General features: G+C 36.5%; 4 protein-coding genes and 1 long non-coding RNA gene across 5 annotated transcripts; 3 read left to right on the top strand and 2 right to left on the bottom strand.

Moving 5' to 3' along the window:
* Positions 1-13404: 13404 nt before the first annotated feature.
* On the top strand, positions 13405-16851 carry LOC100371261 (uncharacterized). The gene is made up of 4 exons (XM_006816734.3): positions 13405-13512; positions 13979-14102; positions 14967-15152; positions 15878-16851. Exons 1-4 carry the CDS (start codon positions 13480-13482, stop codon positions 16120-16122), a joined length of 588 nt encoding a protein of 195 aa, XP_006816797.1. The 5' UTR covers positions 13405-13479; the 3' UTR covers positions 16123-16851.
* A 41536-nt stretch (positions 16852-58387) lies between these two features.
* Positions 58388-80478, bottom strand: LOC102804249 (von Willebrand factor-like). Its single transcript, XM_085494309.1, has 10 exons — positions 80462-80478; positions 65725-65806; positions 65298-65340; positions 64981-65001; positions 64393-64545; positions 63064-63111; positions 62132-62260; positions 61765-62042; positions 58927-59219; positions 58388-58781 (listed from the first exon to the last, which is right to left on the bottom strand). Exons 2-10 carry the CDS (start codon positions 65800-65802, stop codon positions 58775-58777), a joined length of 1050 nt encoding a protein of 349 aa, XP_085350435.1. The 5' UTR covers positions 65803-65806; positions 80462-80478; the 3' UTR covers positions 58388-58774.
* A 6981-nt stretch (positions 80479-87459) lies between these two features.
* LOC102800579 (uncharacterized) lies at positions 87460-114186 on the top strand. The gene is made up of 17 exons (XM_085494304.1): positions 87460-87568; positions 104904-105070; positions 105423-105521; positions 105902-106000; positions 106380-106478; positions 106852-106950; positions 107273-107371; positions 107747-107845; positions 108221-108319; positions 108693-108791; positions 109347-109445; positions 109672-109732; positions 109885-109944; positions 110041-110090; positions 110435-110468; positions 111236-111291; positions 111612-114186. Exons 2-17 carry the CDS (start codon positions 104909-104911, stop codon positions 112503-112505), a joined length of 2208 nt encoding a protein of 735 aa, XP_085350430.1. The 5' UTR covers positions 87460-87568; positions 104904-104908; the 3' UTR covers positions 112506-114186.
* Positions 98017-99476, bottom strand: LOC146730005 (uncharacterized). The gene is made up of 2 exons (XR_014927989.1): positions 99100-99476; positions 98017-98355 (listed from the first exon to the last, which is right to left on the bottom strand). It is a non-coding gene; the product is annotated as an uncharacterized LOC146730005 (long non-coding RNA).
* A 28161-nt stretch (positions 114187-142347) lies between the features above and the next one.
* Positions 142348-143400, top strand: LOC102806609 (galactose-3-O-sulfotransferase 2-like). Its single transcript, XM_006812001.1, has one exon. The coding sequence runs from the start codon at positions 142348-142350 to the stop codon at positions 143398-143400; it is 1053 nt and encodes a 350-aa protein (XP_006812064.1).
* The last annotated feature ends 779 nt before the right edge of the window (positions 143401-144179 follow it).

Here is a 144179-nt window from a genome sequence, read left to right as displayed (position 1 = left end):
TTATGTCGTTTGCTCCGATCCAGTACCCATCTCCTCTGCACTCTCTCAGTGTGCCGATTTGATTGTCAATATATCGTCGCATCCTGTTATGCACAACCTCGTCTTTAATAACCGCTAGCCTGTCGTAATTATCGTTGCAGAATTGTCTTGCATCGTCCCAATCTTTTCTGTCTTTGTAAAACAAGTGATAGCAGACAGTGGTGGTCGGATCGCATACATCTATCAATCAATCAAAAAACAAATCTTAAAAATAATGATTACAAATCAAGACGCTCTAAACTAAAAATTTTACGATGTACAAAGAAGAATTAATTAGTTTATGATGTCTATGTTTACGACACATCATCTCAAACTCAGCGCTGGCTTCATATCTGCATATATCACATCATAACGGGATACACATACACCGCAACTCAGTACATCTGAACAAATTAACAATTTAATATAATGACATTTAAATTAATACATCAAGACTAAATATATAAATAATATTATTTGTCTGAATTTATCCGCTCGTAAAAATAATAAAATCAAATAAAATGGTTATCACGAGAATACCGCAAAGTATGAACCCAGACAGTACGGGTACTCGACGGGTATATATATAGAAATGTGCGCAAATACCGAAAAACGCTTCCTTGGTGTTCCCTTGTCAAGTGTACAATTGTGACGATCTTTTTAGCTTTCTTTTTAATACGCCATAGAATTGGTTTTCGATATCAGCAAATATACGCTCTTGATTATGGCATTTATATATGTCTACATATTTGCATTTGCACAAGGTGGTGCATATTTTTTTCAGCACTTGAGACACACATACACACACACATACACACACACACACATGCGAATCACCATTGACCCTTAAAGTACGGCGGGAAAGAGCAATTTTAACTCTCTAAAATAAATAAGATATATGGGTACTCACGATCCACGCTTCCCATCTGCAATAAAATTGGAGTAACATGATACAGTAACTACATCATTCATTTAACGTAAAATTTCTTCTACAATGAGTGAACATTCATTACATTTGCTCTACTATGTTAATTTTCATCCCAAACAAGGAAATGTTTGAAATAATGATAATACGTGTATGGCCATTTGGACTGTGTAACAACATATTGTGTAACAACAGTATTTCCACTGGCATAACGTAACATTGTCCACATCTAACTATTGTGGCGATATATGTAACGTGTAATCGAATGTTAGGAATAAGGTAGTTTGCTGCCATTGAAAATGTTAAGGTTTTTACGGAGCAAGAATGATGTGTTTTCAGGAACACACATGCAAAATAATCCCCAAAACGACAATGTTGTAATTTGTTCAATAATATTTCCTGTAAAAAGATTATTCCTTGGCTAACTTACATTAATAATCAAAATTCTCAAATTTGTCGCGGTAGAACTATATCGTTTTTCCGAACCGAACACAATTTTGAAATATGATCGAGTGGTTCTAATTGTAAACTACTAATTAATTTCCGGGGTCATTTTGTGAAAAAAATGTTGGCGATCATATATTTGTTTTCACAATTGTGACTATTACTGTATCTCTTGCTGGACTTCAATGATTTCGAAGTATGTTATTTTTAATGTTAGCGAACTACCTTCAAAAATCATTTGTAACTAGTAAATTTGGAAGACCTGCATTTGAAATTTGTGTGTGATGTGGTAGGGAATAGCATTTCTCAACTGATGTACTTGTAAATACCTTAGGGGCAAGTAACTAATATCTCTATTATAAACTATTATTATACATCTGTCACCGTAACGCCATAAGTTACACCGTGCCGTAATTTTGTGGTATTTTACGGGGTATTTTCATACTACCATATTAGGAAATGTGAATTCCAAATATGGAATGATTACGTGCGTAAGCGTCCTCTAATAATAAAGACAAACATGGTTGCCACCAGAGTTTGACCGGACTCCACACAAAGAAGTTCGCTGACTCTGTTGTAAACATTTTGAATTTCGGCATTTCCATGGTGTATCCTTGAAAGGAAAAGATGTATAATAATAAGGTTATTACGAGAATACCTCAAAGTATGCACTCAGACAATACGCCTCGCATCGACCTCTGCTGCGCGTCGGTCGATATTGCCGCTGTACTGTCTTTGTGCATACTTTGAGGTATTCGTTATTATACTATATATTGGACTTACCTGGACCATATCGTATGCTGCATGGTTCACATACAAGAACAAGGATAACATCAGTCCTTTACAAATGTAAGACATTTTAAAGTTGTTTTCTGTTCAGAGTTTTGTTTAGCTATTGATTGATATGAAAGAAATAAACGTGTTTAGTATCTTGCATTAATGCCGTTCCTACAGGGGAACCTCTGCAGATTGCTTTTGAATTTCAGCTATTCGCTGACGAACTACAACAATAAGCCCCAATAATATAAAACAAAAATACTTACTTGACGTTGTCTGCAAGTGTAGATAACGCTGTTAATCCTACGTATTTAAATAAAATGCATGAATAGGCACAGGAAGTAATTTACTTTGTGTGAATATTGACATTTCTATTGCCTGTCAAATCATGCTTACAATACAAGGAATTGTTATTACAATGACTGTATAAGATTGTAAATTTTGAACAATCATAACATTCTACCAACGATATATTGATAAACAATTATCATTGAAATCACATAATGTGTACTTGATTACACTGCGAAATATTAATATTTTCGAGCTTACAAAATTGATATGATGGTGATGACAATGAATAATAGGAATGAAAAATAAAATTGAAAGCTGTCGAATTTATGAAAGAAATATGACATTGATTGATTTGTTTTGTTTTGATATATGTTGATCAATAGATGTCAATTGCACGTCAGAGAAAGGTGGATCACGGTGCAGTGAATCATCCTGACAGTTAAGGTCATATATCTGAATATAAAATCTTATATAAATATACATATACATAAAACAACGAACATTAATATTCATTTAGACGTATTGAGATATATGATACAATTTCAATACTGATTATGGACAAATATATTTACCCTTCAAACTTGACAAATATGCGTCAATCAAATAGTATGTAATACTGAATCTGTGGAAATATTTTGCATTAGTCTTGTATGTTAAACAGTAAATGTGGTATGATGAATAATTGTGGTGAAATGGTGTGGCAAATAATTACCATATTAAGCACTTTGATCAATGACAAAAATATCAGCTGTTCAAGACAACAGGTAATAAGTAATATTAACAAGTAATATTCAATAATAAATAAATGATGGATGTACATGAAATATTAATGTACATCAATTTGCATATATTCATATATTGAGTTTAACTGTTATCATCCAACTGGTGTCAGTCTCATTAAAAAAAATATTTTTTTATGGTATTATATTACCACCAGAATTATCTTAAATTGTGAAGACTCTCAAATTAAATTATCATAAATTGTGAAGAATCTTAAATTAAATTATCGTAAATTGTGAAGAAAAAGTGGAAGGGCGGGGTCATCGGAAGTAGAATCATAAGGATTAATAATTAAGGCCTATATATGTTCTTTGCAAAGATGCTATAGTAATAAACGCCGAACTCATTGTCTTACCCCTGTTACTGTAATGAGACAAATATTTTTGATGAAGGATGACAAGCATCCATACAAACAGACAGTAAGTGTAATGTTGGAGCTTGATAATTGAAACATGGCAACTAACGGTTCTCGAAAATTAGTTTGAATAAATGTACAACGTCTTTGAATTGAAGGTGTGTCTGATCATATTTGTCTTATGTTTACGGTGTTTTGTTTAGATAAACATAATGTTAAGCGACATTGAATGACACTAGTGAATGTGATTTTTTATTAAGTGTGAGTAAGATATGAGGTTTGAATTTAGCTCCGGTGTAAGCTTTTGAGTTATTACAAATTTTGAATTTGATTGATTATTTGTGATCAAGTAGACTTCAACCCTTTCGTTTGATATGTATAATCTGTGAAATTGGCCCAATCATTATTATTGCCACCACTGAGAAATATATTAGTGGTTTTTTTTCTAAACTGGAAAGGAGCATGTCTAGTCTGTAGCACGGAATCACTCACACCCAACAGGAAGTTGCAGAATTATTATTTGGAGATCATTTTTGAAATAATTTTGCCTTTCACAAAAAACGTGCTCATGTTATGCGTCTATCAAACGATCGTTTAACATCAAAGGGAACTGTCAATCACGTGATTGGGATTACAAACGATAGAGCGCTGGCGTAAACATTATGTTGTGTGTTGATGAATATATGTCACCTCTGGCAGTTGAGGATCAGATAAAGGTGAAGGACGGTGCACTGAATATGCTGCATCAATATGGTGGATGGTGATGGAGAAATAAGAATTAAAACGTAATAGGGCAAATATTCATCATATTATACACTTAAACAAACCATTCCAATTATATTTTTGAGCCCACAAAAATTTATATTATGGCGATAACAACGAATAATATGAAAGAAATATGACAATGATAGATTTTTGTTTGTTTGTTTGTTTGGATATATATTCATCAATTCATCAATATATGTTAGTTGAAGGTCATAGGAAGGTGAATCATGATGTGGTGAAACATCATAACAGTTAAAGTAATACTTATGAATAAAAAATGTATTTACATATAACGTATAGCCTCGTTAATATTTCTTTACACGTATTGAGTTACGAAAAGTATTAACTAATGTTGTAGGGATATACTTGCAAACATCTAACGCATTCTAGGGACATTTAAATCACCATTATGTAATGTAATTAATTAGCAGATAGGAACAGACAATTGCAAATAGTTCGGAGCGAACGCTCTCATGTTTGTTAGCATATTAAACAATCATCATCAACACCAGAGGGAATTGGAAATAACTCTATCTCTTACTTGAATGAATAGCTCAAAACCTTGATTACAATGCGTCGTATAATTGAAAGAATTTAAGTAAAAACTGAAGAAAAAAAAATGTTTTGTATTGTGTTGTTATGCCACTGACAATCATAGCAGGTTTAATGATGGTGTGAATAAAAATCACAGATCTAAAAATGTCATGTGTGCGTGGAAACGTGATGCAGCAAATATTTAACATACTGCGTACTTTGATCAATACCAGGCAATAGCAGCTGTTAAATAATTAACAGTTAAAAGTTATATTTATGAATAAAAAAAAAAGATGGGAATAGAAAATGTATACATTAATATTTTTTGCCCATAATTCCATATTTCACTGATTTGGCATGACATTGTTGATCAGTGTGGGATATAAAGTAAAGTAATTTGATGGGTTATTTGTGAATAAGTGGGCTACAATCATTAGTTTAACAGGTTTATGTCAATTGAAAGAGAGAGGCCAGTGTATTATGTATAAAAGGTTCAGCCATATTCAACAAAAATGCATTGTTTTAGAATGACAATCAGCCCATGTAATTGATTGGGATATATTTGCACAATTTTCAGTGGCAGATATTATCTTATGCTTCAGACGATCGTTCAACAGCAAAGGGAATTGGCAATAACTGTAGAGCAGTTAATAATTCATTTACAAGCCCGCATTAATCACGTGATAACAATGCATCGCATGAAAGAACAATTATAATTGAAAGCCGACAAACTAAAATATGACATTGATTGATTTGTGTTTATGTATGTTGAACAAGAGGTGTCACTTCCGACAGTTGATGGTCACATAGAGTTGACTGGCACAGTGAGTTGGTGATTCCTAAGAGTGCGCCATGAGAAGAGTAACACGAGAATGTGGCAAATATTTATCATATCAAGCACTTTGATAAGCAAAAGCAGCTGTTTAATATTTAGTTAAACAACATTATTTTAGTCATATTTAAGGTTGTGTGTGTTGTAGATATAGACTAATGTAAAACTGTAATATAAATATATTTGTATTTTAGTGTCAATGTAATTTAAAAAGATGTGTTTATGGGACACGTATACCATGTTCTACTTATCAATGATTTTTGTTTTCCACAATAGAATTTTACGCTAAATACCATTCATTTCATATATCACATGATGTTTTTTTGAGAAGGTTAAAAAATGGATAGCTGGATAAAAAATAAAAGAACAGTATTGTCATAACCTTATGTGACTGTACGGACACTTTCATTAGTAAAAACAATAGATTTGCGTGAGTATGCAAATTAGTTATGAATCATCAAAACTTTGCAATTCTTCAATCTATATTATATAAACTGTTTGGGAATATATATGATTCGATAGAGGCGTTTGAACCACAGCTGTCGACAAAAGTCAAGCCTTACTTTGTATGATACAATACAATTGCATTACTGAACCTGAAATAGGTAGTAATAGAGATAACGAACCTGACATGCGCATTGCAAAGCTGCTCAAATATGTCCTGCATCGTCTCAAACTCTTACATGCATGGCGTCAACACCATGGTAACAGATTAAATTTTACTTGGGGACGTTGTGGTACACTGGTGCGATTATAGAGAATTTATTCCAAAAGCGTTTCGAAAATTATAAAGTAGATTTTCTGAAAACCGTCCCTAGATGACATATACCATCTGCTACTTATGAGGATGTTATTTTATGCAATATGTCATTGAAGACACGTAATCAGACTCGGTCACGTGGTTCGTGATGTGGAAGAAAAATATATGAAGTCATGGGGCTTTCCCTGACATAGATTTCATTTTCTATGTAATTTTAAGGATGCAGTTTTAGGAAAAAATCATACAACGACTAAAGATTGTGTGTTATATCGCTGGCAAACATATCCTAGCTGCACCTCCTCGTCAGTATAATGTTAAATCCAGTGACTAAAGAGTGTTCAATGTATGCCGGAAGTCATTCACACTTGATTTTTCAGAATTGCTGTGATAAAGTAGAACCAAGCACCACCAGTTTTTGATCAAGTCAAGAAAGGGTCGTTGTCGTCGTATGATGTAAACATCACGTGTCAAAAACATCATTCGTTATGGTTCTGTGACAACGCTGCAATTCCACGTGCGCTGACCAGTCAGTGGTAAGCGTCTGTTGTTTTCTCGTCCGCCCTCGGGCCTCTTCTAAAAGTCCGCTCCGCACTTTGCATCCGCCCTTTGTGTTTTTCACACCTCTTACATACCTCGTAAGCCTGATGGGAAGTGATGATTTTGCACACAGTGCCATTTTGACTTGATTATATTTGCGAAACGAGTTCATTTGAAACACCATATATTTAGAACGTTGTTCAATGTCATTGTGTGTTTTCTTTTTTTTCTCCAAATATTGTTGGTTACTGTATGATTGCGTTTTGTAAGATTGCACTGACGAAGTAGTCTTTGTGGTGTATTTTGGTTTATGACGCGTCATCTGTTAGTTTGACAATGTATACCATTTTGAACGTTTCACTCCATAAACGCAGGAAATCGCGACAACAACAGGCACACATTCGTTTTAGTGATGTATTTCGTTAATATTTCCCGCGTTTCACTGATAATTATGTTTATCTGAGTGAGTGGACTCGGACGCCATGCAGTGACGATCATCATTGATTCTAGTTTCAGTTGACGACTCGTGCTGGACGTTCCCTCTGGTTGTTTCGTTTTATACTCAACATAAAGTATTTATTTCATGAATAGTTATTAATTTATCACATGAGAAATGCGACTAGTTTGGTGATGACATTTTGCAGGGTTTTTAATGACCTACTTATCAGGTACGTCTAATATCCAATGAATGGTGGAGCTGTAGATCAGAAGTGCTGAAGTTTTTGTGGTTCATTAAAACAAATAACGAAAACTTAACGGGTAGACCATTAGAGACGAATAAACGGCATTGAAAATATTATGTCAAATTAAAGTAAGCATGTGTGCGTGACTCAAATCGACTCCTATGATACCTAATCGCCCAACCTCACGTCACGAAACTCAGGGTGGGGTGATGGAAGAAAAACTGTGTACAATTTTTGTTTTCACTTCATTCATTTTTTATGAACTTCCTGTAAGTTTGTTTTTCTTTGCATGGTGTGAAATATTATTCCTAAGATTTAGTTGTGCAGATTTTTTATTTGGTTGATATAATTGTCTAAATTCGAGAAATCTGGAATTAATTTCTATTTTTCGTAAACTCTAGTACTAAACATGGACAATTTCGTTCTTTATCGTGTTATTGAATCCAGTAAAACATTTCCGTGACATGGCCCTCACAATATTTGTGATGCTCTGATATGGCATAATGACTGTCAATGCCTAACGACATTTAAAATACAGAGACATTATAAGGTTATGTTATATATCAGAAAATAATGCTGCATTGACCAAATCATGTTGTGCTCTATATCAAAACTTACCTGACTGTTACTAGCTCACATGTAATTTTCAGAAGGGGTTAATTTCCTTTATTTACAGAAGAAGTCTGTGCGAATTCTGCAGGTTTAGTTATTCAAGACAGTTGTGTGATGGTGCCGTCACAACAATTAAAACTCAATAGTTATTTTTCTAACACTATGTGAATATATTGTTCTTGCAAATGGGAAACACTTACCCCACAATGTCACAAGAAAAGGTTGTTATTAGCAGAATGATCCCAAAGCCTAGAACACAAACAACTTAATTTGGATTTTGATGTACGACAGCTGTAAAAATAAAAAGCTAAAATCAAACCATGTGGAACTGGATACAATAACATATAGTGTTTAATAATGAAATACCCACGCAGCATCTTCACTTCTTTAGCAGTATATATAATAAAACAATCCCCAGTAAAGTGATTTTAAACATCTATTGGAACACTGATAATTATGTGACAGAAAGTAACTGCAAGCAAGATACAGCAAGATACTGTAAATGTCACTGGAGATAGAGAGAGCCAGCGTGGTACCGTACATATGGCTGGAGGTGTTGAGTGCCGACAAATTACTGTAATTGTCGCTGGAGGTGGCGAGTGCCAACAATATACTGTAAACGTTTCTGGAGTTGGAGAGTACCAGCAAGGTACCATAAATGTCGGTGGAGTTGGCGATAGCCAGCAGGGTACTGTAATTGTTGCTGGAGGTCACAAGTGACAGCAAGATCCCTTAAATGATATGGGAGGTTGTGAGTGCCAGCAATGTAGTGTAAATGTCGCTGGAGGTGGCGAGTACCAGCAAGATACTGTGAATGTTGCTGGAGTTGGAGAATACCAGTAAGATCCCTTAAATGACACGGGATGTGGCAAGTGCAAGCAAGGTACTATAAATGAAAGTGGAAGTGGCGAGTGCCAGCAGTCACCATAAATGTCAGTGGAGGTGGCGAGAGCCAGCAGGGTACTGTAAATGTTGCTGGAGGTCACAAGTGCCAGAAAGATCCCTTAAATGATATGGGAGGTTGTGAGTGCCGGCACAACACTGTAAATATCAGTCGAGGTGGTGAGTGCGAGCAAGGTACCGCAAATGTTGCTGGAGGTCGCAAATGCCAACCAGATTCCTTGAATGACATGGGAGGCGGTGAGTGCTAGCAAGGTACCATAAATGTTGCTCGAAGCTACAAGTCCCAGCTAGGTAATTTAAATGGTATGGAGGTGGCGAGTTCCAGCAGTGTACTGTAATTTCTGTAGAGATGGCGAGTTGTACAAGGTACTGTAAATGTCGGTACAGGTGACGAGTACCAGCAAGCTACTATAAAAGTCACCTTCAACAAAATATTGGAAGCAGTATAAAAATAAATGATATCATTTTCATCTAAAAGATATTCATTTTTTGGGTTTTATTTGTTGCTAATGGCAACAAAATTATGAATATCCAACTATACTATCTCATGAATCCAGGAAACATATCTACACCAGGTTAACAGGTTATACCACATTTTGCTGAAAATAGTTTCAGTGCGTATGAATACAGGAATTTGAGGCGATGATTCTTAGGTTGATGTTATCTCTGAATAATGAGCGAGATGGAAAACAATTATGTGAATATCCAGACAGGGTGAGATATCGAGAAAAACAAAATTAAATTATTTACCCAGCCATATAGCGCATTTAAACAAGATAAACACAAAACAAAAACAAAAAATTGGAATAGGAAATCCAAGCCATCGACACTACTGCCCACAATGCACCGCTCTTGAACATATACATATACAGAAAAGCTGGAACTTATTGCACGCCTCTTTAAACACGATAACACTGGTATTGCTACTTCTGTCCGACATTAGTTTCTGTAATGACGTCGTTGCAATATGCGCTCGTTGATTGGATGGTCAGATTCACCTGTCACTGAAATTTATAAATATTCATAAAAAATGCAGGCAATGCTTTGTTTCGCCGGGAGTACACTATCAGGTTGTTCAGAGCTTACAATATCGTATACACACCTGAAAACATCAACATCAATGCTCAAAATAACATTTCCGATGGCCTATCAAAGCTCAGTGAAACCGACCGTGATGACCTTGATGAACCGATCACGTTCGACGACATGAGCTCTACCGTCAAACTGCTTTCACATGGGCGTATGCCTTGCATTGAATTTTACCAAACGTTTTGGCATATTATTGGAAGAGATCTGTGTGAATTTTGACTGCTGCCTTGAACGAAAATGCACTCTCTCTATCTTGTACAAAAGCAGTTGCCACTATCTTTCCTGAAAAAGGTGATGTAACCAATCTAAAAAAACTGGCGAGTCTGTTATGCAGTGATTATAACATTTTAACTGAAAGGCCAAACTTGTAGCATTACCAACAGGCATATCCATAACAACATTAATCTCCTACGTGCCAGCATTGGATATGCCATCTTAGCTAATACTTCTATGGCCATTGCTGCCCTGGACCAAGAAATGGCATTTGATAGAATAAATCATAGCTATCCCTTTAACACACTTTATCCATTTTGTTTTGGTGACCGTTTCATTTCCTACACTCGCCTGATTTACGCCCTTGCCTTACCCTCACTGCACCTGTCACAGTGGCGAGGGGTATTCGACAAGGCTCTACAATTTCCACTGCCCTTTACACTATAGGCATTAAACCACTACTCCAGAAAATCAGGAATTATAACAAAATTGAAGGGTTAGTCATACCATACTGCAATAAACAGAATTGTAAAATTACTGCTTATGCTGATGACGTAATTTTTTTTTATAACCCGTAAACAGGATTTCAGTTCACTTGGTCACAGGATACAAGTTTATGAGCGAGCATCAAACTCTAAAATAAATCTTCCAAATTCCGAAGGGTTATGGGCTAGTAGCTGGCACAACATTACTGACTCTCCTCTTAATATCAAATGGAACAGCGTAGGTTTGAAAGTGTTTGGAGTTGATTTTGAGAAAGTCAAACTTATACTGACCAGAACTTGGCCGAACTTGTGTCAAAGGTGAACAAGAAAGTGAATTTCTGAAATCATTTTGTTTATAGAATATCCTACAGAGAGAGCACTATTGTCAGCGATAACCTGATTTCTTCACAGCTAAGGTGTCGTAGTTCTGAAGGTGCAGAGAGTGTTGCTTGAATTATTTTGGCAAGGCCGATATTGGAGGTTCTGCTGAAAACTCTTGGGCAAAATGTCACAAACCTCCCAACGTACACTATGCAATTTTCAAACAAAGTATTTAAGGCAATACTTAAAACGGATTATGAATTAACAATGCATGGAAAGTGGAGAATGCTGTGTGACGTACACAATAATGCGCTCAGCATTCTTCTATAAGTATGTCAAGTGTTAGAAGTTTCAGTCCCCGGGCACGAAAGCTTTACGATGAATAGCAACTTGCTGGATTTTGATAAAATATCGGCTTACTTGTCTTGGCAAATATTGCAATTTTTCGTACTAACGTACAGAAAGCCACAACCAAGTTCACAACACGCACAGAAGCAAAGGATTTCTTCTTCTAGGTGTGTTATCTGCAAATATACCCGCATTTCAGTTTTATGTAACTTGTTCTGCGTTTTAAATGTTTAAATTTTTTTTGGAATTTGGCAGGGGGGTAGGTGCGAACTGGTTTCACCGGGATGCCTACGGGGTTCAAAGGTGTTTTATACTGTTAAGTGATCGTCTTTTATTTGATTTTACCCGTAAACCAAAAAGCACAATACAATATCATTACTATGGCAAGTCAAAAGAAAAAGAAATTATGTGCACAAGTAAAAAAAAAAAAAAAACAACTGGGTTCAAACAATGAAATATTTTTATTTTTTTCTGCCAGTTATTTTTCTTTCATGTCCCATTTCATATTTCGCGTACTATGTTGATCGATGGTAATATATCATTCAACCACGAAACGTAATTAGTTTTGTCTTCACAATAATTATTACATGATTCTTTAAGTGTATGAATTGTCTGTCTAGTAGGAGCATTTCGTTTTCTATGTGTTGTGCTGTAGATAGTGGAAAGTTGTTCAAATTGTCTGTGAACTTTGACAGCATACACACGAGTTACGGATAGTCTCATGCCCATTATAAAATTACATTCATTACTTTCAGCTCTCGGATGATGCAGATTCGAGGATTACGTACTTGGTACCTAACAATTTCTGTTTTTTTTAAAATAGTTTCCCCTTTTCGAAAACAACACTGTATTCATATCCATGCGGTACGGGCATTGAATGATGTGATACATTATCGCAGATAATCTGCTGCAATGACATCATAAAATCCACTGGTATCGATAATACGGATAAGAGCTAGTCTCCCCTACCCTCAATCTATACATTACCAAAGTATGTATTGCACAGTAAAAAGAATAACATAACTATATTGCCCATCATTCTGGTTAATTGCACATCTCATCGGTAATTCATAATATTATGCCCGTTTCACTCTGTGGCATGACTCATTCAAAAAAGTATCATAATATTTACAACCAGGACAGATATTTGACTCAACAAAAAAATAAAATCTGCCACAGTATCCGTGGTTGTAATAGAATTGGGCGACTATAATAGTATAATAATGGTCACTACGTATAATCCCAGCCCCCAGTATAGATTTTCTATTGTATCGTGCACCATTTTTCCCACCTATTCAGTCATATTTTGAGACATTTTTAGAAGTTTAAACACTACCTGTTTTGTTAGATGCAAAAACAAGATTTGCTTTAATGTAAAGAAAGCCGGTTTTGTATCATTGATTACTGTTTGGTGATCCCAATGGCATTGAGTAAACTACAACACACATTGTCAATAAACGAAAACTGAGCCCCGAGGGGGTATTTAAGGTTGCTATGAAAGCATAAACATAAGTTTGTAATAAACACTGAACCATTTATTGAGTAAGAGCAGGTGTTCGGTTATCACTGAATAGAACTAGATAATATATGAACTAAATAACAAAATGGAAATGAAAAGGTAAGTAAAGTTGATCACAATGACATTTACAACGCATATGGTGAGCAAACGTAAAGCTGGGCCCTGGGCGGTAATTATGATAATTTGATGACAAGCATGAATTCGTAATGATCACCAAACACTCACATTGAATTAGTCCATTCGATATACAGGTGTTCGGCGTATGCGCTAAATAGAACGAGCTAAAACATGAACAGAGTTGTGCCGGCTGGTGAAGAGAAGGTAAGAAATTTTTAATTGTTGAGCTTGAACACTGCAATTAGATATAAACGTTTGTCCGGAAAATGACGCCAGCACTAAACTGATACGCTTAAATAAAAAATAAGTCAGATTACCCTCTCTCTTTGGCAGTGATGCCCACTTTTCAGAAACATTTCAACTCGCATTTTTATCCCATATAGGCATATCAAAGCGCGGTGGTCGTCGCGCAGCGAGTGTTCGAATTTCATGTGAATAAACAATGTATTTTACACGCGTTGTATACGTCGCTATGAGTCCCATTTCGAACAGGGCGCGGCACAACGACCACTGCCCTTTAAGTTAAATTGTAAAATATGATTACTTAGAACGATCCAAACAAGAACCAATTCATCGTGGCTATATCGGTCCACATTTGTATTGCACATTATTACTGTTCTTTTAACGTCGTACGAATAATGTTTGTTCAATATGCTGATGTCCTTTTCAGGGTGGAGTTTTCGAAACTGTTAAACAATACCGTAAGCTGGCTGGCACTCTTACTCTAACAGCGGCCTTGATAACGACAGCTGCGGCAACTGGGGTTGTGGCTGGTTCGTTACAAGCGACTACAGGTAGGTGAGATCAAAGAGTAGCAATAAGACTTTTGATAGCTCAGGTTCAATTATGCATGCTGCCGTTTGTTTATTCACTTTGAATACTCGGTATGGATTTACTGTTTTTTTTTTAAAAACCTGACAAATTGCCTTAGTTAGATGTTATAATATTACTTTAAAAATAGATATCGTTGCAGTTAGGTGTTTCATTCCATACATGGTAATTTATTCGTAATAGTTCAGGACATTATGTTTACCATGTCTCCATTAATTATTAGTTTACTTGTTCTCGGTAGGCAATATACAAACTATTTCTCGTGTAATTTAATTAACACTACTTAGTTGTCTGCACATTTGATTCATAGATAATTGTTTCTTTTATTAACTAACCGTCTGTGTTTAGTTCCAACTTTAATAAAAGGAGGATAAGACATTTTGATATTTGAATGTTTGAATATTATACATGTTGATTTATTCCGCATTCATTAACCCAAGATTGCGTTATTCTGCTGTTTGTCTTTGTTTAGCGACCCCTGCAAATATAAGTGGTCTGAGAAAAGGCGGCAAAAATCACAAATTCATATATTATTACAATATTTATTTTCCATTCAAACAGACCTCTATGCTGAATCATATTATATTTTATGTTAAATAATTTGTATCGTGGTAGATAATAGCAAATGACCTTCTCTTTAATGACTTCTTTATTTTGCACGTGAAACTGAAGTTTCAAATGAAGTTTAATAACTAATCAGTATTATTTTATTTCTAATGAAATAATTTACTGTTTTCATCACATTTTAAACATTTCACTCACTAAACATGTATGTTTGTGTCACAAAATACGACAGTTAGCTGATTGATTATACTGTTTTATTTAAGGTGATGTAAACATTACAACTGTTTTTCCGTCTGTGAATATCAGTGGCCAATCCTCCATTGATAAACTACTTACACGGTTGAAACTAACCACATCAACATACAGTGTTACAAGTGATGCCACCACACGTGCAGATCATTCCACTGCTGTTGCACACCAAATGCAACCGACGACCTTACCACAGAACCGTAAGTGTATTATTTAGAGACACTGTGTCGCATAATGTTCGATGAAGTAGTTACTAATGTAACACGATGTAGACTGAACATCTGATAGCAAATCGTTATTGCAAACATTACTTCACGGAAATTGAATTAAACTTGTCGAAAGTGCAAATTCTTGATTTGAGAATCAGTGAAGAATTGTTTACAAATTTTGTGAAAAATGATGAAAGATGTGTTATTCAAAAGCTTGAATCGAACCATAGCAGGAATAACTATTCAACGTAGGAAGTTAACAAATTCCGCTGAATGAAAATGCAAAAATTTAAATATTAAAATCAATGTATTGATGTTTTGGCATTCAATGACACAAAAACAAAGGAATGCATGTGTAGATTTGCAGCGAGAACGGGTGTTTAGCCCTAAACGTGTTCTTGGTTTTGTAGTGGTGTATTGTACTTGCCCTGTGTTTATAATTATAATACGCAATGACGTGGAGATATACCAGTCTTTTGGCAGAAAGTACCATCACATCGACACTATTATATCATCTACTACTTACACAACACAAAATCTTATTATACCTTTTCTGGCATAAAAGTGTGACATTGAATCACGCGTGACCAGGTCGCTAAAGAGCAAGATACCACTGTCATCCTATTTTATAATAATTCACATTCAGTTATGTAGATTATACATAAGCTATTATGTGTGGGGAAATGTCTATATTAATCTTATCTTATTTTTGTCAGCTTGCTTCATAAGTGAAAACACTGCACGGCCGGAAATGATTGGAGTTGCAGAAGATATTTTGTTTGGCAATTTGAATGTAGTAGCCGATGTCGATGCGTGTTGTCAATCCTGTGTTAATTACCCTGGATGTGTTGGTTGGACCTTCCATAAAGCCGACAATCAGATTGGAGAGTGTTGGTTAAAAGATGACATCCCACCTGCAGTAGACGCCGGTTGTTGTGATTCTGGATACGTTATCATATAAATATGAAACACACACAAACATATTGAGTGACAATGCAACTGACGAATTGGCAAACCGACAAACACCCATGATATAAAAAGTGTGTGAATATTTCAAACAAATTGGAATTGATTTTTAGCACTATTCTTTTATATAATTGATGCACGCATTAAACAATTTGCTTAAACGATATTAACCCGTGTATCTAACATGTTTCATATGGCACAGTCAATTAGATATGTTTGATATTCTACCCAGATATCAAATAACTGTTGTTAATCTGTTAGGTTGATTCAAGACGTTAGCATCGAAGATGCAATTGCTGATTCTTTGCTTTTCATAATCGTTTGGAAAATTGTTATAACTTATTGGCAAAATGTATTCCAAGAATGGCGTTCAAATAAGAAAATATAGAACAAGATAACAGTTTTGATTAAACGGATACATGGGATGAAAAGGATTTACAGTTCGTGATTCATATGATATCAGATTTATATAACTCCTGTGATAAGCTCTTCGATTAATGTCCCGGAACTACTGAAATCTTCCAGGAAAACCCATAGTACATGGTCACTCTATTTTTTTAGTACAGAAATGCTAATGTTATACATTTAAATCAATTCTGCACACAAATTCCCAAGACATGGAAATATGTAACCATGCCACATTCTATATACATAACACATGTACAATAGCACATGTGATTGCATGTTTTTCTAATATAATAAAGATTATAATCAATAAAACAAAGTTATTAGAACAGCAAGAGTTATATATATATATATATGGCGGGTTTACATTCCTGATAGCTAATCTATATATATATATATATATATATAAAGTTCACTTTACTTTACTCATGTAGTCGTGTCTTAATTTCTCTGTCCACGTATGTAAATCTGCTCTACAGACTCATCGTTTAGTATCGAGCACTCTCACCTGGAATAATCGACTACCTTCCTAAGTACGCTCCTTGAGCACGATTATCCGACATGGAGGAAATAAATCTTGACTACTCCACGAAGAACATACCAATACCTACCCAGAAAGATTATCTACACCGCCTTATAGAGAAAACGGCACACTTCATACGAAGAATGCGATGGAAAGCTTACTTCTTCCTACACCCGAACAAGGCCTCAACCATCAAGCAGAACTACGGCGTCAATTCAACAAAAAACCCTCCACCCATAGACGAACTAAAAGAATTCGAGGATGGCATGATTAACATTACCAGATCCACCAAGTTTAAACCAGTGAGTAGTAATTTTCTCAATGATCTCAACAGCGACGTCAAACGCATAAAAAACAGCAGCACATTGACTGTACCGGCCGACAAAACAACAAACTTCTACAAGATGGACCCAACAACGTACAGCAAACTACTGGAGAAAAACATAACTAAGTCTTACAAAAAAACCACAGAAGATACGGCTAGAAAAATTAGACAAGAAGACAAGAATATTGCAGTGAAATTATACATCGATGACCGCGTCGACGTCACCGCAAATCTAGAGGCCTTCATTACCCTGAAAGACCACAAACCAAACTTTGCAAATAATCCTGCGTGCAGATTGATCAACCCTACCAAAACAGAAATTGGCAAAGTAAGTAAAAATTTTTTAGACAGGATCAATAAGAAAATTATTACAGAAACAAGAGCAAACCAATGGAAAAACACCGCATCTGTAATAGAATGGTTCAACAAAATCGAACACAAAGAAAAACATCGTTTTATTTGCTTTGATATAGTAGAATTCTACCCATCCATTAACCAAGATCTTCTTCTCAAAGCGTTACACTTCGCCTCTTCATACGACCATATTTCGGAAGAAGAAATAAATATTATTCTACATTCAAAAAAGTCTCTGTTATCACATAATGGCCACTACTGGCAGAAGAAGAGCACCAGCTCATTCGACGTAACTATGGGCAGTTTCGACGGCGCAGAGACGTGTGAATTAGTTGGATGCTTTTTATTGTCACAGCTACATGATATTTGCGGGAAAATGATCGGCCTGTACAGAGATGATGGCTTAGCCGCTGTAGACAACACACCCAAAGAAACTGAAAGAATAAAAAAGCCATCTGTCGTATTTTCAAACTACACGGTCTGAAAGTCACAATCGAAGCTAATAAAAATATTGTCAACTTCCTGGACGTCACATTCAACCTCACTGACAGCTCTTACAATCCATATATTAAACCCAACAGCCACCCACTATACGTACATAGAGAGAGCAACCACCCACCCTCCATCACAAAGAATATACCGGCAGGAATCAACAAACGATTGTCATATCTTTCATCAGACGAAAAACACTTTGATCTAGCCGCGCCACCTTACCAGACAGCTCTAAATCAAAGTGGATATGATTATCACCTCAAATTCGAACCCTCCGCGAAAAGAAGAAGAACAAACAGACCTCGTAACAACATCCTCTGGTTTAACCCTCCCTTCAGTAAAAATGTCACTAACAGCGTCGGGAGAAGATTCCTCACCCTGGTTGATAAGTGTTTCCAACAGGGAAACAAACTCAGGAAAATTTTCAGCCGTAACACCATCAAATTGTGCTACAGTTGTACGAATAACGTGAAGCAAATAATCTGCAACCAAAACAAACAACAACTTACAGCGGCCAACACCAATACACCCAGTACCGAGATCAACAGATTATGTAACTGCCGTAAGAAATCTGAATGCCCCTTAGACGGAAATTGTTTACAATCGGCCTTGGTTTACCAAGCTAATATCAGACGGCAAGACAACAACAAGTGTGAAACATATGTGGGACTAACAGGAAATGAATTTAAAACCCGGTACAGAAACCACACTGCATCGCTACGCAACCAATCATTGAGAAACGCAACAGAGCTCAGTAAATACGCTTGGTCATTAAAAGACAATAACATCGATTACAACATCAAATGGAGTGTGTTATCGCGTGCTGCACCATACAATACTTCAAGCAAACGTTGCAACTTATGTATTAGAGAGAAATATATTACAATTTTCCAACCACATTACTGTAGTTTAAATAAAAGAAATGAGCTGTTTTCTTCCTGTAGACACAGAGTCAAATCGTTGCTATGCAACAACTAGTTTTAATATCATAAACACACTCCATTGTTATGCAAATCTGTAGCGCTTATAACGTAGTCTGTTTCGGTGGTTTATTTAATAAAGTCTTAACCCCTGTAGAGTGAGGTACTCCATGTACTTTACGAAACAGTACTGTAGAGTGAACTTTACTCATGTCGTCGTCTCTTAATTTCTCTGACCACGTATGTAAATCTGCTCTACAAACTCATCGTTTAGTATCGAGCACTCTCACCTGGAATAATCGACTACCAGCCTATATATACATATGTTTTTTTATATTACCCTGCGAACATAAGTGTGCATGGAATCATGGGAAGGAACGGTGTGCATTGCTGTATGAAAACTGTCATAATGGTGATTGACAGGTCATACTTGTTTTCAACTCAGGAAGGACAGTTGGAATTTACCAGGTGTGCTGTGATTAATATAACAAGGGGTGTCTACAAGTTTGGAGGGAGAATTGGAATCTACCATGTGTGCTGTTATTTGAATAACAAAGGATGTTTATATTATCTACTGAGTTGCCTACGTTACACAGCTGCTAGCAACCTAACATTCTGATTGGCTTATGTGGAAACCCAAGTGGTGTCATTTAATTATGCCTATAAATTGAAAAGTCCGAGAACAGTTTGGGGTTCATCATTTCTACTGTGTATGCTGTGTGTAGGTATTGAGATATTGTGAATCAAGTGATACAGGCTTCAACCATCATTCTGTGAGACTTGTATGAACTGCTCTGCGATCTTCTGCTTCCAGCGGTGCCCTCCAGAATAACAGCATTCCTTTGCAAGCAAGATTTCTGTATTTTTTCGTTGTTGTGTTGCAGAATCCATTGACACTTCCCTAAACAATCTCATATTTTAGTGACTTTATTCATTGTATTTTCTGTGCTTTCTTTTAATTAATTTGAGAAGTATTAAAGCCAGGAGCTTTAACTCGATATTTTGGTGTATGTGTATTTCATTTCCTATACTATTGTCTTGTTTACCCCATCCTAGCAGTGAAATAACCCCCTGTCCAGTGTGAGTTCTGTGGCCCTCTCAATTGCGATAAGGATAAGCAGGCCTTAGACTGTGACAATACATATTTACATTAACATCTACTGAATTGTTTACCAATTGTATTGAAGTTTCTGAAGTTTTCAAGTGGAATGGTGGAACATTTTTTTTACTACGATTGTTGTGGATGGAGATTTTTGCAAGACATATTACGTAAAAAAAATCTCGCATCGGCGAGAGTAACACTTGTGGCAGTGGTGAGGTGGTCGCGCAACAAACGGCAGTTTTTAAATCTATTAGTGGATTGAGAATGTATCGTCAAACAGTGTTAAGTATTTTTGGAGGCGAGTTATATAAAAGATCATAAACAGATAATTATAAATGTACAATGGCAGATTTAAATCATCAGACACGTAGATCTCAAAACTTAGATGGATCGGTGGTTGCTCATTTACTTTTTCATTTTGAAATGAGTGTTAATGAAATCTTTTTATTTAGTTGAATTGGCAACATGGACGATTTTCAAACAGTGGTTAAGAATGCGTTCACAGAAGATTATTATTTTATTAGCAAAGTATGAGTCGGAAAACCACAATATGTTTGTGGAGTCAAACAAATTTCCAATCCTTACGACTCAACAAGGAATTTTAAAATAAAAGGCACGTTCTGCAGTGCGTGACAAGTGAGCATGGGGTTATGAAAAAGTTGTTCAGCATATACACTAATTGTGATAAAATAAATGATATGCATCTTTTTCAATGATTTCTAACACTGTAATAAATCTAAATAAAATGGTGAAGGATGAAAGAGTGACATATTGATATTCGTGCAAAGTAAATAACTAGCATGCATTGTTATTATCAGTATTGAAAAAGTATTATGTAAAGTTAAATCTTGGATGGTAATAATAAAAGTATCTCTGACTATATTCAAGCCACGTGGTGTGAATGCATGTAGGTCGAATAGTGACATTTTGTCAACCATTTTCCAGAGGCCAGGTATTACTATGTATAATTACAAAGTACATTGTGTTGAAGGTTAATTTGAAATAATTTAGTCGAAGGTAAGTTCATTGTTTGCCCTTGAAGTGAATAGAATATAAGTTATATGATAGAAGGCTTATTTATCAGTTATATGATAGAATGCTTATTTATCAGTTATATGGTAGAAGGCTTGTTTGTCAGTTATATGATAGAAGGCTTATTTATCAGTTATATGATAGAAGGCTTATTTATCAGTTATAAGATAGAAGGCTTATTTATCAGTTATATGATAGCAGGCTTAGTTATCAGTTATATGATAGAAGGCTTATTTGTCAGTTATATGATAGAAGGCTTATTTATCAATTATATGACAATAGGCTTGGTTATCAGTTATATGGTAGAATGCTTGTTTATCAGTTATATGGTAGAAGGCTTGTTTGTCAGTTATATGGTAGAAGGCTTGTTTGTCAGTTATATGATAGAAGGCTTATTTATCAGTTATATGACAATAGGCTTGGTTATCAGTTATATGGTAGAAGGCTTGTTTGTCAGTTATATGGTAGAAGGCTTGTTTATCAGTTATATGGTAGAAGGCTTGTTTTTCAGTTATATGGTAGAAGGCTTGTTTGTCAGTTATATGATAGAAGGCTTATTTATCAGTTATATGATAGCAGGCTTAGTTATCAGTTATGTGATAGAAGGCTTATTTGTCAGTTATATGATAGAAGGCTTATTTATCAATTATATGACAATAGGCTTGGTTATCAGTTATATGGTAGAATGCTTGTTTATCAGTTATATGGTAGAAGGCTTGTTTGTCAGTTATATGGTAGAAGGCTTGTTTGTCAGTTATATGATAGAAGGCTTATTTATCAGTTATATGACAATAGGCTTGGTTATCAGTTATATGGTAGAAGGCTTGTTTGTCAGTTATATGGTAGAAGGCTTGTTTATCAGTTATATGGTAGAAGGCTTGTTTGTCAGTTATATGGTAGAAGGCTTGTTTGTCAGTTATATGATAGAAGGCTTATTTATCAGTTATATGACAATAGGCTTGGTTATCTATGTCAGTTCGCGCGTTCAGTGTCGTATTAAGACTGTTCTTTAAAAAGCACATAACACTGCACTGCTTTTTAAAACATTATACTTCAAGCATTTTATATATGTATGATAATATTAATAAAACAATTTATGAATATTTTTAAAGAATTTTAAAAATACTTAGTCAAGTTTCAGGAATATACGATGAATGTCAGCTTTATTGAATACACTTCAAAGAGATTACAAAAATATCTCCGTATTGGGTGTGACGTACGTGTGGAATAACGACGTTTTATTCACTAACCCATTAAAGAAATTCACCCCATGTGCATGTCACATTCAGGTGTGTCTCACGATATTATGTGAATACAGCCATCAAAGTCTTCAAATTATGAATGTATTTAGTGAATTACTAGGTAACTTTTCGAATACATTTACAGTGTATGCATATCGCCATTGAATGCTGTTATATGTGTTCATGCAACATTTTTACTCATTCTTTAGTGTGGTCGGTAATAGTATTGTATTTCATTCTCACAGGCTATTTCAGTTGTACAATCCCACACGATAACCATTGTATAGAAAAATGTTCTTGTTGACCAGTCAGCCGAAAAACAAGCTAAGTTAAGCACGGTATGTACCGGAGGTATTTTGTGTATCGATAGTTCTTGTTTGTTGGTCCCGATGGCGTTGAGTGAACTACACATTTTTTATAAGCTGAGCTTAGGGTGGAGGGTAATTGTATATTATATTATATTATATTATATTATATTATATTATATTATATTATATTATATTATATTATATTATATTATATTATATTATATTATATTATATTATATTATATTATATTATATTATATTATATTATATTATATTATATTATATTATATTATATTATATTATATTATATTATATTATATTATATTATATTATATTATATTATATTATATTATATTATATTATATTATATTATATTATATTATATTATATTATATTATATTATATTATATTATATTATATTATATTATATTATATTATATTATATTATATTATATTATATTATATTATATTATATTATATTATATTATATTATATTATATTATATTATATTATATTATATTATATTATATTATATTATATTATATTATATTATATTATATTATATTATATTATATTATATTATATTATATTATATTATATTATATTATATTATATTATATTATATTATATTATATTATATTATATTATATTATATTATATTATATTATATTATATTATATTATATTATATTATATTATATTATATTATATTATATTATGCTTTTTGGTTCACGGGTAAAATAAAATAAAAGACGATCACGTAACAGTACAAAAACACCTTGGAACCCCGTAGGCAGGCCGGTGACACCGGTTCGCACTTAAGGGGGTACCAACCCCCCTGCCAAATTCCAAGGGAAAATCAAAACATTTAAAACACAGAACAAGTAACATAAAACATATATGCGCTGCTGTAAGTGTGTGCAATGATAGCCCACCAAGAGGACAAAACTCTTGGCTCCTGTGCGTGTACTAAGTTTGTAAATACAATGATGTTCGTTTGTATCGATGTTTAACAACAAGACAAAGCAACTTCCTGCTTTAAATAGATCGTACCTGCCATGTTTACAGTAGAATGCGAAGTGTGTTATCCTCGATTTTACATAGTGCATCCTCTACCGTCCACATAATCTCAAATTCAGGCAGTTGGTTCATGATCCGGAAACATTCATATTCTGTTTCAAGCCTCGACTTAATACTTTGAATACAAATGTCCAGAGGCTCACTCGATCCTTTGTTTTGCCTTTTATTACGACGGCTGACATGAATTGCAACCTTAGCCATGCACGCTAAGAAACAAAATAAACCTTGTGCCTTGCTCGACATAAAGTGTTTTGAGCGATGGGGTGGTAAAATAGTGAACCACCAAATCGGAATGCGAAAATCTGGTTGAAGCAGTCGCGACGCGATGTTATTAAAATAATGGAGTAAGGCGCTATTTGATGGACAATCATAAAAAATGTGTTGAAGTGTGTCAACTTCATCACAAAAGGGACATTTATCTGAATTGTTCAAACGAGCTTTGAACAGAAATCTCCCCGTTGGAAAGGCACCATGGACAATACGCCACTGCAGATCCCCATATTTGTTAATGACTGGTGTTTCATAGCAATCCTTGAAGTTGGGTTTAGCACTTTCAGGCAGACTAAGGATGTCCCGCCAAACAGTGTCAAGTTTTTGTAAGTGTTGTGTTATTGACTGGACACGTATTAGATATTTATAGATTGCGCCTTTTTCAAACTTATATAGTGGCAAATTTAGTTCATCAGAAAAGTGCAGTTCAAAGCTATGATGTGAAAGAGGTTGATTACACTTCCCATTCCCTTTGAAGTAGGTGTTGATAGTATCTTTCCATTTGGTAGGAATAGAATCGTGAATGACCTTGATACTGAGATGGAGAATACGCTCGGAATGGATTTTAATTTCATCCGACATATCAGCGGCCTCCAACCAAGTTTTATTCGTTTCTGATACCAAATCACATACTTTGGTTATTCCCGCGTCAACAAAATGTCTGAGCGCAAAAGGCTCATTTCGTATGGGATGTATGATGAGTGGGTTGTTAAACAGTGGCTCATTAAGAATATCAGTTACGTTATTATCATTGAACTTACGCACTTTCTCTACAGATTTCCAACACTGGAGGAGCTCATAATAAAATAATGGCAATCTTTGTAAAGGTGCTTTGATAGTGGTGCATAGAAGTTGACTTGCATATGACATATTGCTCGCTTGCATAAAAAAGTAGTCTGTGAACTTAAAACAGGGGTGGTCATGGTTATTATATAGATATCTTTGAATATAGGAAAGTCGCATAGTACTTATGCGTGTTGGAAGATGTGTAACATTTTGTCCACCTCTTTCCAAGGGGAGGTACAGTGTTGCAGCAGATACCCAATGTCGCCCTTGCCAAAAGAAGTCGAGCAGCATTTTCTGTACCTTCAGAACTACGTCCGATGACGGCACAAGGCTATTAAAGCGATACATTAACTGCGATGAAATCAGATTATTAATGATAAGAGCGCGCGTTCTGTAAGACATGCTGTAAACAAAATGATTCCAGAAGTTGATCTTATTATTTACTTTTGCAACAAGTTCAGCCCAGTTCTGATTCGTATAAGTTAGATTATTCCCAAGATAAACACCCAACAGTTTCAACCCCTCGCTGTTCCATGTTATATTGAGAGGGGAGTAGGTGATGTTGCGCCAGCTACCTACCCATAACCCTTCTGATTTTTCGAGATTGATTTTAGAGTTTGACGCAAGCTCGTAGACATGTAACCAGCGACTTAGTAAGTTGAAATCCTGCTTGCGAGTTATGAAAAATTCCACGTCGTCGGCGTAAGCGGTGAGTTTAGAACGTTGGTTTTTTCTGTGAGGTATAACCAACCCTTCAATGTGTTCATCATTCCTAATTTTATGAAGTAGTGGTTCAATGGCAATGACGTAGAGGGCAGTGGACATTGAACACCCCTGCCTAATGCCACGGGCCACTGTGATGGGTGTAGTAAGGGCGCAGTTAACGCGGACCAGGGACTGGGCATTGGTATACATGAGGCGAATGTAAGAAAGGAAACGGTCACCAAAACCAAAGGCACGAAGCGTATTAAAGAGGTATCCGTGATGTATCCTATCAAATGCCTTTTCCTGGTCAATGGCAACAATAGCCAGGGGCGAGTTAGTTAAGTTGGCATAGTCAATACTGTCACGAAGTAGATTTATATTGTCGTGAATATGCCTGTTTGGTATGCTGCAAGTTTGGTCTGGATGAATAATGCTGCCTAAAACACCGCGCAAACGCAATGCAAGCGATTTAGTGAACATTTTGTAATCGCTACATAACAGACTCACGGGTCGCCAGTGTTTTACGTTGGTAACGTCACCTTCTTTAGGGAGAAGAGTGACCACGGCCCTTGTGCAGGATAGGGGGAGCACATTTTCGTTTGTGGCAGCAGTAAATACATCGCACAGATCACTTCCAATGATATGCCAAAAAGTTTGGTAAAATTCGTTTGGTATTCCGTCGATACCGGGAGTACGCCCATGGGGAAGTAGTTTGACCGTGGCACTCAGTTCGTCAAACGTGATTGGTTTGTCAAGGTCATCACGATCTGTTTCATTTAGTTGAGGTAGCCCTTCAAGGAGGCTATTTTGAGCTTCAATGTCAATGTTATCAGGTGTATACAGGTTATTGTAAAAGGTGTGTATGATTTTCCGTATTTCAGTTTGATTTTCAGTAAGAGTATTATCCTGGTGCCTCAACTGAAAGATCGCCTTTTTGGTTCCCTTCTTTTTCTCTAACTGGAAAAAGAAGGAATTGCAAACATCACTTTCATTTAAAAACTGATGTCGCGCACGCGTAGCACTGCCTTTGTGTTCACGTTGAACAAGGCGTGCGAGAAGTTTTTTCTTTTTAGTGTAACTGTTTAAGAGCGGTGCATCGTGTGCAGTACAACGTTCGATGGTTTTAATTTCCATTTCCAATGCTTGTTTTTCGGTTTTGTATTTATTTTGTTTGAGTGTGCAATACTGTTGTGTGAGTAACTTTATTTTATTTTTGCCAATATCCCACCATGTCTGTATATTTATATAATTATTTCGAAGTGTTTGCCACTTCGCCCAAAAATCAGTTAAGATTGCCACATACACTTCATCGCGCAGAATTTCTGTATTCATACACCACACTGGACTTTTGTTTTTACTGTCACCAATGGCGATGTTGATGTGGACAAGGGAATGGTCAGAAAAAGCTAATGCGCCATTGCTTATGTCAATATTCTTAATTTTCCCACGCATACATTTGCTGACATAAAACCTATCAAGGCGCACAAGCGTACCACCACGCCCCCAAGTAAAGTTTAATGTGTTCCCGTGGTATTGGCGCCATGCATCAAACAGTTTGTGATGATTCAGGACAGATTTGAGGAGCTTTGCAGTGCGCATGTTCGGTTCAGTCCCTCTATTACGGTCAATGTCGGGTTCAGTAGTACAATTAAAATCGCCTCCCATGATTACTGGGTCATTATTTAGAGAACTGATGAATTGTTCAATTTTAGTGAAGCATTCCACACGCTCAGCGCCATTAATTGGTGCATAGACATTAATAATGTGAACAAGATTTTCATTAATTTGAACATGAGCGTGCAACACGTACCCAGGCATGATCTCAGATTGTGATAAAATATTCACAGTTGCTCCTGGCGAAAACAAAATAGCCACCCCCGCACGATTAACAGTGCCATGAGAAAAAATACCAAGGCCACGCCACACAAGTTTCCAAATATTTTCATCGGAGACAAGAGAGTGCGTTTCTTGTAGCATATAAATATTACAGGGATGGTCACGCTTGAGATAATTGAAAACACTGTACCGTTTGAGGGCGTCCCGGCAACCATTGACATTGTAAGTTGCGCATGTAATTGTGTTTGCCATCATAACAAGGGAAATTAAAAATCAGCGATAAAGTTACCCGTTTTGATTTGCTGTTTAATTTTTTTAATGAGTCTGTGCATGCGAGATTTATCAGATGTGTTCAACTGCGTGGTATTGCGGTAGTTTATCAGATGTCGAACCAATATTTTAAGAATGGGGCAAAATTCAAAACACTTGTCTATAAATCTACGTGAGTGAAGTGTAGACACTAAAAAGGTTTTGATATTAGCGTTTGATATTGTTGATTCGCTGTTATCAGTACATGTTGAAACATTTGAAATGATAGACCCCTCATTCTCACTACATTCGCTGGCAGTTTCCTCCATATCATCAGCGGTTTTATTTTGTGACATAGGTGTGCTGAAAAGGTCTTGTGATTGATCAGTTAAACCACTTAAATCAATGGGGAGTTCGGATAGCGGCGAATCGCGCGGGGATTCAACTGTGAACTCAAGTGAGGGAGATGATGGAAATGGGGCCGACTCCGTAAGCTCGGGCTGTGGCTTTGGAGTGCACACTGTTACATTGGCATATACGTGGGGAAAGGGTTTGTGGGGTGGAGGGGGTGGGGGAGGCGATGGTGGTGCAATGGAAGGGGAAGTAGGGGTTCGTACCCTCTCTTCATCAATCGGACAATTTTGTTCAACAATTTCGATTGCATTTTCATCGTTACGCTTTTTAGAACTGGGTTCACATTTATTTTCGTCATTTAACTGGTCATTATTTTGTTCTTCTCTATGAACTGGTGATCTAGAGCGCGTGCGCTTTTTGCTCATATATTTGGATGAATCTGTATTCATTTCAGTTTCAATTTCAATGTTATCTGTTGTACCATCGGTCTCATGATTGTTTATCTCAGTATCTGGTGCTTGGGTGTTAATTATATCAGTTATGTCATCGTCTTGTCGTGCAATGTGTCAGGGGAATTTAAATTAGTTGCTACATTCACCTGTTGAGAGTCTGTTTGAGTGCTATTTTGAGCACTATTGTTTTCATCATTCATCATTTGCATATTCGTTGTTTGAGAGTTTGGGCAAGTTTTACGTGTATGTCCCTTCATGTTACATGAAAAGCACGTCAATTCGTCAGACGAAACGTAAATATTATATGTCTGACCTTGAAAAGTAATAGGCAATAAACCATTGATATTGAGATCTCTTAAATATACATAAACTTGGCGGCGAAAAGACTTTACATGTTTCAGTGCTGGTCTTTTGCACCCGAGTGGGATCGCTCGCACCGCGCTCATGACACGCCCGTATTTAGCTAAGGCATCTGTAATAAAATTGTCAGGTAAAAAAGGGGGAACATTTGATAGCACAATTTTTGTAGAGGGGCGGACAAGAGGTTCAACAGAAACATGGAGGTCTCCAATGTCAAGGCCAGCGGCAGAAACCATGTCGACCCATGTAACCTTATTTAAAAAGACAACAACCGATCGGTTCATACGGGATGCAGCCACAATATTACCGGCCCCGACTAAATCTGCAACCGACTCCACATAAGTTTCAACAGGAATGCCATCAATGTTTTCACACCGTACCGCATGGTTTCTAGTAAGGTGACCTGTTGGTGTTGACGGTGGCCTTGTGTGAGCGGCAGCCATCTTGGTTGCCGACCACCTTGCCAAGGCAAAGGCAAAAACACTCCAAAACCCACAATAATAACGAAAACAACAACTATAAATTACTCACGTAAAGGGTAGACACACTATATATACAGCTGTGTAGAAACACGGGCGCACAACGAGCGCAAAAACGCAAAACAGGCAGAAAATCGGGGAGCGCTGAAAAGCACCGCGTTCACCCGATTATATTATATTATATTATATTATATTATATTATATTATATTATATTATATTATATTATATTATATTATATTATATTATATTATATTATATTATATTATATTATATTATATTATGCTTTTTGGTTCACGGGTAAAATAAAATAAAAGACGATCACGTAACAGTACAAAAACACCTTGGAACCCCGTAGGCAGGCCGGTGACACCGGTTCGCACTTAAGGGGGTACCAACCCCCCTGCCAAATTCCAAGGGAAAATCAAAACATTTAAAACACAGAACAAGTAACATAAAACATATATGCGCTGCTGTAAGTGTGTGCAATGATAGCCCACCAAGAGGACAAAACTCTTGGCTCCTGTGCGTGTGCTAAGTTTGTAAATACAATGATGTTCGTTTGTATCGATGTTTAACAACAAGACAAAGCAACTTCCTGCTTTAAATAGATCGTACCTGCCATGTTTACAGTAGAATGCGAAGTGTGTTATCCTCGATTTTACATAGTGCATCCTCTACCGTCCACATAATCTCAAATTCAGGCAGTTGGTTCATGATCCGGAAACATTCATATTCTGTTTCAAGCCTCGACTTAATACTTTGAATAAAAATGTCCAGAGGCTCACTCGATCCTTTGTTTTGCCTTTTATTACGACGGCTGACATGAATTGCAACCTTAGCCATGCACGCTAAGAAACAAAATAAACCTTGTGCCTTGCTCGACATAAAGTGTTTTGAGCGATGGGGTGGTAAAATAGTGAACCACCAAATCGGAATGCGAAAATCTGGTTGAAGCAGTCGCGACGCGATGTTATTAAAATAATGGAGTAAGGCGCTATTTGATGGACAATCATAAAAAATGTGTTGAAGTGTGTCAACTTCATCACAAAAGGGACATTTATCTGAATTGTTCAAATGAGCTTTGAACAGAAATCTCCCCGTTGGAAAGGCACCATGGACAATACGCCACTGCAGATCCCCATATTTGTTAATGACTGGTGTTTCATAGCAATCCTTGAAGTTGGGTTTAGCTCTTTCAGGCAGACTAAGGATGTCCCGCCAAACAGTGTCAAGTTTTTGTAAGTGTTGTGTTATTGACTGGACACGTATTATATATTTATAGATTGCGCCTTTTTCAAACTTATATAGTGGCAAATTTAGTTCATCAGAAAAGTGCAGTTCAAAGCTATGATGTGAAAGAGGTTGATTACACTTCCCATTCCCTTTGAAGTAGGTGTTGATAGTATCTTTCCATTTGGTAGGAATAGAATCGTGAATGACCTTGATACTGAGATGGAGAATACGCTCGGAATGGATTTTAATTTTATCCGACATATCAGCGGCCTCAAACCAAGTTTTATTCGTTTCTGATACCAAATCACATACTTTGGTTATTCCCGCGTCAACAAAATGTCTGAGCGCAAAAGGCTCATTTCGTATGGGATGTATGATGAGTGGGTTGTTAAACAGTGGCTCATTAAGAATATCAGTTACGTTATTATCATTGAACTTACGCACTTTCTCTACAGATTTCCAACACTGGAGGAGCTCATAATAAAATAATGGCAATCTTTGTAAAGGTGCTTTGATAGTGGTGCATAGAAGTTGACTTGCATATGACATATTGCTCGCTTGCATAAAAAAGTAGTCTGTGAACTTAAAACAGGGGTGGTCGTGGTTATTATATAGATATCTTTGAATATAGGAAAGTCGCATAGTACTTATGCGTATTGGAAGATGTGTAACATTTTGTCCACCTCTTTCCAAGGGGAGGTACAGTGTTGCAGCAGATACCCAATGTCGCCCTTGCCAAAAGAAGTCGAGCAGCATTTTCTGTACCTTCAGAACTACGTCCGATGGCGGCACAAGGCTATTAAAGCGATACATTAACTTCGATGAAATCAGATTATTAATGATAAGAGCGCGCGTTCTGTAAGACATGCTGTAAACAAAATGATTCCAGAAGTTGATCTTATTATTTACTTTTGCAACAAGTTCAGCCCAGTTCTGATTCGTATAAGTTAGATTATTCCCAAGATAAACACCCAACAGTTTCAACCCCTCGCTGTTCCATTTTATATTGAGAGGGGTGTAGGTGATGTTGCGCCAGCTACCTACCCATAACCCTTCTGATTTTTCGAGATTGATTTTAGAGTTTGACGCAAGCTCGTAGACATGTAACCAGCGACTTAGTAAGTTGAAATCCTGCTTGCGAGTTATGAAAAATTCCACGTCGTCGGCGTAAGCGGTGAGTTTAGAACGTTGGTTTTTGCTGTGAGGTATAACCAACCCTTCAATGTTTTCATCATTCCTAATTTTATGAAGTAGTGGTTCAATGGCAATGACGTAGAGGGCAGTGGACATTGAACACCCTTGCCTAATGCCACGGGCCACTGTGATGGGTGTAGTAAGGGCGCAGTTAACGCGGACCAGGGACTGGGCATTGGTATACATGAGGCGAATGTAAGAAAGGAAACGGTCACCAAAACCAAAGGCACGAAGCGTATTAAAGAGGTATCCGTGATGTATCCTATCAAATGCCTTTTCCTGGTCAATGGCAACAATAGCCAGGGGCGAGTTAGTTAAGTTGGCATAGTCAATACTGTCACGAAGTAGATTTATATTGTCGTGAATATGCCTGTTTGGTATGCTGCAAGTTTGGTCTGGATGAATAATGCTGCCTAAAACACCGCGCAAACGCAATGCAAGCGATTTAGTGAACATTTTGTAATCGCTACATAACAGACTCACGGGTCGCCAGTGTTTTACGTTGGTAACGTCACCTTCTTTAGGGAGAAGAGTGACCACGGCCCTTGTGCAGGATAGGGGGAGCACATTTTCGTTTGTGGCAGCAGTAAATACATCGCACAGATCACTTCCAATGATATGCCAAAAAGTTTGGTAAAATTCGTTTGGTATTCCGTCGATACCGGGAGTACGCCCATGGGGAAGTTGTTTGACCGTGGCACTCAGTTCGTCAAACGTGATTGGTTTGTCAAGGTCATCACGATCTGTTTCATTTAGTTGAGGTAGCCCTTCAAGGAGGCTATTTTGAGCTTCAATGTCAATGTTATCAGGTGTATACAGGTTATTGTAAAAGGTGTGTATGATTTTCCGTATTTCAGTTTGATTTTCAGTAATAGTATTATCCTGGTGCCTCAACTGAAAGATCGCCTTTTTGATTCCCTTCTTTTTCTCTAACTGGAAAAAGAAGGAATTGCAAACATCACTTTCATTTAAAAACTGATGTCGCGCACGCGTAGCCTTTGTGTTCACGTTGAACAAGGCGTGCGAGAAGTTTTTTCTTTTCAGTGTAACTGTTTAAGAGCGGTGCATCGTGTGCAGTACAACGTTCGATGGTTTTAATTTCCATTTCCAATGCTTGTTTTTCGGTTTTGTATTTATTTTGTTTGAGTGTGCAATACTGTTGTGTGAGTAACTTTATTTTATTTTTGCCAATATCCCACCATGTCTGTATATTTACATAATTATTTCGAAGTGTTTGCCACTTCGCCCAAAAATCAGTTAAGATTGCCACATACACTTCATCGCGCAGAATTTCTGTATTCATACACCACACTGGACTTTTGTTTTTACTGTCACCAATGGCGATGTTGATGTGGACAAGGGAATGGTCAGAAAAAGCTAATGCGCCATTGCTTATGTCAATATTCTTAATTTTCCCACGCATACATTTGCTGACATAAAACCTATCAAGGCGCACAAGCGTACCACCACGCCCCCAAGTAAAGTTTAATGTGTTCCCGTGGTATTGGCGCCATGCATCAAACAGTTTGTGATGATTCAGGACAGATTTGAGGAGCTTTGCAGTGCGCATGTTCGGTTCAGTCCCTCTATTACGGTCAATGTCGGGTTCAGTAGTACAATTAAAATCGCCTCCCATGATTACTGGGTCATTATTTAGAGAACTGATGAATTGTTCAATTTTAGTGAAGCATTCCACACGCTCAGCGCCATTAATAGGTGCATAGACATTAATTATGTGAACAAGATTTTCATTAATTTGAACATTAGCGTGCAACACGTACCCAGGCATGATCTCAGATTGTGATAAAATATTCACAGTTGCTCCTGGCGAAAACAAAATAGCCACACCCGCACGATTAACAGTGCCATGAGAAAAAATACCAAGGCCACGCCACACAAGTTTCCAAATATTTTCATCGGAGACAAGAGAGTGTGTTTCTTGTAGCATATAAATATTACAGAGATGGTCACGCTTGAGATAATTGAAAACACTGTACCGTTTGAGGGCGTCCCGGCAACCATTGACATTGTAAGTTGCGCATGTAATTGTGTTTGCCATCATAACAAGGGAAATTAAAAATCAGCGATAAAGTTACCCGTTTTGATTTGCTGTTTAATTTTTTTAATGAGTCTGTGCATGCGAGATTTATCAGATGTGTTCAACTGCGTGGTATTGCGGTAGTTTATCAGATGTCGAACCAATATTTTAAGATTGGGGCAAAATTCAAAACACTTGTCTATAAATCTACGTGAGTGAAGTGTAGACACTAAAAAGGTTTTGATATTAGCGTTTGATATTGTTGATTCGCTGTTATCAGTACATGTTGAAACATTTGAAATGATAGACCCCTCATTCTCACTACATTCGCTGGCAGTTTCCTCCATATCATCAGCGGTTTTATTTTGTGACATAGGTGTGCTGAAAAGGTCTTGTGATTGATCAGTTAAACCACTTAAATCAATGGGGAGTTCGGATAGCGGCGAATCGCGCGAGGATTCAACTGTGAACTCAAGTGAGGGAGATGATGGAAATGGGGCCGACTCCGTAAGCCCGGGCTGTGGCTTTGGAGTGCACACTGTTACATTGGCATATACGTGGGGAAAGGGTTTGTGGGGTGGAGGGGGTGGCGGAGGCGATGGTGGTGCAATGGAAGGGGAAGGAGGGGTTCGTACCCTCTCTTCATCAATCGGACAATTTTGTTCAACAATTTCGATTGCATTTTCATCGTTACGCTTTTTAGAACTTGGTTCACATTTATTTTCGTCATTTAACTGGTCATTGTTTTGTTCTTCTCTATGAACTGGTGATCTAGAGCGCGTGCGCTTTTTGCTCATATATTTGGATGAATCTGTATTCATTTCAGTTTCAATTTCAATGTTATCTGTTGTACCATCGGTCTCATGATTGTTTATCTCAGTATCTGATGCTTGGGTGTTAATTATATCAGTTATGTCATCGTCTTTGTCGTGCAATGTGTCAGGGGAATTTAAATTAGTTATTACATTCACCTGTTGAGAGTCTGTTTGAGTGCTATTTTGGGCACTATTGTTTTCATCATTCATCATTTGCATATTCGTTGTTTGAGAGTTTGGGCAAGTTTTACGTGTATGTCCCTTCATGTTACATGAAAAGCACGTCAATTCGTCAGACGAAACGTAAATATTATATGTCTGACCTTGAAAAGTAATAGGTAATAAACCGTTGATATTGAGATCTTTTAAATACAAATGTATACATAAACTTGGCGGCGAAAAGACTTTACATGTTTCAGTGCTGGTCTTTTGCACCCGAGTGGGATCGCTCGCACCGCGCTCATGACACGCCCGTATTTAGCTAAGGCATCTGTAATAAAATTGTTAGGTAAAAAAGGGGGAACATTTGATAGCACAATTTTTGTAGAGGGCCGGACAAGAGGTTCAACAGAAACATGGAGGTCTCCAATGTCAAGGCCAGCGGCAGAAACCATGTCGACCCATGTAACCTTATTTAAAAAGACAATAACCGATCGGTTCATACGGGATGCAGCCACAATATTACTGGCCCCGACTAAATCTGCAACCGACTCCACATAAGTTTCAACAGGAATACCATCAATGTTTTCACACCGTACCGCATGGTTTCTAGTAAGGTGACCTGTTGGTGTTGACGGTGGCCTTGTGTGAGCGGCAGCCATCTCGGTTGCCGACCACCTTGCTAAGGCAAAGGCAAAAACACTCCAAAAACCACAATAATAACAAAAACAACAACTATAAATTACTCACGTAAAAGGTAGACGCACTATATATACAACTATGTAGAAACACGGGCGCACAACGAACGCAAAAACGCAAAACAGGCAGAAAATCGGGGAGGGCTGAAAAGCACCGCGTTCACCCGATTGTATTATATTATACCAGTATTTCAATTGACTGCTCAACCTCTTTATTCAACTTTGCTACTTTTTGTTGTTACTGGTAATCTGAGCATTTTTCCACGTACAATATCATGTAGACACAGATTCAGAAAACCTCACGTGGTGCAACAATTTAAAAATCACATATATGTGTATTTTGGATTGTGTGCTTTCAATTAACTTGGAATTGAAAGAGAAGCACGAGAAAAATAATTTTACGGAATTATGCAAGTGACGACAACAAAACATGTTGTCCGTCTGCTTCTGTTGTATTATCTTGTTTCAATATGGTACTATGTTGGATTACAGCAAGTTTTTCATCTATCCATCAATCCAATGTTACGTCTTCAGTCAATCTTACTTTTATATGACAGAATATAAATGGCGGAGAGTTGCAGCAGTTATCGACAGCTAACGTGCAACTGAGAATTTTGCATCTAATCATAATATGGAGTAATGGTAACATTGTTTGTACAATGAATTGACTTATGTGAACTCGAAACAAGATCAATAGCCAAATGTACATTTTTAAAAAAATCGGCAAATCTGTTTTTCCAAAACAAAGATTTCTATGACAAAACACATCGTGATAAAATTAATGATACTTTTATAACGGATTGATACAACTCATATGCACCACTACATCAGCATGAATCTTGCGTATTTGATTAAAATAAATGACATAAGTGAAAAGAAGCCACCATGAGAATGGCGGAGCGTAACCCAGAACGCATACTCGTTATTTTTGTGTGATAAGTAATAATTTGATGTTGAAATTAGCGCTTTTGATTTCTATATTGTTGAATTAATCATATCTAAAACTAACAAATGTTAACTAAAATATTGGAATCGCCCTGGAGTGTTGCCGTTGTTGCTAGAGTAAACAATATATCACTTCGCCGTCTCAACTTTTAGCGTTGGTTTGTTGTCGAAAACGAGAAAAATATTGCAGATCGGAATAAATTTGTTGTCAATATCGATAATGTTTAAAAGGTGAACCACACAAGCAAGGTTGAAAATAATGATATTATCTCTGGATTTGGATTTGCTCTCCATGTTCCGTTGTTACTGTTTTGACACCAGTCTAAATATAACATCTGGGCCAAAATAACACGGGCTAAATTTTGATGTGCATTGTATTGAACAATTGTGTATAATTCATCGATTCATTCTCTATAAGTATTACTAATAGGTGATTTTCCGAACAATTGCGAGATCTCGCGAGATTCATGAAAGACGCGCGTCGAACGTCTGCCGCAAAAATCGAACGATTTGATTTTGAACTAGAATTTCTTTATTTCGCAGCTTACATTGACCGGCCGATCTTCGACAGAGAAATATTGCTTCCGGATACCCTTACTTAATCGAAATTGCCTATCATCAAATGTGGACAGCACATTATTGACATGGAAATGTCCCCGAAATACTTTCGCGTTTGTCGAATCCCACGCGATGTTTGACGCGACTACGACGCTATGACCTTTGTTTGTCCTGTTTTTATGTTCGATTTCACGCATAACGCGTGATTCTCGCAGTGTACGGAAAATGGTCTATTCAGGAGAGCAAGTCGATAATTCTAATCCGTGTGATGCGGTTTCCAAAATCTATTAAGAACACGCCTTTCATACAACATATTTATAATTCAAACATTTTGGTGAGATATTTTTTCCTATGTTTTTATATTCATGTATTTATAAGTTTGTGGGGATAATTTTAGAACAAATCGACATCATTTTATATTTTGTTGATCAAAGTTTTAGAACAAATTCAAAAATTAAATGGGATTAATTTTGTAAATGATACCAAAAGTTGACATAGGCGCTCAAAGGATACTTGAGACCGTTATAAATAATTCAGATCTACATATTCAGTCGTATACATGCGCTATGGCAAAACACATTTGCAAATGTACATAGCAAGGCAGAAATAATTAGTTTTCGTTTTGTAAAAGCAAAAATGAGAGCCTTGAAACAATCTGAAATGACATATGTGCATATATTATATCTGATAAATATGATTCAAAATTAATATGAACATATAACCAGCAGGATTTGTTCATAAAACCTCATTCTCAAAGTCATATTGGTCACGGCACTGTGCATCTTCTTTGTACGTGTCACAGTGTAAGGCCTACTTATCGCAATTGAGAGGACCACCCACAGAACTCACACTGAACAGGTGGTTCTTTCACTGCTAGCATGGGGTAGACAAGACAATAGTACTGGAAATGAAATACACATACACCAACATATCGAGTTAAAGCTCCTGGCTTTAATACCTCTCAAAATAATTACAAGAAATAAAGCACAGAAAAATACAATGAATGAAGTTACTAAAATAGTTCCAGGATGTATTAATGGACGACAGTCAATGGCTTCTGCAACACAACAATGAAGAAATACAGAAGTATTGCTTTCAGAGGAACGCTGGTAGCAGGAGATCGCAGAGCAGTTCATACAAGTCTCACAGAACGATCGTTGTAGCCTGTAATATCGTATCATAGCAGAACACACAGGAAAGCAAGTTGAAGTGACGGACACCAAGTTGAAATGATCGACCCAAACTGTCTTTCGTCTGTCCAATTTATAGGCATGATTCAGTGTCACCACCTGGGTTTCCACATAAGCCAATCAGAATGTGATCTTGCTAGCAGCTGTGTCATGTTGGCAACTCAGTAGATCATAAACATCCTTTGTTATTCAAATAACAGCACACCTGGTAGATTACAATTCTCTTTCCAAAGTTGTAAACACCCTTTGTTATGTAAATTACAAGCACACCTAGTAGAACCCACTGTCCTTCCAGAGTTGAAAACTAGTATGACCTGTCAATCACCTTTATGACAGTTATCACAATGCACACCATTTCTTCCAATGATTCCATGCACACTTCCATTTGCAGGGTTTAAGGTAATCTGACAAAAACATAAAATAAGGGATGCTGACAGTACATCACATACATATTTCACTCCTACCACGATACCAGTAGTCAGGGCCACAGATACGACGATGATTGTCAAGGTAATGGCACCAAACAAAACACGGTGTCGTTTAATATGTTCGAATACTCCTTCCTAATTAATACGCAGCACGTAAAGTAGATTGTATATCGGTTGCAGACCGTTATCGCCGTAATTTGAAAATACATAGTTTTTATAATTTACAATGAAAACGCCAAAGCAACATAGAACATACTTCTAATATTCCCGGGAACAGAACTACGTGACAGATCGTTCTATTTTGCTAAGACGCGTACCGTTATACCAAGTATATGTAATGTTTACATTGCAATATAATTGTGATTATTCTGTATTTATTAAAAACACAGTAAGCATAGCTATGGCAAAGATTCTTGCATGTAACTGCAAATTACTCAATAATTATATAAACCTCAAGATACCAAAAGGCAGTTTAAATTACATGAAGAGCAATTGCGCTCTTACCTTACCTCTTCATCTCCACTACTTTGCGCCACACTGTTCATCATAAAGGTGATTATACGCACATACTGTCGCATACGACTTATTTAGCACTTCCGTGTGACTGAGAATGTTCTAGAACCGTACTGTATCTGGGTGGAATTTTTAGAAGCTGGTTGAATAGGTAATAGGACACTGTAGAAGGCAATAGAAGGTAATGGAAGATTCTAGAAATTTGTAGTAAATTCCAGACTCATTATGTATGCTGATATAATGGTCTATTTATAGACAGTATGGGTATATATAGGGGAGTTGTTCAGCACTGAGATCGGATCGGAGATCTCGTTGAATTGTATTGGAGTTTAAGTATCTAGTTATTGGAGTAGTGGAGTTTTACCGCGTTATTGTACTTGATGTTTGCAGAGTATAATAATACCAGTACCAGTTGAAACCTCATCTGTTGGCTCCGTGTTCGTATGTTATCATCGCCGCCAGGGAAGTCTTTCTGTTACTATTGCCATTTTGGTATTTGAACCATCACACCTGTACTATACCAATTACGGTAATATTACGTTGCGTGTGAAACATACATACTGGCTATTATAAGCAATGTATTTTATAGATAGCGTAATCTGAATCTCCACCTAGAGCACCGATTAGGATTACTTACACAAAGTTTGTGGTAATCCACTCAAATCCAAGATCAATACACACCAGCCATGGACTTAATACATATTATTGTATAGAAGGATTGTGGGTGACACAGAAAGGCTATTGCTTATATTTCTCAGAATCATAGAGGAACATACATATATGTTTTACTAATTAATAACGCATCTCAGAGATAATTTCTCACAATAAAATTGTCACCGATAATTAATAATACAGTAGCATATATTTTTAGTGTAGAAATACATACATGTAACTAGTTCATATCATATCTTAACTTTCAGTTACGTAAATTATACATATGTACAAGATTGTAGTATTTATTCCCCAATCAACAACAATCGTAATTTTATGAATTTGTCATTGTTGGAACATAACACGTGAGTGAAAGTGTAAAAATCATGGTGAAAATCCGTTTCTATGGCAAATCGATAGCTTCGAAGGATTTATCAACATCACTACTCATTATGCATATTTTGTACATTTAAATGTTATGAAATGATGAATGCCCAGGTCTAAAACTAGCTTATGGTTTGACAACTACAGAATAATGTTTAAGCAAATATACTGGTTAAGTGAATTGGTCTATAATTGATCGTGTTATTCGCTCTCATTTATTGTAAACTGGGACAATAACTGCTTTGTACTAGAACCTGGGAGAGTTTGAATAACATTACCAGTATTCTAGGATATGAGTTCATACATAAATATATTTGAATATTTATACATAATTTCATTCTCAGAGATCGGAAGGAAGATCATAATCTTTGTACCGGAAATACAGTCTACAACAAAGTAACGCAAATTTCACTTTAAAAAATCGTGGTTATTGTTTTTTTGTGAAAAACAGACTGTGATAAAGAGACAAATACAGCTATTTATAAGTTTGTCCAACTCCCTGTCAAAGTTTTTCAAAATACTGATTACACAGGATGAATCTTGGGTTCATCACTATGATCCTGAGCTCAAAGGCCAGTCAATGCAATGGAAGGACTTGGACTCACCGCCCCAAAGAAGGCAATGATGCAGCCTTCTGCTGGCAAGGTCATGCTCACAGTTTTCTGGGACCAGCACGGAGTAGTGACGACAGATTTCCTGGCAAAGGGTACCACAATTACAGGAGCCTATTACGCTTCACTTTTGATGAAATTAAGATCTATCAAAATCAAGAAGCTCCGGTCCACAACTCGCATGTCGCCAGATCAGAAGCACGGGCGTGTGGCTATGAAATCCTCCCCCACCCCTTTACTCTCCTGATCTTGCATCTTTTGACTTTCATCTCTTCCCAGCCATGAAGTTGTTTTTGAATAGAAAGCGTTTACCAGATGATGCAGTCTTGATTACTGAAGTTACGACGTGGTTGGAGGACCAACCTGGGGTGTTCTACAAAAACGGTGTCCAGAGCTGCATCACACGATGGGAGAAATGCATAACACTGGGTGGTTCCTATGTAGAGAAAGACTAATATCTGTGTCAAGTTTCAATAATCTACAGCTATGGGAAATGGGTCAGGGGCATTGAATATTGCACGCCCCTTGTAACCTTCCCAGAAATGCGGATTCGGTGACCAGTAAAGTGACAGTAAGTGACCAAAAGTGACAACTACATTACGTGGTATTGGGATATTGAAAATGTTATTAATTTGAAAATAATAAACAGACAAATTATAACACTATAAAGATGTCATTGTATAATTTTTCGAATTAATGAAATAAACATTATTTTAAATTCAATTGAACATAATGTGTCTTCACCCCCCCAACATAATGACCACACACGAAGCAATACAAATACAAAACAGTATATGTGTGATTGATGAACTGTGATCAGGGTAACAACGTCCAATTATGTATGAAAGACTCTGTTTTATGTTTTAAAACTTTCCTTCGATGATAAAAATACTTGTAGGAAATGTAGTTTGTAAATAACTGTAGTGTCATGGGAATTCCTTTCTGTTTCAAGTTTTCGGTTTGGTATATTATTTATTACATTATCTCTCCTCCTTAATGTTTTTTAATGTGCGTATAATATCTGGAACTCATAAATTGAGTTTTACACTCAAACAAAATAGAAGATTTATTCTTCATCTAGGGTTTTGATTACACTTAATCATAAGGTGTACTGTAATCTATTTAATTTCAAGATCAATAAACCAAACTCACGGGCCCAATGATATTATGGCTTCTCGTATTTATGAGTCTCACCGACATTCTATTTCATTGGCCTATATGAGAGGTAAAACTTCATTCATGTCATCTCTAGACGCAGTGAGGTATATACAATTATTACATATGTACTGCAGTTTATTTTGATTCGTATTTGAAATCAAATCCGCCATTTCCACATCCCATATGCAAACAAGGTAGTTCCTTCGGGAGTGCCGTTTTTCGAAACATAGCAGCAATAAATTATATTTAGAAGTACGATATTGTCCCTTTGGGGTATATGAATAGACTTGCCAAGTGAAATGAAATTTTAACAACAGTAATGGTACTTTTAGGCAGTCATTTATTTTGACTAAAACTAATTTGCATATCACCCATGCAATAATGTTTTCGATATTTTCACGGTCGATATGCAAATGAACATGGTATTTCCATTGGCTACCGAATTATGTTTATTTTGTAAAAACGGCTTCGTCTACAACATTTTTGGCATATTAAGTGTACATCACATGGAATACTACGATTGGGAGAACTTAATGTATGTTGACCACAATAAAATCAGCGATTACTATGACCCGCAACAAACAACATCGAGATACCAGGAGGTTTCTGCTGACGACGTTGCGGTGTTACACAGTTCTTAATAAAGATTACCAACGTCAAATGAGCAACATTTTAACCAGTAACCAAGACTCAGTAAATCCACGACCAGCAAGCAACATCACAAAAGTTGTTGCGTGCAGCTCAGCGACGACCGATGTCGACGAAATTCATCTCGCCAGTGGAGTAACGCAGTTGCACGGCATGTTTGCCAATGCACAATTCAGTGGAGGAATTTTTAACTTCAACATAAGCTGTGGATCGTAGTCGTCCAGTTCAAGTTCTGTCGTGGTCCCAACTAAACGTCCACGAGTTATTTATTCGGACAGTGATTCAGATTAGACATCTGATTATTTTATTTTCTCGCTGACTGTGACACGCATTCTACACTGACACGCGTTGCTATGACGTAACAATTTTTTGGAACATATTAATGGGCAATGGTGTTCCCGACCTAAATTCATCCTGGTTTGTTGCACGTTCTTTCTTTAATATGAAATAATCAAATATGAAACATATGTAATAATAACAGAATCCCACACCCTCTCCGAGATGCGTTGTATTCGCTCGTGAAAGTACGGCCGCAGGATACACCGCATCACTCGTGAAAATAACTTCCATAGGCAACGAAAGCCAGTGTGAGGTTTTGTCATATTATGTTTTACTTCTGGCCAGTCATAATAACAATAATGCATTGCCGTGATACTTTCTTTTATCAAAGTATATTTCATTGTTACCGGAATAATACAGTAGCGTGGTTGTTTAGTACAATACTACCTACATGTACCTAGTTCATACTTCGTATTTGAATTTGTTTCTTGAACAAAATATATGTACTCGCTATATTATACTTGTCCAAGACATTATTTGAATTGCTTGCCCACATTCTGTAATTCTCTCTAGTTCAGTAATACAACAGTGAGCGAATAAATGTGCAATAAGTAATTTTCCGTTTTACCGTATGTTCAAACACACGAGGTGTTTGTTTAGTTTGTCATCCACGCGTGTATTAATATATTTCTCCCAATGAAACGTTACACAACATTTAGTGAGGACATAACATCAGTTGTATTGATTAGCCATACACGCATTCAATGAAGTATTGAGTACACAGACATAGATAGATGATTTATATATTTCCAAGTGTTGTTTTTTTTCTGAATATTCCTTCAGAGGATAGAAGTGAGATATGCACTAAATTAATTTGACCTATAATATACCTTATTTTTGTGTCAATACCTTACCTCTTTTCCGATCAATCAACTTTCATGTCCCCTCACGTAACTTAACGTGTATACTGACGAGAACGCATCTAATTGACATATTCACGTGATTTACTATGCCGCGCTTTATTAAAAATGAATTATTGTACAAGAGTACATTTTCAGAATTTTCAGGCATAGGCTTAAATCTCATACGAAAGGAAGCGGATCAAATCGCTAGCTACTAATGGTTAGGTAAAACATCTAAGTCAACTGCCAGGTAACTCAACACAACAAAAGCAGATACCTGCAATTTATTTACGTGTAGTACAGAGTAAAATTTTCACCCGGGGTTCAGTTTACGTTTTCTGATCGATTGGATTTGTAGTACTGTAACACCTGGTGACATTAGATCATTAAATAACAATCATAGAATTAGACACGGCTATTTCACAAACAGAAAGAATTTTAAAGCTTCTTATATATATATATGTGATAGCTAGTTATACTGAACAGATTAATCAGAAATTCTAAACCTCTGGATTGTGGATTATTTAGTGTGAAGTTTTCTCGGCCGAAGGGTGTAGACTAATTAGCACTCAGCTCACAACCAGGGGTCTACAATTGTAAGACCACAAGAACTATAATAAATATGGACTTATACCACGAAAGAGCAATACAAATGAAAAATGTAATACTACCTTTTTGCGAAAAATACCAATTTGCCTGTGAGCGATAAATATAGCATATGTGCTTCATCTATGTTACATGCGGCTCCTTGACATCGTGCACGCTCCCGTTTGGCTAATTCAGTGACTTTGCACAATGACATATGCCTAAATAATGTAATGAATATACCAAATCAAAAACGTACTAAACTGAAAAATTTAATTAGATACTGTAAAATGACTAATTTTCACTGTGTTTAAATTTCACTGATTTAGCATTTCAGGCACATTCAGTGGGTTTTAAATTCACGGTTTTAACATTTAGATAATGTTTTCTATGCTCAATTTTACATATTCACTGGGTTTTAATTCAGCGAAATAAGCAAAATTAAAACCCATTGAATAATTAATCCTTTTACAGTAGAGGGACTGTGTTTAAACATTCCCCTGTACTTGTCAAATGATAAGCTGGTTTTAGACATGGGTATTTAACATTCCATAACAAACATTTAAATATACAAAATATAAATAATGAGAAAGTGCTGTTGATAAATCCTTCAAAGCTTGCAATGTGCCATGGCAACGGATTTTCACCATAATTTTTACATTTTCACTCACGAATTATCTTCCACGAACGACAAATTCATAACAATGCAATTGTTTTTGATTGGTGAAGAAATAACACTGTATAACTTGTATATTTTTGTGATTTACGTAACTGAAAGTAAACATATAATATGAACTAGTTACATGTATGTATTTGTACACAAGAAATACATGCTACTGTATTATTAATTATCGATGACAATGTTATTGTGAGAAATTATCACTGCGGTGCATTATTAATATTTTGACTGGGAATTAGTGAAATATGTATGTATGTTCCCCTATGATTCTGAGAATTATAGGCAAACAGCTTTTTGGTGTCACTCACAATCCTTGTATACAATAATATTTATTGATTCCATGGTTGGTGTGTATTGATCTTGATTTTGAGAGGATTACCACAAACTTTGTAAATAATCGTAATCGGTGCCCCAGGGGAAGATTCAGTGTACACTATCTATAAAATACATTGCATATAGCAGCCAGTTTGTGTGTGCGTTTGAGCACCATTAAGATGAACAGTGTGGCACCAAGTAATGGGGATGAAGAGGTAAGAAATTATTCTTGTGTACTGTGCTATTAGTGATTTATGATTAAATGTTGTTTTATCAATTTGTTTTCAGTCATCCATAAGCAAACTATACTCGTTTGTTTAATTGTCGGCTGATTGCAAGACAACTAACTTAACCCTGTCATTCACGAGAACGAGTCACATATCTTTTTATCAAAGGAAACATTTCGCTGAGCATCGTTCTTCATATTATATAAACTGCGTTATTGTATCTTGAGGTTTATATAATTAGTGAGTTATTTGAGGCTACATTCAAAAATGTAAAGCGTATATTCGATTGCAGGATTTAGTGCATTGCCGTAGCTATACTTACATTGTTTTTAATGACTGACAGAATAATGACAATCCTATGATGTATATGCAATGTAAATAAGCATTGGAATGATTGAGTGACTTCATCATTTCATATATATATAAACGGTAATAACAGTAATACTGGCTCTCTGCAACAAATTATATTATCAGAAGTGATCATATTTTTGCTATAAATTTGGTTGGTCAGAATTACCTCAAAGTCTTTGCGACTGTTTCAACAGCTCACACAGAGCAAATAGAAATGCACGTTATAATGGTACACGTCTTAGCAACATAGAAAGATCTGTGACATAGTTCTGCTCCCGGGAATTTTAGAAATATGTTTTATGTTGTTTTGCCATTTTTATTATAAGTGATAATGAGTAAAGATTTCCAAATTTCGGCGATAACTCTCACCAAAGTTAATCCATCTACTTTATGTGATGTGTTTTTATCAGGGAGGAGTATTCGAATCTATTAAACGACGCCGTGTTTTGATTGGCGCCATTACTATACTAATCGTTGTCGCAGCTGTAGCCCTGTCTACTGGTATCGTGGTAGTAGTGGCAGCGTTGTCCGAAACACGTAGTGAAATAGGTAAGTGTTGTACAGAGAAAGAGATGCGGAGGAGCACATTGCCGAGAAACATCAATATGAATGAGGTTTCATGAACAAATGCTGCTGCTTAATATGTTCATATTTATTTTGAGTTATATTCATCAGATATATCTGTTAACTCAAGCTTCAATCGTTTCAGAATGTTGCATATCTCTCCTTTTGGCTTTTTACAAAAAAAGAGTAATTAATTCTGCCTTTCTTTGTAAACTTGCACATGTGTTTTGCCATAGCGCATGTTTACGACAGAATCGACGGTCACACTGACATAAAGATATGTGTGGTAGTTCTGAATAATTTATAACGTTCTCAAGTATCTGAAAGTAACCGAGAATGAACCGGTAATTAATCATTAATGTCATTATTCCTTTGAGCGTCAATGTCGACTTTTGGCATCATTTACAAAATTAATCCCATTTATTATTTTTATTTTTTGTAAAATATTGTTATAGATATAGATTTTATGAAACCGCATCATACGGATTTAGAATTATCAACTTACTCATCTGTATTAGTAATACTTAAAATTTCTGGCCCCAAAAAACATAGTGAGTGAATCGATGAAGTAAAACGACCTTTCAATCTTTTTGACCTTGATCAAAACAATAATAACGGCGCATTGAGAGAACTCCAAATCAGGAGATAACATCTTTACCTGTACAAACTTGCTTGTGTGGTTCACTTTGTAATCATTATCGATATTGACATCAAATTTATTCCGATCGCAATATTTTTCCTCGTTTTCGACAACAAACCAACGCTAAAAGTTGAGACGGCGAAGAGATATCTTGTTTACTCTAGCAACAACACAACACTAACACATATTATATTTGTTAGCTTAAAATTTTGTTGACTACCTTAAAATCAATGGTGTGCGATTTCGGAAATTGATCTATTTGTTAAAATAAAATCTGTATGATGTATTATACCTGTATTATTTATGCTTGTTACCGGCATGCCAAGAACAACTTTTGATCGATTTTTTCAACTTATTGTTTATTTCAGTTGACGATAACAATACAAGTATATCTCCGCCACTGTTGAACATGACAAATTTCATCATTACTACAACTGGCACAGTCACAACAAACTTCGCACTTCGATCCACATCAAAGCACAGCGTTTCGGATCTTCCCAGCACACACAGTGCTGGGGATGGTTCTACCACTAACAGTGTTACAGAACGTCACATTGAAAACGGTGTTACTGATAATCCTATCATCCGGTCAATCCCGACGACTACCGGCGATAACATGGGTATTGGTCGATGTAATATTATATACATTTCTTTATTTCCGCATTACCACATTTTATCTGTAGTTTAAGACTAGAATACTTAGATATTTAACAAAAAAGAAGCATTACTTGAAGATCAAACCTTGATTTTTTACCGAAATATTAATGATTTATTTCACATATTATTATGAGTTTAAAGTTGAAATATCGCTCCGTCTCTAGCATGGCATTCCTAATTAAATTTAATTAAATTTAATTTAATTTAATTAAATTTAATTAAATTTAATTAAATTTAATTTGATTTGATTTGATTTGATTTGATTTGATTTGATTTGATTTTATTTGATTTTATTTCATTTTATTTCATTTTGTTTTATTTTACGGATTAACGATGTTTTGAATATAAACGAAATATGCGTGTCCCGTACATGCTATGAAATATATTTGCCTGATTATTCAATTTGTTGATTATTTCAGTTGATGTCAACAATACAACTATATATTCATCACTGTCAAACATGGCGAATTCCAGCATAATAACAACTGACTCAGTCTCAACGAACCTTGCGTATCGGTCTACAACTCCCACAAGATCGAGATACACGAGATACAATACTGCAGATCGTTTCACCACGGAGAGTGTTACCGATAACCCCACCACTGTCAGTGAACCACGAGTGACGACAATGACACAATACGGTATGTATCATATGGTGGGAGAAATGCAACTATTTTCTTTACATAGCTGCATAGCTCATTTTGACGTACACATACAGAATAATAATTGGCGATAAAGGTAAAAACACTATTGTCGCACAGTGAAATCACTTTTAACAACAACAACAAAACACAAAGAAAACACAATATTCATTTGTAATAAGTCGCTATACAAAGACATAGCGCTTTTGTCACAACAAAGCGACTAAGCAATGTAACATCGCAAATGAAATTCTCTCGAAAATAGTATTTTCATTAAAGGATGACCCAGAACAATATCGACGCTATGGTCTCCCACCAGAAATTTTAAATAGTAAATGGTATAAATTTTACGACAATTTCTCCTTTGTGTACTGTATATTCATGCCTATTGTAACTTCATCCTCAAACTAACCCGGGATGTTTTACATATTTTTATACGAGTAAATTGATACCGTATTGATACCAAGAGAACAAAAGCGCAGTCATTTGCATTACATAAATCTGCGAAATTTTTCCAAATCGTTTCAACGTTCTAATTTCAGGTAGTGGGTGAACTACATTACCACCATTGACGTGTTTAAGATTTCACTTTCGAACACCTTTCTCTGTTTGGACTGGACGCCGAAGCGCAATTATAACGCAATGAGAAGCAACACGTAACAATTCATTCGATTTAAAACGTATTTGATTGCATTGATTGAATGAATTTGTGCATATATTGGGTTGGTTTCGCAATAACCTTGTATTTTCATAATTTGTTATTCTGATTTTTGACAGACTGTGTTATAACTGAAAACACAGCACGACCAGGAGGTCCGTTATCTAATGATATTCTATATGGATTCGAAAATATGGTGGCGGATACCAATGCCTGCTGTCAATCGTGTGCCAACTATCCTGGATGTGTTAGTTGGACTTATCATAAAGTCGGTGATGCAGTCGGGAGTTGTTGGTTAAAAGATGGTGTTTCTCTTGCAATAGGAAATTTCTGTTGTGATTCAGGATATGTTATCGAATAGCTTGAATAACGATGACAACAGCGTGATATTATGTGTGACACGTGTTTCCGGTCACACTTCACATTCTTATTGTACTCTATGTCATGTGAAAAATTAAAACGTTATTGTTATTTGTGTATATCCAAATCGTTTCTTTCAATCGATATTACAATTAAACTGTAAAATTTTCTGTAAATACAGAGTTTGTATTATTCCTATTTTTATTTTAATATTTGTGGCGCGTAATCCAAAACCAGAAACCGTATATGTCTATATTATTTTCTCAATTTGTTATGCCTAGCTTCACAAAACTCTTGTTGAAAAATATTGTTTTTTTGAATCTGTAGATCAACATCATGATGCATGTTTATTTATACTCGGCTGGTAGTTACGAAAGTTTCCAAGAATATAACAATACAATTATATATTGAGAGAGTATTGGAGTTTGCATGAATGCGGTGTGGCAACCAGGATATAAAACTCCACGACATCTTTAGAATGCTTAATCATATTCTGGCCAAAAATCGACAGAACAAAAAATAGTCATGTATGACAGTGTAGTATGTTATGGTTATAGCGAGAAGATAGTCTGTTATATTGTTACGCCAACTAGAAATAGCCTTGTATTTAACATGGGAGATTTGACAACAGACAAAATTCATATTATTTATCCATATTATTGCAGCAAAAGATTCAACATACAACAAGTTTGTTCTTACAACTAACCCGCTTTTAAAAGATAATTCAACTGCCGCGGGGAAATGTAAGGATTATAATTTTAACAGGAGTAAATCTAATACAATACATAATACTAACCTAATACAATATTTATTATGTTTTTCGTACAGAAAAGGCGCAGTTGACGCATTTATGATGTAGAACAAACTATCACACTTTCCAGCGCTTCGACAAATTTACGCGTTTAGTATATGTGGTTAAATTAACAGTCGCTATTCAAAAACGTCGACAGTTGCCGACCTATCTACAAACTGAATATTCGTTGATTAATTTAACATTAAAATCGCAGTTTATTGACATAAAATAATCAAAAAACAAAAACAAAACAATACTATAAAAAGAAAAGAAAAACTGAAGTGTAAACATTACTTTAACATTATTCTAAATAAAACAAAGCAGTGAACAGACGCGTGTTGTTTGACACAAATATCGCGAACGACTGCTTATTTGTATCGATGCTGTAATTCACTTCCAAGATAGAATAATATAAAAATCGAAAAATATTCCACTACATACAACAAAACGATATACAGAATAAAAACAAAATTCAGAAGATGTTTTATCTTATTTTCTTTACTATTGAATAGAAAGACAAAAACGAATGAGAGCGTTGTTCCACGAAGTAGAAATCATATGAAACGTAATTAGTAGGATGTGCTTCAGTAGTATACATCAATGTATATTTTAAATATAGGTTGAACAGTTTTTTAAATCCCATTCAAGCAATTTTCCTCAAACACCGTTTATACATCCTACTCGTGTTTGGGTGTGGAAACGCTAACAATATACAATATATATTAAGATGCACTTCGATTCAAATCGAAGTTTATTCCTTTTATTTCCTAACTAACCACTGCCAAATGATAAACGATAAACAGAAAAAACATGTTCCTGGCACATTTGATATGATAAACGAGTGGGTCACTTCTTCCTCGTATAGATAAATCTGTAGTAGCGGTTCTGCCATAGGGTAAACTTACTATGTTTCTTTTTAAATATTGAATTTTTTTCCTCATAAATAATGCGAAATAAAGGTCATGGTCGATGCCTACTTTTACTATATAAAATAATCCTCTCATACGTCGAAACACTTCATGTATTACTTTGGCTAGACAGTATATCTTAAGATGTAGTTACTAAAACGATCAGAAAACATGATATAGTAACATATATAACAAAACAGTAATGCGGCGCATGAATATGATAGATGGCGGCACGTCCATGCGTGGATATAAAAGAAAAATATTTTCATGATTAGAAATCAATCGACTAATAAAAGTACACGTTCGTAACATCAATTAGGAAGTCAACGAAAGACCCGTTGTCATGTAATAATATCATCAACATTCTCAATTTCAGAATACTAAAGTGTGCATCGACATATAACAACCAACAATCGATTTTAATCGATTTAAATCATATGAGATTATTGACAAAGCGTTACGTTAGTTAATTAATTAGGACAACACATAATACAATGTACATAGGAACATCCGAGATTGTCTATTATTGCGAATTATCCAGGTTGTCCTCATGTAAGGAATAACCCTTGGATTCAAATGGCCGCTGAGATCTCGTTCCATCGAATTGTGTTCAATTCTCGTTCGCGATAGCGTTCACTGTTCAAGATACCATATATACATATGTAAGGGAAACAGAGGACGCAACTATACAAGACTTGAAGCTCTCTCACTGTAAACGAAATCTTGAGAGCTATTTCCAAATAAAGCCTGCTGTTCACGAAAAAATACTTCACACATATTTACATTGCTGCCTACTACTCCAGTCTTCAATAAACCAAAGGTATAGATTTTGAAGACAACAACAGTCGACACAACTATAGGCATCACAATAAATACGGGTTGTCACTACTACTAATACTTTGAATGGGGACCCCATACTAATAAGAGGGGATTTCAATAGGTGATTTTCCGTACAATTGCGAGATCTCGCGAGATGCATGAAAGACGCGCGTCGAACGTCTGCCGCAAAAATCGAACGATTTGATTTTGAACTAGAATTTCTTTATTTCGTAGCTTACATTGACCGGCCGATCTTCGACAGAGGAATATTGCTTCTGAATACCCTTACTTAATTGAAATTGCCTATCATCAAATGTGGACAGCACATTATTAAGCATGGAAATGTCCCCGAAATACTTTCCCGCTTGTCGAATCCCACGCGATGTTTGACGCGACTACGACGCTATGAACTTTGTTTGTCCTGTTTTTACGTTCGATTTCACGCATAACGCGTGATTCTCGCAGTGAACGAAAAATGGTCTATTGCACGATTTACCTACATCTAGACCGTAATGGTGGCAATGAACCTGACCTTTGTACTTTCTTAACGCAACTTTACATATCGTTTTAAGCTTGTCGATGCGTAGCGCAACCATCACGGGAATCAAACAAACTATACTTGGGGTCGGTGTAACACACTTGTACGTCAAGACAGATTTTATGTCAGTTAACACATCACGAACCGTGGTGAAAGTGTATCAATCAATAACACTGCACTTGGTCTTTCTGACCATTCACTTGTTTTTATTGATATTTCTCAAAAGGTTGTCAAAAACCATAATGCAATATGGTGTATGAACACTGCGGTTTTGGATGAAAATGACTATACTTTTGACGCGACTGGCAAACGCAGCGTAATCTTTTTCAAAACATCCAAATGCGGTGGGACGTTGGGAAACATAAAATCAAACTTCTAACGCAACAGTATTGCTACTCTAGGCACAGTACTCACAAGAAAAACAAAACTGACCTAGAGAATGACATTCAAATCACGGAACATAATCTTGATTACAATACAGATCTCCCCCAGGTATATAATGCGAAAAAGCAGCTGCTCGCTCAACTAACGCGTAGTGAGGTCACAGGGGCTGCAATACGCGCGCCATAAATATATAAATGAAAGTGGCATATGTGATTCTTTCTTTTTCAAGCTTGAGAAAGAAAATGGTAAAAAGAAAAACATTACACACCTTAAGCGTCAAGACACTAGCTTGACTGAGAATCCAAACGAAATATGTCAAATTATTCGCCAATTTTACGAAAAAATTGTACACATCCGAAACCATTGATATAAATGCACAACACTTAATTTTACAGGATTTGCCACAGATTAGTGAAGATGACTGTACTGCACTCGATTAGGAGATCTCGTTTGATGATCTTAGCAACACATTTAAGCAACTTCCTAGGGGCGCTCCCCAGGTATTGACGGTCTGCCCAATGAGTTCTACCAAAAATTCTGGTCTATAGTTGGTAAGAATTTTCATTCAGTTGTCATGTATTCCATCAGTGATGGCTTTCTTCCTTTGCGAGCTGTCATTAATCTCCTTCTTAAGAAGAGCGACTGCTCAGATATAAACAAATTGGAGACCAGTAAGCTTGTTGAGCAGCGACTACAAAATACTCACAAAAACAATTTCACTGCGACTTCGCTCTGTATTAGGCACCATCATTCACCCCGATCAAAGCTGTAGTATCCTTAGTCGTCATATTAATGACAATATTAACGTACTGCGCGATAGCATTGATCTGTGTAACATGTCTAACACCCCCCTTGGCATTGTGGCGCTAGATCAAGTAAAAGCTTTCGACAGAGTCAACCAGTCGTACTTCATGAACACCCTGTAAGCTTTTGGGTTTGGCAACACTTTCATTTCATATATTCAGCTTTTATACCACAATGCAAAGGCATTAATTTGCTGCACCACTATCCCTGATACGGGGCATTAGACAAGGCTGTCCCCTTTCTACACAGTTGTATGTTCTTGCCATTGAGCTGCATCTGAACAAAATCATAAATGATAGTCAAATTCAGGATATTGTGATACCTGGAACTGATGGTAAACACTGTAAACTTGCAGCTTATGCGGATGACGTAGAGATTTTATTCACTCGAAATCAAGATTTCAACATACTGAACTACTGGTTGCAAATTTATGGGCGTGCATCAAACGCAAAAATTAACTTGGAAAAGACCGAAGGTTTATGGGTTGGTGGCGTGGCCGAACAGACAAGCCCCTAAACACCAAATTGAACAACACTGGTATTATATATATATATGGTCTTTATTTACAAGTTCAAGGCCATATATACATAAATATTCTTAAATTACAAAAAAATCAGCAATATCGCTTCTAAGTTTCAATGTGTGAAAAGCATAGGCTGCCAATCTTTTAATTATATTGGTTTCTTGTGAAGTTTTTGTGAAGTGGTTTTTTGGAAGATACAATTGGTATTCGTTTTCAATTTGATTTGTATCAAAGACTTTACAAAGCCGCTGGTCTCTCAAGAGTTCCCTTTTCAGTTTCATTGCGCAGGCTATGCGGAGAATAACGAAAACGTGCTAAGGTTTTTCTGTGGGAGTTTATTGTGACTGAAGTAAGATATTTTCCCCGCTGTAGCTCTTTTTTAAATTGGTGATATGTTACGAGTTTCTCAAACGTACATATTAGCCAGTTATGCTGCAATTAACATTTAAATCTAACAGTAAATATTTCCATAAACGTGCTTGTATTGTTAACTTCCTGACTGTACTAAAATGTTTGCATATTACAAATTAACAACAAATTCTTTATATCAGTGATCCATGTATTCTTACTTCTAACTCCAGACTCTTCTATACTGTAAAGTATCTCATAACATTTACGGGGATATCTATTATGGGACATGTTAATTAATTTTGCCCAATATTTTGCACAGCGTTTCGCGGTATACCGAAAAATGTAATACCTCCCACGCTCACCTAATAAACAACTGTTTGGGGATTTTTGTGTGACACCAAGGTAATACCTACAAGCAAGAAACTGGATTCGTTCGAGGCAATCATACTGTCGAAACCCCCACATTTCAGCACCATATGTAAAAATTGGCAAAATCTTAGAATCAAAAAGTTTAAAAAATACAACCTAATTAAGGTAACCTGTTTTGTCACTTATTCTCATAATGACAAACATGGCTTTTTTGGCTTGTTGTGATAAAACTGTTGTTGCTGTCAACCATAGAAGTCGACAAGAAAATACAACCCCAAGGTATTTATAGTAGGAAACTTCCTAGATTTCATCACCTTTTTAAAACAATTTTTCATTCTTAGACAAGTGACCATCAGCTTTAAAAACCACAACTTACATCATCTGCAAATAATAAGCAGAAAAAATCGACAGGGTCGGGGGATAGCTGTATGTCATGGATATTGCGTTGCTGCAATTCAAAGGACAGTTCGTTTATGAAAAAGGCAAAGCTGCTTGCTAAGCCCTTTTTTATTTTCCTTTTTCATAAACGAACTGTCCTTTGAATTGCAGCAACGCAATGATCATGACATACAGCTATCCCCCGACCCTGTCAAACTTTTCTGCTTATTATTTGCAGATGATGTAATTTGTGATACGGTGATCGGGTTGCAAAGATCTCTTAAAATATTAAGTAGTTACTGTGACAGGTGGAAAACGAAAGTGAAAAGGAAAACAGCAAAAGTTGTGGTTTTTAAAGCTGATGGTCACTTGTCAGAAATTGGGTTTTACCTATTTTGTATTTCCTCGGTATATAATTTGCTCATGAACGAATCAGAACCTGTAGGCATATTTAGATACATACTTAGTTAGTTGACCCGTTTGCATACAATTTGCATTAATATAAAATTGTACAGACCCCTGTATACTAAATACAAGTGGGAGATGATCAAACTCTGTATGGGTCATAATAATTAAATCAGCGATATCAGTAAAGTCACCAACACCTGCATCGCTGCCTACTCTATCATTCAAGATATGCAAATTGTGTGAGAACAAAGAGACAACAAAGTACAAAGTAACAAAGTACGACTGGTCTTAAATTACTATGCGTATACTCGGGGAATGACAGGAACTATACAGACAAAAATTGGGTTGAGTTGGTTCAAAAAGTAGAAAACAAAATTGAATTGTGGTCGCACTTTGCTTCCGGAATGTCGTATAGAGGGCGCACACTTGTTATAAATCACATTATTGCATCTCAGTTGCTGTACCGGCTCAACTCATTGTCTCCACCCACTTGTCACATACAAAGTTTACTCGTGACTTTTTTGTGGCAAGGCAGTCATTGGATTCCTGCTGAGAAACTTCATCGCGCACTTGATAAAGGCGGTCAAAATGTTGTTGATATTGCTTCAAGCACCAAAGCCATGCGAGTGAATTACATACAGAGATATCTTTACGACGACAATGATCACCCGTGTTTCAGATTCACAGATTTTTCCTAAGCAAAGTAGGTGTCACACACGAAACGACTTTTTGTTACGAACATTGACTATTCACTCTCAAATGTACCACCATTCTACACTGAGTTATTGCGGTGCTGGAATTGTCTTGACAACATCCGCAGAATTGATTACACTAATGCTGCGCACCTTTTAGAAGAACCGTTATTCAACAACCCCCGCACACTAAATTACCTAAAGCACGACACACATCCCTTTAACCAGTTTGTAACCGCTGGTATCACCAAAATAACATTTGTTCAATGAAAACGACAACGTCTGGTTATCTGCGTCTGATTTGCACAGTTCCATTAATACCCAATCTATGCGTGCTCTACAACAACACATAAACGAACTTTGTGATGCTATAGCTGACAAATGGAAACGAACTTTAAACGCGCATAATATTAATGGCTGCGATACTGCGCATGTGAATAAACACTACACTCTTGATTTACACTTTTCTGATGACCTGATCCTGCCACTTTATAAATTTGATAAAGGCAGTGTCTATAAATACATAGTCAGTGTTAATCATGCGCGTCATGACACGATTGATACCGTATGGCGTGATGTTCTTAGCCTCCCACAAGAAATTAAACCGAACTATAAAGAGTGTTATGTCCCCCTTATTTCGAAAATGGAGGGGGCCTACGATGGTGTATCTTACAAGGTGCATACACAACTGGGAATTTTCTGTTCAATATAATACAATGCACTAACAATAAATGCCCACTCTGTGGCGATCAGGATTCACTTCAACATATATTTTATGAGTGTCGAAACAATAACAACCTCCTTTATAGAGTTAATCAATTGGCTGCCGGTCTCACTAAAACTCAAACGCCCATTCCGCACTTCAGGCTTTCTGCCTCGCAAAGCTGCAAATCTGTTCTTGTACATAATTTCTATTGCAAAACTGGCAATCCATCTAATCCGTAGCAATAAACGACAAAACATGTATGCCACGTAGCCACTAGAATTATTCACAAATCGTGTACACTGCAGGTTAAAAACCGAATTTGAATTTTCCGTTTAACAAATCAACTACACGTGTTTGATCTCACTTGGGCAACGCATAATGTATTGTGTGAAATAAATGACCAAACCCTTTCTGTGCATTTGTAACAGTGTAATTATACAAGAAGCAAGGGTGAATTGTTTGACAAACATGAAGGTATGATCGGATATCTCGATATCCTAAGGCTGGTCGTCTCGTTTCGTTGTTCCAATGCCACGTTACTAGTTCAACGTTAAGCTTTGGGACCCTCCAAATAGGCCAGTCTAAACCAAGCTTCCAGTTAACTACATTGGGTGGCCTAAGTACGCTCGGCCACGTCGTGTCACGGGTGACTGTCAAATCTCAAATAACGTATTGTTTTTTCACACACACCTACTGTCATTTTAAATCATGTCCAATTTTTAAATTTTGTTGTGTGTGTTATTTCTGTTTTGGGGCTCGTAATTCCATGTGGTGAGAACCATTGAGACTGGCCTATTTGCAGGGTCCCAAAGCTTAACGTTGTACGTTCTTTTGTTTTACGTTATTTGTCCTTGTCAAACTGCTTATTAAAAATCACTACTGATATACTACTATATGTGTTTTTGAAGAAATTTATACTACAGGCAAAAAGTCGAATTATACTTTTAGCTACAAATTGATTAAAAAGTATATTTGTTCACACAGCCCTGTCGTATGTCTCAATCAGGAATGTGACTTCTGTTGCAAAGATGCTCTATATGTCATCATAAAAAACAAAGTCAGATGAGACGTACAAAAATGTCTCTTGGCACCAACACATGGAACAATGTAGATTTCAACATTTGATTTAAAATAGTGTACAAACTCGTTATACATTATCTTTATCAGCTATATGTATTATTATTAAAGAGTTTGACTGTAGCATCTCAAACTCCAGTGAAATAAACGCTGACTCTTTTATGTATGCTATCTTTATTATGCGAGTTATTACATGATTATGCAGTACATGCACAATTATATCCTTTTCACCACCTGCTCCCTCTTTCCATGACAAATTCGCAAAATAGCCCTCTCTATGGTCTGCACTTTCATTCTGAGGTTTGGAACAAAAATAGCCAATTTTTTGAGTTAAAACTGACAATTTACTCAAATTTGTTTGCAAAAAAATTTGGGCAAGAAAGTGTAGTGGTGAAAAGATAAACCTGGCTTACCCATTCAAATAGAGAAAGAAATGTCATCATATTGACCTCACAATTAAGAGATTACTGAACTAAAAGCTGTATTAATCCTCTGCATTATCTTCAGATAGAACCAGACATAGTTTAGATATCCAATCATTCAATTAACAACTGCAAAGACATTATAAGCAAATAAATATAAGTGACCTGTTTAAGCCTTACATGGATTTACTCCCTATGCACGTGACAATACACTACCACAAACCGAATTGCCATCATATTAAATACACTAAATGTTAGTAAAAAAAAGCCTTACCTTCCGGAAAGGACCCAACTGTCGGCGAACGATATTATATCATCAGTATATTTCAGTGTTCCATTAGGCATCCTCATTTTAAAATCATTACCAGCATTACCATCGGCATCTCCAAGCAAACCACACAGCTTACCATGTACAGATGGATCAAGTTTTGGTGCAACACGTCCTTTACCATCCCAAAACAATGAGAACTTTGATTCTAAATCAACTTTCACGTGTTCAGTATATTTGTGTATAGTTAGGTCGCCAGATACCAAAGGAAGTGGTTTGTCCAAAAGTTTACCATTCAGCTATGAAAATAAATGAGTATGTATGAAACAAATTTAATGAATTTGATATAATATCATGTGTCAGGAATGTCAGGAATACACAATCTAACATTGGAAACAGACACATTTAGAACACGATGTGAAGATTAATTATAGATGACCAATATTAGCAACCTAGCCAAAATGGTTGGTTACCATTCCCCGTGTTAACTACTTATAAGAACGTACTCAGGTTTCAATCTAAAACTAAGATAATATGTAGCTACTAATGCGGACGTTAATCAATAAAGCAAAAAATCATATTATCCTCATTAACATAGATAAAACAAGAGCAAATAAAGAGATGGATTAGAGGGCTCTCTGCTACTGGCCGCCACAATTATATAATCTGGTATGAAATTGGTATTATGACATGCAAGAAAATCAACAATTATGAAATAATTGAAAAATGTTTACTGGTTCTAATTAAAGTACCTGGAAACATGAAGCTTCTACATTAAAAATGGAAATCAAAATCAAAATCCGTATCAAATAGCATTTTAGATTACACTTTGTAAAATGACGTAGAGTGAATGTTATACTTACTCATGGATGCGCTTATTAAATCACACAAGTAAAAATGATATCGTAAAAGTGCCCCCAACCCGACATTAAATATGTCGCAATGAAAGATAGTATGTTCCATGAAAAAAGCAACCTCAAAGAGATAAGCTTGAATGGCGATGCTTCACTTGCTGCAAAATCTGAAATCTGATGTATGTCCTTCCAAAATTTAATGACTCGTAAATTATTGTACTATAACCAATTAAACTTCAAAATGGAATACATGCTTTTATTATAAGCTATTCATGTGACCTCAATAATCATGTACACGCTAATTTCCCGACAATATTATAGACATAGAGATACTACTAACTGTGTATTATGCATGTGAAAAAAGTTAATACAATGTCACCCGATTATTCGCATAGATTATTTATCGATATACATTTATTTCTAACTGGGTATGCAACAGGCTACATCACACAAAAACAAAATGGAAAAAACAAATGAAAAAAATAAATAAAAAGCTCTATATGGATTTTGTATTGGAATGTTCTAAGATCCGTAGAGATTGTTGTTTTTAATGACAGATATACATTACAGACATGTCGATGTATTCAATATAAGCATTGGGGTATTTGGTAACTCTTGGCTCATTCAAATTGTTCACCCGCATCTAATAGCAGATTTTTTAAACTAGTGCTCTTCAAATCAAAGGTAAGCAAAAGAAAATGTTGTGTTAACTGAAGATACTAGTTGCATGGAAGCTTCCTTATGTCTTATTCACTTATGTAATCATGGATTGTAAAATTGCCTAAAGAAGATGTATACTCTTCCACTGTGATTATTTCTATGTGAGAACAATATTTTGATCACTGTCAACCTTCCTGTGGTAATATTGAATAACTTGCTTGAGTCTTATTACTATTTACACAACAAACTGAGTTGCATTCAGCTCTTATACAATAGCAGCAGTATCGTGTCTATATTGGTAATCGAAAAAAATACTTTTGGCAGCTGAAATATTGGCCAAACTAGAAACCATGGTTATCTAATCAGCAATTATTCAATACAACCATTGTAATCTACTGAAACAATATGCCCCAACAAGTAACTCTTCCCAAGTGTAACATAGACATGGAGAATCTACTTTCTGAAACATGCAGTATCTGTCAGGAGATTTCTTTTACTGATTTTAGAACCAAACCTCTGCATTGTTTCCTACGTGGATATTGATGACAAGTGCTAAATGGAACAAACATTTCGTGGTAAATATTGCCCCCAATATGCTTTCTTTTTGAAACACGAGCATGTCAGTTTTTTAGAGCCAAGGGAAATCCATACACAAGTTCATGCAGCCGAGGGATTGGGTAGTTTTCTATTTCAACTTTATTTAAGATATCGATCAATACATTTTCAACAAATAAATACCAATCAATCAATAAAACAATCACTAAGAAAATCTGCATTTAATGCCAACATATTAGATGACATGGTATCTTAGGCAAAGGCTGCAAATATCACCGTCATTTGGTGATCGATCTACATAAACATGGAAATAAGAAAATTAGAAACTGTTTTTTTCACCCCAAAATATGACGCTTATCATTGAACAAAAATAACTGTTTTGTTACTTTCCAGGACATATTGCATAAGGTGAGGTAATGTTGGATTTCCTATATCAGATTCCTTATTTTTGTAGACTTTAATTCACTTTAAGTAGAATGGTCAAGTGAAAGGATTTTATCTAATTCATATTTATATCACAAATACGCTTTTAATATTAATTAAAATCGTTTGCTGGGAAAATAGTATGTTCCTAGTAATCATACCCATTGCAAAATTGTACAAGCACCAGCCCTATGAAGATGTTATAATGTTGAATGTCTCGAATAAGTGTATTAGTGTCTTTAAGATAACAAGTTGTGATCACAATTTCAGTGTAACACTTTTTACGCATTTTCAATATTTAGAACACTTAAATAAATTGCATATATTTGTAAAAAAAACATGTGTTACTTACATATATGTCATTCCCACGTACTAATGTAATTGCTTTTCCACCAGCATGTACAGTAACATGTTCAACATGTATTGATTCGTCCATTTTGTGATGTCCGAGATGTATTACCACAATAAACGACGGATAATGAGAACATTCTTGAAAAAGGATATACGAGCAACCACTCTGGCCTTTGTAATCAAACTTTCTGCCATCAAATGTGTTAAAGTGGGGATCCAAAAACACAACACCTTGTATAGGTTTGAAGCCAGGCACATGTATAACAACAGGAGTAGTTTCTATAATACGAAAATGAAGAAAAAAGCGTTATCACGTTTAAAGTCATGTGCATATTCCCGCGTAATATGATCGTGGTTTGAACACTTGCCTTTGCAGCATCTGCATTTTGTTGTAAGACATAAAGCATCACTATACGGACCAATAATATGACCAGTATCGCAGCTTGGTCGTATACTCCAGTCTTGACAGTAGCCATGTCGATCCACACAGGGTGTATCTGTTGGGGGAAGTTTATTGACTTAGTATAGACAGTACACTGCTGTACTAAGAGTGTATGCCCTTTACCTGGTAATGTATTGAATTAAACAATCATCAAAGCAGGATTGTTTACTTAAAAACAACATAATCCACATCATCATTCCATAATTTCCCATAATTTTCAATACGACTTTGTATGACTCCTTCTTGAAAGTGAATTTATGAATCATACTCAGCTTTCACAGCTCTTCATGTCACTGAACTTCGTTATTAGTGTTTTACTACCCGATATGTGTTATTAATAATTCTTGACCTAGCTCACGTATATGAGTCAGTTGTTTGTTGTTTATCATCTTTTCAATTCCAAAAGTGTCTCTTGGTTAGTACACGCATATTCAGAGACCATATTTAGTATAAATAAATATAAATTACGAGATAAGATAATTAAATAGAACATATGAATATGACATCAATGCGAGAATACAATCTTTCAAAGAAACAATCAGACAATTAAAAACAATCAGCCAGATTAAACAACTTAATGACTTTTATATTGTAGTACTCCTGGTGGCGAATGTATCTTTTATTTTCATGTTAGAACCCACTGAAACACACCATGGTCAAGAGTCAGTCAAATGGGAGAAACAAAGTCAAAATTTGTGCAGAGATTCTTTAACACAAGCGATCTCAACAAAATTTAACAATTTGAATAAATTAAAAGAAAAACAATAAAATGCATTGAAAATATGTATTGTTATGCTACAGTCAGCAAACATATTGAAATATAGCACATTTATGGAAAACAGTGTTGTAGAAACTTACTAAAGATATTATCACACGTTAAATCATGAGGTCGACGCTTGGTGATCTCTGAAAAAAAGTAAATAACACAATCATTGTATGTCGTTATGACACTTCTTTATTCCACCATGTTTCATAGTAAATTGTAGATTGTAAGTTGTAAGTTTTGTTTACTGGTATTGCTATTATCAGTCATCCAACGCTATAGCTAGAAAAGTAAGTACTGAAAATGTTAAACTACCCAACAATATATGTAGTCAATCATCCCAGCCACAAAAGAAATATATTTGGTAATACTTGTTTCATCAGATTTTTGTCTAAATATACAAACTCAAATTTCAGTAGTCGTGTTTGCAATGTGTACACAACGCTAAGCAAGCTTATTTATTACTACTGGTACATCAAATTGATTCTTTTTTCACCTAAAGCTGTTTTGCTGTTCGCCACATGATTAAGGAATTACCTGACAACTTTATGTAATAAAATCTCCAATGAACATAATGATCTGCACATGGTCGTCATTACAAACACACAGGCAAGTGTTTCTTTCCTGTATATATTTGATGTAGCATATGTCAATATATTTTTGTCTCGGAAATCATTCAATAACTTTTTGGCCTAAATTTACAAATTAAAATGCATCACGTCCTTTGTAAATACACATAATTACACGTAGAGTCTATGTTATCAGCATTATATCTGTCTGTGGTCTTTGTTTCTCTATTTAGTGTATGCTGCACTTTGAATTAAGTTTTTACTATCATTCAGTAACTATTTAAACAGAATTTTGACTGTGTTTGTTGAATAATAATATACAGCAAAAAACATTTCTCGTCCCACAAACATTGTACTCTCCACTTTGATTCTGGTAGAACAATCGTAGCCTGAAACAGTAATATCCTAGTACATTTGCTTGGAGAACTAGTAAACATGAACTGTTTGAAACATATACATTGACTACAGAGAGAGACAAAAGTTAGCAAATTGAGAACACTGCATAGCTTTTTTCTTAAATATTATGTCAATCAACAGTGATTATATTGATGTATGTTTATCTTAGTATGTAATGTTTTAATTTGACAAGAGTCTGCTTGAATCGTGGTACAATATAGTGGCGTGTGAAATGTACATGCAAAAATGATATCTTGAATTTTTTCAGGAAGAATTAAAATTCTGGTCATATATATGACGCGATTACCAAAGTTAAACACATTTATCTGACGTTATCAGATCAATAATAATAACATAAGTGCAGAAAAAATAATTATCAATAAACCTGGGATTTTGAGAAAAATAGATTAGACAATAACATAACATTACATGGCCGAACTAAGAACAGTTTACAAATACCTTTTCGTTCAACACAGCATCTGCAAGTGTCATCTCCACACGCTTTTCTTCCCATAGAGTCGTAAACTTCGTAGGTATCATTTGTACACGTTGCAGCACAAACTCCTTCTATAAACACACCTTCACTTGGTTCAACGGTGCAAGTACCATCCACTGAGTACAAAAATATAAAAAAAGTTATGAAAACTGAAATAAATAGCGACATTTTTGTGTGCTTGCAATTACAAGCAAAAATAGATACATATTATAACACTAAGCGCATGATTTAAAGCCCCTCGGCAAAGCAGGCAAACATGTTTGTCATCACTCCACTAGCTATTGTACTAGGAATAATTTCAAATGGAGTGTAATGATGACTGTCTTAAGGAGTCTAGTTCTTAATGTTGAAACAAACATTATTATAACTACACACATATAACCTTATTTATAGATCAATATGAACTTTAACTAGTTAGGCTTCTCATTACAACACACCACTGTTCATAAATGAACTGTTCCAAATTGAGTGAAATGTCATAAAGTGTTAAATACCACTCACTATGAATATAAATCACAGCTGACTGGTGTATTTCCACCTTGTGTACTCACCTTTACATGAATAGTCAATTTCTGAAAAGACAACAAAGGTAATTTAGTATTGTTTAAGTTTTCTGATTCATGGCTTCAGTTAGCCCGATACAACATGATTTATAGAAATGTAAATGGTTCTTTTCCAGGCACATATTTGGTTCAATTAACCCAACATCACTTCGAAACTGTATCTTGTCTGATAGAGTCGTAATTCCATTTAAGATATATAAAACGGTTGCGAGACAACACAAACTTAACCACGCTATTATTATAGATGTAAACGTTATATAAACTTACAAACAAGAAAACTGCTGATCAGAATTGTGGGCACTTACCAATTGGCCGTATAATTTCCATGTGTTGTTTGGATTCATATTCCTTGGTGTAAAAAAATATAACAACATACTGAATATTTTTTAGATTTCAACATTCTATAATCTTTTTTATTGTGAACTAAATTGAGCACGTCGAGTCGTATTGTTTTGCAACACTATGACCCAAATATTCAGCCTCTTAGCATACATTTGTCATTACGTCCACATAGTAAGCATACGTTTATGACATATGAAAATAAAATAAAATAACACACAGACAATATTAGAAGACACACTTTAAAGACAAGTTATGCCTTAATTACCGATTTATTTACACTCGAGTCGCCTAATAAATATAATATCATATAATCGACCCAAGCATTCAATAGCTATGATAATGCTTTTACATACAAATTTGATGTATCAATGAGAAATTATCCCTACTCACTCTCAATACGTTGGCGTTACACAGTGATACTATGTATAGTGCGCAAACAAAGATTCGTATCACGTTTATCACTGCCATAATCCTTTAGATAAAAGAGAAATTTACATAAATACCATTATGAAACTATTACTATTTGTTTGTTGTTGCCACTCTCGTTGTACCCTTTATGTTTCTTTTGCCTCCTGTAATTTTACTGTATTCAAAGTCATAATACCCATAAAATGTGAGAATATCAATTAGCTTAACATATTAATTTTGAAAAAAAAGAGTAGATTTTATTCCACGCTGCTGTTTATGTTGTACTTGATACAGCCACCTATATTTGAGTGATAGTTATTGTTTCAGACAATGAAGATTTATTCAACCCGTCTATTAAAACAAGCTTAAAAAAGTATTTGATTTTGATTAAACATCGACAATGTTGGTTTGTGGTAATACCAAATGGTGCACATGTTTGTGAAGGATGTTGTAGTTGTCATGTGAACAAGAACCTCTAACGATCTAACTAATGCAGGTACATAATTGTATAACACATGACTGTTATCCATCCTTAATAAAGAAAACTAGCAAATGTGGAACATTATATCATAGTACTTTTACTATCTGAGTACTATACATATATTCTCGATTCTTACATAGAAAGCATATTGAGTCTGTTGCAAACTTACACAGGGTAGGGGGTCAACCCCTTATGGTGTTCAGCCAAATGTAGGATTTGTGTTGGGGCTCACCGATCATAAGTCTGGTGCGACAACCACTGTGCTACCAGTGACCTTGAATGCTTACTTTATCTGTAGTACTGATACCAGGTGAACAATTTGATGAAAAATGTCTAATACATTACTGGTCTAAGAATGGTTCCCCTTTTTTTTATCAACCACGACATCGATGACTCGATCATAATGCAGTCATTATGTCTAACTACATAAATCTAGCAAGCCACCAGCTGTACAATGCATATATGATTGGAATTAAACATTTGGTTTAGAATAGAATTATATACAACACGACTGAATTAGCCAGCAAATGCCGTACCAACCAATGTACATGCTAAGTTCTTACCACCAGAATATCTCGCGCATGATTCTTTTCACGTCTCAGCATACAATTTAATCGTCTACCTTAGCGATGCCAATTCCGCTGGTCCGCATATTCCTCTGTCAACGACGCAACTAGTTAAATTTATTCTCAAAAACCAATTCAAATAAAACTTAAAAATGAGCGACCATTGAAAGATGTCGTTAAGGAAACAATAAATTAAAAGAAAAGACACACACAAAAATACAAAACTTTTTACAAAAGATTTTCACTGTCAATTTGTCAGCAATTACCTGTGCCACGACGGGAGGTCGTCCCCACATATTCTAGGAAATCTGCAGCTAGGTCCAGAAAGCAGACTGCTTTTGATGTGGGTAGGCAGGTTATTATCGAGTCGAGTACAGTGCCACTTCTGCACTGGCCGGTCAAGACCAAGACGTGAAATTTGCACAGATAAGTGACTTTCCTGGTCTTTGTATTTTAGGTTGGCTTGAAATTTTAAAATTGTCTGGGGAATAAAACAATCTGCGGCCATTGGGACAGAATGTGCTTTTGTTCCACTTGCAATTTATGGCATGTCCCACTTGTGGGTAGTTTTAGGAGTGGTCCTATTGGCGTCATGGGACGTTGAAATTCTTGTCTCAATGTCTGGGTAGAAATGAAAGCCCCTTCCTTGGTCTTTAATACCATTAAATTTGAATACAAGATTGAGTTCTTTTTAAGCCCTATGCCCCTTTTTTTCTGAATAATAAAAGGTCGGCACTCAATAATGTGGATTGCAATTAGTGATTTGAATGCTACAACGGCAGTTGAAGAGGTGACGGAGCCTCGTTTTGTTTGTAACCTACTGTCAGTGGCCATTAACTGATCGAGTCAACCATTATTTAAAACAAATTCCGTTGTGAAGTCATAAGAACAACACAAGAAATGAAGACAGATCTGTTTCTGTTTAAGTTAGACCTTATATCCGGTTATGAATTCATTGATATTTTTTGGATCACAGTCAATATTTAGGTTTCTTCTGGATTTTGGTGGTATAAGATGCGTTTTGCCATTTGGCTTGTGTTCATGGAAATATATCTTTACAAGGGTACTCCGACCATTGGTGGATAAGTGCCGGGGTGAGGGTATAATTGTCTTGATGACGTTCTTGGCGCTAGTTATACCTTGGAGTCTTTGGTGTCAGCAATTCTGAATTGCTCATGGTAAGAGCTGGTGGTGACCCAGTGTAGCTAGAGCTTCCAAACTAGCATATACGAACACGTCTGTCACTGGCGTTGCTGGGTACGTTGTAGAATGTGGGGAATATTTTGTTCAGAGCATGTGGAATTCGGAGAAGGAGTATCCTAGGTCAACTTGGCGAGAATTGTCTATTGCGTACGGGACAGTCTTACTGAAAGGCCTTACAATGGAGTTATTCCCCAACAAACAAAATGTGGTTTATATTGTACACAAAAGGAGTCTGACTTAAAGGGAATTGCCTTAAATATATTTGAAGTTTGTGCCCGCTATTGAATATTACCGAAATCGGACTGGGTTCTTAGAAAAGCAAATAAGAAAGCATTTGAGTAAAATGGTCGATGTAGATAAATGGTCAACCAATTTAGGATTTTTACACGTTTTAGATTAGGTATGTGAGGTCCGTTCGAAGTTGAATGATTTGCACCGTCATATAACGCAAAGTGCTTAAGATTTAATTCACATTTTTGGTTCCATAATACCGAGGACAGTTGATGCATTTATTCAAGATTGGTATAATGTCAATGACTGCTTTTTGCCCATGATTTGTTTAATCGGCAGAGTGTTGAAGCATTTAGAAGTACTCAAGGGTAAGGAAGTGTTAGTAATCCTCTTGTGGCGATCTTCCTATTCTTAGCGATTTATTCGTCCAGACGGGGTTCACTTTGCCATTATGTAGTTAATTAAATTTTGTTTCTGGGCGTGAAAACAACAAAGGTTTTGGAGGTAAACTGTTAAATTTCAGAATGATCGCACTTCGCGGTGATTTAAACTTGCCATTGGGAAACGCAATATTGTGCACTTGTGTAGATTAACACTAAATATTGCGAAATTGTTTATGACCATCTTGTTTGGCGAGCAACATGCATTTGCAGAATTCCCTGCTGAACTTTGTCACGTAGCATTATCAATCAAGTTGGCTGAGGGCTCTGTGCACAATCACCAAATCTAGCAGTGGGTTGCAATCGCAGGTTACGGTATTCATTAAAAATATTGTAGAATCACCCAAACGTATGCTTGGTAAACCAGTGGTAAAGTAAAAAACAATCACTGCAGACATGAAGAATTCGAATTATTTAACTGACACTGGAGATATTTGCAATTGCTTATTTTTATTAGCTTTTGCTAGTTTCTTTAGGTAAAGTTAGTATTAGAAGGTCGGATATTGTATTTGCTGATTTCCATGTAAGTATTAATATACATAGTAGCGAGAACGATCAGTGTCATTTGAACAATCAGGTTTGTATTGCTAGAACGGGGAATATTACCTGTTCCGTAGCCAACTACAAGCAATATTCTAATGCAGTCGGTCTTGGAGAGGTTAGTAATGCTTTTGTCCTCAGACCACGTTATCGTAGTAACAAACGCAGTAAACTAGTGCACGCCAATAAAAAGCTCACCTATTTTAGGGATCGAGAAATTATTACACAGAAATTATTTTTAGTTATCTCGGATGTGTCCGGTTTTAGTACACATTCTTTCCGTACGAAAGCAGTGGCTAAAGTTGATGTCCAAGACTAATCGTGCCAAGCTACATTATTTTTTCCCTTCTGTTGGTAGCCTATCTCTGTGTGTGGTATCGTCACTACACAAGTAGACACTCGTGTGTTTCTTCGATTAAGCCGGGATTTGGAGTCAAACCTTTGTATTTAGTTTTATATTTAACATCCTCATATTCTACAATTAAATAATGTCCGTGTATTTTCTCTGTTGGATTTGAGGTACATGGAAAAAAACAATCATTGCGGCTATAAAAATTATTGTTAATTAACATAAGTTTAAGTGGTGAAGTAAGGTGAATACCAACGTGAATACTACGCTTTGGGAGAAAAAAAATATTTTGAAATAAATTTTAGATAATTTATAAATGTTCAGCACAAAAGGTTGCAATATCGTGCTCCGTATTGCATTGTTGTGTGGTTGGTTTATCATAGACGACCGGCAGCTGGCTGTTTTACCACAAATTGACAGGAAATAGTACACTAGTTTTAAAGCACATATCCAAATACATATACCATGCGTACACTCACACGTATATACATTGTTAAACTAACCTGAGATTTGCAGTTACCTGATTGCAGAAAATAATGACTAGAAAATGTTTTCTTTTGTATAAAGTAGCTAGATTCCAATGATATGATGATTCCTGAGAACACGCAGGTAATATGTTTATCTTTCACAGCATTAATGACGTATACTTTAGATAGCGACCAATGACGTACGACACATGTGTGTTTCTCATTTGCATAATAATTCGTTCTGTCATTGATGGGAGGTTACGACGCGAACTAAGCTCGATTGACATATGCACGTAATGCACATTCTACTTTTATTTAACACCCGTGTTAGGCGTATGTATTAGCGCAAATTACAAAGTGATATACATGGATGTTCGTGAGAATATTAATTATGATGCAGTATGATATACTGTGTGCGTGTGGGGCGTGGCACTGTATGTACTGCGGGATTAGTAGTGTGTATAGCAAATATTATCATGTATCTAGGCAGTGTATGATTTCTTGGTATATCTTTTTGTTTGATTTGACGATTCTCGGTTTGGACAACCATGCGAACAACTGGAACATAAACGTATTGTAAATTTACAATTTCAATAACCACGAATGGCATGACGGTTAGGAGTTGGTATTTTTTTCATTTTTAATTATTTTAATTAAAATTATTTACAGTTGCTTGAATTAAATTATTTTCCATTTCCACGTGAATATCAATTGAAAAAAATATACATTAGTTGAGATGCAAATTGTAAAACCAAAAATAACGACAGCATGTGCATCTTTTACTCTATACCATCGTTCGAACAACGCATACATATGCAGCAGAGATACTAATTACTGACGCTTCACCTGAGTTAGGTATTATAATTCGAATATATGACTAGATGGATTAAGACAACATGTGTATCGACCCATTGTTCCTTTATATCAACTGGCCAGACATACCATAAATAAAAGTCTGTGGAAATTCTAAAATTTAGTTTTTCTCACCTAAATATCAATCAAAATTGGGTAAATAAATAATGCACTTCCCAACTAAACTCACAGGTATCACAAATTTACCACACACTACACATGGTTTCTTCGGCAACTTCTGCATAATTACGTTGAAATTCTTTGGTAAGCATAGAAAATATGCCTACATATAATTTCTAACTTGGCGTAATTACGCGCCAAAAATGTGTACATATATTTTTGTGTGTGCAAGGAAGATAATAACCTTATATTCTCTTGTATTGTTCATGGTTTGGCATCAATGATTTATTTTAAGGTAACACATCATTTAAGACTACTATTAATCACATTACAACCTCTGGTGAGAAAGATTGTGCAATTTTTAAATGCCCCCAAACTAAGGCGGGCTGAGAGGGGAACTTGGACATCATAGATATTTTTAGTTTATATGGTTTATGTGCGTCTAGTAAGTGTTGCCCACACCTCCAAACAGTATGTAATATAATGTAGAAAAAGGCTTTTAGAGAAGAATTAGTAAAATATTTACATATAGAATAGACAATTCGCAGCAGGATTTACAACTACTGTATGCTATTAACGTCTGTACATACTTCGAAACATGTACTATACGATGTGTCTTATCTTGGCTTGCATAATTAAAGTACTCTTTCTACAAAACATAACGACGTATTCAACCATAGTCAATTGAAATGCTGGTACATGTATAATATAATAATATATTTATAATCTAGAAGGACAAGGTTATTACTACTAATTGATGAATATCGTTTTTTTTCCCTAAAATTATAAAGTGCCCCATTGCAGTAATATGGTCGGAACTACTAGCGAATTATAAGCAAACAAAATATATATGAGCGTTACATGGCAGTTCACTTACTACACTTCAATACATGGTACTGCACTACATTACACAGGAGTACACTTACCTATACTTCAATACATGGTACTGTAAAGTACTAAACGACAGTACTATTACCTACACTTCAATACATGGTATTGTACAGCACAGCACAGCATTAAACGACAGTGCACTAACCTACACTTCAATACATGGTACTGTACAGCACTAAACGACAATACACTTACCTACACTTCAATAAATGGTATTGTACAGCATAGCACTAAACGACAGTACACTCACCTACACTTCAATACATGGTACTGTACAGCACTAAACGACAATACACTTACCTACACTTCAATAAATGTTATTGTACAACACAGCACTAAACGACAGTACACTCACCTACACTTCAACACATGGTACTGTACAGCACTAAACGAGAGTATACTTACCTACACTTCAATACATGGTATTGTACAGCACAGCACAGCACTAAACGACAGTACACTCACCTACATTTTAATACATGGTTTTGTACAACACAGCATAACATTGTAGTACATTCACCTACACTTCAATACATGGTACTGTACAGCACTACACGGCAGTACACTTACCAGCACTTCAATACATGGTACTGTACAGTACTGAACGACAGTACACTTACCTACACTTCAATACATGATACTGTACAGCACTGAATTACAGTACACTTACCTACACTTCAATACATGATACTGTATAGCACGACAGTACACTTAACTACACTTCAATACATGATACTGTACAGCACAACAGTACACTTGCCTACACTTCAATACATGATACTGTACAGCACAACAGTACACTTACCTACACTTCAATACATGATACTGTACAGCACAACAGTACACTTACCTACACTTCAATACATGATACTGTACAGCACAACAGTACACTTGCCTACTCTTCAATATATGGTACTGTACAGCACTGAATGACAGTACACTTACCTACACTTCAATACATGATACTGTGCAGCACGACAGAATACTTAACTACACTTCAATGAACGGTAAAATACTGCACTACACGGCAGTACACTTATCTACACTTCAATACATGGTACTGTACAGAACTAAACGACAGTACACTTACCTACACTTCAATACATGGTACTGTACATCACTACACGGAAGTACACTTACCTACACTTCAATACATGGTAATGTACAGCACTAAACGACATTACACTTACCTACACTTCAATACATGGTACTCTAAAGCACTAAACGACAGTACACTTACCTACACTTCAATACATGGTACTGAACAGCACTAAACAACAGTACACTTACCTACACTTAAATACATGGTACTTTACAGCACTAAACGACAGTACACTTACCTACACTTCAATAAATGCTATTGTACAGCACGGCACTAAACGACAGTACACTCACCTACACTTCAATACATGGTACTGTACAGCACTAAACGAAAATACACTTACCTACACTTCAATAAATGGTATTGTACAGCACAGCACTAAACGACAGTACACTCACCTACACTTCAACACATGGTACTGTACAGCACTAAACGACAGTATACTTACCTACACTTCAAAACATGGTATTGTACAGCACAGCACAGCACTAAACGACAGTACACTCACCTACATTTTAATACATGGTATTGTACAGCACAGCATAACATTGTAGTACACTCACCTACACTTCAATACATGGTACTGTACAGCACTACACGGCAGTACACTTACCAACACTTCAATACATGGTACTGTACAGTACTGAACGACAGTACACTTACCTACACTTCAATACATGGTACTGTACATCACTACACGGCAGTACACTTATCTACACTTCAATACATGGTATTCTACAGCACTAAACGACAGTACACTTACCTACACTTCAATACATGGTACTGTACAGCATTAAACGACATTACACTTACCTACACTTCAATACATGGTACTGTACAGCACTAAACGACAATACACTTACCTACACTTCAATAAATGGTACTGTACAGCACTAAACGACAGTACACTTACCTACACTTCAATACATGTTACTGTACAGCACTGCACGGCAGTACACTTATCTATACTTCAATACATGGTACTGTACAGCACTACACGGCAGTACACTTATCTATACTTCAATACATGGTACTGTACAGCACTGCACGGCAGTACACTTTTCTATACTTCAATACATGCTACTGTACATCACTACACGGCAGTACACTTATCTACACTTCAATACATGGTATTCTACAGCACTAAACGACAGTACACTTACCTACACTTCAATACATGGTACTGTACAGCATTAAACGACATTACACTTACCTACACTTCAATACGTGGTACTGTGCAGCACTAAACGACATTACACTTACCAACACTTCAATACATGATACTGCACAGCACTGAACGACAGTACACTTACCTACACTTCAATACATGATACTGTATAGTACTAAACGAAAGTACATTTATCTACACTTCAATACATGGTGCTGTACAGCATTGAACGACAGTAAGCTTACCTACACTTCAACACCTGGTACTGCAACGCACTATACAACAGTACACTTACCTACACTTCAATACATTGTAATGTGCAGCACTAAACGACAGTAAACTTACCTACACTTTAATACCTGGTACTGTACAGCACTACACGGCAGTACACTTATCTATACTTTAATACATGGTACTGTACAGCACTAAACGACAGTACACTTAACTACACTTCAATACAGGATACTGTATAACACTAAACGCCAATGCACTTACCTACACTTCAATACATGGCACTGCAGTGCACTGCATGACAGTACACTTACCTACACTTCAATACATGGCACTGCACTGCACTGCACTGCAGTACACTTACCTACACTTCAATACAATACACGGTAAAATACTGCACTAAACGATAGTACACTTACCTGCACTTCAATACATGGTACTGCACTGCACTGCAAGACAGTACACTTCAATACATGTTACTGTACTGCACTGCACGACAGCACACTTACCTACACTTCAATACATGGCACTGCACTGCACTGCACGACAGTACACTTACCTACACTTCAATACACGGTAAAATAATGCACTACACGACAGTACAATTACCTACACTTCAATACATGCTACTGTATAGCAATACACGGCAGTACACTTATCTATACTTCAATACATGGTACTGTATAACACTAAACAACAGTACAATTGCCTACACTTCAATACATGGTACTGTACAGCACGAAACGACAGTACACTTACCTACACTTCAATACAGGGTACTGTATAACACTAAACAACAGTACAATTGCCTACACTTCAATACATGGTACTGTACAGCACTAAACGACAGTACACTTACCTACACTTCAATACAGGGTACTGTAATGTATAACACTAAATAACAGTACAATTACCTACACTTCAATACATGGTACTGTACAGCACTAAACGACAGTACACTTACCTACACTTCAATACAGGGTACTGTATAACACTAAACAACAGTACAATTACCTACACTTCAATACATGTTACTGTACAGCACCACACTGCAGTACACTCACCTACACGTCAATACATGGTATTGTTCAGCACAGCATTAAACGACAGTACACTTACCTACACTTCAATACATGGTACTGCACAGCACTAAACAACAGTACAGTTATCTACACTTCAATACATGTTTCTGTACAGCACAGCACAGCACTAAACGGCAGTACACTCACCTACATTTCAATACATGATATTGTACAGCACAGCACAGCACAACATTGTAGTACCCTTACCTGCACTTCAATACATGGTACTATACTGCACTACACTGCAGTACACTCACCTACACTTAAATACATGGTACTGTACAGCACTACACGACAGTACACTTACCAACACTTCAATACGTGGTACTGTACAGCGCTACACGGCAGTACACTTACCAACACTTCAATACATGGTACTGCACAGTACTAAACGACAGTAGACTTACCTACACTTCAATACAAGGTACTGTACGGCACTAAACGACAGTACTCTTATCTACACGTCAATACAGTGTACTGTACAGCACCACACGGCAGTACACTTACCTACACTTCAATACACGGTACTGCACAGCACTACACGGCAGTACACTTATCTACACTTCAATACATGGTACTGCACAGCACTGAACGACAGTACACTTAACTACACTTCAATACATGGTACTGTACAGCAGTAAACGAAAGTACATTTATCTCCACTTCAATACATGGTACTGTACTGCATTGAACGACAGTAAACTTCCCTACACTTCAACACCTGGTACTGTAACGCACTAAACAACAGTACCCTTACCTAACCTTCAATACATTGTACTGTACAGCACTAAATGACAATAAACTTACCTACACTTCATTACATGGTACTGTACAGCACTACACGGCAGTACACTTATCTATACTTCAATACATGGTGCTGTACAGCACTAAACGACAGTACACTTACCTACACTTCAATACAGGATACTGTATAGCACTAAACAACAGTACAGTTACCTACACTTCAATACAATACTTGGTACTGTACAGCACTAAACGACAGTACAATTACCTACACTTCAATACATGGTACTGTACAGCACTAAACGACATTACACTTATCTATATTTCAATACAGGGTACTGTATAACACTAAACAACAGCACGATTACCTACACTTCAATACATGGTACTGTGCAGCACTAAACGACAGTAAACTTACCTACACTTTAATACCTGGTACTGTACAGCACTACACGGCAGTACACTTATCTATACTTCAATACATGGTACTGTACAGCACTAAACGACAGTACACTTACCTACACTTCAATACATGGCACTGCAGTGCACTGCATGACAGTACACTTACCAACACTTCAATACATGGCACTGCACTGCACTGCACTGCACTGCAGTACACTTACCTACACTTCAATACAATACACGGTAAAATACTGCACTAAACGATAGTATACTTACCTGCACTTCAATACATGGTACTGCACTGCACTGCAAGACAGTACACTTCAATACATGTTACTGTACTGCACTGCACGACAGTACACTTACCTACACTTCAATACATGGCACTGCACTGCACTACACGACAGTACAATTACCTACACTTCAATACATGCTACTGTATAGCAATACACGGCAGTACACTTATCTATACTTCAATACATGGTACTGTATAACACTAAACAACAGTACAATTGCCTACACTTCAATACATGGTACTGTACAGCACGAAACGGCAGTACACTTACCTACACTTCAATACAGGGTACTGTATAACACTAAACAACAGTACAATTGCCTACACTTCAATACATGGTACTGTACAGCACTAAACGACAGTACACTTACCTACACTTCAATACAGGGTACTGTAATGTATAACACTAAATAACAGTACAATTACCTACACTTCAATACATGTTACTGTACAGCACCACACTGCAGTACACTCACCTACACGTCAATACATGGTATTGTTCAGCACAGCATTAAACGACAGTACACTTACCTACATTTCAATACATGGTACTGCACAGCACTAAACAACAGTACAGTTATCTACACTTCAATACATGTTTCTGTACAGCACAGCACAGCACTAAACGGCAGTACACTCACCTACATTTCAATACATGGTATTGTACAGCACAGCACAGCACAACATTGTAGTACCCTTACCTGCACTTCAATACATGGTACTATACTGCACTACACTGCAGTACACTCACCTACACTTAAATACATGGTACTGTACAGCACTACACGACAGTACACTTACCAACACTTCAATACGTGGTACTGTACAGCGCTACACGGCAGTACACTTACCAACACTTCAATACATGGTACTGCACAGTACTAAACGACAGTAGACTTACCTACACTTCAATACAAGGTACTGTACGGCACTAAACGACAGTACTCTTATCTACACGTCAATACAGTGTACTGTACAGCACCACACGGCAGTACACTTACCTACACTTCAATACACGGTACTGCACAGCACTACACGGCAGTACACTTATCTACACTTCAATACATGGTACTGCACAGCACTGAACGACAGTACACTTAACTACACTTCAATACATGGTACTGTACAGCAGTAAACGAAAGTACATTTATCTCCACTTCAATACATGGTACTGTACTGCATTGAACGACAGTAAACTTCCCTACACTTCAACACCTGGTACTGTAACGCACTAAACAACAATACCCTTACCTAAACTTCAATACATTGTACTGTACAGCACTAAATGACAACAAACTTACCTACACTTCATTACATGGTACTGTACAGCACTACACGGCAGTACACTTATCTATACTTCAATACATGGTGCTGTACAGCACTAAACGACAGTACACTTACCTACACTTCAATACAGGATACTGTATAACACTAAACAACAGTACAGTTACCTACACTTCAATACAATACTTGGTACTGTACAGCACTAAACGACAGTACAATTACCTACACTTCAATACAGGATACTGTATAACACTAAACAACAGTACAGTTACCGACACTTCAATACATGGTACTGTACAGCACTAAACGACATTACACTTATCTATATTTCAATACAGGGTACTGTATAACACTAAACAACAGCACGATTACCTACACTTCAATACATGGTACTGTACAGCACTACACGACAGTACACTTACCTACACTTTACCAACGTAAATACTACGCTTTGGGAGAAAAAATATTTTGAAATAAAATTTAGATAATTTGCATTGTTGTGTGGGTGGTTTATCATAGACGACCGGCAGCTGGCTGTTTTACCACAAATTACATTTAATTTCTAACGTGGCGTAATTACGCGACAAAAAAGGGTATATATATTTTTGTGTGTGAAAAGAAGGTAATAACCTTATATTCTCTTGTATTGTTCATGGTTTGGCATCAATGATTTATTTGAAGGTAACACATCATTTAAGACTACTATTAATCACATTACAACCTCTGGTGTGAAAGATTGTGCATTTTTTAAATGCCCCCAAATTAAGATGGGCTGAGAAGGGAACTTGGACATCATTGGTATTTTTAGTTCATACGGTTTATGTGCGTCTAGTAAGTGTTGCCCACACCTCCGAACAGTATGTAATATAATGTAGAAAAAAGGGTTTTAGAGAAGAAGTAGTAAAATAATTACATATAGAATAGACAATTCGCAGCAGGATTTACAACTACTGTATGCTATTAACGTTTGTACATACTTCGAAACATGTACTATACGATGTTTCTTATCTTGGCTTACATAATTAAAGTACTCTTTCTACCAAACATAACGACGTATTCAGACATAGTCAATTGATATGCTGGTACATGTATAATATAATAATATATTTATTATAATGTAGATGGACAAGGTTATTACTACAAATTGATGATAATCATGTTTTTTTTCTCAAAATATATAGTGCCTCATTGCAATAATGTGGTCAGGACTACTTGCGAATTCTAAGCAAACAAAAATACATGAGCGTTGCATGGCAGTTCACTTACCCATACTTCAATACATGGTACTGTGCAGCACTACACGGCAGTACACTTACCTACACTTCAATACATAGTACTGTATAGCACTACACGTCAGTACACTTACCAACACTTCAATACATAGCATTGTACATCACTACACGACAGCCCACTTACCTACACTTCAATACATGGTACTGTGCAGCACTACACGGCAGTACACTTACCTACACTTCAATACATGGTACTGTACTGCATTACACGACAGTACACTTACCTACACTTCAATACATGGTACTGTACTTCATTACACGACAGTACACTTACCTACACTTCAATACATGGTACTGTACAACAATACACGACAGAACACTTACCTACACTTCAATACATAGTACTGTATAGCACTACACGTCTGTACACTTACCAACACTTCAATACATAGCATTGTACATCACTACACGACAGCACACTTACCTACACTTCAATACATGGTACTGTGCAGCACTACACGGCAGTACACTTACCTACACTTCAATACATGGTACTGTACTGCATTACACGACAGTACACTTACCTACACTTCAATACATGGTGCTGTACTGCATTACACGACAGTACACTTACCTACACTTCAATACATGGTACTGTACAGCACTACACGGCAGTACATTTACCTACACTTCAATACATGGTACTGTACTAGACTACACGACAGTACACTTACCTATACTTCAGTACATGGTACTGTACAACACTACACGACAGAACACTTACCTACACTTCAATACATAGTAAGGTATAGCACTACACGTCAGTACACTTACCAACACTTCAATACATAGCATTGTACATCACTACACGACAGCACACTTACCTACACTTCAATACACGGTAAAATATTAGCTGGCTGTTTTACTACAAATTGACAGGAAATAGTACACTAGTTTTAAAGCACATATCTATATACACACACCATGCGTACATTCACACATACATACACTGTCAAACTAACCTGAGATTTGCAGTTACCTGATTGCAGAAAATAATGACTAGAAGATGTTTTCTTTCATAAAGTATCTGGATTCCAATGATATGATGATTGCTGAGAACACGCAAGTAGTATGTTTATCTTTCACGGCATTAATGACGTATACTTTAGATAGCGACCAATGACGTACGACACATGTGTGTTTCTCATTTGCATAATAATTCGTTCCGTCATTGATGGGAGGTTACGACGCGAACTAAGCTCGATTGACATATACAGCCACATGACGTAATGCACATTCTAATTTTATTTAACACCCGTGTTAGGCGTATGTATTAACGCAAATTACGAAGTGATATACATGGATGTTCGTGAAAATATTAATTATGATGCAGTATGATATACTATATGCGTGTGGGGCGTGGCACTGTATGTATTGCGGGATTAGTAGTGTGTATAGCAAATACTATCATGTATCTAGCCAGTGTATGATTTCTTGGTATATCTTTTTGTTTGATTTCACGATTCTCGGTTTGGACAACCATGCGAACAACTAGAACATAAACGTATTGTAAATTTACAATTTCAATAACCACGAATGGCATGACGGTTAGGAGTTGGTATTTTTTTTCATTTTTAATTATTTTAATTATAATTATTTACAGTTGCTTGAATTAAATTATTTTCCATTTCCACGTGAATATCAATTGAAAAAAATATACATTAGTTGAGATGCAAATTGTAAAAGCAAAAATAACGACAGCATGTGCATCTTTTACTCTATACCATCGTTCGAACAACGCATACATATGCAGCAGATATACTAATTACTGGCGCTTCATCTGAGTTAGGTATTATAATTCGAATATATGACTAGATGGATTAAGACAACATGTGTATCGACCCATTGTTCCTTTATATCAACATGCCAGACATACCAGAATTAAAAATCTGTGGAAATTCTAAAATTTAGTTTTTCTGACCTAAATATCAATCAAAATTGGGTAAATAACTAATGCACTTCCCAACTAAACTCACAGGTATCACAAATTTAGTACACAGCACACATGGTTTCTTGGGCAACTTTTGAATAATTACGCCTAGAAAATATGTCAAACATTTAATTGCTAACTTGGCGTAACTACGCGCCAACAATTTTTTTATATATTTTTGTGTGTGCAAATAAGGTAATAACCTTATATTCTCTTTGAGTGTTGATGGTTTGGCGTCAATGATTTATGTCAAGGTAACACATCATTCATAACTACATATAATCCCATTATAACCTCTGGTAAGAAAGTTTGTTCAATTTTTAAATGACCAAAAATTAAGGGAGCTGAGAAGGGAAATTGAACATCATGATATGGATTATATTTATGTTATAATAAGGATACGATTTAAGTGCGTCTAGTAAGTGTTGCCAACACCTCTAAAGAGTGTGTTATATAATGTAGAATTGAAAAGTTTTGGAGAAGAAGTAGTAAAATATTTACATATAGAATAGCCGATTCGCAGCAGGATTTACAACTACATTATGCTATTCACATGTGTGCATACTTGAAACACGTACAATACGATGTGTATTATCTTGGCTTGCATAATTAAAACACTTTTTCGACCAAACATAATGAAGTATGCAGACATTGTCAATTGAAATGATTGTACATGTATAACATAATAATATATTTGTAATATAGATAGACAAGGTTATTACTACAAATTGATGATAATCATGGTGTTTTTTTTGTCAAATAATAAAGTGCCCCATTGCAGTAATATGTTCGGAACTACTTGCGAATTGTAAGCAAACAAAAATACATGGCAGTTCACTTACCTACACTTCAATACGTGGTACTTCTCCATTACACAGGAGTACACTTACCTATATTTCTATACATGGTACTGTACAGCACAAAACGACAGTACACTCACCTACACTTCAATAAATGGTATTGTAGAGCACAGCACTAAACGACAGTACACTTACCTACACTTCAATACATGGTACTGTACACCACTAAACGACAGTTCACTTACCTACACTTCAATACATGGTACTGTACAGCACAGCACTAAACGACAGTACACTTACCTACACTTCAATACATGGTACTGTACACCACTAAACGACAGTTCACTTACCTACACTTCAATACATGGTACTGTACAGCACTAAACGACAGTACACTCCCCTACACGTCAAAACATGGTATTGTACAGCAAAGCACTAAACGACAGTACACTTACCTACACTTCAATACATGGTACTGTACAGCACTCAACGACAGTATACTTACCTACACTTCAATACATGGTACTGTACACCACTAAACGACAGTTCACTTACCTACACTTCAATACATGGTACTGTACAGCACTAAACGACAGTACACTCCCCTACACGTCAAAACATGGTATTGTACAGCACAGCACTAAACGACAGTACACTCACCTACACTTCAATACATGGTATTGTACAGCACGGCAATATACGACAGTACACTTACCTACACGTCAATACATGGTACTTTACAGCACTAAACGACAGTACACTTACCTACACGTCAATACATGTTACTGTACAGCACTAAACGACAGTACACTTACCTACAGATCAATACATGGTACTGTACAGCACTAAACGACAGTACACTCACCTACACTTCAATACACGGTATTGTACAGCACAGCACTAAACGACAGTACACTTACCTACACTTCACTATATGGTACTGCACTGCATTACACGACAGTACACTTACGTACACTTCAATACATGGTTCTGTACAGCACTAAACGACAGTACACTTATCTACACTTCAATACATGGTACTGTACAGCACTAAACGCCAGTACACTTACCTCCACTTCAATACATGGCACTGCAGTGCACTGCATGACAGTACACTTACCTGCACTTCAATACATGGCACTGCACTGCACTGCACGGCAGTACACTTACCTACACTTCAATACACGGTAAAATACTGCACTACACGATAGTACACTTACCTACACTTCAATACATGGTACTGTACTGCACTGCACGACAGTACACTTCAATACATGTTACTGTACTGCACTGCACGACAGTACACTTACCTACACTTCAATACATGTCACTGCACTGCACTGCACGACAGTACACTTACCTACACTTCAATACACGGTAAAATTCTGCACTACACGACAGTTCACTTACCTACACTTCAATACATGGTACTGTACTGCACTGCAAGACAGTACACTTCAATACATGGTACTGTATTGCACTGCACGACAGTACACTTATCTACACTTCAATACACGTAAAATACTGCACTACACGACAATACACTTACCTACACTTCAATACATGGTACTGCACTGTACTGCAAGACAGTACACTAACCTACACTTCAATACACGCTAAAATACTGCACTACCCGACAGTACACTTATCTACACTTCAATACATGGCACTGCACTGCACTGCTCGACAGTACACTTACCTATACTTCAATACACGGTAAAATACTGCACTACACGACAGTACACTTACTAGCACTTCAACACATGGCACTGTACTGCACTGCACGACAGTACACTTACCTGCACTTCAATACATGGCACTGTACTGCACTGCACGACAGTACACTTACCTGCACTTCAATACATGGCACTGCGCTGCACTGCACGACAGTACACTTCAATACATGGTACTGTAATGCACTGCACGACAGTACACTTATCTACACTTCAATACATGGCACTGTACTGCACTGCACGACAGTACACTTACCTACACTTCAATACACGTAAAATACTGCACTACACGACAGTACACTTACCTACACTTCAATACATGGTACTGTACTGCACTGCAAGACAGTACACTAACCTACACTTCAATACACGGTAAAATACTGCACTACCCGACAGTACACTTATCTACACTTCAATACATGGCACTGCACTGCACTGCTCGACAGTACACTTACCTATACTTCAATACACGGTAAAATACTGCACTACACGGCAGTACACTTACTAGCACTTCAATACATGGCACTGTACTGCACTGCACGACAGTACACTTACCTGCACTTCAATACATGGCACTGTACTGCACTGCACGACAGTACACTTACCCACACTTCAATACACGGTAAAATACTGCACTACACGACAGTACACTTACCTACACTTCAATTCATGGTAAAATACTGCACGACATAGCAGTACACTTACGTACACTATACTGGATTCACTATAGTTATATACTGTTTAGCGAGCTAAATTTCTAGAAAAACAACTGCAAACAATGTTGTCACTGTTTTCGCGCTGGGGAATGTTGAATGAACATAGAATATATAGATTGGTGATAGTGACTGCTGTGTGATATATGAAAATGGTGTACTTTTATTAACTTTTTTGTCGACGTCAATTGGCGTTACACGTTTTTGTTGCGCGAGTCTGTGGGAAAAACCATAGCTCTAGTGTGTTGATAAAAATTTTAATATCTGAAATTGTGTTGGAAATGACTAAAATACCATCAGAAAGACTAAAAAACGAAACAAGAAAATCTGTGGACCCACAGTTATAACGTGATATAAACAACAATTTCGTAGTGTATTTCTTGTGCGAGCATGTAATAAGGAGGTGATATACGGTTTTTTACTCGCATTTGGGCCATTGAGGGCGCATATGAATAACTTATTCAATAGATCATGAATTATTCATGATAAATCGTGTTCAAAATTGTTTGCCAACTGTTGAAACTTCTGTAATATTGTTATTTTCTAGTGTACCAGTTTTTAATAGGTATTTTTTTTTCAATGTGGACATGTTTATATCGTGTAAGCATTATGTGAATTACTTCCGTTTACCGTTTACGTTTAACTATGTTGTGATTTTATGAATTCACCCTAAAATATAATAATTCTGAACCGATGCAAGTGTTTATTGGTTGTTATTCCACTTACCTGTGCAGATAATTGTCACAATTATACAAAATAGATGGGAGTAAACGAGGGGAATATTTGTGACAGCGATTACACATTACACATAGGCAAACATTGCACCGTCGTCAAGGGGCTTGCGTGCAGGTTCAATTTGCTCAATCCTTGATGGATACTCATAAATATTCATATGATTATCCTCAGGCGGACATCCGGGCATTTTCACCCTTGGCAACCATTGCCGTGAAAAAAAATGCCGAAAACTCCCAGAAAACTGTACTTTGCGATGGTTGTTGAGACTCTTGTGAACAGTGTAACAAGATTTCCCCTATATGTGCATCATATATAAATTCGGTTGCTCAGGATAAAGTTGAGTTTGTGCTTTTCCTTGACTTTAGCTTTAGACTTGCAACGGCTCTTCGACCGGTGATCCACATCAGCTCGTGCAGAACCCATATAAATACATGGCACAGTGGTGCGCGTCATAGCAACTTAAAACGTTCTGTGACGTTAGTAGTTCCGCCCCCGAGGATATAGCTCAATCAAAGCTGGCGTACGCATTTTAAAATGATATAGGTGTACGTGTCCTATGTATTGACGAACAGACATTTTGAATGTTTTATTTGATGCAAGATATAATTTAAAACCAGTTTGTTAGAAAACATACTGTTAGAAAGTCATGTGATATGGTATGGCATCACATTGTAGTGCTTTAGTTCAATGTTTACGAAATTTTGATATATATATAAATCATTATATTATATCAAATTCGGGCAAAATAAGACGCTGAATTCATTACAATACTATATTATCTCTCTTGAAGCCATTGCTAAATTTGAAATAGAACTGTCGGTTAAATATAGCGGTTTGAACACAAGCAAAACTGTGGAAACGTTAATTTAAAATAACCGTGTCAGTCATCATATGCAATACGTTATTGACATGCACACACACACGGTTTAATTGTCTAGAGCGTGGGTCATATATTTAATATAAACATGACACCACGTGGTTTGTGCTGACGTCATGTATCACCACCTGCAATCATACTTATCGGACATAGCATCATGCACACTGGTTGCGATCGATGCATCTCTGTGTGACACGAACTCCGCCCTCTGGTGATTAAAAAAATAAATAAAATATGTTTATCTAGTAAGCATGATATTAGGTCCTTAATTGGTATTGACAATGAACTATGAATGAGTCCTCATTGACAGTCGTGTATATTAATATAGACGTAACATAATGTTGTGAAACAAACATGGCAACCGCACGTTCATGTTAAAGTACTTTTACTGATCTCAAGTTGGAATCTTGTGAAAATATTATAACACAGCCGCGGGATATAATAGACTTGGCACCTGATACGTTTCTGAAAAAAAAAACGTTGCAGGGTAACAGTAAGGACAAATTAATTACAACAATGACAATATCTTTCACATACATACACATTCTCGACAAACATTATTAAGCTAAAGGGTTTTTATGTGACAACCCGGAAGTACTTGTACTTTGCTGAGTTAAATCTGTAGTGTCTGTGTTCAATCCAAACCATCCACTTCCTTACTGAAAACAATTGTGTCCTCTCAAATATTGCCACAATTCATGACCGAATCTGTTGTAATCGCGTATTTCAAGAAAGTCGCGAAAAATCGAACGATTCACCGAGTTACGCTATGCTATATAGAAATTCGAAGCTTGTTTATACCACCGGACTTACAGTGTACAGAGTACAGTGTAAATTGGGGTCACCACAATAGTAGCTTGTTTGACCTCTTCAGACGTGTACGTTGTTTGTCTTTAGCAGTGACAGCGAAGGCGGTACTGGGGGGTATAGGGCGTGGCCAATGCCCAACCACTTAGGGGCATAGGCGCAAGGGATGGTGAGCCAATCTCGCCCGATGCACAATTCCGTGCCGTGCCACTGTTTAGTATTGGTTATCGGATAACAGTTTATGGTTAACGTTGTTAACGTGATCTTTGGTTCATGCGGCGGTGAATAAATGACATGGGTGAATTGACAGATTAATACACGATTCTATTGGAGCGTTCTTACCTCATATTCAAATTAGATCGGGGAATTCCCCGACACGTGACGACATTGCCCATGCTATAAATGCAAGGGGTTTTGTGTAGATCACCAGACGTCGCCACCGAATCACTGGCATTTATCATTTCCTTACGACGCTATCTTTATTACTGCAGGTACGTAACCGTGTTTTACTAGCATCAATATGTAATATTATGCCATTGATAATGTTAGTGTCAGAAAAGCTTTTTTTGATGACTGTGCGATATATTTTAGCGAGATGTTAGTTCCGTGTTTCTACGTTACGTTGGGATTGTATAGAATTCCAAAGCTTACTAAGAATGCCACCGGATCCTTTCATCGCGCAGTGTCCGTTACCATGTATATTATATACGGAATTTAATGCATATTTGCTCATCGTTGTGTTTATCAAAACAGTCAATCACGCCACCGTTACCTAGTCAGTATACGATGAGTGCGGAACATTTTAATTACATGGCCAATATGGCCACCGGAGCCGTGGTTAACGAGACGTGTATACAGCAATATACATGCGTGTACTGTTCTGAGGTCGCCTCCGGACCCGCTTTGTCACCACAGTACAGTATTTGACAATGCATATGGCTTCTAGTGTCTTAGAATTGTGTAGTGTCTATTTCAGACATGCAGCTTGTTGTTGGTTTTATGCGTTATTTTGATTTAGAGCGAAATATGGAGTTGTTTACGTGGACATATCCATAAAGTTTTGTCAATATTATGCTTTCTGTTCGCTCGGTTGTATTCCACATTAAATAAGTGACGACACCTTATACCGCCACCGGAGTTATGTTAAATAAATAGTGTCTACGACCACCCGCCTTCCCATGAACATCGTTTATCATATTATTTGAAACTGAACAGATATTTTCCAACTATAAGTAACTTTTATTACATTTCAAGAGATTTGTGTTAACAAAATTCAATGGCTTTCAAAGCACACTGACCAGTACTGGTCATTGCTCTACGAAGGGTACTTTTATTTATTTAGAGTGACAATCAGCCTGATTATATAATATCCCGACATCATTAATACGAGATTTTCTGGGTTAACATGCGAAATAAACTAGCGAGATGTTAATTTCGGGTATCAACCTCCTCTTTGGATTGTTTGCTAAAATAATTCTGCGTATTTTAAGTGCCCATAATAACCCACAAAGTAGATAGTCCAAAATGTTGATAATTTAATTGACTGAAGAGAATTTATTCAACGAGTTCGTAACGTTGTATTCAATACCAACGTTTATTGTGGAAGCCACCGGACCCTGTTCAGGGCTCATACCACTAATTGAATTTCCATAGACGACAATGTTAACATATGACGAGATTGCTATATGAAAATGACGAAGAAAGTTGAAAATATGGCTCAAAAATGGGAAATCAACATGCCAGTAATCAACCATATGAAAAAAACTAACATGTTGGCCAGCTCAAACTCTTGCAAATCTCAGGTAAACAAGACACACCTACTGTATTTGGATTGCACCAAGAGAAATCACTGGAAAAACACCAAGATTAGAACATCCATTAACACACAGAATAAACCCACAGGTACACAGCCGCTAAGTAGTAAACAAAAGACCACATGTTGGTCTCACCTCTGACCCAGGTGATTACGCCCTCAAACAGGGAGCACCTGAGAAAAATAATATTTAAAAAATTTCATTGGTTCTTGCTGGGCATTTAAATTGAGGGCTACGAGCAGCCATCGGTTAATTAGTGGCATGAGACCTTCAGAGAAATAAGAAGGTTTAATAAAGTTCTTGTTGATCTTATATATGATGGAATATCATTAGACGAGTAATTTCCCATGCAAAAAAAATCCCCAAAATTTAAACCCTGGGAGTTATTTATCAAAATCTACCACTTGGTGGCGCCCTATACCCAGACAATTAGTTGTAGAAAGTGGCAACATACACACTCAGCATAACACCAAAATAGATGGTAGGCAATGAATATAAGCCTGATTATTAGATGCAGTACTGTAAAATATAATGTTCTCATTCACCACAAACAAGTACAGACCAACGTTTGGCATGATTAGTAATTTTAATTAATTTCTAGAAATAATACATAGAATAATGACAATTAAAAGTAGTTTATCACTATAATTTAAAAAAAAAAAATTCTACTGAATCAAAAGTCTCAATTCATCAGCTCATTATTTCTCCAATTAATTAAAAACAAAAAAACAATTCCACGGTATCTGCATTTAGGCCGGAGACCTGTGACGGGCAACCTTGGATATACCAAAACACAACAGTGGTTTGATTTACCATGGCCACACATAGAATTTGCTCAACATAAAATACTTAATCAAATCTTATGTGAAAAAAAGTAGTTCAACGAAACAATTTTATGATTTAAAAATAAATAAAAATAAAAATATACAAACAAGAAAAGGATCTAAATATAAAATACTTGTATTACACATCCCTGATCAAATTAAATTCAAATCAACAGGATTTCTGATTAATTGGGGGGGGGTACATGCACTGTTCAATAATAAACTCAAGATGGGATTAATTAGCTAACTATTCACAAAAATTCTGAGAAAAGAGCAATAATTGTGAAATTGAAAGAGTTGTACTACTTGGCTAATATACTGACAGTATGCAAATCTCTTGTCAGTGACAAGATACACAACACAATTTTGAGAATTTATTTAAATATTTGGGATTTTGACCTCATTAAACTTTGAATACGGTACATTAGAAATGACCGCACTACAAATTGTTAAGTTTGTCTGCCATAATGTGAAAATAAGACAAAAAACCCATAAAATGGGGTTAAGCATTTTTCTCAGAATTCCTAGAGCCATTGAAATTAGTGGTGACATGAATAATTCATTGATGAATGAATAAAATTTTTGGACCAGTTTAATAAAAACATTTATATTTACAGACCACAGCCCAACCACAGCCAATTAATAAGATTAGGGCAAAAAATATACCGAATTACAAATTTTCAAAATCTTCAACCAAGATATAAGAGATTAACAGAAATGGGTGAAACGCATAGCAAAATATAACATTTCTGGATAAAAAATTACTCCATTGTGTCTAAATAGATGAATACAAAGCAAGAAAAGTGGTAAAATAAAAATAAAAAAGATTCCCAGTTACTTTGCACTATACCTGCCAAATCAATGGAGCTGATCTCATGAAATGTGTGCTTGAACACACAACCTCATAATTATCAAATCTATGCAAGGTCAGGAGAGGTCAAAAATTATAATAATTAGGTCAAAGTAAACTTTGGTTATGTAAGATGAGATCTGCCAAAAATGACTAAATTCCAGTGAATAGAGCCATAATTATGGTTAAAACAACAACCTCAGGTGGTCCTAGGCAAACTGTTACTTCAGGGCTCATACCACTAATTGAATTTCCATAGACGACAATGTTAACATATGACGAGATTGCTATATGAAAATGACGAAGAAAGTTGAAAATATGGCTCAAAAATGGGAAATCAACATGCCAGTAATCAACCATATGAAAAAAACTAACATGTTGGCCAGCTCAAACTCTTGCAAATCTCAGGTAAACAAGACACCCCTACTGTATTTGGATTGCACCAAGAGAAATCACTGGAAAAACACCAAGATTAGAACATCCATTAACACACAGAATAAACCCACAGGTACACAGCCGCTAAGTAGTAAACAAAAGACCACATGTTGGTCTCACCTCTGACCCAGGTGATTACGCCCTCAAACAGGGAGCACCTGAGAAAAATAATATTTAAAAAATTTCATTGGTTCTTGCTGGGCATTTAAATTGAGGGCTACGAGCAGCCATCGGTTAATTAGTGGCATGAGACCTGTAGTACAGTGCAGTGTCGATGTAAATAGGGTCACCGCATTAATAGCTTGTTTGACCCCTTAAGTCGTGCACGTAGTTTAGTATTTGTATTTATGACGGGGTCTTCTTTTAGTTTAGGTTTTCTACAGGTTCATAACAACCTAGTAAGGATTCACATGTTTCCGAGTCGTGATATTTAATTGGCAGAAGCAACTCATTCACCGAGTTGTAGTAAGCTGCATGGGAACGCAAAGCTTACTGATAATGCCACCGGATTCTTTCGTCGTCATGATGCCGCACTGTGTCCGTTCCCATTGCACAGTTTGACTCTATCGGACATGTGTATTATTTATATATTGAGCTGGCATTAAGGGTACACGGATTTAAATTTTATGCGTTGTTACATTTCTGCTCGCCGCTGTGCTCAGCAAAAAAGGACACTCACGCCACAATTTTTGATTACATGGCCGATATGGCAACTGGAGCCCTGGTTAACGAGACATGTGCAGCAATATTCGTCCCGAGTACTGAATTGAGGTCGCCTCCGGACCCGCTTTGTCACATAGTACCATTTCATTTGACAATTCATATGACTACCAAATTCTTAGAATGGTGTATTAAACTGCTATTTTAATTTAATTTAACTGTGACAAAAAGTAGATTATTCCACAGATTAGTTTGTTCTGTATTCACGGATTTTCGTCTATTTTAGAAAAACATTCTTCTAATTTAGCCCTCGTGGCGGCGGCGGCGGGGGGTACTTCCATAGTTAACGTTTACGTGTATGCAACAATATTTTGGTCCCCATTTTAATAGTAGAGCGGATCAATTTTGACCCTTAATTTTTGGATTTTATGACATTTTTTGGAGAAAGGCACCATCAACTATTTTCAACTGGATGTGGAGCACCCCAACTTAAAATGAGTACCCACCCGGATTATAGCTATATTTCATGCCTTTAGTCAACTTGGTAAAATTCTTAGACAGGAATTAGACATTTCTCTCGATGCTATTTATTAATTGACTAACAACCGCGTTTATTCACCGTGTTACGCTATGCTGTATATAAAATTTAAAAGCTTGTTGACGCCACCGGACTCTGTGGTTGTAGACTACAGTGTCCACCGACAATGTATATTGAGGTCACCACAATAGTAGCTTGTTTAACCTCTTCAGACGTGTACGTCATTTGTCGTTAGCAGTGGCAGCGAAGGCGGCACGGGGGGGGGGGGGGCAATGGGCATGACCAATGCCACTTAGGCGCATAGGCGCAAGGGATTGTGAGCAGATCTCGCCCTATGCGAAATTCCGTGCCGCGCCACTGTTCTTTATTATTTGTTACCGTATTTATAGTGGAATTGTCGGGTCGGATACAATTTTATGCATAACGCTGTTAACGTGATCTTTGGTTCATGCGTTTTACAGAGCGTTATTGCAAATTATGCAATGTGTTCGTAGTTGCACACAGCCAGGTAATGTCATTCTTATTGCTAGTGCTACCTCGGTGGGTGTCGGAATTGGTAAATACAATGCAGGGCGGCGCATAAATGACGTGGGTGTATTGACAGATAAATAAACAATTCTATTGGTGCGTTCTTACCTCATCTACAAATTAGATCGGGGAAACGCCCCCAACACGTGACGACGTCGCCCATGCTATAAATGCAACGGGTTTTGAGGCACATCACCAGACGTCGCCACCGATTCAGTAGCATTTTACCATTTCCTTACGACGCTATCTTTGTTACTGCAGGTACGTAACCGTGTTTTACTAGCATCAATATGTAATATTATGCCATTGATAATGTTAGTGTCAGAAAAGCTTTTTTTGATGACTGTGCGATATATTTTAGCGAGGTGTTAGTTCCGTTTATCTACGTTACGTTGGGATTGTATAGAATTCCAAAGCTTACTAAGAATGCCACCGGATCCTTTCATCATGCAGTGTCCGTTACCATGTATATTATATACGGAATTTAATGCATATTTGCTCATCGTTGTGTTCATCAAAACAGTCAATCACGCCACCGTTACCTAGTCAGTATACGATGAGTGCGGAACATTTTAATTACATGGCCAATATGGCCACCGGAGCCGTGGTTAACGAGACGTGTATACAGCAATATACATGCGTGTACTGTTCTGAGGTCGCCTCCGGACCCGCTTTGTCACCACAGTACAGTATTTGACAATGCATATGGCTTCTAGTGTCTTAGAATTGTGTAGTGTCTATTTCAGACATGCAGCTTGTTGTTGGTTTTATGCGTTATTTTGATTTAGAGCGAAATATGGAGTTGTTTACGTGGGCATATCCATAAAGTTTTGTCAATATTATGCTTTCTGTTCGCTCGGTTGTATTCCACATTAAATAAGTGACGACATCTTATACCCCCACTGGAGCCATTTAAAAAAATAGTGTATACTACACCCTTCTCCTCGTGAACATAGTTTATCATATCATTTTAAACTGAAAAGATAATTCCCCGCTGCATGTAACTTTTATTACATTTCAAGACATTTGTGTTAACAAAATTCAATGGCTTTCAAAGCACACTGACCAGTACTGGTCATTGCTCTACGGAGGGTACTTTTAATTATTTGGAGTGACAATCAGCCTGATTATATAATATCGTGTACGTCGTTTAGTATTTGTATTTATGACGGGGGTCTTCATTAACTTCATTAACTGGGGGCATGTAAGAATATTATATCAACGTTTATGTCGATATCTGGTCATATTGTCTTGATGATTGCGCGATATGATTGTTAGTTCCGGGTATCAAGGTTGCGTTGGATATTTCTTTTAGTTTAGGTTTTCTACAGGTTCATAACAACCTAGTAAGGATTCACATGTTTCCGAGTCGTGATATTTAATTGGCAGAAGCAAACTATTCACCGAGTTGTAGTGAGCTGTATGGAAACGCAAAGCTTACTGATAATGCCACCGGATTCTTTCGTCGTCATGATGCCGCACTGTGTCCGTTCCTATTGCACAGTTTGACTCTATCGGACATGTGTATTATTTATATATTGAGCTGGCATTAAGGGTACACGGATTTAAATTTTATGCGTTGTTACATTTCTGCTCGCCGCTGTGCTCAGCAAAAAAGGTCACTCACGCCACAATTTTTGATTACATGGCCGATATGACCACTGGAGCCCTGGTTAACGAGACATGTGCAGCAATGTTCATCCCGAGTACTGAATTGAGGTCGCCTCCGGACCCGCTTTGTCACATAGTACCATTTCATTTGACAATTCATATGGCTACCAAATTCTTAGAATGGTGTATTAAACTGCTATTTTAATTTAATATAACTGTGACAAAAAGTAGATTATTCCACAGATTAGTTTGTTCTGTATTCACGGATTTTCTTCTATTTTAAGAAAAACATTCTTCTAATTTAGCCCTCGTGGCGGTGGCGGCGGTGGTACTTCCATAGTTAACGTTTACGTGTATGCAACAATATTTTGGTCCCCATTTTAATAGTAGAGCGGATCAATTTTGACCCTTAATTTTTGGATTTTATGACATTTTTTGGAGAAAGGCACCATCAACTATTTTCAACTGGATGTGGAGCACCCCAACTTAAAATCAACGTGAGGACCCCCCCGGATTATAGCTATGTGTTATGCCTTTAGTCAACTTGGTAAAATTCTTAGACAGGAATTAGACATTTCTCTCGATGCTATTTATTAATTGACTAACAACCGCGTTTATTCGCCGTGTTACGCTATGCTGTATATAAAATTTAAAAGCTTGTTGATGCCACCGGACTCTGTGGTTGTAGAGTACAGTGTCCACCGACAATGTATATTGAGGTCACCATAATGGTAGCTTGTTTGACCTCTTCAGACGTGTATGTCATTTGTCGTTAGCAGTGGCAGCGCAGGCTGCAGGGGGGCGCAAGGGGCATGGCCAATGCCACTTAGGCGCAAGGGATGGTGAGCAGATCTCGCCCTATGCGAAATTCCGTGCCGCGCCACTGTTCTTTAGTATTGGTTACCGTATTTGTAGTGGAATTGTCGGGTCGGATAAAAGTTTATGGTTAACGTTTGAACGTGATCTTTGGTTCATGCGTTTTACAGAGCGTTATTGCAAATGATGCAATGTGTTCGTATTTGCACACGGCCAGGTAATTCATTCTTATTGCTTGCGCTATGTCGGTGGGTGTCGGAATTGGTAAATACAATGCAGGGCGGCGCATAAATGACGTGGGTGTATTGACAGATAAATAAACAATTCTATTGGAGCGTTCTTACCTCATATACAAATTAGATCGGGGAAATCCCCCAACACGTGACGACGTCGTCCATGCTATAAATGCAACGGGTTTTGAGGCACATCACCAGACATCGCCACCGAATCAGTAGCATTTTACCATTTCCTTACGACGCTATCTTTATTACTGCAGGTACGTAACCGTGTTTTACTAGCATCAATATGTAATATTATGCCATTGATAATGTTAGTGTCAGAAAAGCTTTTTTTGATGACTGTGCGATATATTTTAGCGAGATGTTAGTTCCGTGTATCTACGTTACGTTGGGATTGTATAGAATTCCAAAGCTTACTAAGAATGCCACCGGATCCTTTCATCATGCAGTGTCCGTTACCATGTATATTATATACGGAATTTAATGCATATTTGCTCATCGTTGTGTTCATCAAAACAGTCAATCACGCCACCGTTACCTAGTCAGTATACGATGAGTGCGGAACATTTTAATTACATGGCCAATATGGCCACCGGAGCCGTGGTTAAAGTGCCTGTGCAATGCCCACTCTCACGTTAACTATTTTAGATCCGTGTCCTACTGAAGTGGGCAGTTATTGATTTTTTTTGTCAAAATGGTTACTCCTATCCAAGTAAATTTAAGATATATCTCGTGCTGTAGCCACGCCCACCTATCCTGAAACGGTCGACTGTTTCCGGATTTCCGACTCTCGCCGAAAGTGCGCCACCAAATGCCAAAATATGAGAGGAAGCCATACTCCTGAGCTGTACTTATATAACACTGCGTGATTCAACATACTTTTAAACGATATACATTTTTCGGTCGGCATTTCTTTTTTTTGTCATTTTTTTTTTTTTTTTTTATGAGATAGAGAGTTTTTAGAAGTTGTTTTCAGAACAAACGTTTGTGATGGTTAAACGTTGTGTTGTGGGCGGTTGCAGTAATACGTATAGTCATAGTGTAAGTATTCACACTTTTCCAAACGATCCGAAGGTGCGACGTCAGTAAACGAAAGCCGTGAAAACAACGAGAAAAGGTTGGGGTGGACCTTCTCCTTACAGCGTCATATGTAGTGTCCACTTCACCTCAGATTCTTTTTTTCGAAAAACTGTCTTCGGCCGTGAAAAAACAACTAGGTTTTAAAGAGAAGCGCCGACAACTTAAACCTGGCGCAATACCAACAATTTTGAAAGAAATAGATTCCGAACCAGCCCATGATCACCGAGGCGGATTTCAGAAGAGAGAGAGACGTCGGGTAAGTGTTTCAAATCATTTGACTTGTTTTGCCATCCTGATTATCGCTTTATAGACACAATTAAGTTTGCGTTATGTTAAGGTATCAATAATTTTTGATAGTAACACGAAAACGACGCGTCGGACAAACAGGAAATTACGCAGTCCTTACACACTGCTAATTGTTTTCATTTTCGCAGGCTAAAAGTTTCTGAATTGTTCGGTGATTGGTGTTGAATGTCGAATTCACACCTCTGTTACTTTCCTTCTAGCTTGATCTGCGAAATAATTTTATGGGGGTACTGGACATCTCGACCCCAAAAAATCCCGACCCGTTTTTCATACCTACAGCCAAAACAAAGTCAGCTTGGACTTTCAGTTATGAGACATGACAAAACAAACGCTGCCAGTGATAGATTTCGCGAATAAAAAACAGAATTAACGCAATCAAAGGCGCCGACCACACGCGTTGGAAATACTAGTAGATAGTACACGATGTTTCGAATCAAAAGATGTCGATCAACGTTGAACTAGATAGAGGTTCGCGTCGCCACATTGAGACAGGGTCGCGTCGATGCGGTGGGTCGAGATGTTCAATTTGGGTCGAAATGTCTTGGGTCGAGATGTCTAGAAATCATTTATGGAATAAGAATCCGGGCTTTGGCTGTCAATGCGTTATCACCAAGCATGGAGGTACCTCCATGCACCAAGTAAATAAGTATGACAATCACGCTAACTCGAGTCCACTCTGAATTTGTCTGTACGTGTGTTGCTCTCAATTATTTTTGTTTTCCAATTAAACGCCACCAGTCACGCACTTGTCCTCGTCGTGACCCGACGCGTTCACCCATTTCAACTGAATCTATTTCCACGCGGCGGTCATTTATTTAGTAACTGTGATTTGTCGTTTTTTTTTAGCTATTTCCCTATTTTATTGATCACTATAGTTTAACGTCTAGAATGTCAAAATATGTTTTCTTTTATTTTAATTTTGATGCTTCTACTGGAAATGTACTTCAATAGAGCATGTATGATATGATTCTTTATGGTTTTCTATCTACTATTGTTGAATCAAAATGCTCTCATTATAATTTACAGATTACGTAGAAGAGCTCTTCAATACACTAGACTTGTATGTTGGAGGAGATTGTGTATTACATACACTTGATGATGCACCCCTGCCACTCAACAGCCAGTATGCCCACCCTGACAAAGTCTCGGCAGTTCATTGCCACACTACAAGATTCACATAACAGTGTAAATACATTTCCAGATGCTGCAACAATTATGCTAATAAAAAACAGGCTACGTTACACAGTTCACATATTTTATTTAGACTTGTGATGAACAAGGAAATATGACAATGTAAACATTGGATTGTCTGTACATGTATGTGAGGAAAATAATGTGAATAAAATATAATTTGTACATGGATTACTATTACTATAGTATATGGTTTTAATTGAGTGACACTGTGTGACAATGAAAAAAAGGAAACACATCTTCAGATTTTGGAATCTATGAAAAACCAAGATTTGGTAATTTAAGTCATAAATAATTCTCTGACATAAATATTGATAAATCTGTTACTGCTCACTCTGGTAATACTGTAGTCTTTTTCAAGGAACTTCAAGTATCCCCTCGTTAACCTGTGGAGGTTTAGAAAATAAATAAGGTCACAATCTTTATTTGGCATTTGTTTATACGTAATTCATTCGTTTTATGATGCATCTTTTTTTACTATAATAAAGGCAACTATTATTATGTTATATATGTGTTTGAATTATGGATGAAAAAAATATTGAACACATTTACAATTAGTACATAAGTATAAGCAATTGCCACCCAATGCTCTCAAACGATTATTCAAAAAATAATTAATTTGTTTTTCTTCATTTTCTTTTCATAATAATATGTCAATTTTATTTCACCAAACATTTTTCAAATTTACGTTTAAAATTTTGAAACTTGCGGATGTAATGCACACCCGCGCTTCGTGTGAAGGGAAGCCAGGTCAAAACATTGGGCATTTTACGTGTGTAGAGCAGCCCACAGAGACGTCGGCCGATCCCAACAACCATATCAGAAATTGTTGATGGTGGAAAAAAAATAAGAGTTTCATTTGTGCAACAAAAAAAATCAAACGTGATAAAGTAAAACGCCGATGACATTCGGGCCACACGAGACACTCACGCCTTCGACCATGAACGAAAATCCAATATATGGATGCCAATGCACGTTTGAACGAAGCAGGCAATATTTCTGAGGAAATTCGCGATCTAAGTTTATCGAGCATAATAAAGAGTTCACACATACCTCTTTGAAATTATCGATAAGATATTTTATAAAGAGTAGTAAGCTCAACTAGAACAAAAAAAACTAGAACTTCTTACCGACTCGAAAGTTGTCCAGTGCCGAGGTTCAGCGATAGTTTACAAACGTGCGCCGGGGACGGTGACATCACTGCGACCAGCCACACCAGAACGGACATATCTCGCATCTAACTCAACCCCATGCAACAAATTTGATATCCAAGTGTTCATTATGGCCCGTTCTTCCTCGACGAAAAAGTACATAAGTGACAATTTAGTCAAAGACGAGAAAACTGCACAAGAAATTTGCCTTATTTACACGTATCGGCAATGCGAGCTGCCCAGCAACTTCCCTTTCTGACGTCACAAGGGGAATTTCTGTATGGCAATGAATAGCTAATGAGGAGCCTCGTTTTAAAATACAAAAAATAAAGTTGCTGTAGACTGAGTTTAAAACACATTTTTTCACTTAAAAAAAATAATTTATGCTTAGAAACATAAAAATTAATAATATTTATGTATCAATTGATAATTTTAGACGTGAAAATAGCAGCCATTTCACAGGCACTTTAACGATACGTATATACAGCAATATACATGCGTGTACTGTTCTGAGGTCGCCCCCGGACCCGCTTTGTCACCACAGTACAGTATTTGACAATGCATATGGCTTCTAGTGTCTTAGAATTGTGTAGTGTCTATATCAGACATGCAGCTTGTTGTTGGTTTTATGCGTTATTTTGGTTTAGAGCGAAATATGGAGTCGTTTACGTGGGCATATCCATAAAGTTTTGTCAATATTATGCTTTCTGTTCGCTCGGTTGTATTCCACATTAAATAAGTGACGACACCTTATACCGCCACCGGAGTTATGTTAAAAAAATAGTGTCTACGACCACCCGCCTTCCCATGAACATCGTTTATCATATTATTTGAAACTGAACAGATATTTTCCAACTATAAGTAACTTTTATTACATTTCAAGAGATTCGTGTTAACAAAATGCAATGGCCTTCAAAGCGCACTCACAAAATTCTTACCGGTACTGGTCATTGCTCTACGAAAGACAGATTGTCTGGGTTAACATGCCAAATAAACTAGCGAGATGTTAATTTCGGGTATCAACCTCCTCTTTAGATTGTTTGCTAAAATAATTCCACGTATTGATGTGCCCCATAATAACCCCCAAAGTAGATAGTCCAAAATGTTGATGATTTGTATGTTAATTGACTAAAAGAGAATTTATTCGTTACGCTGTATTCAATACCAACGCTTATTGTGGAAGCCATCGGACCCTGTAGTACAGTACAGTGTCGATGTAAATAGGGTCACCACATTGGTAGCATGTTTGACCCCTTCAGACATGTTCGTTGTTTATCTTTAGTATTGGTATTTGTATTGGAATTGTATGGTCGGATCAGAGTTTATGGATAACGTTGTCAACGTAATCTTTGGTTCACGCATTTTACAGAGCGTTATTTCCAATTTTACAATGTGTTCGTAGTTCCACACAACCAGGTAGTGTCAATCGTATTGCTTGCGCTATGTCGGTGGGTGTCGAAATAGGTGAATTCAATGCAGGGCGGCGCAGAAATGACGTGGGTGTATTGACATCTAAATAAACGATTCTATTGGAGCGTTCTTATCTCATATACATATTAGACAGGGGAATTCCCCGACACGTGACGACGTCACCCGTGATATAAATGCAACGGGTTTAGAGGCATATCACCAGACGTCGCCACCGAATCAGTAGCATTTTACCATTTCCTTACGACGCTATCTTTGTTACTGCAGGTACGTAACCGTGTTTTACTAGCATCAATATGTAATATTATGCCATTGATAATGTTAGTGTCAGAAAAGCTTTTTTTGATGACTGTGCGATATATTTTAACGAGATGTTAGTTCCGTGTATCTACGTTACGTTGGGATTGTATAGAATTCCAAAGCTTACTAAGAATGCCACCGGATCCTTTCATCGCGCAGTGTCCGTTACCATGTATATTATATACGGAATTTAATGCATATTTGCTCATCGTTGTGTTCACCAAAACAGTCGATCACGCCACCGTTACCTAGTCAGTATACGATGAGTGCGGAACATTTTAATTACATGGCCAATATGGCCACCGGAGCCGTGGTTAACGATACGTATATACAGCAATATACATGCGTGTACTGTTCTGAGGTCGCCCGGACCCGCTTTGTCACACTGTACCATTTTATTTGACAATGCATATGGCTTCTAGTGTCTTAGAATTGAGAAGTGTTTAATTCAGACATGCATATTGTTGTTGGTTTTCATGCGTTATTTGGTTTAGGAGCGAAACGTTGAGTTGTTAAGGTGGGGGATATCCGCGAAGTTTTGTCAATATTATGCTTTTTGTTCGCTCAGTTGAATTCCAAATTAAATCAGTGGTGACACCTTATACCGCCACTGGAGCTATTTAAAAAAATAGTGTGTACTACCCCCCTTCTCCTCATAAACATAGTTTATCATATCATTTTAAACTGAAAAGATATTTCCCTGCTGCATGTAACTTTTATTACATTTCAAGAGATTTGTGTTAACAAAATTCAATGGCTTTCAAAGCACACTGACCAGTACTGGTCATTGCTCTACGAAGGGTACTTTTATTTATTTAGAGTGACAATCAGCCTGATTAAATAATATCCCGACATCATTAATACGAGATTGTCTGGGTTAACATGCGAAATAAACTAACGAGATGCTAATTTTGGGTATCAACCTCCTCTTTGGATTGTTTGCTAAAATAATTCCACGTATTTAATTGCCACATAATAATCCCCAATGTAGATTGTCCAAAATGTTGATAATTTGTATTTAATTGACTGAAAGAGAATTTATTCAACGAGTTCGTCACGTTGTATTCAATTCCAACTTTTATTGTGGAAGCCACCGGACCCTGTAGTACAGTACAGTGTCGATGTAAATGGTGTCTCCGCATTAATAGCTTGTTTGACCCCTTAAGTGGTGTACGTTGTTTAGTATTTGTAGTGAAATTCTCGGGTCGGATCAGAGTTTACCGGTCAAACCAAGAGTTCGACAGGACCTACACAATGTAACTAATCAATGAAATAGAAACCGGAAATCGAGTAAACGAATGGAACCCCCATCGCACCTTAAACATACTCCCACGCACTATACAATATTGCACGGGTCTTTGTTTCCTTGCATTGTATGTGTGTTATTTATCGTAATAATCTGCCTGACTATTTAATATTATTAAATAAATTAGCGAGACGTTATTTTCGGGTATCAACGTTCTGTTGGGTTTCTCGTTCACTCGAAGGGATTCTAGGTTTTATCAGTTTCATTAATAATTCGACACTTTGATGATTTGTGTGTCAACTGACTAAAACAACGTTTAGTGCTGGGTTAGTTAAGCTGTATGAAATTCTAAAGCTTGTTGTGAACGCCGCCGAACCTTGTTGTCATGCAGTAAAGTCCACCGACAATGTAACTGAGGGACACTACATTAGTAGTTTGTGTCACCTCTTCAGACGTGTATGTTTTTTTGTCTTTATAATTGCCATTTGCATTGGGATTATTAGGTTCGATCAATGTTTAGGTTTGTTATCTTAGTTTAATGCATTTTATGTTCAATTTAGTGTGCGTTCAATTTAGTCAATGGTGGGCTTTTGCGACTACCCTTCGCTCTATCCACTGCCACAAGTATCATGCATTAATCTCGATCTGTTATACATAAACCAACGTTCGTAGATTAGGTGCGCAATATTGCTGGTACATTAGCTATGTGATTTTATCATGTCAGTGGGAGCCAGGATAGGTAAATAAAATGTCGGGCGGCGCATTAAATGACGTTAGTGCATTGACAGATAAATAAACGGCCCCATTGTGGCGGTCTTACTTCATATTCAAATTAGACTAGGGAATTCCCCTCGACACGTGACGACGTCGTCCATGCTATAAGTGTAAAAGGTTTAGAGGCACACCACACATCGCCACGGAAGCACTGGTATTTTAGCATTTCTATACGACGACAGGATCTTTATTAACGTAATTGTGTATCATCAGCTTCAATACATATTATTATGCCAATGCTAATGTCAATGTCAATGTCGGGATATCCTCTCTTGATGACTGTGTGATATACTTAAGCGCTGTGTTAGTTCCGGGTATCAACGTTGCGCTGGAATTGTTTATTTAAAATTATGTTTTAGGTTTTCAAATAAAAATCTAGTAAAAAGTCACATGTTGTCGTGATATTTTATTGGCAGAAACAACTTTCATTCACTGAGTTGTAGTAGTAGCTCTATAGGAATCCAAAGCTTACTGATAATGCCACCAGATCCTTTTCAATTCCCAATGCATAGTTTGACCTCTATCAGTCATGTATATTATTTATATATATCGAAGGAGCATTATGGATTTACGGATTTTAATTAGTGAATTTTAATTTAATGTGTTGTTGCATTTGTGTTGTGTGCGTATTTGTAGTGAGGCATTGGATATTTTTGTTACATGCGTATATGGCCCCGGAGCCCAGGTCAACGAGATGTTTATGCAGCAATATACGTTGCGTGTACTGTACTGAGATCGCCACCTGATCTACTTACCTGGCGGTAACATTTGACAACGCATATACACTTTTTTTTGTATTTGCATTGCCAATGTTCTATTTTCTATTGGGCATTTTAATATTGTGAGAACACTTCACCTATTCAATTGTAACGCAAATATTACGTTAAAGATTTCGTTCAATTAGCTTTAACAGGTTCCATCACAATTGGACAATTCCATTTGCAATTTTTAAATCGGGGGGAGTCGTCACATGCGTCAGATGGCTATAGCGTGTCATTTTTTACTAACAAGCGACTCCCCACGAGCCTTTGTGTTTTAGCGTGTGTTGTTATCATTGCTTGGGACTCTATTCCCGCGCGTGCGCAGGTGACGACCCTCCTGCTTTAACATATTTCGTGTTCTTGTAGTACATGTGAACTTGACTCTGGATATCTTGCTGCAAATTGCTGTAAAGTATTTATCGTAAAATGAAATAAGGTAGCGTTTTCAGCATTGAAATGGACGCCCAGCACAATACCGTATTTCTCTACGATGTCGTTTGTTTTCGTTCACATTCACGACATATTATATTCTCTATTGCACCCTCAATCTTTTTCATGTTTTATTAGGTAAATATTTTACCCAAGTACACAGAAGTGCCATCATTGTAAAATGCTTAAAAATTTAACTTCGACTCTATGATCTACAAAAATTTAACCGAATATATAAATATAGTAGTAAAAAAGGCATGTTCAATCTAGGAACTAAATATATCAAAAATCGATGAAATCAGATATAATATTATGGACTGTGTTCAAATCTTAAATTCAGAGAGTGAATAGTGAGATATGCTTTGCATATAGTAACTATGGACGCTCACATATCATTGCAACATTGTTTCATATATACTTTTAATAGTGAGTATACTTGAGCCTGATCAAAAAAATGTCTCATGAAACACTTTTACATCAAATTTTCGATTAACTAATTCGTTATGATAGAATTAGTTAATTTATAACTACCATGCTGGTTTATATAGGAAAGCATTTTGAAACATTTTTACTGAAAAGACGAGATTTTCATTGCCCATAAATATTAATTTATGCAAATTATATAATTAGACGATAAACTTGCGCATGATATACTAAGTATTATGCAAACGAAGACTTAGATTGACATTTTCACAATCACCGGCCAGAAAGCAGTTAAAAATATACTCCTATATTCCTATATTTCTTTCACTAACAACTATTCGGAAGGGAGTATTCATTGCAAAACACAGGAAATAATAGATATAAGAATTCTCAATATATTGATGTTATGTGAATACTCCTAGGACGTATGAATACCCTCGAAGAAAATACATCGAAATGTACATTGAATGACGTAAATATATCATTAAAAGATATGGAATATCCACTGCATGATGCGGCACGTGACGGCGACCTGGAACAGATAAGACGCCTGCTAAAAAATGGAATAGATATTGACACCAAAGACAACGTGAGTAAGAGCGTGAGCATAGTGTCGAATACATATCAATGCATGTTGTATTATATAAAACATTACAATACCTTTACAAAAAAATGTAAATATGTTGCAGAATAACTGTACACCGCTTTTCATTATATTTCTCTAAATTTCAGTAGTGTGATCATGGATCATAACTCTAGTAACAAACTAATGTAGATTTATTGTAGTGTTACAATCTGCCAGATAATACCACCAACTTTCAACATTCTATTTATAAATTTGTACAGGCAATGGAATTCTAGAAAAATTAAAACTACATATAAATATATTTTTTGTTCATTATGTAAAACATTTCAATACAAAAAATGTTAATATGTTGCAGAATAACTGTACACCGCTTTTCATTGCTGCTCAAATTGGACATACTGAAACAGTGGATCTGCTTTTAAAGACTGGCGCTAACAAGGAGGCTGCCGCGAAGGTAACTATGAATATGTGTGATATGTAAATATTGTAAAAATATTCTCGACATATTAGGAACTTTTAGCAGTAATGAATTGATTTATTAGAAGTTCCTAAATGGATCATTCCAATTTTGATTTGGTGCATCTAGCGGAAATGGTATCATATATTTCTCTAAATTGCAGTAGTATTACCATGGATCATAACTCTAGCAACAAGCTTTTGTAGATTTATTATAGTGCTATAACCTGCCAGCCAACACCACCAATTTTCAACATTCTATTTATAATTTCATACAGGCAATGGAATTCCAGAAAAATGAAAACTACATATAAATCGATTTTTATTCAGTATGTAAAATATTGTAATACCTATACATAAATTGTTAATATGTTGCAGCAAAACTTCACACCACTTCACATTGCGGCTCAAAAAGGTCATTTTGAAATAGTGGATCTGCTTTTAAAGAATGGCGCCAACAAGGAGGCTGTCGCGGAGGTAACTATGAATGTGTGATATGTAAATATTGTAATAATATTCTCGACATATTATGAACTCTTAACAATAAAGAATTTAATTATTAAAAGTTTCTAAATGGATCATTCCAATTTTGATTTGGTGTATCTAGCGGAAATGGTATCTTATATTTCTCTAAATTTCAGTAGTGTGATCATGGATCATAACTCTAGCAACAAACTAATGTAGATTTATTGTAGTGCTATAACCTGCCAGACAATACAACCAATTTACAACATTCTATTTATAATTTCATACAGGCAATGGAATTCCAGAAAAGTGAAAACTACATATAAATCTAATTTGTATTCATTATGTAAAACATTGCAATACCTTTACAAAAATTGTTAATATGTTGCAGAAAAACTTTACACCACTTCACATTGCGGCTCAAAATGGTCATTTTGAAATAGTGGATCTGCTTTTAAAGACTGGGGTCAAAAAGGATGCTATCACGACGGTAAATATGAATGTGTGATATGTAAATATTGTAATAATGTTCTCGACATATTATGAACTCTTAACAATAAAGAATTGACTTATTGAATGTTCCTAAATGGATCATTCCAATTTTGATTTGGTGTATCTAGCGGAAGTGGTATCTTATATTTCTCTAAATTTCAGTAGTGTGATCATGGATCATAACTATAGCAACACACTAATGTAGATTTACTGTAGTGCTATAACCTGCCAGACAATACCACCAATTTTCAACATTCTATTTATAATTTCATACAGGCAATGGAATTCTAGAAAAATGAAAACAACATATAAATATATTTTTTGTTCATTATGTAAAACATTTCTATACAACAAATGTTAATATGTTGCAGAATAAATTCACACCACTTCACATTGCGGCTGCACACGGTCATTTGGAAATAGTGGACCTGCTTTTAAAGAATGGCGCAAACAAGGAGGCTGTCACGACGGTAACTATTAATGTGTGATATGTAAATATTGTAATAATATTCACGACATAATATGAACTCTTAGCAATAAAGAATTGAATTATTAAAAGTTTCTGAATGGATCATTCCATTTTTGATTTGGTGTATCTAGCGGAAGTGGTATCTTATATTTCTCTAAATTTCAGTAGTGTGATCATGGATCATAACTCTAGCAACAAACTAATGTAGATTTATTGTAGTGATATAACCTGCCAGACTATACCACCAATTTTCAACTACATATAAATATATTTTTTGTTCATTATGTAAAACATTTCAATACAAAAATGTTAATATGTTGCAGAATAAAGTTACATCACTTTATATTGCGGCTCAAAATGGTCATTTTGAAATAGTGGATCTGCTTTTAAAGAATGGCGCCAACAAGGAGGCTGGCACGACGGTAAATATGAATGTGTGATATGTAAATATTGTAATAATATTCTCGACATATTATGAACTCTTAACAATAAAGAATTGACTTATTGAAAGTTCCAAAATGGATGATTGCAATTTTGATTTGGTGTATCTAGCGGAAATGGTATCTTATATATTTCTCTAAATTTCAGTAGTGTGATCATGGATCATAACTCTAGCCACAAACTAATGTAGATTTATTGTAGTGCTATAACCTGCCAGCCAACACCACCAATTTTCAACATTCTATTTATAATTTCATACAGGCAATGGAATTCTAGAAAAATGAAAACTACATATAAATATATTTTTTGTTCATAATGTAAAACGTTTCAATACAAAAATTGTTAATATGTTGCAGAAAAACTTTACACCAATTCACATTGCGGCTCAAAATGGTCATTTTGAAATAGTGGATCTGCTTTTAAAGAATGGCGCCAACAAGGAGGCTGTCACGACGGTAAATATGAATGCGTGATATATAAATATTATGATAATATTCTCGACATATTATGAACTCTTAACAATAAAGAATTGAATTATTAAAAGTTTCTAAATGGATCATTCCAATTTTGATTTGGTGTATCTAGCGGAAATGGAATCTTATATATTTTTCTAAATTTCAGTAGTGTAACCATGTATCATAACTTAGGCAAAAAACTAATGTAGATTTATTGTAGTGCTATAACCTGCCAGACAATACCAACAATTTTCAACATTCTTTTTATAATTTCATACAGGCAATGGAATTCTAGAAAAATGAAAACTACATATAAATATATTTTTTGTTCATTATGTAAAACATTTCAATACAACAAATGTTAATATGTTGCAGTATAAATGCAGACCACTTCACATTGCGGCTGCACACGGTCATTTTGAAATAGTGGACCTGCTTTTAAAGACTGGCGCCAACAAGGAGGCTGTCACGACGGTAAATATGAATGTGTGATATGTAAATATTGTAATAATGTTCTCGACATATTATGAACTCTTAACAATAAAGAATAGACTTATTGAAAGTTCCTAAATGGATCATTCCAATTTTGATTTGGTGTATCTAGCGGAAATGGCATATTATATTTCTCTAAATTTCAGTAGTGTGATCATGTATCATAACTTTAGCAAACAACTAATGTAGATTTATTGTAGTGCTATAACCTGCCAGACAATACCACCAATTTTCTACATTCTATTTATAAATTCATACAGGCAATGGAATTCTAGAAAAATGAAAACAACATATAAATATATTTTTTGTTCATTATGTAAAACATTTCTATACAACAAATGTTAATATGTTGCAGAAGAAATTCACACCACTTCACATTGCGGCTCAAAATGGTCATTTGGAAATAGTGGACCTGCTTTTAAAGAATGGCGCAAACAAGGAGGCTGTCACAACGGTAACTATTAATGTGTGATATGTGAATATTGTAATAATATTCACGACATAATATGAACTCTTTGCAAGAAAGCATTGACTTATTTAAAGTTTCTAAATGGATCATTCCAATATTGATTTTGTGCATCTAGCGAAAATAGTATCATATATTTGTCTAAATTTCAGTAACTATGAATATGTGTGATATGTAAATATTGTAATAATATGCACGACATATTATGGAAATATTGTATTTTCTTAACTTTATATGTTCAATTTATACATATATATATACATAAATTACTATACCGTAATCGGAAATGGGAATTTTCTTACATGGCAACACCGCAGATACCACCTATGTGAATATTAAATAGTGATACAATGATTAATGCATTAAACTCATTTAGATACGATATGTCTGGCTTAGTATTGTTACAATAAACAAATCTATGTCTCCAGAATGCACTTGTAGTATTTCATCTCCAATTGGTTCTGAAGTAAACTTTAAAATGGAGTTATAAAGTGTGTATGTGATTACACCTACTACACCTTATATCTTTGCTTGTTATTATAGACGAATGATACACCACTTTGCATAGCTGTTATATGTGGACAAGCAAAAATTATTGAATTTTTATCAAAGGAAGACGTGAAGACAATCAAACCCACTATTGTAGGTATTATTTTACACGTTGGCATTGTTGACATAGAATTATAATTGTCAGCAATGTATTATATATGGTCTTTATTCACATAAATGCCCATATACTATGTTTGGCTGGTGTTCTCATTGCACTTTAAATTGTTATTGTTATTATTATTATTATTATTATTATTATTAAAGTGCTAGTTGTATCTGTATTTCACATAAAATTGATTACTCCTGCTTTGTTTTGAAGACTGACTTCGACGATGATTATGTGCCTGACAATGTCCTGTTTGCCGTTAAAGATATTAATGGTATGTTTTATCATCCTGTAATCATCTTTCAGAAAACTTGTGAAGTAATTACTAAAATTGCTATTTATGAGGGAGGGACAGTATTAAAAATTGCTGAACCAAAGTAAGCTCTGTTGGTTATGTCTCAATGTTGTTTTTCTTACAATCTACAGACAAAAATGCGCTCCAATACATCGGTGACATCTATGATAGTGTGGAACAAGAAAACAATGGTAGTTGCATTTTATTATCGAAATTCATTCATATATTCTATACATGTCGCTATAGAATTTCACACCTTACTTATTTTACTACTGTGTTGTAAATAGGAAATGGTAATGATATGAGGAATGAAAACAGCGAATGTACAGATAAACAAGTAAGACCACGTGTTATACTCTAAACAATAATGAATTGAATATTATCTTTTCCGCCATTTAAAAATAGTAATATTTATGTTAACGTTTTTATTTTGATATTTTTGAATGCAATGTGTGATGTATTACCATTGGTTGTATTTAAAAAGTAGTTCGCTTTCGTCATTTTCCATTACTGTTACATTTGTTATAACTGTGAATATTTTTAATATAACTTCGACCAATATGAAGAATATATTAATCATATAGCACTATAGCAGATTTAGATAGTGAACCAATATCAGCAAAAATAGTGGTCTAACCATCTGACGTGTTTTCTTGTCTTATTGTTTTTTCTGCTAAAAAGTTACGTACAGAACAAATCGGAGATACAAAAAACGGTAAGACGAATACTTAATTAAATGGTTTTAGAATTAGTACAGTCGAGATAATGTTGTTTATTCTAATATTGCATGCTTTCCCGTCAATCAATCTGTTACATCCCTATCATCTACTTATAAATATATCCCCTTGAGAGGGCTACGCGTTATGGCGCCCACTAAGGCAGTAAATAGTTACAGCACATTGCGTGGGTCATCTCAATTCAGTCCAGCAGACAGAAAGTTAGTTTGAAGTTGATGCCAATACGCTTGTTTGCATAGAAACACTAACGTTATTATCATCATTGTAGACGGTTTTGTGTGACTCATAATTATACGACATACATAGTAATTATATAAATCTTACTTATCGGTATTTACACAAATTGTCGTCGTAAGTTTATATGGACTGTGCGACACCAATGACCAATGACGGGCTGTATGGAGTTAGACCATGAATATTCATAAGCTGATCATTATGTAATTTTTGAATACGGCGTCCCCACATGCTATAATATCTATATAAACAGAACAGAAGTATACTGTAAATAACAAATTGTTTGAGTACGTTCATAGCATATTTTATTGGCAACAAATCCTCCCCATCTGAACAAAATTCGTGCAGCTCCTATGACACGATTTAATGAATGCATTCAGAAGTAAAGATAAGACAGTAGATAGTACGTCACGTTGATTGTAGCATATCAAATATTAATTATGTAAGTGCACTGTGAAAGCAAACATAACAATTCTACATGTAGTAATTATCAATACACATTTTTTTTCAGGACAAAACAGTGTCATGTCGCAGAATCAGCAAATAAGGTTGCTCGCACACAAAAGAGTAGGTTGAATTAAATTCGATATATGCAGTACTGTTGTTTATTGTAAAAGACTGAACAGTGCAAATATTAGATTGTAATACACCTACAATCAAATACTATGTATGTAGGACAACTTTAATTGAATAAAAGCAGAAATTGTAGTATTATAATCAATTTGCATATCATCCAAATAATATAATGTGATTAGATTAGTTTCACATATTCAAGAAGATATTCAACATGACGTTTGTTTATGGCTGGTTGTTTGGTTTTTATTATATATATATAGCTTGTGTTCGAACGTACCGTAACTAATGTCTGAATAACAATTATTTTGCAGAAAATCGCAGGAAAGGGAAGCCACAGCAAAAGAATACGCATGTGTACAGTAGATGGCTGTACCGAGAAATGTTATAACAAGAACGATTGTAAAATACACGGTGAAACCACCGATATAAACAATGGCACGAATCATGGTAAACAAATACAACAACTAGAGATGAGTAAACACAAATTACAGGACAAGTCTATGTCGGATACAACTTATAGACAGAAACTGAAAAATATGCCTGAATATTTGGAATCCACGCGCAATAAACATGCAAGAGCGACACGAGTACACGGAAAAGAAGATCAACGCAGTTCAGATGATGTACGCATGAAGAATAAAACCGCTAAGCACACGTCTTCTATAAAGAATGCGAATTCAGCTAAAATCCAGTCAAAAGTACCCCAAAGTAAAACTAAAGCTCAACAAAGATCTAACACACTCAAGATAAAAGAGCCAGAACATATCCACGACGTGCATAGCTCAGTCAGAAGACGAAAAATCACAATAAAATCCACTGGGAATCAAGATCAAATAAATGAAAAAAATTATAAAACTAAAAAGTACTCGCGAGGTAAAGATCCGTTCAATTTGTTGGATAAAAGTGGAAGGAAATTCAAATGCAAACTTTGTGCAAAAAGTTTTAAATTAAAAAAGAATTTATATAGGCATGAACGTAATACTCATACTGATAAATCTGTACGTATTCTTAAATGCAGCATATGTGACAAACCTTTTAAGACACAGCAAAATCTCAAAGAACATATGATAACCCATAGGGATGTTCAACGAATTCCTTGTACATTCCTTGAGTGTGAATGCACATATAAAAGACAGAAAGATTTGAATGTGCATATGAAGAAGAAGCACCCATATTTTTATTTACACAGAAATGCCAGAAAATGAAACAAAATCCGTGCACACCGTTCAAAGCATGTTATGCGAAGACAATCCACCAAGTATGGACCAGCAGTCATCTGTTGTGTCATCCGAAGTATCTACAACCATGTGTGCAAGTTCAACCAGTGGACAGGATGAATTACAGCAAATCTCTTATACTATGCAGCTAGATCATCATAAAACATCGACTTCTGCAATAAAAAGTAACTGTGCTAACCAATCTGATACCCTACAGCTCCCAAATAATATGTTTGACCCATTTAAATTTCTTAGTACCTTGCATAAAAGATCCAGTAAAACAAACTCGTCGAAACAAACTTCCATCTCGTCGACGAAAGAGAAAAATCTTACAATTCTTCAATTAGATGATATAACATATGGCCAATTTTCGAGACAAGATAAAAAAAATCAAGCCTCAAAATTGAGATACAACGCAGGATCAAAATCATCATTAAATACTGATACCAGTCCTGTTACACCGAAACCAATACATGTGACTGGTGGCGATGAATCTAATTATGATGTACTTGACGATCACGAAGGAGTGAGTACAACTAAAGCTATTCATACTAATCCCCCGTTTTCCCTCCAACAAAAAGATGGAGAAGAGTATAAGTGCCATTTGTGCAACAAAACATATTCAAGTAAACGTAATCGAGCGAGACATGTCAAGGATGTTCATCAAAACACAGATTCGTTCAAGTGCAGTTTATGTGACAAATCATTCAAGACACAGCAGAATCGTAGGGAGCACGCACGAGTTCATGAGAAAAGTGTGTTGTTCCACTGTGAAAAGTGTGGTAATAAGTATAAACGAAAGAAAGACTTGAATGTACATTTTAGAAAGAAACACTTACGCTAATTCTAGATTTTGAGTATTTTAACAAAATGCTTTTTTCTTTAACGATTTTGTCAACATGTTTTTTGTTTTTAGTATATCAAAAATAACAAGCACCAAACACATAGTCTAACTAATAAGGGGTTCGATGAGGTGAATCTCACGAATGTTATTTAGTTAAATATTAGTGTAATGGAATTATGTTTTGTACTTTTTATATGTGTCGTTTGCATTACAATTTTGAATTCCTTTACTATTTTTTTGCAATGTGAGGATAGCAACAATTATGTGCTCAGCATAGGAGTTAAAGAACCCTGCTTGCTGATGTTGTTTGTTTCTATACCTTTTTTTAACGATTTTTGGAATTGGTGGAAGTTCGGTATTATATTGGTATATTAACTTTTACAACGTATTAAAATATGAATATTCATTAAATGATAAGATATGTTAATATAAACTTCACAATTTGTTAATTCTCTCCTGTATAGATTGTTACGGATTTATTGATTTGCATTTTAAGTATAGACTGTTTTCGGGTTATAGCACTATTAGTCCGTTTTTGAATGAGATTGAGGGGTTGATTTCTAGTTTCCATGGTTATCGATGCTCTGATGAGCTATCGAACGTTTACGTGGCGAAATCAACCCCCATACCACATTGGAATGTTTTACACCAATAACCCCCCCCCTCCCCTCGCTAGTTGATGTACTTAAATTCTTTTCGAATTTCTTAGCCTTGCTGTAGAGATTTCATAGGATCATTGCGCCTTCTAGACATTTGGATTTGCATGTTTCCTGTACAAATACTTAACAAAATTGTATATCTATCAATAAAAACTTTTGTTGACCAGGTGTATTTCAATCTTGTATACGTATTTTATACGGATTATTATGACATCTGTCGAATTACCAAGTGTACTGTGATAGAATAACTGGGTAGAAAAATAAATAAATAGATTGTCAACTTGAACAGAATTTTGCTAGCATCTGAGTACAATGCTTCAAACCCTAGTATACATAAAGTTAGCTCCTTGAAATAGAAGGCTTGCTGACTAATTCAAAATCAGCGACATGCAAATCTCCACTTTTACGATCCTCGTACGTAATCTCGTTCTGACCCGAGCATATACATAACTGTATGCAAACATAACTGCTCACCATATTTGAATACATTATATTATTTATGAGATATGTCCACGTCAATACCTCGTTAAAGTTATTATCGTATTGTGTACACAAGGTGCTTGTTTCAGGCCATTCTGTAATTTTGTTTAATTTGCTATTGCTCTGTTCATAGAGCAGCTCGCTCCCTAGAGCTCATTTTATACTTATCTTGCGTTTTCTTGTACAGCGCCTCAGTGTCAACCATTTTGCTGTTTCCTCCACGCTCTAATTCTGAGCTTACGTAACATAAATTAACCTCACTCACTCACCCACCCACCCAATATTTAGCTTATTCTATTATTTATGTGACAGTTTTCGCTTTACCGTACTTTTATGTAATTTACATTTTTGTTCTATTTCATCCTAGTTTACCTTTTTATTACAATTTGGTGTCATGCTTGCGTTTTAGTTTGTTCCATAATAAAGCATTGTCTTCTCTGCCAAACAGGTACTGCATTATAGTCATTGTTATTTCAGCAGTAGCATATTCGTATGTATTCCACAATGCATGCGTGACAATGAGGTCTATTGCAGTTGAATTTTATATGCAATGTTAGGACGTTTTATTTTCGCTTACTAAGATGTATGTCAGCGGTATCCAAACGTTCTCAACTTACATTTAAATCTTCTCACCTTAGTCCCTAATATAAGTCCACAGCGACATCACATTCCGTGTATGTTGGCAGACGGCCACAACAAATTTCGATAACGCGCCATCACACTGGAAAGTATTTCCATTCATCAATAATCAATATTGTCATTACAAGTATTTAACGGCGGGATCAGCTGTCATGCGTCTGTCAAGAACTGAATATTCATACATCGTTGTTTTATCAAGGTCTACTTCCATTTCAGTGTTACTATCTTTGACGCTAGCACTAACAATCCTCGTGTTCGGGGAGTACTGCATCTTTAAGGGAAATCAAATAGTTTACTATTTATAAGACCTTTTGTTTTGCCTCCTTGTCTGGCACATCACAGCATGCTACTCTTATATAGATTCGGGGCAGTTGCCACTGATAGGCACTGGCAACATTACTATACAGAATGTGGCAGTGAATTTCATTATGCAATTTAAGACAATATCTGCACAGCCAAAACTAGTCTGACTTGGCATTCACAATGTTAAGGTAAGTGTAAAACTTCCAGTTAGTAAAAGCATTCTTTGTATTTCATAATCCTTTGTATTTGTCTGGCATAACCACCGATTCATTCATAACTTGCGTCGCAGCCATTTCATCGACAACCCAGCACATGCGACATAATCAATGGCCAGAGATGAAAATCAGGATGCAGTTGTATAATTTCATTTTCAGGTCTCAATGTTTGCACAATATCTAGAATATGGTGACCCAGCGATAACAGATATATCTCCCATAGATGTTGTGACTACACTTAATGATAGTCCTTGCATGGTATCAGAATTACTCCGAAAAAAGAAAGCAAAAATTAAGCATTGACTTATTCGAGTTACATTTTATAAACATATCTTATGTCCTTCCTCATTACCAGGGCATAATCATTTTTTCTCTTAAAAACAACAACAATAAGTATTAAATAAACCATGTCTATTTCAATGAACTTCACTAATTCCTTGCTATGGGTCAAGGTCATATAAAAAAAGAAAAAAAAACACACACGCAAGTTCATGGTGATTCTTAAGCAATCTCCGCTCATTTTATGTGGGGGTTACTTTTGATGGAGGAAACTGCTAACACATTGTATCACATTCAAGTCGATTTCCGCTGAATATCTTCTGGTAATCACTTTCCTGTAGAGTCAGAATACCAATCAACCTAACAGAAACCAACACGCTCCTTTTACATAGTATGTAGATTCTTAACTGGTTAAAATAACACAATTCGTTAGAGGAACAATTTTTACTGATGATCACCAATGTAGTTCAACACAATTGACCACCAACCATATATTATCGCTGCACCTTGTGCATGTATGAGATAGTTGTTATTTAATGACCAGATTCGTAATTATGCTTATTTCAATTGGAATTATTCCATTGTTTACTGCATGCAATTATCATTATGAGTTATGTTTTATTTGTATGAATCATCGTTGATAATATTCGTTATACATTTCTATTCTATTATACTGTCAAAGTTGCTAGCGTAGTGTATTTCTACCATCATAGCAATTACGTTACGATACGATAGAAACTACCATCGTCCGGCCATTTTAAGCCAATTCCAAATATGGAGTGTTAGCCAGAGCGAGGCATTATTCAACAGCCAATCAAAAGTTTAGGCTGACGTTTTGAATTCTCTAGTTCGGTTGTTTTTTACACTGTCCATGTTTGAGTTGTGCTGTGCAGCCATTGTTACTGTCGGAATAAAAGGGTATTCTCTGTTTTGAATACTGATATGGTAAAATTTGCGTAGTGTTTATCATCTACCGAATATAGTATTGGTTGATATTTATAAAGATTCCTGATTCAGTAGCATACCCCGCTACATATATAGACAAAGACTAGTATGCACACTGGCCAAAACTTACACATATGACGTCACATGACATTTACGTGAAATCATAGACGATATTGTGATTCAGGATCAAGAGAGATCATGTTTAATTACTGCTAGTGTTCTAGTACCGGACAGTTCTGTGAAATGAGTCATCATTCTCCTATGCTTGCCAAGATACGTGAGTTTAATAAAGTTCGTGTTGAACCTTTATTTCTATTAACTAATATACTGTTGACAATTGTGTTTTGGACCAGCGCTGTCTGTAACCTGAGCTTAGTTGATGTAACTCAATGAAATAATTACTAAAATATAGTGGTATTGACTGTAAGTATAAAAAACGGGGCCACAGCTTTGAGTCACTTCCAGTGACCTCTATACTTCCTCCGAACAGGGGCTTTCCGACTGATTGCCTTGTTTGCCCGCTGGCAAGATCATCAATGAACCCGAGCAGGGTATAAGTTTGTTATCACTGTCGTCTACAAGCACAAAATTCTCCCTGCAAGTTTAACGTCTGGGTTTAATTTGAAAAGGTAAGTTTCTGCTATGTCTTCAGTGTGTCTAAATACTCAATAAATAGAGGGCGCTAAAGAAGCACACACCAAACCATCTGGGCTACAGCAAAATACGAATTTATCCTATAATAGAAACGGTTGACGGACATTATACAACTAATACATCAACTATTAAGTAGAACTCATAACGCGTATATTTCCATGATAGCAGTCTCTTTAGAGGCCTACAGAGCAAAAATTGGTTGCTTCGTGTAGCCATGGTGTTCGCGGTTGGCAATAACAGGTGTGCCAGATACCATTGAAAGTGACCTGTTTATATTCCGCTTGTTGATGCTGTCCTTGTTATTATGTTCTGGCGATGTCCAGAGAAATCCTGGACCCCAAAGAGTAGACAGAGGCAAGTGAAACACTCTAAATTAACAGAGCACTTTACTCAAAGGTTATCATCAGAAAAGAGAAAGCTTCGCCAGTGAATTATCCTAGCTCATATGACAACAGAACAGATAGTGATATCGTCGATGAGCCACATGCCATCACTAAAGATGACTTGATGAGAGAACTGAAGAGTACGAATAAATTAGACCCGAGTAGACAAATAAATAAGCTATCGAAAGACCTTAAAGAAAAATAAATTAACTGATGATGTAACCGATTTAAAACAGGAATTGAAAAATTCCAAGGAAACGATTGTAACAATCGATAATTAAAATAACATATTACAGGAAAATATTGAAAATATGGAGGAAATGACCGATAAACAGGAAGGACAGATGAAAAGCGATAACTTGATTTTTAAAGGAATTTTCGAAGAAGGCAATGAAACGTGGGTCCACACGGAAACTAAGGTAAAGGAATTTATTACAACCAACGTGGACATAGATGGTGATCTAATTGAATTATACACAGACTTTATAACTCTAAAGAGCGACCAAAACCTGTCATTGCTAAATTCTCAAAATATATACAACGGGAACAAGTTTTGATATAAATTAAAGGATACTAACTATAGAATCACTAAAGACTTCTCCACGAAAGTGAGAGAGGAAAGAAGAAAACTCTGCACTTTTTTAATGAAAGTAAGATCGGAAGGGAAGACCACACATCTCAAGTTAAAAATTGAAAACGGGTTATATGTGTTTGATTAGGCAAGTAAAGACATCAAACCTATAAGGAATGGGCGACCATAGGATGGAGGCCAAGGCCATAGAAGGACTAATACTAATAATATCCATTTAAATAATAATACAAATCTTAAATTCTTGTGTTGGAATATTAATGGATTGTTTTCAAAGCTCGGTGACAATAATTTTGTTAATTATGTAGGTCAGTTTGATTTTGTTTGTTTTGTAGAGAGATTGTTGTCACGTGACAATGATATATCGATAGCAAGTTTTGAGGCATTGTATGTAACAAGGCCAAAACATTCGCAATTAGGTAGGCAATCAGTTGGTATATCATTCTTTTACAAAAGTTCAACTAAGTTGCACATCCAAAAACTTACAAGTACATTAATTGCACCAAGCTGTTGTAGTAAATGTCCTAAAATGTTATTAGCAGTTGTCTACAGATCATCTATTGGGTCATCTGTTTATGCAAATGAATGTGTTTTAGATATTTTAGAAGATGAGGTCGCAATGCATACTGACACGTACGTACCCACATCCTAATGATAGCCGGTGATTTTAATGGAAGAAAGGGTGACCAATTAGATTACACTATGAATGATGACGTAATGTACTTGCTTGTTTCGGATAAGTATGTGGCAGATTCCGCATTGCCAAAACGACGCTCGTTTGACACTGAGGTTAGTACTTATGGTAGGGAATTTTGTAAAAGTACTGGTGTTAGGATTATTAATGGGAGATTATTTCGTGAGAATGATAGTGGATTTTATACATATATAACACATAACGGTGCAAGTGTCGTTGATTATATCATGGTAAAGGAAGACGACTTCAATTGAATATTTCAGTGTGGATAAACGCTCAGAATCGGACCACTTGCCACTAAATTATACAAGCATCGTTGGTTCAAAAAGAGGACAAAATTGAAATAACAATACAAACGTTTTGCACTACCGAATCGATATGTTTTAAATTTAAAATTTTCTGATAGTTATAAAACTAAGTTTAATAATGATGATATTAAGACGCGTATTGTTGAATCAAATAACGCATTTGATTCTGGACTTGTTGATGAAGCAAATGACGTCTTAATTGACGTTATTAAAAGCTGTGGTAATGGCATGTTAAAACAATGGAGTACACACAATTTTACCAAGGAAATAGAGAAATATGAATGGTTTGACAACGAATGTCTGAATATGAAAAAAACAGGTTAACACAATTTTAATGAGGTTCCGAGTGAGGAATTGTTAGTAAAACTTTGCCATGCTGAAAAGGAAATATTATTTCATTAAAGAAGGAAGAATATCATCATAAGATGTGTGAGAAGCTTAAATCTGCAGCAAGGGAAAGAAATTAAAAAAAAATTGATCCCTTTTCAAAAGCAGCGTGCATAGCCCATCTCATAATCTATCTTTTACGGAGGGGTATGAGTATTTTTAAATCGCTTTTTAACCGAATTAGTCTGGTAGCAGACCAGAAAACTGGCAATGATGAGTTTTATGAATTAATTAAAGAATTTGTAGATAATGTCGATATGGGAAACACACAAGAATTTACTGACGTAAACTATATAACGCTAGACACGCCCATTACTTTAGATGAGATTAAAACTATCGTTATCAAAATGTCCAATGGTAAGGCTTCTGGTCTGGACGGTATTGCTGTTGAATTTTTTTAAAGAACGCACCAGCGTTTATATTTGAATATTGTATAAAAAATTGTTGCGGAGCAAGGAGGAACTCAGCAAGTTACGAATCTCCCAAACATCACTTCGGTTAGTGTACCATGTGTTACTGAGGGTTAAACAGTAGCACAAATTCTACTTTAGCGAATATGAGCGACGTCTCGAAAAGGTACGTAGTTCGTATTTTGTACACACCTCCGCTCTCCAATTTTGTCTAAAAATATCATTTGCCCTTGACATAAATTGACAGAGAAAGGCTTCAGGGTCACCAGGACCCTGCCAAAACCACACTTCACCAAAACCAAACTCAAAAACAATAGATTTTATGTTTTTTGCCCATGACGTTCTGTCATTTTCATCAAGATTGAGCGCAAGTTTATAAGCTTGCTTAGCAACTCTACGTGGGTGCATAATTAATAGTCTTAGCCAGTATTTCATACACTTTTTGACTGTATAATTATGTATAGGGTATCTACCACCCTCTCCGAGTACTGCAACGTCGGATGTGGATGACGTAACTCCTAAAAAAGCTTTGCAATATTTTAACTGGAATCTTTCTACTACCTGATACCTATTATGTCCCCATATCTCTGATCCATAACATAACATAATAAAATTGGTAAAATCATACCATCAAATAATTTAAAATAATCATTATATGGAAGACTCCCAGTATTATGTATCATGCGAAAAATTGCCCCATCGATTTTTGTGCTTGTCTTGCTAATGTATTTACTGCCGTTGACCATGAATTTCTACTAGAGATCAATAAACCAAGGTATTTGTAGTAACTGTATTAATCTGTGTCCCTCCAAAAGCCCAGTTTTCACTTTTCTTAACAATACCCCCGCGTTTAAAAACTATAATTTCTGTTTTATTTAAGTTTACCGACATTTTCCAAAGTGTACAAAATTTTTCCAAAATCGACAAAAGTCTCTGTAAGCCAATAGGAGAATCACTAAAAATGGCCACATCATCTACATACAAAAGTGAAAATAAATTTAAAAGTTCCTGTGTAATTTGAATACCCATGTTACCCAAATTTTCTAACATAGTATTGAGTTCATTGATGAATAATGTAAATAAAAAGGGACTAATCATGCATCCCCGACGTACCCCAACATGACAAGAGAAGTAGTTTGTTATACCGTGCTGCGATTTAACACAGGCTTTGACATCTCTGTACATGGACTTCAAAATAATAAGCATTTTCCCACAAATACCTGCTATACATAGTCTATACAATAATAAGTTATGGTCTACTGAATCAAAAGCTTTGCTAAAATCCACAAATGCACAATAAAATCTACTATTTGATTTACTCAGATATTTTTGAACCATAACATGCAAGACAAAGATTTTTTCAACCGTACTATAACCTTTGCGAAAACCCGCCTGACAATCTGTAATACAACCCACAGCATCTGCCCATTTGACCAGTCTTATATTCATTATTGATATGAAAATTTTACTCAATGAGTTTAATAAGGTAATTCCCCTGTAATTTTGTGGATCAGTCATACTTCCCTTTTTATGTATTGGTACTATTATACCTTTACACCATTCATTTGGAAAGAGCTTTAAAAAAATCATTGGGAATTCCATCCGGTCCAGGGGATTTGTAATTTTTTTTATTTTTTTCAGTGCATGTGAAATTTCGTTTTCTGGATTTTTATCTATTCAAAATTTCATCTATACTGCCATCCTGACTATTGCCCGCGTAATCAAAATCTTCTAAATATTGCTCAACTGTGGCATCTAAAGGTGACTTTTGTCTTTCAGGGTTGTGAAGTATTTCAAAATGTTGCAGCCATTTTGTCGGTGCAATGGATGGACAATGCTTACTGACTCCCGTGAACCGTTTGATCTGTTTCCACATATATCATTCCTATCTACCTCTCGTAAATTCTTGCAAGCATCACGTTTGAATCTTTTTTTTTTCACATACCTTTTTAAAATCTACCTTCAAAGTTTCATAATTTTGTAAGCTCTCAAGATCATCATGCTTTCTGAATTTACGTAATGCAGAGTACATGTCACGTTTAGCTGACATACAATGTGTAATAAACAAGGTCGAGTATGGCTGCCTATGAACACCTTTGCCACATTATGCACGTTTCCTGACAACAGTAGCTGCCCTGTTTAAAACATTATACAGACTTCAATAAATTCACTTACTAGAATTTAGAACCTGATATATCATATTCACCCCCTTATAGGACATCATATTTTCAAAATACCTAAATTTGAGCTATTGAATCAAGTCTGGATTTTTAATAAAATATCGCTATTTTTAGACGCAGAGTCTCGTGATGACACTGAACAGTACTGCGTGCTACTCGGTTTCCCATAGCCTGTGTTGCTATGCCAACTGAATTCCAACTGTAAATCAATACATGGACTTTGAACACTACCACTTTACAATTATCTGTAAACCCGTCAACTAACAATGAGAGTATTTGGTTTGACCACAGGCACGATGATAAACCAATTAAGATACTCTTGTTTAGTTATTACCACCACTAATCCCTTGATTAACTCTAGTTATAATTTCACGGCCAATTGAAACATTATATAACCTTTAAGAGCCGAAACAAATCAATTAATGAACCACGACTAATAATAAGCCGAATTTTAGGTCCGCAATTAATAATCTTACTAGGGTTTCTACTTCGTAATGAGGTGCCTCCCAGTCAATTCCAGGCGATCTCAAAAACCATTTAACAACTATTATCGCAATTTTGTTGCCATTTTGGGTTTCCTGACTTGTTCCAAAGCTGAAATAATAACGGAAGGCTTTTTCTCGTGTTCTGAGCACTAACTGAGAGAAGACAAATATTCTGTCTCAAATTCGAAAGTCTATTCAAAGGGTTATTAGTTTGCTTACTCGAACACTATGAAAATCAGTATCGAGTCAGGTTTCTCCGTGTTCCCACATCAAACAGAAGCTCTCGCTGGAAAACAGTGAATTTAGTGGGCAAACTCAAACTTGGATATTCTTCTCCCAGTCTGTAGTCAGAGACAAGTTTACAGTGAAAAACAGGCCTTTTTATACAAAATACGGCATAGCAAGAATTGCTCAGATTCTATGGAATTATTTGGATTTGTACTCTTATTGGCCAATTTCTCTAAATATCCTTTTTAGGTAGATTTTAGGAATCTTGTCATTGTCAAAACTGGGCTATGTTTACATCAATATTTGGTAGTACTGCAATTTGGGAGATACCGGAAGATGATAGGTCACCTGTAATAATACACTTCACAACTTGGGTGCTATTAAATTTTTCAATTGGAGGTCATAAACAAGTGTTTTTATTTCAAAAGGCCTCTTCGGACATTTCCAAGTATGGGACTTGAAACAATATACTCGTGAACTGTAAAGTATCAGTTGTCATCTCAGCACTTCGGATATATCTACTTGGTAATCTGACTTCGCGTGTCTTCAAGATTGTATTACAACAGTTTATATATGAACCGGGCAAAACATGTAAAGGGGAGGGGGTGTACTAGGCGGCTATTTTATTACAATATATACGTCGATTATTTAATATCATTCTGGATAGTGGTATAAATAAAAAAAAGAGTGCTAGAAACCATCCTAATAAATATAGAATAATTACCCAGATTTTATGTTTAAGATTGAAAACATGGTTTCATATTTATAGTAAAACAGTAGAAGAACAAGCAGGCTTCAGAAAAGGATATCGAACTGTAGATAATGTTTTTATTCTAAGTACAATAATTAACAAACCTCAAAGGGGAGAGTATACGTGTCTTTTGTCGATTTCGAAAAAGCGTTTGACAGAGTAAACCATTACGCTTTGTTTTATAAATTATCGAAAACTAGATTACGGGGATCTTTAAATTATTGTACTCACTATATCGCAATATAACAGATTGTGTTAAAACATCACATGGTTTAACTGATGTTTTCAACTGTAGTTCCGGACTCCAACAAGGTTCATTTATCGCTCTCTCCACTGTTATTATTTTTTTTTTGCATTAATGATATTGAGCAATATCTTTCTACTTGGACATATTAAGGTGTATATGTTGGTATTTTACAAGTGTGTTACTTATTATATGCTGACGACCTGTGCCTATTCAGTAGCAGTGTAATCGGACTGCAAAGATTATTAGATCGTCTTTCAGCTTATTGTCAACAATGTAAATTGTCAGTGAACATATCAAAAAATAAAATCATTGTATTCAGAAGGAGTGGGCGGTTGACAAACTATGAGTGCTGGGTTTTTAGAGGAAAACGAATTGAGATGGTTCCGTTTGATATTAGTTAGGAATCGTGTTTTCATCCTTCCGAGCTTATTTTCAAGCGCAGCAAACAATCGCAAATCAGGCCAGAAAATGTATTTGTAATCTGAAAAAATGTTTACAGCATTACAAATACTTTCCAATCAAATTGCTATTTACAGTGTTCGATTCAAAGGAACTACCGATTTTATTATACGGTAGCGAAATTTGGGGGTTTCACGATGCCAATCATATAGAAAATATTCATAATAATTTTGTTAGGTATGCTCCAAATGTAGGCGACAACACATCCACTCTTGCAATAAGAAGGGAATTGGGGCGTTATACTCTAAACGTACAAATGTGTTTACGTATTATTAAATATTGGTTGCATATACTAAAGATGAATGAAAGTAGATATGTTTTTAAGTGTTATCAATTTCAGTATTGTAAATCTCAAAGTAATCAACAATGTTGGGCATTATCAGTTACAAAAATATTATCTTCATATGGTGTAGGGGAAGCTTGGCTATCACAGAGGTGAAATGAATTAACATTTTTAAATATATTTAAGCAATGTTGCAGAGATATAGACTCGCAACAGTGGTCAGCTGCAGTAAATGACATCCCAAAATTTGTAAAATATAGATGTTTTAAAACCATTTTTGGCTGCGAGAGTTATTTACTCAATTTCGATAGAGCACATTTGTTAAATGTGCACTGTAAGCTTAGAATATCAGCACATACTTTACACATTGAGACAGGCAGGAAACACAACGTTTCTAGAAATGAACGCTACTGTGATTTTTGTCGTGATATCGTTGAAGACGAGTTTCATTTCCTGTTATGCTGTCAACTTTATTCTGAGATAAGGAAAACATATTTACCGGCTTATTATTATATTTACCCAGACCCAATTAAATTCAATAACTTGATGAAAACAAATAACAAACATTTACAGAGAAACATAGCATGTTATTTAATACATGCATATAATATACGAGATAGTATTTAAAAAAAAATGTTTTTATTTTCTTTTGTAATCTTTATTTGCACTTCCTGTACTTATTATTATTATTATTATTATTATTATTATTATTATTATTATTATTATTATTATTATTATTATTATTATTATTATTATTTCAATCACCATGTTGATTTGCTCATTTCTTGAGTTCTGGCGGCATTCGTGCAAAATCCTCCTCCCTATTGTTTTGAAGCGGACATCCTCGCATTTTCAACGTTTGGCAATCATCACCGTAATAACAAAGATCGGGAAATCTATTTTAGTATAGTTGTAGAGACTCTCGTGAACAGTGAAACAAGATTATCCTTATGTATGCAACATATATCGATTTGGTTGCTCGCGGATTCATTGATTTGCGTTTGTACTGTTTTCTCAAGTTTAGCTATTTTCATTGGCTCTTTCGACTGGCGTTCCACAGTAGCTCGCACAGAGCCTATAGAAATACATGGCACAGTGGTGCGCGTTTTTATTTGAAAAAATAATGATATCCGAATAATGCATTCAATCAATCCTCACTCCAGTTATCTTAATTCAGCTCCAATCATTAAAAATCAAATGTTTAATTTCAAGTGCACACGTCACCACACGAGGGCTATGGGAGATAAGTACACTGGGCACAAATCAAAATGTTTTCAATAATAATACAGAGAAAGAGACTACACACTTGTAATAAATGGGTACAAGATAGGAATTCATACAGTTATATTAGCCTCAAAGTAAAGCTATACCATATGATTCTGACGGCTACCATTTAAATAGTTGCATCGTTCCTCAATGAATGAGTTCAACTATAGAGTTTTTACATTACCAATTCCAGTTCCGGTGTTAACGATGCGTAGATATCCATAATGGTGTCAATCACTCTCAAAGAGCCACCCTCAAATTGTTCAGTGTAGATCTGGATTATTCAAGAAGCGGTGAAACAACAAATGTTAGTACACTGTCAATAAACATGGCAGCCTGCATACATTTCTATAGCGTTACATGTTGGTAGTTCAAATACACTGAAAACAACAGTAAATCCGATATAAAACAACTAGAAAGAGAGGTGGTTGAAACATCGATAATGGAAATAAACTTACATCACTGACTCTACAATGCGATCTCACAGATTGATGAATTTGTAATATCACGTGACCGTTCCAGACATCAAAGTTTTGTTTCTCTGAGCGTAAATATAACAAAAAGAAACTGAGGGCGCTATACACTCCGAAATATGCTGCAATACGTGTTAATAGTCACTCACGGATAAGACACTTAACTGGCGTAATACTGAATTTATAATAAGATAGTGACGGTTTTTAGCAATTCCGTATTTCAATTGGGTGTCATTTCACTAAACACACGTGAACAACATATCCGCGTCAAAATAAAGATTGACATCGATCAATACGTAAGTGTACTACCGTGTAGTACAGTACAGTAACATTTATTAAAGTGTAGGTAAGTATACTTCCGTGTAGTACAGTACAGTACCATGTATTGAAGTGTAGTTAAGTATACTGCCGTGTAGTGCAATACAGTAACATGTGCTGAAGTGTAGGTTAGTGTAATGCCGTACACGATTAAGTAAGTGTATTCAAACGCAATATTTCCCTGTAAAAGGTCGACCTTTGATGGGAACATGGAAATAAAGAAATCGGCTCAGAATCAAATCGTTCGATTTTAGACAGATGTTCAATGCGCGTTTTCACACAACTCGTGAGATCTCGCAGTTGAGCGTCAAATCAAATCAAATTAAAATGATTATCGCGATTATAATATGTATGATGTAGTACATGTCATGCCGTATTAATATAAACAATGGAATATGGTATAGGGATTATTAACAATTTACACGCATTTACGCCAGTAACATATGTCGATTAGAACGAATGACAGTACGAACAAGGCGAGATATTAACTGTGGCAGTGAATCAACAACTGGTTTATTCACCACCATTTATTAAAGTTTAGGTAAGTGTACTGCCGTGTAGCGCAATACAGTACCATGTATTGAAGTGTGGGTGAGTGCACTGCCGTGTAGTACAGTACAGTACCATGTATTGAAGTGTAGGTGAGTGTACTACCGTTTAGCGCAATACAGTACCATGCATTGAAGTGTAGGTAAAGTGTACAGCCGTTTGGCGCAATACAGTACCATGTATTGAAGTGTAGGTAAGTGTACTGTCGTGTAGTACAGTACAGTACCATGTATTGAAGTGTAGGTGAGTGTACTGTCGTGTAATGCAGTACAGTACCATGTATTGAAGTGTAGGTAAGCATACTGCCGTGTTGTGCTGTACAGTGCCATGTATTGAAGTGTAGGTAAGTGTACTGTCGTGTAATGCAGTACAGTACCATGTATTGAAGTGTAGGTAAGTGTACTGCCGTGTAATGCTGTACAGTACCATGTATTGAAGTGTAGGTTAGTATACTGCCGTGCAGTACAGTACAGTACCATGTATTGAAGTGTAGGTAAGTGTACTGTCGTGTAATGCAGTACAGTACCATGTATTGAAGTGTAGGTAAGTATACTGCCGTTTAGTACAGTACAGTACCGTGTATTGCAGTGTAGGTAAGTGTACTGCCGTGTAGTACAGTACAGTATCATGTATTGAAGTGTAGGTAAGTGTACTGTCGTGCAGTGCAGTACAATACCATGTATTGAAGTGTAGGTGAGTGTACTGCCGTTTAGCGCAATACAGTACCATGCATTGAAGTGTAGGTAAAGTGTACAGCCGTTTGGCGCATACAGTACCATGTATTGAAGTGTAGGTAAGTGTACTGTCGTGTAGTACAGTACAGTACCATGTATTGAAGTGTAGGTGAGTGTACTGCCGTTTAGCGCAATACAGTACCATATATTGAAGTTTAGGTAAGTGTACTGCCGTGTAGTACAGTACAGTACCATATATTGAAGTGTAGGTAAGTTTACTGTCGTGTAATGCAGTACAGTACCATGTATTGAAGTGTAGGTAAGTATACTGCCGTGTAGTACAGTACAGTACCATGTATTGAAGTGTAGGTAAGTGTACTGTCGTGTAGTACAGTACAGTACCATGTATTGAAGTGTAGGTAAGTGTACTGCCGTGTAGTACAGTACAGTACCATATATTGAAGTGTAGGTAAGTTTACTGTCGTGTAATGCAGTACAGAACCATGTATTGAAGTGTAGGTAAGTATACTGCCGTGTAGTGCTGTACAGTGCCATGTATTGAAGTGTAGGTAAGTGTACTGTCGTGTAGTACAGTACAGTACCATGTTTTGAAGTGTAGGTGAGTGTACTTCCGTGTAGTGCAATACCGTACCATGTATTGAAGTGTAGGTAAGTGTACTGCCGTATATACAGCACTACGTAGTGCTGTACAGTTCCATGTATTGAAGTGTAGGTAAGTGTACTGTCGTGTAATGCAGTACAGTACCATGTATTGAAGTGTAGGTAAGTGTACTGCCGTGTAGTACAGTACAGTACCATGTATTGAAGTGTAGGTAAGTGTACTGCCGTGTAGTACAGTACAGTACTATATATTGGAGTGTAGGTAAGTGTACTGTCGTGTAGTGCAGTACAGTACCATGTATTGAAGTGTAGGTATGTGTACTGTCGTGTAATGCAGTACAGTACCATGTATTGAAGTGTAGGTAAGTATACTGCCGTGTAGTACAGTACAGTACCGTGTATTGCAGTGTAGGTAAGTGTACTGCCGTGTAGTACAGTACAGTATCATGTATTGAAGTGTAGGTAAGTGTACTGTCGTGCAATGCAGTACAATACCATGTATTGAAGTGTAGGTGAGTGTACTGCCGTGTAGTGCAATACAGTACCATGTATTGAAGTGTATGTAAGTATACAGCCGTGTAGTACAGTGCAGTACCACGTATTGAAGTGTAGGTAAGTGTACTGCCGTGTAGTACAGTACAGTACCATGTACTGAAGTTTAGGTAAGTATACTGCCGTGTAGTACAGTACAGTACCATGTTTTGAAGTGTAGGTGAGTGTACTGCCGTGTAGTGCAATACCGTACCATGTATTGAAGTGTAGGTAAGTGTTCTGCCGTATATACAGCACTACGTAGTGCTGTACAGTTCCATGTATTGAAGTGTAGGTAAGTATACTGCCGTGTAGTACAGTACAGTACCATGTATTGAAGTGTAGGTAAGTGTACTGCCGTGTAGTACAGTACAGTACCATGTTTTGAAGTGTAGGTGAGTGTACTGCCGTGTAGTGCAATACAGTTCCATGTATTGAAGTGTAGGTGAGTGTGCTGCCATGTAGTACAGTACAGTACAGTACCATGTATTGAAGTGTAGGTGAGTGTACTGCCGTGTAGTGCAATACAGTACCATGTATTGAAGTGTAGGTGAGTGTGCTGCCGTGTAGTGCTGTAAAGTACCATGTATTGAAGTGTATGTGAGTGTGCTGCCGTGTAGTGCAATACAGTACCATGTATTGAAGTGTAGGTAAGTGTACTGTCGTGTAGTGCAGTACAGTACCATGTATTGAAGTGTAGGTGAGTGTACTGCCGTTTAGCGCAATACAGTACCATATATTGAAGTTTAGGTAAGTGTACTGCCGTGTAGTACAGTACAGTACCATGTATTGAAGTGTAGGTAAGTTTACTGTCGTGTAATGCAGTACAGTACCATGTATTGAAGTGTAGGTAAGTATACTGCCGTGTAGTGCTGTACAGTGCCATGTATTGAAGTGTAGGTAAGTGTACTGTCGTGTAATGCAGTACAGTACCATGTATTGAAGTGTAGGTAAGTGTACTGCCGTGTAGTACAGTACAGTACCATGTATTGAAGTGTAGGTAAGTGTACTGTCGTGTAATGCAGTACAGTACTATATATTGAAGTGTAGGTTAGTATACTGCCGTGTAGTGCTGTACAGTACCATGTATTGAAGTGTAGGTAAGTGTACTGTCGTGTAATGCAGTACAGTACCATGTATTGAAGTGTAAGTAAGTGTACTGCCGTGTAGTACAGAACAGTACCATATATTGAAGTGTAGGTAAGTGTAATGTCGTGTAATGCAGTACAGTACCATGTATTGAAGTGTAGGTAAGTGTACTGCCGTGTAGTACAGTACAGTACCATATATTGAAGTGTAGGTAAGTGTACTGTCGTGTAATGCAGTACAGTACCATGTATTGAAGTGTAGGTAAGTGTACTGTCGTGTAGTGCTGTACAGTACCTTGTATTGAAGTGTAGGTTAGTATACTGCCGTGTAGTGCTGTACAGTACCATGTATTGAAGTGTAAGTAAGTGTACTGTCGTGTAATGCAGTACAGTACCATGTATTGAAGTGTAGGTAAGTGTACTGCCGTGTAGTACAGTACAGTACCATATATTGGAGTGTAGGTGAGTGTACTGTCGTGTAGTGCAGTACAGTACCATATATTGAAGTGTAGGTAAGTGTACTGTCGTGTAATGCAGTACAGTACCATGTATTGAAGTGTAGGTAAGTGTACTGCCGTGTAGTACAGTACAGTACCGTGTATTGCAGTGTAGGTAAGTGTACTGCCGTGTAGTACAGTACAGTATCATGTATTGAAGTGTAGGTAAGTGTACTGTCGTGCAATGCAGTACAATACCATGTATTGAAGTGTAGGTGAGTGTACTGCCGTGTAGTGCAATACAGTACCATGTATTGAAGTGTATGTAAGTATACAGCCGTGTAGTACAGTGCAGTACCACGTATTGAAGTGTAGGTAAGTGTACTGCCGTGTAGTACAGTACAGTACCATGTACTGAAGTTTAGGTAAGTATACTGCCGTGTAGTACAGTACAGTACCATGTTTTGAAGTGTAGGTGAGTGTACTGCCGTGTAGTGCAATACCGTACCATGTATTGAAGTGTAGGTAAGTGTTCTGCCGTATATACAGCACTACGTAGTGCTGTACAGTTCCATGTATTGAAGTGTAGGTAAGTATACTGCCGTGTAGTACAGTACAGTACCATGTATTGAAGTGTAGGTAAGTGTACTGCCGTGTAGTACAGTACAGTACCATGTTTTGAAGTGTAGGTGAGTGTACTGCCGTGTAGTGCAATACAGTACCATGTATTGAAGTGTAGGTGAGTGTGCTGCCATGTAGTACAGTACAGTACAGTACCATGTATTGAAGTGTAGGTGAGTGTACTGCCGTGTAGTGCAATACAGTACCATGTATTGAAGTGTAGGTGAGTGTGCTGCCGTGTAGTGCTGTAAAGTACCATGTATTGAAGTGTATGTGAGTGTGCTGCCGTGTAGTGCAATACAGTACCATGTATTGAAGTGTAGGTAAGTGTACTGTCGTGTAGTGCAGTACAGTACCATGTATTGAAGTGTAGGTGAGTGTACTGCCGTTTAGCGCAATACAGTACCATATATTGAAGTTTAGGTAAGTGTACTGCCGTGTAGTACAGTACAGTACCATGTATTGAAGTGTAGGTAAGTTTACTGTCGTGTAATGCAGTACAGTACCATGTATTGAAGTGTAGGTAAGTATACTGCCGTGTAGTGCTGTACAGTGCCATGTATTGAAGTGTAGGTAAGTGTACTGTCGTGTAATGCAGTACAGTACCATGTATTGAAGTGTAGGTAAGTGTACTGCCGTGTAGTACAGTACAGTACCATGTATTGAAGTGTAGGTAAGTGTACTGTCGTGTAATGCAGTACAGTACTATATATTGAAGTGTAGGTTAGTATACTGCCGTGTAGTGCTGTACAGTACCATGTATTGAAGTGTAGGTAAGTGTACTGTCGTGTAATGCAGTACAGTACCATGTATTGAAGTGTAAGTAAGTGTACTGCCGTGTAGTACAGAACAGTACCATATATTGAAGTGTAGGTAAGTGTAATGTCGTGTAATGCAGTACAGTACCATGTATTGAAGTGTAGGTAAGTGTACTGCCGTGTAGTACAGTACAGTACCATATATTGAAGTGTAGGTAAGTGTACTGTCGTGTAATGCAGTACAGTACCATGTATTGAAGTGTAGGTAAGTGTACTGTCGTGTAGTGCTGTACAGTACCTTGTATTGAAGTGTAGGTTAGTATACTGCCGTGTAGTGCTGTACAGTACCATGTATTGAAGTGTAAGTAAGTGTACTGTCGTGTAATGCAGTACAGTACCATGTATTGAAGTGTAGGTAAGTGTACTGCCGTGTAGTACAGTACAGTACCATATATTGGAGTGTAGGTGAGTGTACTGTCGTGTAGTGCAGTACAGTACCATATATTGAAGTGTAGGTAAGTGTACTGTCGTGTAATGCAGTACAGTACCATGTATTGAAGTGTAGGTAAGTGTACTGCCGTGTAGTACAGTACAGTACCATGTATTGAAGTGTAGGTAAGTGTACTGCCGTGTAGTACAGTACAGTACCATATATTGAAGTGTAGGTAAGTGTACTGTCGTGTAGTACAGTACAGTACCATATATTGAAGTGTAGGTGAGTGTACTGCCGTGTAGTACAGTACAGTACCATGTATTGAAGTGTAGGTAAGTGTACTGTCGTGTAATGCAGTACAGTACCATGTATTGAAGTTTAGGTAAGTGTACTGCCGTGTAGTACAGTACAGTACCATATATTGAAGTGTAGGTAAGTGTACTGTCGTGTAATGCAGTACAGTACCATGTATTGAAGTGTAGGTAAGTATACTGCCGTGTAGTACAGTACAGTACCATGTATTGAAGTTTAGGTAAGTATACTGCCGTGTAGTACAGTACAGTACCATGTATTGAAGTTTAGGTAAGTGTACTGCCGTGTAGTACAGTACAGTACCATATATTGAAGTGTAGGTAAGTGTACTGTCGTGTAATGCAGTACAGTACCATGTATTGAAGTGTAGGTAAGTATACTGCCGTGTAGTACAATACAGTACCATGTTTTGAAGTTTAGGTAAGTATACTGCCGTGTAGTACAGTACAGTACCATGTATTGAAGTTTAGGTAAGTGTACTGTCGTGTAGTACAGTACAGTACCATATATTGAAGTGTAGGTAAGTGTACTGTCGTGTAATGCAGTACAGTACCATGTATTGAAGTTTAGGTAAGTGTACTGCCGTGTAGTACAGTACAGTACCATGTATTGAAGTGTAGGTAAGTGTACTGTCGTGTAATGCAGTACAGTACCATGTATTGAAGTTTAGGTAAGTGTACTGCCGTGTAGTACAGTACAGTACCATATATTGAAGTGTAGGTAAGTGTACTGTCGTGTAGTACAGTACAGTACCATGTATTGAAGTTTAGGTAAGTGTACTGCCGTGTAGTACAGTACAGTACCGTGTATTGCAGTGTAGGTAAGTGTACTGCCGTGTAGTACAGTACAGTATCATGTATTGAAGTGTAGGTAAGTGTACTGCCGTGTAGTACAGTACAGTACCATATATTGAAGTGTAGGTAAGTGTACTGCCGTGTAGTACAGTACAGTACCATATATTGAAGTGTAGGTAAGTGTACTGTCGTGTAATGCAGTACAGTACCATGTATTGAAGTGTAGGTAAGTATACTGCCGTGTAGTACAGTACAGTATCATGTATTGAAGTGTAGGTAAGTGTACTGTCGTGCAGTGCAGTACAATACCATGTATTGACGTGTAGGTGAGTGTACTGCCGTGTAGTGCAATACAGTACCATGTATTGAAGTGTATGTAAGTATACAGCCGTGTAGTACAGTGCAGTACCAAGTATTGATGTGTAGGTAAGTGTACTGCCGTGTAGTACAGTACAGTACCACGTACTGAAGTTTAGGTAAGTATACTGCCGTGTAGTACAGTACAGTACCATGTTTTGAAGTGTAGGTGAGTGTACTGCCGTGTAGTGCAATACCGTACCATGTATTGAAGTGTAGGTAAGTGTACTGCCGTATATACAGCACTACGTAGTGCTGTACAGTTCCATGTATTGAAGTGTAGCTAAGTATACTGCCGTGTAGTACAGTACAGTACCATGTATTAAAGTGTAGGTAAGTGTAGGTAAGTGTACTGTCGTGTAGTACAGTACAGTACCATGTTTTGAAGTGTAGGTGAGTGTACTGTCGTGTAGTGCAATACAGTACCATGTATTGAAGTGTAGGTGAGTGTGCTGCCATGTAGTACAGTACAGTACAGTACCATGTATTGAAGTGTAGGTGAGTGTACTGCCGTGTAGTGCAATACAGTACCATGTATTGAAGTGTAGGTGAGTGTGCTGCCGTGTAGTGCTGTACAGTACCATGTATTGAAGTGTATGTGAGTGTGCTGCCGTGTTGTGCAATACAGTACCATGTATTGAAGTGTAGGTGAGTGTACTGCCGTTTAGCGCAATACAGTACCATATATTGAAGTTTAGGTAAGTGTACTGCCGTGTAGTACAGTACTGTACCATATATTGAAGTGTAGGTAAGTTTACTGTCGTGTAATGCAGTACAGTACCATGTATTGAAGTGTAGGTAAGTATACTGCCGTGTAGTGCTGTACAGTGCCATGTATTGAAGTGTAGGTAAGTGTACTGTCGTGTAATGCAGTACAGTACCATGTATTGAAGTGTAGGTAAGTGTACTGCCGTGTAGTACAGTACAGTACCATGTATTGAAGTGTAGGTAAGTGTACTGCCGTGTAGTACAGTACAGTACCATATATTGGAGTGTAGGTAAGTGTACTGTCGTGTAGTGCAGTACAGTACCATGTATTGAAGTGTAGGGTAGTATACTGCCGTGTAGTGCTGTACAGTACTATGAATTGAAGTGTAGGTAAGTGTACTGCCGTGTAGTACAGTACAGTACCATGTATTGAAGTGTAGGTAAGTGTACTGTCGTGTAATGCAGTACAGTACCATGTATTGAAGTGTAGGTAAGTATACTGCCGTGTAGTACAGTACAGTACTGTGTATTGCAGTGTAGGTAAGTGTACTGCCGTGTAGTACAGTACAGTACCATGTATTGAAGTGTAGGTAAGTGTACTGTCGTGCAGTGCAGTACAATACCATGTATTGAAGTGTAGGTGAGTGTACTGCCGTGTAGTGCAATACAGTACCATGTATTGAAGTGTATGTAAGTATACAGCCGTGTAGTACAGTGCAGTACCACGTATTGAAGTGTAGGTAAGTGTACTGCCGTGTAGTACAGTACAGTACCATGTACTGAAGTTTAGGTAAGTATACTGCCGTGTAGTACAGTACAGTACCATGTTTTGAAGTGTAGGTGAGTGTACTGCCGTGTAGTGCAATACCGTACCATGTATTGAAGTGTAGGTAAGTGTACTGCCGTATATACAGCACTACGTAGTGCTGTACAGTTCCATGTATTGAAGTGTAGGTAAGTATACTGACGTGTAGTACAGTGCAGTACCATGTATTGCAGTGTAGGTAAGTGTACTGCCGTGTAGTACAGTACAGTACCATGTTTTGAAGTGTAGGTGAGTGTGCTGCCGTGTAGTGCTGTACAGTACCATGTATTGAAGTGTATGTGAGTGTGCTGCCGTGTTGTGCAATACAGTACCATGTATTGAAGTGTAGGTGAGTGTACTGCCGTTTAGCGCAATACAGTACCATATATTGAAGTTTAGGTAAGTGTACTGCCGTGTAGTACAGTACTGTACCATATATTGAAGTGTAGGTAAGTTTACTGTCGTGTAATGCAGTACAGTACCATGTATTGAAGTGTAGGTAAGTATACTGCCGTGTAGTGCTGTACAGTGCCATGTATTGAAGTGTAGGTAAGTGTACTGTCGTGTAATGCAGTACAGTACCATGTATTGAAGTGTAGGTAAGTGTACTGCCGTGTAGTACAGTACAGTACCATGTATTGAAGTGTAGGTAAGTGTACTGCCGTGTAGTACAGTACAGTACCATATATTGGAGTGTAGGTAAGTGTACTGTCGTGTAGTGCAGTACAGTACCATGTATTGAAGTGTAGGGTAGTATACTGCCGTGTAGTGCTGTACAGTACTATGAATTGAAGTGTAGGTAAGTGTACTGCCGTGTAGTACAGTACAGTACCATGTATTGAAGTGTAGGTAAGTGTACTGTCGTGTAATGCAGTACAGTACCATGTATTGAAGTGTAGGTAAGTATACTGCCGTGTAGTACAGTACAGTACTGTGTATTGCAGTGTAGGTAAGTGTACTGCCGTGTAGTACAGTACAGTACCATGTATTGAAGTGTAGGTAAGTGTACTGTCGTGCAGTGCAGTACAATACCATGTATTGAAGTGTAGGTGAGTGTACTGCCGTGTAGTGCAATACAGTACCATGTATTGAAGTGTATGTAAGTATACAGCCGTGTAGTACAGTGCAGTACCACGTATTGAAGTGTAGGTAAGTGTACTGCCGTGTAGTACAGTACAGTACCATGTACTGAAGTTTAGGTAAGTATACTGCCGTGTAGTACAGTACAGTACCATGTTTTGAAGTGTAGGTGAGTGTACTGCCGTGTAGTGCAATACCGTACCATGTATTGAAGTGTAGGTAAGTGTACTGCCGTATATACAGCACTACGTAGTGCTGTACAGTTCCATGTATTGAAGTGTAGGTAAGTATACTGACGTGTAGTACAGTGCAGTACCATGTATTGCAGTGTAGGTAAGTGTACTGCCGTGTAGTACAGTACAGTACCATGTTTTGAAGTGTAGGTGAGTGTACTGCCGTGTAGTGCAATACAGTACCATGTATTGAAGTGTAGGTGAGTGTGCTGCCGTGTAGTGCTGTACAGTACCATGTATTGAAGTGTATGTGAGTGTGCTGCCGTGTAGTGCAATACAGTACCATGTATTGAAGTGTAGGTAAGTGTACTGTCGTGTAGTACAGTACAGTACCATGTATTGAAGTGTAGGTGAGTGTACTGCCGTGTAGTACAGTACAGTACCATGTTTTGAAGTGTAGGTGAGTGTACTGCCGTGTAGTGCAATACAGTACCATGTATTGAAGTGTAGGTGAGTGTGCTGCCGTGTAGTTCTGTACAGTACCATGTATTGAAGTGTATGTGAGTGTGCTGCCGTGTAGTGCAATACAGTACCATGTATTGAAGTGTAGGTAAGTGTACTGTCGTGTAGTACAGTACAGTACCATGTATTGAAGTGTAGGTGAGTGTACTGCCGTTTAGCGCAATACAGTACCATATATTGAAGTGTAGGTAAGTTTACTGTCGTGTAATGCAGTACAGTACCATGTATTGAAGTGTAGGTAAGTATACTGCCGTGTAGTGCTGTACAGTGCCATGTATTGAAGTGTAGGTAAGTGTACTGTCGTGTAATGCAGTACAGTACCATGTATTGAAGTGTAGGTAAGTGTAATGCCGTGTAGTACAGTACAGTACCATGTATTGAAGTGTAGGTAAGTGTACTGCCGTGTAGTACAGTACAGTACCATATATTGGAGTGTAGGTAAGTGTACTGTCGTGTAGTGCAGTACAGTACCATGTATTGAAGTGTAGGTTAGTATACTTCCGTGTAGTGCTGTACAGTACCATGTATTGAAGTGTAGGTAAGTGTACTGTCGTGTAGTACAGTACAGTACCATGTATTGAAGTTTAGGTAAGTGTACTGCCGTGTAGTACAGTACAGTACCATATATTGAAGTGTAGGTAAGTATACTGCCGTGTAGTACAGTACAGTACTGTGTATTGCAGTGTAGATAAGTGTACTGCCGTGTAGTACAGTACAGTACCATATATTGGAGTGTAGGTAAGTGTACTGTCGTGTAGTGCAGTACAGTACCATGTATTGAAGTGTAGGTAAGTGTACTGTCGTGTAGTACAGTACAGTACCATATATTGAAGTGTAGGTAAGTGTACTGTCGTGTAATGCAGTACAGTACCATGTATTGAAGTGTAGGTAAGTGTACTGTCGTGTAATGCAGTAGAGTACCATGTATTGAAGTGTAGGTAAGTATACTGCCGTGTAGTACAGTACAGTACCGTGTATTGCAGTGTAGGTAAGTGTACTGCCGTGTAGTACAGTACAGTACCATGTACTGAAGTTTAGGTAAGTATACTGCCGTGTAGTACAGTACAGTACCATGTTTTGAAGTGTAGGTGAGTGTACTTCCGTGTAGTGCAATACCGTACCATGTATTGAAGTGTAGGTAAGTGTACTGCCGTATATACAGCACTACGTAGTGCTGTACAGTTCCATGTATTGACGTGTAGGTAAGTGTACTGCCGTTTAGTGCTGTACAGTTCCATGTATTGAAGTGTAGGTAAGTGTACTGTCGTGTAATGCAGTACAGTACCATGTATTGAAGTGTAGGTGAGTGTGCTGCCGTGTAGTACAGTACAGTACAGTACCATGTATTGACGTGTAGGTGAGTGTACTGCCGTGTAGTGCAATACAGTACCATGTATTGAAGTGTAGGTGAGTGTGCTGCCGTGTAGTGCTGTACAGTACCATGTATTGAAGTGTATGTGAGTGTGCTGCCGGGTAGTGCAATACAGTACCATGTATTGAAGTGTAGGTGAGTGTACTGCCGTGTAGTGCAATACAGTACCATGTATTGAAGTGTAGGTGAGTGTACTGCCGTGTAGTACAGTACAGTACCATGTATTGAAGTGTAAGTGAGTGTACTGCCGTGTAGTACAGTACAGTACAATGTATTGAAGTGTAGGTGAGTGTACTGCCGTGTAATACAGTACAGTACCATGTATTGAAGTGTAGGTGAGTGTACTGCTTTGTAGTACAGTACAGTACCATGTATTGAAGTGTAGGTGAGTGTACTGCCTTGTAGTACAGTACAGTACCATGTATTGAAGTGTAGGTGAGTGTACTGCCGTGTAGTACAGTACAGTACCATGTATTGAAGTGTAGGTAAGTGTGCTGCCGTGTAGTGCAATACAGTACCATGTATTGAAGTGTATGTGAGTGTACTGCCGTATAGTAAAGACAGTACCATGTATTGAAGTGTAGGTGAGTGTACTGCCGTGTAGTGCAATACAGTACCATGTATTGAAGTGTAGGTGAGTGTACTGCCGTGTAGTACAATACAGTACCATGTATTGAAGTGTAGGTGAGTGTACTGCCGTGTAGTGCAGTACAGTTCCATGTATTGAAGTGTAGGTAAGTATACTGCCGTGTAGTACAGTACAGTACCATGTATTGAAGTGTATGTGAGTGTACTGCCGTATAGTAATACAAATACACACAATGTTAACATAATATGAATTGTCCTTAAGTACATATGTGTATGGTAATATCTACCATGTATCCTGTATAGGCATCTATTTTTATACTTAAAATTCGAAGGAAATAATTCGTATCTTTTCTTACGTCCACAGGCTCTTCCAGAATACGGCATAATGAGTAGATGTAATTGCGACAGTTGTATTTGGAAATATAGAAATTGTAGTTTCAAGGTGAGTTATTCAAAATCTCTCTCTCGCTGCTTATGTAGCATGGTGTTTGGATGTACACGATCTAATTCATGTGATTTCAGGCATTTGTTCATACACATAATATACTTCTAGGTTCCTATATTATGGCCGCAACAACTTATTAAACACTCCGTCATTATTGACTGTGAACGATGATTGATAATAATAACAATCGTTAATATAACCGTTTCTGTTCACTGCGAGATCCCGCGTTATGCGTGAACTCGAACGTAAAAAAAGGTCAGATAATTAAATAACATCGCGTGAGATTCGAGAAACCATCAAGTAAGTATATTCAAACGCATTATTTCCCTGTAAAAGGTCAACCTTCAATTGGAGCAACGAATTGAAATTATTAAATTCGACTTCAAAATCAAATCGTTCGATTTTTCGAGACAGACGTTCAGTGCGCATTGTTTACACAACTCGCGAGATCTCGCAGTGAAACAAAAAATCAAAATAAAATGATTATCGCGAGTATAATATGTATGATGTAGTACATGTCGTGCTGTATTAATATAAAGGATGACATAGAATATGGAATAGGGATTATTTAAAATTTACATGCAATTACGCCAGTAACATATGTCGATTAGAACGAAGGACAGTAGGTACAAGGCGAGGTATTCACTGTGGCAGTTTATTCACTAAGAATTCTACGGCTTGTAATAACACGTGAAATAACAGTTCCGGCACGTGATAGCACATGAAATAACAGTTCCGGCACGTGATAGCATGTGAAATAGCAGTTCCGGCACGTGATAGCCCGTGAAATAACAGTTAAGGCACGTGATAGAACGTGAAATAACAGTCCCGGCACGTGATAGCATGTGAAATAACAGTTCAGGCATGTGATAGCACGTGAACGAACAGTTCGGGCACGTGATAGCACGTGAAATAGTGAATAAACTCAAACGTAAAGCCATTTGGTCTTGTACCTGATAACACTGTGGTTACGTAATTGCAATGCTGACATCATGCCTACTCCCGACAACATGTTCCACAGCTCTTCGCAGATCCATATGAATGTTACTACATGTGTTCCCGTTTTTATGTGCGATGTGCACCACTACATTTTTCAACAATTCATTTCGAGTAGCACAATGCAATGGATTTGCCCATAAACTATTATCACGTAAAGATATACACATATCATTCATCGATAGACCCACTCGAATTTCAAAGGTATTATAAGGCTACTAAAACTGCACAATGTTACTTCAAAGTATATATTTTAATGATGTTAATTATAGTTGCTATCGAAAATGAATTATCGCAGAGGGGTTTTTGCTAACAGTTCGACAATTTTTTTTCATAGCTGTTCAGCAAATCCGTCGTCTTCGAAATAATTCGGCAATTTTCGGATTTCGGCGTATGAATAGTTCAAATGTGGACATTATGTGTTTATGACAAATAACCGTATAGTCTTACCAAATAATTGCGGATTTTAATAATTTTACGTTCAACGCAAATGACTGAAAAAATAATTGAATGAACATGAACAAATGCTTATTTTTGAGGTTTTTATATAGTATTTTGTAAACACATTTAATTCATTTTAAAGGACACATTCTATGATCAATGAAGAATCAATTGAATCTCTGATATGTGAGGAACGCACAATGTATATAATCATAGCTCATACAATGGAGATATCTGTCGATGGAACATTTGTATCAAAATTGTAATTTATAAAGTGCTTAGGTCATTTTTGAAGAATTATTCTTTGTTTTGACATCATTACATGACTTTTTTCATTTCAACTGAAATTCAAGAAATTATTCAGCCGAAATGTTCAAGCGGGAGGATCGCCACCTGCGCACCAGTGGCGCATCCAGTAAAATGTATTGGGGGGTCCAAGCTACGCTTAAGATATACGGAGCGTAAATCACAGAGAAGCTATGCATAATCCAGGTCATATGAATCATCATGCGTTTGCGGGGGCATGCCCCCCCCTCTGGATCCGCCACTGATGCGCACGCGCGGGAATTGAGTCCTAAGCGACGATAACATCACACGCTAAAACGCAAAGGCTTATGGGTAGACGCTTGTTTGTAAACAACGACACACTATGGCCATATATTGCATGCAGAGGTGTCGACTCCCCAGCTTTAATACATTTATTAGCATGGTGTAGTTTTATATGTAAACAACAACAACCTTAGTTTTTTTCTCTATCCACTGGAATAGTTTCATCATCGATAATATCCACTGTCGCTGAAAGTCGGAGATATTGACTCTCATCATTTCAGAAACCCTACCAACAGATTAATACTTAAAAATAAAAACATTTTTTTTTGTTTACAATTTTTGTTTAATTCACACTATCATTAAATATACCAATAGGCATCAATGAAATGGGATTTTAAAGAAACTTACTCTGCTTCCTTCTGTTTTTTTTTGCGTCTCATTTGATATTTCAGACAACCATAACAACAACAACAACAACCATAATGATTATCGTAACTATGGTGATATGGATTAATAGTAATGAATCGTCGTTCCAATTTCGGAATGGTCAATACCCGTCCTACAAAGCAGTGCGATTAAGACAACAGAGACCGGAACTTATGAAATATCATCCAGTAAATAACGTGGTATTCATCAAAACACACAAAACCGCAGGTACTTCGCTTCACTGTCTCATCTGTCGCTATGGTTACAAGAACAATTTATCGTTTGTGTTTTCTAGGTACAATCGGGAGAATGGTCACATACGAAAGACAGCTCTGAATACGAGTCGATTCTTACCACCTCTTGACTACAATGGTACTAGGGACCCTGTCTTCAATATTTTGACTGGTCACGTGACATATGCAAAACGTACAATAAACACATTTATGTCTGGGGAACCAAAATTCATCACTATTGTAAGAGAACCCGCAAGTCAAATCGAATCGCATATGAACTTTTTTCATCACAAGAGTGAAGTATTGAGGGGAATAGACACATTTCTGAAAGACGTGAACTATTTTCAAAATGGCGGCACATCAGGAAGCAGAAACAATCAAATTAGGGATCTTGGTTTGACACTCATTCAGACAGCCAATGAGACTATTGTTAATAACACTATTAACAAACTAGACGAGGAATTTGATTTAGTTCTTATAGCTGAATATTTCGATGAGTCCTTGATTTTACTGAGAAGACTCATGTGTTGGGAGTTTGAAGACATAGTTTATTTAACTAAAAATACCCGACCGAAGCGAGACACGATTACTAACACATTTCGGCAGAATGTTTATAAGTGGTCAAGAGCTGACATGTTGTTGTATAATCACTTCAACTTCACGCTATGGAGCAACATCCGTGCTTTGGGACCAAAATTTCATGCTGAGTTAGCAACATTTCGTGCTTTACTCAATGATACTAGTACACGATGCTCTGCATCTAAAATCGTAAAAAGATACTCTAATGGAGTGAAACATTTTGAATATTCCACAAGCAACTCGACATTCTGCAAACAGCTGGGAATGAGCCACGAGGATTGGTATCAGTCAATCTCTAAACGCCAACAATAAAATGCTTGTGTTAAATAAGGTCGTCTGTGACATGGATGCACGGGTATATTTCTTCTTTAATGCCATTATGCTTAACGCTTCTGTTTGAATAAAGCCGTTTTTTTTAAATCTGTCCTGTGAGCCTGTGGCACACAGTCACAAAATTTAGGGCTTATTTTATTCTGCTGGTTAACCACATGTGTTATATGAAATCCGGTTGTTGCGCATGAGTCGAATGAATCAACCACTACGCTATTGGGTTTCCTTAAAAACTGTTTAGTCTGTTTTTGTTTTGCATTATACCGGCTGAAGGAACAATAGAAAATTAGATGCATTATTTATAAATTGACGCATATTTCAAAATGTCAGAAAAAGTTCGTAATCGAAACAGAAAAATCGAAATATCGGGTGCCTTTACGCAAAATAATTTTGTATTGACAATATCACTTCCTGTGGATTTAAACTTATTTAAAACTTGCTTGACAAATGATTCAGTAACAAATAGAATGCATAGCGAAAAAACAATATTTATTTTGTCTCTAAACAGATTTATCAAATGTTCATAATCCTTGCAGAAGCATGCCGCCATAGAAATGTTAAGAAACTTATTAATAAAGGCTAGTAATTTCACAGTGATCACACAGTAACTTGCAAGGAAGAATCTTTCAGATTTATGTCATCGTAGTTTTTCCAAGGAGCATTTGTATCATTACCCTTTCCCAAATACATGCCAATCCTCGGAGGCGGAGCTATGTCACAAGACGTTCCACGTTGCTCGGACGCGCACCACTGTACCACGT

Source organism: Saccoglossus kowalevskii, chromosome 20 (genome assembly GCF_978046115.1).
Source record: "Saccoglossus kowalevskii chromosome 20, keSacKowa6.1, whole genome shotgun sequence".
Taxonomy (NCBI): Eukaryota; Metazoa; Hemichordata; class Enteropneusta; family Harrimaniidae; genus Saccoglossus; species Saccoglossus kowalevskii.
Note: the sequence above shows the minus strand (reverse complement) of the source record. Positions and strands in the feature narration are given on the sequence as shown.

Excerpts from the sequence above, each read along its gene's own strand:
- LOC102806609 (XM_006812001.1), top strand. The coding sequence starts at position 142,348 with ATGGTGATATGGATTAATAGTAATGAATCGTCGTTCCAATTTCGGAAT.
- LOC100371261 (XM_006816734.3), top strand. The coding sequence starts at position 13,480 with ATGAACAGAGTTGTGCCGGCTGGTGAAGAGAAG. Across the intron at positions 13,513-13,978 it reads TGCCGGCTGGTGAAGAGAAG|GGTGGAGTTTTCGAAACTGT; the intron begins GTAAGAAATTTT and ends TGTCCTTTTCAG. Across the intron at positions 15,153-15,877 it reads GACGACCTTACCACAGAACC|CTTGCTTCATAAGTGAAAAC; the intron begins GTAAGTGTATTA and ends TATTTTTGTCAG.
- LOC102804249 (XM_085494309.1), bottom strand. The coding sequence starts at position 65,802 with ATGGCAGTGATAAACGTGATACGAATCTTTGTTTGCGCACTATACATA. Across the intron at positions 65,002-65,297 it reads GGAAATTATACGGCCAATTG|AAATTGACTATTCATGTAAA; the intron begins GTAAGTGCCCAC and ends TTGTCTTTTCAG. Across the intron at positions 62,261-63,063 it reads AACGTGTGATAATATCTTTA|ATACACCCTGTGTGGATCGA; the intron begins GTAAGTTTCTAC and ends TTCCCCCAACAG.
- LOC102800579 (XM_085494304.1), top strand. The coding sequence starts at position 104,909 with ATGAATACCCTCGAAGAAAATACATCGAAATGTACATTGAATGACGTA. Across the intron at positions 109,446-109,671 it reads AGACAATCAAACCCACTATT|ACTGACTTCGACGATGATTA; the intron begins GTAGGTATTATT and ends TTTGTTTTGAAG. Across the intron at positions 110,469-111,235 it reads AATCGGAGATACAAAAAACG|GACAAAACAGTGTCATGTCG; the intron begins GTAAGACGAATA and ends ATTTTTTTTCAG.